The 144,179-nt window shown below is 42.8% G+C and overlaps 2 protein-coding genes across 11 annotated transcripts; both read left to right on the forward strand.

Moving 5' to 3' along the window:
• The first annotated feature begins 4,419 nt into the window (after positions 1–4,419).
• Positions 4,420–99,501, forward strand: LOC121576749 (low-density lipoprotein receptor-related protein 5). The gene is given in 25 exon segments (XM_041890164.1): positions 4,420–4,625; positions 14,356–14,556; positions 14,847–15,063; positions 21,732–21,929; positions 23,685–23,881; positions 27,132–27,263; positions 31,204–31,600; positions 35,449–35,620; positions 83,806–84,022; positions 84,290–84,579; positions 84,800–85,026; positions 86,965–87,149; positions 87,397–87,720; positions 88,431–88,627; positions 88,918–89,132; positions 90,798–90,988; positions 94,272–94,481; positions 94,653–94,778; positions 94,895–95,131; positions 96,198–96,308; positions 96,517–96,759; positions 96,918–97,060; positions 97,277–97,374; positions 97,509–97,647; positions 97,649–99,501. Coding segments are annotated over 25 exon segments (4,875 nt in total). The 5' UTR covers positions 4,420–4,540; the 3' UTR covers positions 97,772–99,501.
• A 9,156-nt stretch (positions 99,502–108,657) lies between these two features.
• Positions 108,658–128,002, forward strand: LOC121576750 (serine/threonine-protein phosphatase 6 regulatory subunit 3). Of its 10 annotated transcripts, none has more exons than XM_041890165.1 (26): positions 108,658–108,846; positions 116,706–116,872; positions 117,001–117,234; positions 117,431–117,617; positions 117,742–117,879; positions 117,968–118,033; positions 118,118–118,230; positions 118,353–118,466; positions 118,981–119,110; positions 119,463–119,615; positions 119,868–120,026; positions 120,112–120,176; positions 120,387–120,502; positions 120,601–120,686; positions 120,845–120,931; positions 121,226–121,323; positions 122,054–122,108; positions 122,437–122,567; positions 122,715–122,836; positions 122,978–123,182; positions 124,455–124,552; positions 124,643–124,817; positions 125,139–125,156; positions 126,173–126,292; positions 126,610–126,702; positions 126,820–128,002. In XM_041890165.1, the coding sequence occupies exons 3-26, from the start codon at positions 117,008–117,010 to the stop codon at positions 126,869–126,871; spliced, it is 2,808 nt and encodes a 935-aa protein (XP_041746099.1). In that variant the 5' UTR covers positions 108,658–108,846; positions 116,706–116,872; positions 117,001–117,007; the 3' UTR covers positions 126,872–128,002. The 10 variants fall into 10 exon arrangements, with proteins under 10 accessions (XP_041746099.1, XP_041746102.1, XP_041746103.1 ...); XM_041890168.1 differs by having other exon boundaries at positions 126,613–126,702; XM_041890169.2 differs by having other exon boundaries at positions 122,993–123,182.
• Positions 128,003–144,179: the final 16,177 nt, after the last annotated feature.

Consider the following 144,179-nt stretch of genomic DNA (forward strand, 5'->3'; position numbering starts at 1 on the left):
CAGTTGGTGGACACAAGCGCCCTATTGGCTGTCCTGTTGTTTGGTGTCCTCTTCTTCCTGGTTACAGTTGTCCTCTTCCTCACACAGGCCTATGAGAGCTAGAGGACGAAAGACTACACCCAGGTGGACTATCTCATCAGTGGAATGTATTCTGATTCAGGGGTTTGAAAGTGACAGTTGAGTGTTTATGTTGATGTTTTTCTAATTTCTTTATTGGAACAGGATTAATAACTTGTGAATTAACAGATTGCCAATGTTGCACCAGCCTTTGCTGTAGTATTGTATAAATGTTCTGTCTTAATGGTACTCCAGCCAAATGCATAAAGATACTTTTTTCAACTATGTATAAATTGCTCCAGGCCTGCTGTGGTTTTATTCAGGCCTTAAGCTCTTACGATGGACCAAGAAATGCACCTCTTTGTCATCAGGCCAAGGGCCAAAGTACAGTGGTTTGTTTATCCTATATTTCTATTGCTTACATTTCCATGCAGATGCTTCCAGCCCTAACCCATAGGACTAAAAACATAGATGGTTAAGTACTCTGTTTTTGGACTAAAGACATAGATGGTTAAGTACTCTGTTTTTTCCTAAGGAATGTAATTTGGATTGCTGTTGGAAAGAGGGTGAAAAGGTTTATTTGTTTTGTTTATTTGTCCGGTGTTAATTATTTAGTTTGTATCCATTGCTTTGCGTAAGTATGTCATTTTTCATGCCTTTTTTCTTTGTTCATGACTAGTTTATTTCCTTTGTTTACCATTCCTCTCCTTGGATTAAGATTGAATGCCAAAATGATCACTGAAGCACATTAACGTTGAAGCCAAGGGAATTGTCTAGCCATTATGAACTCCATTCCACGAAGAAGAAGGAGGAACAGTTGGTTATATGATGACCAAAAGAGACTTTCCAAGGCGGAGGAACTTCTGTCAAGGGTGGAAATGGGTCTGAAGGCCTGTTATGTGCCAATTTAAATCTTACTAAAGCACTATTAAATATGGAATTCGCAATAAAGAAATAAAGTGAGAATTTAAATGGATGTTTCTTTCATATTTCACAAAAAAAGGTTTGACAAAATGGCAGTAGGGGTTAATCAGCACTTTAGCTAGAGACATTAGTAGTGTGCTAGTCTCTCAACTGTTGTAAGACTTAAGATTTCTGCAGGCCTGTGAACAGTATATGCTGTGTTTCCCAGGCAGGGAGAGATCTCGATGTTTATTACAGGGGCACATCAATCAGTCTGGGTGTAATCAAGCTGGTGCACATAAACATCCCACATCTGTAGACCAGTAATTGCTTCCTGGGAATGTGATGCACATGTAATGTGTCTATTTGTTGAGAAGGTTTGAAGGTGTGGACTAGGAATTAATTGGCAGAGAAGAAATAATGAGAGCAGGGAGGTGGTCCGACACCTTAACAATGTACTCACCAGTGAAGCATTTATTTTGGGGAGTGAAACTAAAATTAAAAGGGAAAAACATGGATTCCATTAGTAACATTTAGGAGAAAACAACCTTTGGCATCTCGAGGCAGTTTTTAAATTGCTTCTCTGCTGCTTTTCTGCTTAGCTCTCTTCATTCCAGTGCTTTCTAAAAGTCCTTATTCAGACATCCATTACCTTGGACTTTATCCCTGTTCCCCACACAGTTCTCTTGGGAACTTCCTGGTCCACACAGGCTCTAGTTTCCCATTTCCTGGAATAGTTGGCTATAAAATAACCTTTTTGCCCATTGCCAAAGTACATTGCATTTAGTAAAAAAATAACTAACAATTGGTTGCTTCAGTATTTGTCATTGACAATTTATCAACCCTCTGCAATACCCCAATATATTGCTGCCAAGACCTGATATTCATATTTTTTTACTTCAATGTTACAGAATGTTCTATTTGCTCTGGTTGTGAGTGTTTGCTCCCAGTATTGAGCTCTAACTGTCAGATCAGAGACAGCAGGAAATCACAGCCTCCAGGACATGCGATTTCAATATCTGCAATATGAATATCTGTTGAGAAGCAGATAGTGAGGGGGTTAGTGATAAGCTTACTGACATGATGCCTGTATAAGCCTTTTGTTTTGAGAGGGCCTGTTCCACATGGACTTCATTACTGTGTTAGGGTTATTTGTTACACTGTGGCGTGGATATTACTGAAAAACCCAATATTTATAAGCAACAAAGACTAATAGAAAGGCAGCTTTTATGATTTGTGAATAGGGCCCATTGGATCAAAGGGCATGACGAAGGCTATATGGTGCAGGTGACTGTAAAGGCAGGTTTCATTATGGCATATTTCTCTGGGCTGGGAATGGTTGCCTCGCTCACACACAGAGGGACATCTGCTTCTACTTTTCCCCCTTTCGAGTTCATGCCAGTTGGAGAACCTTAGCATTCAACCCGAGGAGTGCTTTTTCTGCCAGGACTATGGCTTAAGCCTCAATGTTTACAGCGCCTGGAGTCTTGTGAAAGAATGAAGGGCAAATTATATATCATAAAAGTACCGCTCTGCTATTGCATTATATACCGTATATTATGGAGAACATGGGTAGAAGTTACCCAGTGAGAGACCAAGTGTGCCATTGTTTAAAATGCCTTTTTTCACATCCTGCAGCTTCAGACACATTATGTGTCAGCTAAGCAAATCAAAGTGCAACACTCATTTGGAGACAGATACTGTTAGATGATAAATAGGTGATGCTAAAAATAAAGGGTTATGCATGCCAAGTATCCTCTGGGTAGATGCAGTAAAGCCTACATGGCCATTTGTTGTAAGGAAGTGTACACCCCTATAGCCTACCCTTCTTGAGGAGCGGATGTTAGTCTTCCAATAAATCATCTTGCACTTGTCCAAGAAGGACTCAATTTGTCACTTTGTTTTCACATCCACTGTAGCCTACACAATATATTTAAGAAGTCAAAATTATTCTCACATCATTAAAAGTTCGCAAATTATATTTTGTGTTTTTAGGCTAAGAAGAAATAATTTCAATATTTACTACTTTATATAAATCAATATTTGACAGCATATAAATCTAGCTTGTGACAGAACACTACATGACCAAAAGTATGTAGACACCTGCTCGTCAAACATCTCATTCCAAAATTATGGGCATTAATATGGAGTTGGTGTCCCCTTTGTTGCTATAACAGCCTCCACTCTTCTGGGAAGGCTTTCCACTAGATGTTGGAACATTGCTGCGGGGACTTGCTTCCATTCAGCCACAAGAGTATTAGTGAGGTTGGGCACTGATGTTGGGTGATTAGGCCTGGCTCGCAGTCGGCATTCCAGTTAATCCCAAAGGTGTTTGTTGGAGTTGAGGTCAGGGCTCTGTGCAGGCCAGTCAAGTTCTTCCACATCGATCACGACACACCATGTCTGTATGGACCTCACTTTGAGCACAGGGGCATTGTCATGCTGAAACAGGAAAGGGCCTACTCACAAAGTTGGAAGCACAGAATCGTCTAGAATGTCATTGTACGCTGTAGTGTTAAGATTTCCCTTCACTGGAACTAAGGGACCTAGCCCGAACCATGAAAAACAGCCCCAGACCATTATTCCTCCTCCACCAAACTTTACAGTTGGAACTATGCATTCGGGCAGGTAGCGTTCTCCTGGTATCCACCAAACCCAGATTCGTCCGTTGGACTACCAGATGGTGAAGCATGATTCATCACGCCAGAGAACGCGTTTCCATTGCTCTGGAGTCGGATAGTCGACCATGGAAACCCATTTCATGAAGCTCCCGATGAACAGTTATTGTGCTGACGTTGCTTCCAGAGGCAGTTTGGAACTCGGTAGTGAGTGTTGCAACCAGACAATGTTTAAGCGTATAGCGCTTCAACACTCAGCGGTTTGTGTGGCCTACCACTTCGCGGCTGAGCCGTTGTTGCTCCTAGAGGTTTCCACTTCACAATAACAGCACTTATAGTTGACCGGTGCAGCTCTAGCAGGGCAGAAATTTGAAGAACTGATTTGTTGTAAAGGTGGCATCCTATGAAGGTGCCATGTTGAAAGTCACTGAGCTCATCAGTAAGGCCATTCTACTGCCAGTGTTTGTCTATGGAGATTGCATGGCTGTGTGCTCGATTTTATACACCTGTCAGCAACGGATGTGGCTGAAATAGTCGAATCCACTAATTTCAATGAGGTGTCCACATACTTTTGTATGTATAGTGTATATTTATTGGACCTGTGAGATAAAGCCTTAAGTTATGTATTTTTTCTTAGAAAATATTTAGATGTAGCAAGGATCTTGTCATTGGATGCTTTGGAATTCAATGATTTTAAATGAACCTTTTGTGACATACAAAAATTAGATATGTGCTTTATTTTAAAAGGTGCAACTTTTTTTAAATGATCAAGTGAAACACCGAGGGCATAAACTAACCATATGTCTGGTGACGTCGTCCGGTTTCCGCTGTCATTCCCGTATGTGCCTCCACGATCAAGGCAGGCAGGCGGGAGTAGCGTTCCAACAAAAGTATCGACCAAGACAGTCGCTCGGATTTTAATTTTCTTTTGCACAAGTAACCAGAAGAATGGAGTCGGAGTTATGGAATTAAAGCCACGAGGAATTGCAATGGACGTTTTTCTCGTGGAATTACTGTTTTATAGTAGCTTGCTCTCTGTAGTTAATGGTAAGTAGTGACTTTTTTTGTTCGGACTCTGCTCCGAGCTTGCAAAGTTGTAATATGGTTTTTAGAAAACACTGGGTAGCAATGTGGCTATAGCTACGTGAATGTGTCTCGCTAGAGGTCGGTAGTTATAATAGATATAAGTAAGTTATGCTTTTGTGTTTTAAAGTTGAAGTAGCATATGTCTTTTCGTGTATTTTATTTAAATATTATACGTTTGAGTCTTTTCTTTCCAAGTTGGATACTGACTCCGTGGCGAGACAATCGCAGGAGTTCACTCAAGCCTAAACTGTCTCGCGTTTCCAATTTATCAGAATAGTGAAACTTTTCAAAAACTGATATTAGACTTTCTTTAGCCCAACTTTACTTCATTCTAGCGGGGCACCGCAAAAGTTCATTTTAGAGCCTATACTCGGAGGCCTCAATGCACTGCGATTGATCGCCGGTGTCGGGTGTCATAAGGAGCCCCTTTCTGCTTGAAAGTGTGCAATGTTTGTGGGAAAGTGAAGGAAGGACAAGTTATTTATCTGATTCTTTCCACACACTTCGTTTTGAAGTAGCAAAACATAGACCTATAGAATGTCCCAATGAGATAGGTGAGACAGTTAGGCTGAATGTGCACAAACATTTCTGAATGCATGAATAGGCAGACAAATATACATTTTTGTTATTTTGTAAGATGGATCTATTGAACCACTAACAAAATGCATAACAAACCTTTCACCATTTACATTCCTGGTCTTTACAAAAATATCACAAAAACCATATCTAATAAAAGTCTACAAGTGGGACTAGGTCTATATAGTTCCTGGTTATTTTGGTGCATCTTTTGTCTACCACACTGTTATAGGTCCCATGCAAATATTGTATACACTATTAGACAGCTGTTTCCAATAGGTTGACTATGGATGAGTTTGGACTATATGGATGACATTAGTTCACCTTAGATCAAATACCTAGGAATAAGTAAATCAAGTCTTTCTGTATGCAGTGTGCTAGCATGATTAGGCCTACACACAAAGTGCAGCAGTAGACAATTTCCCAAAGTTGGGTAAGTTGAAATAGACTGAATCTTTTTCGGTTTTATGGCCATTCTTCTTTTAAGTTGAAGATGGCAGATTAGGACATCTCTTTAATGCCCACAATTAATTTGTTGATCCTTTTTCCCTGCATTGATTTGGGCTAATTATCATATAGAGTGTGATATCATGAAATAGGTTATTTTGTTTAGGGCCAATCCCATCTTTCACCAACTCTGATGAATGAACTGTACATTTAGTTACACCCATGTGTCACTGCTTTGGTATAAGCAGTATGTATCAACCTGAGAGAACTTCTCAGTGCGTGACTTCCACAGGATTTAGGGAGGGGTGAGCAGGTGTAATACACACTCACAGGCTAAAACACAAAACCAGTGTCATTAAACACCAGTCAAGCCAAACACCCAGTGCTGTGTGTAGAGAGACGCCCTATATTGCCCTGTGACTAGTATCAATCACTGTTTATAAAAAAATAAGCTCATATATATTTTATGTATGATTTTTAAAAGTTTCAATTACTCTCACATCTCACATTACACATCCTAGGTAAGATTCAGCCCTTAGATCACTTCAGTGCTCCAAATTTAAAAAATAAGTTTGACAATGTTATGTAATTGTGTTGCTTTCTTGAGACTGCATGTCATAAATCAATCCCTTCATACCTACACTATTTATCCAATAGATCTGAGTTTTGGCTACTGTTAAAATAAAGCATTGCAGTGTATGGAACAATTAGCTTGTCTTGAGGTGTGGATGTTATTCAATTCCATGGTGAAGAATGTATGCCTATAGATATGATATTTTTCAAAAAAAAATTCACTTTTGAAATACGAATAGGTTATTTGTTTAATTTCATCCGGGGATCTAGAGAGGAAGTTTACCTGAAGTCTACGCAGTAGCAGGCTGTCTTGATTCCCCCTGGGTCTCCCACACTCCTTTTCCCAACACCTAGGCATACTCTTCCTCCGTCCTCACCCCCACACACCCAGACACCCAGACACTGCACAGCGCTGATAAGGCTTTAGAGTCAGGGAGCTGTTGGTCTTCCTTCCAACCAGAACAAAACAAGACAAGAAAAGAAGAGGGAGGGAATCACTTCTCAAGCTGTCACGGTGCTAGAGCAATGGAGGCTTTCTGCCTTCTTTCCTTTTAGGACGCTCCGGAAGCTTGTAGAGTAGACACCCCTCTCCCTTCGCCCCCCATCTCTTCTCCCAGTGGAGGGCTAGTTAGCTCAGTGGTCCTCTGTAGCTCAGCTGGTAGAGCACAGCGCTTGTAACGCCAAGGTAGTGGGTTCGATCCCCGGGACCACCCATACACAAAAATGTATGCACGAATGACTAAGTCGCTTTGGATAAAAGCGTCTGCTAAATGACATATTATTATTATTTATTATTATAGTTAATCCTGGTGACATGCTCAGACTCCTCAGCTGTTCCTCTTCCACAAATGCCAAGTTCACTGGATCCAGGTACTCCCAACTCACCTCTCTTTCAAATGACTGACTGGAAAAGCTGGTATGAGGCAATGTTGAATAAGTAAATTTTTTGAACTAGCAGAGAAAAATGTCAGGACAGCTGTTCTTAGAGATGGACAGTTACTCAGAAGTAGGCCTAGGTTTTTGGGACCCTGTGCAATAATAAAACAGAGCGGACTTCAGTACATAAGCGTATTCCCGAGCAGTGTGCACTTGAGCAGAATTTAGTTTCTTATTCAGGTAGCCAGGTATTTATTTGATATGCTGGAGTGCTGTACATTCCATCCTCTTATCTATTTTTGATTTTATTTTAATGTGCAAAATTCATGGTCCGGCATAGTGCACTTTGATGAAAACGAAGGAAATGGCTGAAGTTTCTGAACCCTATACCCTGTCTTACTTTCTCTCTTCATGGTGGACCCATCTGCAGAGAGTGCATTTCTCCAGAGTGCCAGAGCTTTCATTGTGCTTTTTCAAGGACGTTTCCAGGTTCAGGCTGTTTTATGCAGATGGAAAGTTCTCTTTGCTTTGCAGATGGACCTGAACAGGGACTATTATGAGTGTTTTTGTGTGGGTTAGCCATTTTTATATAAACTAGCCTTCTAGTCAGGGGTTAAAGTTCTTTTTATTTATTATTGTTTTTATTAAAAAAAAATTCATTTTTGTTGATAAGGACTGTAATTGGTCAAACTCTCAGTTTAATCCATGCAGAAAATGATCCTCTTTCCATAAAAGCATGATGGTCATTATTTTTTTTACATGAAAGTGGAGGTTAACTTGGCCCCGAAGACAATCGATCTGAAATCGACTTAAGTTTCAGTCATGTTTTTTGTTGTTGCTTTAACCCCTCCTTCTAGTGCATGGCTCCCCAACTGGCGGCCCGTGGGCCGTATATAGAGTTGATGATTGCCTCACCGGTTAGACCTAGGTGTTAGGGTTGAGATAAGCTACAGCACCAAATGAAAATGTGGCCCATAGGCTGTTCGTTTCCATGTCTATATTAGCTGGATAATCCCGCTGTTGGAGCCACTTGAACATGATGATGGTAAAATAAGGAATCACATTCTTCCGAGGAAATGATCGTGCCCAGAGGCCGATCATGGATGTTTAGGAAAGAGCTGGCATTGTTTGTTTGGTAGTGAGACTGGCTGCTCCCTGGCCCTGCCTCTTGTGTTGGGGCAGAGACAGAGTGCGATTGCTTTGCAGCATGTGGAGTGGACAGGCCTGGCTGCTGCCTCTGCTCTGTTCTCATAAAAAGTTCAGCTGTTGTGGTGAGATTGATCTTTGTAATCCCCACTGTTATGTATCCACTGGGGGCTGAGGTGTCAAGAATCCTCACTGATGGCTTTCGTTGGTCTCTCCCTGCGCCTCCACATTCTGCTGTCTTTTTAGGAATGCCTTTGGATTACCAGTGCTGCATATTTATTTTCAACACGCCAATGTCCAATACACACAACCACTTAGGACTACTTCCACACTACATCCTTGAGATCTAATAAGAAGTATGTAGGCTACTTGTTGTATGTCAAGCGTTGACTTGGCCTTATTTCTAGATGCAGCGTTTCTGTGATTGTGGCATTTCTATAGCATAGGCCTAGTTCTCCTCTACCTTTAGGGAGTGATATTGTGTTCTTATGTTCCTCTGTAGGTCACACTTCTCCTCTTTCAGTTTTGACCTGTGATTCAGGGAAGAAAAGAAAGAAAGACTGAGGCACACATGGCCTTATGGGAGAATTAGGCTATGACTTGTGGCTTTACATCTAAAGCTTCTTCTCCCTTTATTTCTTCACAAGTACCTGTATGATTGCAGTCTTCTCAGTGTCTCCCTCACTGTCTAACATGTGCACCACACTACAAAGACAAATGGTATGTGTTTGTGGAATCCAGATTTTATGCCGCAATAAAATCGTGGTCTAAAAAAGGTTATGTTGGACATTGAAGCCTATGTATGGGGAGGATAGAAACTAAAGTTTGACGTTTTAAATTTGTAGGTCATCTGTTAATTTGCCTTGCAGCCCTTTTGTAGTCAAGAATGAGGAGTCGTGTTCTAAGGATGTGTAGACAGACGGGCAGTACGTTGTGATTAGTCTGGGTTTTTACCCTGTTCAGGGGAGGAAGTCGTCATTAGCAGCAACAAGCAGCAGACTGTCTGGCTGGCTCCACCATGTTAAAATCTGATGTCCATGCTAGTTTCACATCTCCAACATGGCCTATGATTAGAAGGTCACAGGTATGGACCTAAGGGGATTGAAGCACGTGGTTATACCCCAGAGAAAGTTAGAGCATTTTTTGCCAACTTTTTATGTAAAACACAAATAAAACATTGCTGACTAGGCTAATTGTTTGCTTATGGGCAATACCACAGTAACGGAATTATGCTTTTACTCAGATTTTTGTATGCCAAGCAAAAAACATTGATTTCAAAGTTTAACAAACCATACAACTCTATGCACAAGGACTGCTTTGAACAATTTACAAAGACAATTTCACAAAAACACATTTACTGGAAGAACTGTGAAGATGCTAAGTTTGATAACATAATTACGGTAAAATCTCCCTCTTTTTTTTAAATGCTACCACGTTTTCCAAAAAACTGTTAAATATCTGCTCCGAATTAAGATTCAATGATGTCTGCAGAAAGAATGGGGTGTCAGCTATGACATGACACCTTGAGTTTTAAAACATTTATTTTGGTTATTGAACTACAGTAGGTGAAGTGGATTTACATCAGGTAACGGAAATACGGTAACGGAATTACATCATGGGTCCCTGATCTGTGCTGTACAGAAATGCCTAATTATGGATATGAATATCATTCTCTTAATGGTGATGTATCCTGAATAGGTACACAAAGGTAGAAATATGCAATATCCTTTTTTTGCATATTTGGGTATTATTGTAATGCGCTCCGCCCCCAAACAAGACGACATTTGGTTGGTCCGGTAGATATGTACAGTACATTATACTGTACTACCAGATGACAAAATAACTTTTATGAGTTGAACATAACAGTATGGCAGTGGAAGGGAGGACAGTAGCAGGTGACCAACTGGTTTGTGACTACTATGATTTCCCATTGTAGCAAATTAAAATGCGTTAATTCCATTACCGATTTTGTTAACAGCATTACGAGTTTTAAACACTTAATAATTCATGAACAAAATTGATATCATTAACACAAACTAATTGGTAGGTCTACCTTTACTTGTTACTTCTGTGAACATTCATTATCCTCCCTCTTCATTATTGAGAGAAATGTGAAAATATCTTAAAGATACAGTGGGGAGAACAAGTATTTGAAACACTGCCGATTTTGCAGGTTTTCCTACTTACAAAGCATGTAGAGGTCTGTAATTTTTATCATAGGTACACTTCAACTATGAGAGACGGAATCTAAAACAAAAATCCAGAAAATCACATTGTATGATTTTTAAGTAATTAATTTGCATTTTATTGCATGACATAAGTATTTGATACATTAGAAAAGCAGAACTTAATATTTGGTACAGAAACCTTTGTTTGCAATTACAGAGATCATACGTTTCCTGTAGGTCTTGACCAGGTTTGCACACACTGCAGCAGGGATTTTGGCCCACTCCTCCACACAGACCTTCTCCAGATCCTTCAGGTTTCGGGGCTGTCGCTGGGCAATACGGACTTTCAGCTCCCTCCAAAGATTTTCTATTGGGTTCAGGTCTGGAGACTGGCTAGGCCACTCCAGGACCTTGAGATGCTTCTTACGGAGCCACTCCTTAGTTGCCCTGGCTGTGTGTTTCGGATCGTTGTCATGCTGGAAGACCCAGCCACGACCCATCTTCAATGCTCTTACTGAGGGAAGGAGGTTGTTGGCCAAGATCTCGCGATACATGGCCCCATCCATCCTCCCCTCAATACGGTGCAGTCGTCCTGTCCCCTTTGCAGAAAAGCATCCCAAAGAATGATGTTTCCACCTCCATGCTTCATGGTTGGGATGGTGTTCTTGGGGTTATACTCATCCTTCTTCTTCCTCCAAACACGGCGAGTGGAGTTTAGACCAAAAAGCTCTATTTTTGTCTCATCAGACCACATGACCTTCTCCCATTCCTCCTCTGGATCATCCAGATGGTCATTGGCAAACTTCAGACAGGCCTGGACATGCGCTGGCTTGAGCAGGCGGACCTTGCGTGCGCTGCAGGATTTTAATCCATGACGGCGTAGTGTGTTACTAATGGTTTTCTTTGAGACTGTGGTCCCAGCTCTCTTCAGGTCATTGACCAGGTCCTGCCGTGTAGTTCTGGGCTGATCCCTCACCTTCCTCATGATCATTGCAACTCCACGAGGTGAGATCTTGCATGGAGCCCCAGACCGAGGGTGATTGACCGTCATCTTGAACTTCTTCCATTTTCTAATAATTGCGCCAACAGTTGTTGCCTTCTCACCAAGCTGCTTGCCTATTGTCCTGTAGCCCATCCCAGCCTTGTGCAGGTCTACAATTTTATCCCTGATGTCCTTACACAGCTCTCTGGTCTAGGCCATTGTGGAGAGGTTGGAGTCTGTTTGATTGAGTGTGTGGACAGGTGTCTTTTATACAGGTAACGAGTTCAAACAGTTGCAGTTAATACAGGTAATGAGTGGAGAACAGGAGGGCTTCTTAAAGAAAAACTAACAGGTCTGTGAGAGCTGGAATTCTTACTGGTTGGTAGGTGCTCAAATACTTATATCATGCAATAAAATGCAAATTAATTACTTAAAAATCATACAATGTGATTTTCTGGATTTTTGTTTTAGATTCCGTCTCTCACAGTTGAAGTGTACCTATGATAAAAATTACAGACCTCTACATGCTTTGTAAGTAGGAAAACCTGCAAAATCGGCAGTGTATCAAATACTTGTTCTCCCCACTGTATGTGGGTTTTTGGTAACAGAATTACAAGGCAATGTTTCTAAAACTTACAGAAGGCAAATTATTTCCAAAACAAAACATTTGTTAATATTAGTTTGCAGGGGTCTTTACTTCAATATTGTATTTTGATGTATTTCTTATACATTTGAACACTTTTTCTGGTATATGTTATGAAAGACCCCTTTTCCATAAATTTGACCAGAAATCAAAGCCTTTCCTTATTCCTCATTTGTAGGATGGAAAACTCTTATCTTTCATTTGACACCTAACTTGCTACTGTCAGGACAACATGACCGGAAAGATTTACCGGCCATTTGAGAAATTAACCAGACCCATATGCATTGCTCAGAATGACAGCAATCCCATTTAGATTATGGTAATGCATTTTAACAGAACGTGCAACTCATGTTCCATATGTGACCGAGATGAAAATCTCTGTTAGACATTTTGAAAGAGGTGGAATCTAAAGATGCAACAATTAGGATGGGTTGCTGACTAGGATTGTGTCAGCAACCCATGGGGGGGTAGAAGGATTACTTTATCCTATCCCAGGTATTCCTTAAAGAGGTGGGGTTTCAAATGTCTCCGGAAGGTGGTGAGCGACTCCGCTGTGTGTGTGTGGGGGGGGGGTAGAAGGATTACTTTATCCTATCCCAGGTATTCCTTAAAGAGGTGGGGTTTCAAATGTCTCCGGAAGGTGGTGAGTGACTCCGCTGTGGGGAGGAAATACATTTGCCCAAATTATATAATTACTCCTGTCTATACAGAAATAAATAAAATTATTCAAAATACATGACTTGGCCACAGAGGAATCAAGGATAATCCGCTTCTTAATTTTTTTTTGCTGTGGATTGTTTCAAATCACAAGCTCGTAGACCTATGCCTATTTCTTTAGCCGCCAATGGAACACGGTATATCAGTGTGTCCATATGGCAGAGGTTGGTGATCTCGCATTAGTTGACTTTTTAACTTTAAGATTTTTATAATTTTAATTCAAATGTTTATGATTAAGCACGTGACAATGATTTTGAGAAACGAAAACATTATTATTGTAATGAACTGTTCAACAAAAATGCGCCTATGAAAATCATAACTGGCACACAGAACGTTAGAAATGGTAGGATACAATTGTAAGCATAATATGAAATAAAACATTCAGGTTTCAAACAATTAAGTATGTTTTCAAAATGCATACTGCCTCCAGCTCACATTGTAAAGTGGTGGGTGATGCGCTTATAGCCTGTTGCCTGCACTTGAATGTTGAATGGGAGGCGTGCTTCAATTAACAGTTAATCATGCACCAAAACTGTTTTTAACACGCGATTGCATTTAGAATTGTTGTGCAATGAATGGGCAAAAGCACGTTTTACTCCAGCAGAAGAAATCCCACTCAAAATAGACTCTGTATGCTGTCCACGTGTGATAGTTGTGTTGGATAAATAAGATGCATGATGACTAACAAAAATACACACAAATAACCTATAGACTGATAAGCATGACTGTCAAATGTATTTACATCGACTGGTATTTCCATCAATGAATTAAAAGCATTATCTTGCAATGGGATTTGTTTTATGTTCCTCTATAGGGTATTTCCATCTAAAAGGACCCATGAGCACCAACATATGAGGCAAAAGCCGCCAACTGCCGGCCAACGGAAACCCTGGCTACTATGAACTTCACATGTTGGTGCTCATGGGTCCTTTTAGATGGAAATACCCCTTTTTCAACTCTATTAGGCCAAATACAGATCTTTATGCTCTTTTAATAAAAGTCAATTCAAGTGGCAGAGAGTTGACACCAAAGTTCTGTAGCCTAAGTTTTCTATTACTATGCCACTCAGACTTATTCATATATTAAACTGATGTCGCATAGTATTGGAGTAACTGTCCCAGTGAAGCGCTGTAATGTGGTGGAAACCAATGATGGATCTTATCTGGTGTCTTGGTGCTTAGTTACCTGGCATGCTGGTAAACCACAGCGTGGCACCCCAATCCACAGCCCTCTCTCCTCTTTTGTCCTCAGGCATTGTGTCAGCACTGTCTGCCTCTGATGACATCAGTCTGTGTGTATGCATCCAATGCCCCGATCCCACTCAACAGTCACTGAGGCACCAGTTACTGTGTGGCACATTATGCAATCCAGCCTTTGGCTATTGGCTTTCACTCTCATTGCGGAATATCTAACTCGATTCTAAATGTAACTAACATGAACTGTCATGGAATTCTCTGCTTAGTTACTTTTCAACCTTGGTAGTTGACTGTACTAAATGAGAATAGGGTGTATGGCTGTGTACCTTTTTCTTTAATGTAATGTATTTCTTCTCATTTTCCTCAGGATCCCCATTGCTGCTGTTTGCCAACCGGCGGGATGTAAGGCTGGTGGATGTGGAGATGGGGAGGCCAGAGTCAGCAGTGGTGGTCAGTGATCTGGAGGATGCTGCTGCCGTGGACTTCCTCTACTCTGAAGGACTCATCTTCTGGACCGACGTCAGCGAGGAGGCCATCAAGCAGACCTACTACAATCAGTCCACCAACTGTAAGCTTCACGCTGCTACATCTGAGTTAGGGACTGTTCTTATGTTGTTGTCTTACATTTGTAAGTGTGTTAAATCTCTGTGTTAAATATTTAGTTGTTTTTAAGTTTGGTGCAAATATAATTGAAAAACATTCATTTATTCTGCAACGCATAGATAAACTTGAAGAAAGGTCCAACACCTAAGGATAAATCTAGAAAATAACACCAGAATGTCACTATTAATGGAGGGATATTGATATTGAAGTGTAGACCTAAGTGTTCCCTCTGAAATGTTGGGCTTTTGTTTTCAGCTCTGAAAGAGGCATTGGGGACAGGGCAAACTGTTGTTGTTTCGGGCCTCGACTCCCCTGACGGACTGGCTTGTGATTGGTTGGGCCGTAAACTATACTGGACCGACTCGGAGACCAATCGCATTGAGGTAGCCAACCTGGATGGCACCTCTCGCAAGGTGCTATTCTGGTTGGACCTGGACCAGCCCCGGGCCATCGCCCTGAACCCAGCCCACCGGTGAGTCTCTGTCTCTGTCTCTGGCCTGGCCTCTCTCTCTCCCCTGACTGGGACATGGGTCATGTATCCACAGCAGCGGCCCCTTCCATCCATGTGTATTTATGGTTCATACATGCATCTGTTGGTTGAGTGAGAGCGTGGAAAACCTGCTTTTCAGGTGGGTCTGTTTCCTGTTGTGTTGCGTAGATCCTCTGGAGTTGACTCCTCTTCTCTCATAGGGCACTGTTTTGAATTATATGGTTGTGTATACAGATCTTTATGCTCTTTATGTGTATCCATTAGCATTATTGAGTCAGTATAATTTCCCTCTAGTCAGTGGAAAGTACTGCAGGAATACCTTTTTATTTCATGGATTTAGTGCTATTTTTGAACGTGTATGGTTTTGTAAAAACGTCAAACCTCAAGAACCTGAGTTTTGCAACTAATTAACATGGGATTATAAAACGAAAACAAAGCTTAAAATGGTGAAGTGTAAAACGCTTCCCACCTCCTCACTCCGTACAAAGTTGGGTTCATCAAGTTCATCATATAAATACAAAATATCACTGAAATACCAGCAGTAGACTGTAGACTCAGTATCTAAATGTAAAATTGGTAGAGCATGGCGCTTGTAACGCCAGGGTAGTGGGTTCGATCCCCGGGACCACCCATACGTAAAAATGTATGCGCACATGACTGTAAGTCGCTTTGGATAAAAGCGTCTGCTGAATGGCATATTAAAATTATCGTCAAATAAACAAAGTAAGATTTGAGTTATTCATTTGTAGGATTCTTCTCTGAAAGACATATGATAATCTTGAAGAAACACTAAAACACAATAGCCCTTTTTAATTTATTGCAGTCTTCAGTTTTGAGGTCTCCTTTTGAGTACAGCTCCTTACTCCTTCAATAGAGTAGTTTATGCAAAATAGGCTAGTTCTTCAATGTCTCTCGAATACAAGTTGACATGAGTGTTGCCTCTGTCCTTGCTTTGCCCTCATGAGGCTGTTAAAGTATTTGATCCCCTGCTGATTTTGTACGTTTGCCCACTGACAAAGACATGATCAGTCTATAATTTTAATGGTAGGTTTATTTGAACAGTGAGAGACAGAATAACAACAACAAAATCCAGAAAAACGCATGTCAAAAATGTTATGAATTGATTTGCATTTTAATGAGGGAATAAATAAATAAATAAATAAGTATTTGACCCCTCTGCAAAACATGACTTAGTACTTGGTGGCAAAACCCTTGAAAGCAATCACAGAGGTCAGACGTTTCTTGTAGTTGGCCACCAGATTTGCACACATCTCAGGAGGGATTTTGTCCCACTCCTCTTTGCAGATCTTCTCCAAGTCATTAAGGTTTCGAGGCTGACGTTTGAGAACTCAAACCTTCAGCTCCCTCCACAGATTTTCTATGGGATTAAGGTCTGGAGACTGGCTAGGCCACTCCAGGACCTTAATGTGCTTCTTCTTGAGCCACTCCTTTGTTGCCTTGGCCGTGTGTTTTGGGTCATTGTCATGCTCGAATACCCATCCATGACCCATTTTCAATGCCCTGGCTGAGGGAAGGAGGTTCTCACCCAAGATTTGACGGTACATGGCTCCGTCCATCGTCCCTTTGATGCGGTGAAGTTGCCCTGTCTCCTTAGCAGAAAAACACCCCCAAAGCATAATGTTTCCACCTCCATGTTTGACGGTGGGGATGGTGTTCTTGGGGTCATAGGCAGCATTCCTCCTCCTCCAAACACGGTGAGTTGAGTTGATGCCAAAGAGCTCGATTTTGGTCTCATCTGACCACAACACTTTCACCCAGTTCTCCTCTGAATCATTCAGATGTTCATTGGCAAACTTCAGACGGGCCTGTATAAGTGCTTTCTTGAGCAGGGGGAACTTGCGGGGGCTGCAGGACTTCACGGCGTAGTGTGTTACCAATTGTTTTCTTGGTGACTATGGTCCCAGCTGCCTTGAGATCATTGACAAGATCCTCCCGTGTAGTTCTGGGCTGATTCCTCACCGTTCTCATGATCATTGCAACTCCACGAGGTGAGATCTTGCATGGAGCCCCAGGCCGAGGGAGATTGACAGTTATTTTGTGTTTCTTCCATTTGCGAATAATCGCACCAACTGTTGTCACCTTCTCACCAAGCTGCTTGGCGATGGTCTTGTAGCCCATTCCAGCCTTGTGTAGGTCTACAATCTTGTCCCTGACATCCTTGGAGAGCTCTTTGATCTTGGCCATGGTGGAGAGTTTGGAATCTGATTGATTCTGTGGACAGGTGTCTTTTATACAGGTAACAAACTGAGATTAGGAGCACTCCCTTTAAGAGTGTGCTCCTAATCTCAGCTCGTTACCTGTATTAAAGACACCTGGGAGCCAGAAATCTTTCTGATTGAGAGGGGGTCAAATACTTATTTCCCTCATTAAAATGCAAATCAATTTATAACATTTTTGACATGCGTTTTTCTGGATTTTGTTGTTGTTATTCTGTCTCACTGTTCAAATAAACCTACCATTAAAATTATAGACTGATCATTTCTTTATCAGTGGGCAAACGTACAAAATCAGCAGGGGATCAAATACTTTTTTCCCTCACTGTACATTTCCACACTATGATGTTGGAATAATACTGTAAAAATGATAATAATGGCCCTTTCGTCTAAGAGCTGTTCAAAAAGGCCGCCTGAAATTTCAGCTTGTTTTATTGGGATGGAGTTTTGGCCTTCCTTGGTGACATCACCATGCGGTAAATTAGTTAATAGACCAATAAGAGTTCCAAACCTCTCTGCTAATAACAGCACATTTTCAGTTTTCCTCTCCCCTCTCAAACCCCTCGCAGACAGTCCTAGCAAAATTATTGCTTAAGAAGCTATTTTTGTTTCTTTTTGACCATTTTAATTGAACAATCACAGTAAGGTACTATACTAAATTATTTGATATTGAGATAAAAACGGCTTCATTCGACACTTGAGTTTAATTCCTAGACAGCACAGCCATTGTTTTTCACGCTCTTTGTTCAAGCAGCAACTGAATTCTAATGGAGGCATAGGAGCAGGTAAGCTCTTAATTGTGAAAAATGTGCTCTCTGCAGTTGGAGGTTGTTTGGTCTCTGGGGGGCAAGGGGTGGTTGGTCTTCATGCTTGGTCTCTCTGCTGGCATTAGGTTTGATAAGCGTTTCCGTTGGTGGGTGACATGCTTGCTGTCGTACCACATGCTAAATGAGTAATCGGGTTTCTCCAAACTCCCGTTTCCTGACGTTTTAATTGTTTTTTTCTACCCTGCTGGACAAAGGAATGCAAAACTGTTTTATGACTAAACTGTGTCAGTTGGTGCACAGTGTTACATTCTAATCAGCCACTGTGTTCCTGATAGGGGAGGTGATCCATTCTGCCACAAATCTACATTTTGATTTTAATGGAGGTGCGGAAGAGGAGGACTTGGCACATGCGCACTTGGTCAAAAACAATACTTTTTTTTTTTCAGTTGCATGTAACTTCTTATTTAGACCTTTTATGGAAGTACATACCGGCAGTAATGACGATAGTTGCTCAGCGAAACGACATTCTTTGGTAGGTACTGATCATAATTTGACATTATTAAGCTTGAAAAGCTGGTGAATGGCAAGTATAATGGCTGCTTCCTGGATTTAAAGGAGAATCGCCATATTCAATGTCTCCTGTAAGCCCAGATTCTGGTTAATTGTAGACCTAGATCAGCATGTGTGTGTGCAACGGTATATTTTAAATTGGAAGAATACGCGAAACTATTATTTTAGATGCATCAGAGGATAGGATGAACTTTAATGTCCCAAGGGGAAAATAGCTACACAGAAGCTACATCAAGTAAGAGAACATGTAATGTAACATCTAATTAGGGTCCACTGGGAAACACTGACCAACACTTTGGTTCCAACCCAGTCACAACTCCTCCCTGGCTTTTTCATTCGTTGTCATGTCAAACAGCATTGTGTTCTAAGTACCCACTATATTCCAACTTTTGGTTGAAGTTTGATTGAACAAACTGGATCAGAATGGAGAAAGCCCCATTTGAAAACACTTAGAATGTACTATATGTGTTGCCACCCTAGGGTCATGCACTACTCATAAAGCATATTTAGAACCTTTAGGCCAGACAAAATTGATTCACTGTTTAATGGATTTATCCCCCAGAAAAGTGAGGCGAGCGAAAAAAAACAGAATAATAATATATAAACATTAAGTGGATAAGGAATAACAGTACTTTACCACATTGTCCTAGGCACTAATGCAGGCTTTAGGCCTAATGTGAGCTTCAAGAGTTGTATTATTCCATGCGAAAATCTACACTATTTTTCTTTAAAATAATGCAGATGTTACAATGTTGTTATAACCATGAAAAATGAAACCCAATGGGAAGTATAACTTGTGACAGTTTCTTTATTCCTGAATTTTTATTTTTATTTTTTTATCTCAAAATCAAGAACAAGTAATTGTAATCAAATTAAAATGTTGATGTATAATAATGAGTTCATGCATCTCTATAGCTTATGGGCGTTAACAAAATATTCATACAAATATGATTAGGCCTCTCATAGACTAGGCCTTGTAGAAAGAGGGTCAACGGGCGGCAGGTAGCTTAGTGGTTAAGAGCGTTGTGCCAGTAACCGAAAGGTCGCTGGTTCTAATCCCCGAGCCGACTAGGTGAAAAATCTGTCTGTGCCCTTGAGCAAGGCACTTAGCCCTAATTGCTCCTGTAAGTCGCTCTGGATAAGAGCGTCTGCTAAATGACCAAAAAAAAAAAAAAAAATCAAGTTAGGTCTGCCAAATGAATGTATCATTGGAAAAAATACATAAATCCAGCCATAGAGTATAGCCTATCATCATCAAAATAGAAAATGTTGTTTATAACATGCACAATTAGAAGCAGCAATCTATATAGAGCAAGCTTGACTAAATTCGAGCCCAGTAACTTTGCTCACCGCATCCTCCTTCGATTGTCTCGTCTGGCTGCCACGAAAAGCCCCCACCTTGGAGACAGTCGATCACAACATTGTGGAGCTGCTGATCTGCACGAAGTGTGTGCGTGCCACTGGCGATGTACTTTGCTGGACATGCTAGCTGTTTTCGGCGGCGCATCATCACTTCAAACGCATTCCGTCTTGGTGTTATCGGTTGGCCTACTACTACTGGTAGTACCGGTAAAATGTAAGTAATGAATCGCAAATCACCATACAGCTGACACACTTCAATTTCATCAATCATTTTGACTTCAATTTGGTTGTCCAAAATACTATCAGCTTGCACTGCGTCTTTGCTGATGAATGCCCTGATCTCTGGCCAGTCAATTGGTTCAATGTCACTGTTGTTTTGTCTATTAATCACTTCTAATAGATCTGAAAATGATGCATTAACCATGAATGTAACCGACTGTTTGTTTATAATGAGGGACGTCCCACGTTTAACCTGGACACACAAATAGTAGGAATTTGCACTGGCTTCAGCCATGACGGCATGAGAGAGAAATGAAACATCTGCAAGTCGCCTGCAGGTGCAAGCGTGTGTGTTTCACTGTCCAATCCGATGCTCGAACATGGTCTGAGCGCGTGATCTGAGCCTGCCAGGGTTGTGGGTTCGATTCCCACGGGGGGCCAGTATGAAAAAATAAAAACATTATATGTATGCACTCACTAACTGTAAGTCACTCTGGATAAGAGCGTCTACTAAATGACTAAAATGTAATGTAAATGTTTGGTCTCTTGCGCATTAACTTGGGAAAGCCTCAAGGGAGAGCGGACAGTGCATTATAAACAAAGTGCTGCATATATTGCCGAAAGAATAACATCCAATTGTTTTATTTGCGGGGTGTGGAGAAAAGTAAGCCCGGGCATCCGTTAAACAGTCCGGCCTTATTATTAAACCTAAAATACCTTCAAATATGTCATACCGTCAAATTTGAAAAATATCGTAATGCTGTTTGGGCCATATCGCCCAGTCCTGCCAACACTTTCTCTAGCCATTTTGTTAACCACAGACCAGGACAACTGGGAAACCAGGAGGCAGCTTATACGTTGTTCACAAATTCTGTATGTTTGTGTCTGGTTAGGTTATTTTAGAACACCTTTTCAGTTCTTAGACCATTTGATTCTATCCATTTTAACCGAACCTAGGGCCCACATCTAGATCTGTTCTATTTGCTGGTGGGCTTCCCCGCCCATCCACCTCCATAGCTGTCTATGAATAGAAATTGTGCATGCCTAATTAAGCCTGCATTCAATGCAGTGCACATTGAAGTGACTGCAGCTATTATTGGCACAACATGCAGACTACAGCTTGGAGATCTGCCAAGTTTTAAGATTTCTATCGGGTGTTGTCAGAGGACCTGTAGGCACGTGAATTTGCGTGCGTGTGTGTGCATGCGTATGTGTGCGAGCATCTGTGGTTTTAAAATTAGGATAAGTAGAAAAAGGGTTTCAACTTTCAAGCCCTCTGTAGAGCACCATTGGTAAGACTCTCTGTGTTTTGGGTGTTTTGTCTAGTTTGTTTCCAGCTTCATTTTGCTCCAACCACAAGACTCGTCCTGGTGAAAATAAAAACCTACCATTTGTTAGCACTTTTCTTTCTTTCATAGGTATCAGATGTGGTTATGTGGGTGGGTTTGTTTGGCCTGATCAGATTGGTTGTGATTTTGACAATTATTTTCCTTCTCAGCTATATGTACTGGACAGACTGGGGGGAGGAGCCTCGCATCGAGAGGGCAGGGATGGACGGAAGCAACAGGAAGATCATCGTGGAGGTGGACATCTATTGGCCCAACGGCCTCACCATTGACCTGGACGAACAGAAACTGTACTGGGCAGACGCCAAGCTGAGCTTCATACACAGAGCCAACCTGGACGGCTCCTCACGGTTAGTCTGTCTTCTCTCTCACACATTTTCTCCCTGTTCTTCTCATTATTGTTTTTTTACACCCTTCATGGAAAAACAGCCAGGGATCCCAGACTGAACTATGGCACTGGGCTCAACTTAATTTCAGAGGATGGTATGGATGAAACCTCCAATCTAAACACATTTGACTCTGGAGGCCCCAATCCAAACATTGTCTCTGCACGTAGGCCTAGTTGTGACCCCTCCCTCCATGTGGTTCTCTAAACTGGAAATGACCTCTCCGCCATACTGTTGTAACCGTATCTGACTTGGCATTATGGTCGTGATTGGGGCCCTCAGGGCAAGGGTTGACTTTCCTTTGTATAACTGAGATTTAATGGCAATATTAATAAAGAGAGGTATGGCATGTTTACCTTCTCTTGTTCAGACAATAGACTGCTTTCTTCAGGGTGTAGAGTGAGAGAGGCTCTTTTCTCAAGACCAATGCAGTTGTATTGCCCTCAGAGTGAGTATAACTTCCTCAGGAAAATATTTCCCAGTTTGAAATTAAGTTGTGATTTATAACTTTGAAAAATTAAGCATAGTAAATGAGATTGAGGATACGAATAAGATGCACCATGGTAGAACTCTCCAATTGGCAAGAAACAATCGAATTGCTTAATTGACCTCCAGTAATGGTACTCCACTGTTGAAGTTTGTCGGAATTATCGTAAGCACTTTACGGAGAAATGTAAACTACATCCCAGAAGTAGTTTCTGTTAGAATTGACTTCTTCTCTGTGTTAAAGCGAGAGGTTTTGTTTTTCATGTGCACATTCTTGAGACGTCTGATTAATGGAGCAGTTTGCAGTATATTTCCAATGGCTTCAAATGTCCAACTTCCAAGTACGTCAAATGCAAAATAGCTGTGAAATCTGGATGTAATAAATGTTTTCTCTCCCAACCAAGTTCTTCCCACGCTATTAACATTTTGGTGAGAACATGCTGTCACCCTCCTCCCTCTACCCCTCTGGAAATGGATCCCTTACCAACCAACCCTAACAAAGCCTGGTGATTGATGAGGTCCTGAACAGAATTCTGCTGTATCAGGATTCTTAACACTTGTGCATCGGCATGCCATGCTTTGATTCTGAATTTATTTATGTCGTCACCGGCCTGACTGGCTGTCGGCCTGACTGTGTGTTGTCTGGTGGAGCAGAGGGAAGCAGAGTGCTGTACTTCTGGATGGGACTGCGCTCTGTGCTGTGCTGTTCTGCTCTGACTTACTTCCCCACTGAATCAGGACAGCTGTACCATTAGTACAACCGTTCCCCTTCTAAAGAGTGTACCATAAGCTCCATTTAAAGTCTGACAGCCTGATTTTGTTGTATTTCCCCCTGGAAAGGGCTTGAAGGGGCTCCTGAACTGTGGTTCCATGATGTCGCTACGTGTTCTAACAGATCTGCTTTAGGGTCTCATTGAGATCCCAACCTAGGTTGTTGTGGTGGTTTATTTTTGGTCTGAATTCTATGCTACTGTCAGAAAGTCTGGGTTTTTGCCATTGTTTTTGCCATTGAGTGCTGTGTTTGGTGTCATGACATTCACGCCTGTAGAATGGCTGAGAACCACAACTTGAACAATATTTTTTTTTAACAAATACAATTTCGGAACATATTAGTGTCAGCTGATACTCATCTTCATTGCTTTTTAACTTTCCTCTCACAGCAGTAGTTTTGAACTATCATGCATTAATGATAAAAATTGTATTCTGATCTGTAAACATATGTTGAATTCACAGGGAGACTGTGGTGGAGGGCACCCTCACCCACCCGTTTGCCCTCACCCTGTCAGATGAGACTCTCTACTGGACAGACTGGCAGACCCGTTCTATCCATGCCTGCAACAAACACACTGGAGACAAGAGGAGGGAGATACTCAGTGGAATCTACTCCCCCATGGACATCCAAGTGCTGGGTTCAGATAGACAGCCAGATAGTAAGTACGGCTGCATCCAACTAGACAGCCAGACAGTGACTAGTGCTGGGTCCAGCTAGACTGCCAGACAGTAACTAGTGCTGGGTCCAGCTAGACTGCCAGACAGTAACTAGTGCTGGGTCCAGATAGACAGCCAGACCGTAACTAATGCTGGGTCCAGATAGACAGCCTACATGTATGTACGTGGGTGCATGTATGATCATCTTGTTTGGATAAAGCAAATAGTGTAAATCAATCAGACAGCCAGACAGTAAGTAGTGCCTTTCCAGTTCAGTCTGCAAGTGCAACAAGTTAATGTTAAGTTCACATGAATGTCCCCCCAGTACTCATAATTAATGTTCCTAAGCACAACATAACAGATTCTCTTCGTTTTGGAAGGATATTTTTAGACTGACCTGTTGGTCAGTTAGTGTGCATACACAGGAAAATGGAGTCATGGTGTACAATTCATCTGTCAAGAAATGAACATTTTCAAATGTCTGGCATGCATTCCTGGCTGGACAAATAAATGTCTGTGCTGTGCAGAAACAGAAACGTTCCAGCACGCTATGATTCCCATCTCCGTGGCGTTTGTGTGTGTGCGTGCATGAGTGTGTGTGTTGAGACTGGGGAGTGACAAACTGATTACTTTGGATGTGTGTAAACATTGGTGCGCCAGTCTTTGTGTGTGTTTGTTTGGGGAGTGAATGATAAAGAACTCCACCATTTATGGTGGTTTGCTTCTCTCCAGGAGTTTGGGGAGGGCATGGGATGTAAAGAAAGGAGAGTTAGACAAAAATAAAATAAACTTGAGTAAACGACATGGAAATTGAGGAGGTAGGCCATTAGATAAGAAACATTGGCCAATAAATCACCTTACCTGTACAGTGCCTTCGGAAAGTATTCAGACCCCTTGACTTTTCCACATTTTGTTATGTTACAGCCTTATTCTAAAATGGATTAAATAAAACAATTTCCTCATCAATCTACACACAATACCCCATAATGACGACGCGATAACAGGTTTTTAGAAATGTTTGCAAATGTATTAAAAACAAAAAACAGATATCATATTTACATAATTATTCAGACTCGTTGCTATGAGACAAAAAATTGAGCTCAGGTGCATCCTGTTTCCATTGATCATCCTTGAGATGTTTCTACAACTTGATTGGAGGCCTCCTGTGGTAAATTCAATTGATTGGACATGATTTGGAAAGGCACACACCTGTCTATATAAGGTCTCACAGTTGACAGTGCATGTCAGAGCAAAAACAAAGCCATGAGGTCGAAGGAATTGTCCGTAGAGCGCCGAGACAGGATTGTGTCGAGGCACAGATCTGTGAAGGGTACCAAAACATTTCTGCAGCATTGAAGGTCCCCAAGAACACAGTGGCCTCCATCATTCTTAAATGGAAGAAGTTTGGAACCACCAAGACTCTTCCTAGATCTGTCCGCCCGGCCAAACTGAGCAATCGGGGGGGAGAAGGGCCTTGGTCAGGGAGGTGACCAAGAACCTGATGGTCACTCTGACAGAGCACCATGGTTCCTCTGTGGAGATGGGAGAACCTTCCAGAAGGACAACCACTCTGCAGCACTCCACCAATCAGGCCTTTATGGTAGAGTGGCCAGATGGAAGCCACTCCTCAGTAAAATACACATGACAGCCCACTTGGAGTTTGCCAAAAGACACCTAAAGAATCTCAGACCATGAGAAACAAGATTGAACTCTTTGGCCTGAATGCCAAGCATCACGTCTGGAGGAAACCTGGCACCATCCCTACGGTGAAGCGTGGTGGCAGCATCATGCTGTGGGGATGTTTTTCAGCGCCAGGGACTGGCAGACGAGTCAGGATCGAGGCAAAATGAACGGAACAAAGTACAGAGATCCTTGATGAAAACCTGCTCAAGGGCGCTCAGGACCTCAGACCCTAAGCACACAGCCAAGACAACACAGGAGTGGCTTCGGGACAAGTCTCTGAATGTCCTTGAGTGGCCCAGCCAGAGCCCGGACTTGAACCCGATCGAACATTTCTGGACAGACCTGAAAATAGCTGTGCAGCAACGCTCCCCATCCAACCTGACAGAGCTTGAGAGGATCTGCAGAGAAAAATGGGAGAAACTCCCCAAATACAGGTGTGCCAGGCTTGTAGCGACATACCCAAGAAGACTAGAGGCTGTAGTTGCTGCCAAAGGTGCTTCAACAAAGTACTGAGTAAAGGGTCTGAATACTTATGTAAATGTGATATTTAAGTTAATTTTCTACAAACCTGTTTTTGCTTTGTCATTATGGGGTATTGTGGGTAGATTGAGAGAAAAATATAATATATATAATCAATTTTAGAATAAGGCTGTAACCTAACAAAATGTGGAAAAGGTCGAGGGGTCTGAATACTTTCCGACGGCACTGTATTTCAAGCCTCCATAACTCAAATCCAAAAATGTATTGGGTTTTTAAAACTGTGTGAGAAGAGTTTGAGTAGTTTGGCCTTTGACTGTGGCCTTGTTGTAATCAGCCTGTAGTGCTGTGTGAAGGGAGAGGGTTGGTGTTTGCTGCTCTGCTGTGCCAGCCGCTGGGCTCTGTAGCTCTGTAGTGCCATGCTGAGCGCGTGACCCAGTAGACAGGGAAAATCACACCACAGGATATCAAACTTTATGGCACAGCTATTGTCCAAGCAGCGATTTTATTGTTGGTTTTGTTTGGAGAGAAACAATTATTTGGGTTTATATTTAGTCTTTCCAAGTTTTCACCCAGTTGTTATGTTGTGAAAATGGTTCTCTGAATATACACCAATGCATTCGACTAGAACAGTCCCTCCAGGATTATGCGATTCTGTGATAGAATAGTTTTTGTTGCAAAATCATCAATTCTCTGCGTATTATGCGAGGGCTTGCAAATTTGACCAATCACTGCATTATTTCTGCATAAAACATTCAAATCATTGCAATATTATCACATAAAACTGACCCATCACCGCAGTACAAAAAGAGGGCTTGCAATTTCAAACAATCGCATATGTTTTAATCAAGCTACACATCAACAAACTTTCCCTAGTCAGTGCAGTTTTGTGAGAAATTGAACAATCATCTGAAAATGTCAGAATTGCGGTAGCAAAATCAAGAACTTTTCCCACAAATATCCCAAAAAATCCAAACGAAATCCTGGAGGGACTGATGGGAGTTTGCAGTGTAGATTTCAGGCTTAGTCAGTGAAACTGAAAGGACCCTATCTCAGCGTTATCTCTTCTGACATTGCTCATTGCTCCCACAGTCCATACCCCCTGCAGTGACGGCAACGGAGGCTGCTCCCACCTGTGCCTGCTGTCGCCCATGCAACCCTTTTACAGCTGTGCCTGCCCCACTGGAGTCAAGCTCAAGGAGGATGGGAAGACCTGTCGCCCAGGTAAGAGACTAGCCACTGTGGCCTGGGGGCATCTGGTGTGGGTTACTTGCTACCCAGTAGAGTGTCCCATATATTATACTGTATGTGTCCCAAATGGCACCCTATTCCCTATACAGTGCACTACTTTTGAACAGAGCTCTATGGGCCCTGAATGGTCAAAAGTAGTGCATTATATAGGGAATAGGGTGCCATTTGAGACTCGGCCAATACAATGGCCCCAGTGATAACTCCCTTTGCTAATGCTACTGTACATGTGTTGTGGTTTCACATTAGACATTACCATCTGGTGTATGGGACATTATTGACATTCCTGAGGTGATTTTATGGACTGTCTTGAATTAGGCCTATTGTACTGCAAGAGCTGCTCTTAATAATTTCATGCGATAGTGTCAAAAGTCATATTGTCCCAATTTCTTTAAATAGATTAGGAAATAAGACAAAGCTCTACTTTTAATTTCATAATGATTTGCACAGTAATTAAGCATCAAATTTAGTTATGTTTTTTATACAGTTGTTCAGTTGAGGTTTTTGTCTTGGGTGCATTGGCATCCTGTTCCTCAACAAAACATTAGCATGCCTAACCAGAGAGCCATGACAGAGACCTAATCTCTGACAGATGGTTCCTACAGGCTGCAAGCTTCTGAATGCACAATTTACTCTGCCGTTTGCTCTTAATTTCTATTGCCTCCACCTACAGACAGCTACATTTAGGCTAGAAGCATACCTCTCCACCCCCTCCTCTCTGCACATTCTCTACTTTCCAGAGTTTACCAAAGGCCACATGTGACTGACTGAGATTCAGGAAGGTTGGACCTCTTTTTATGCATTGTTGTGTTTCTGCTGCTGTCATTCCCCTTGCTCTGCTACTCCAATCTCATCACCTTGCTTCTGGGCAGAGATACATTACGCAGAGAGCCAGGCCTAATCAGGTCACTGCTCCGTTTGTGTGTTTAGTGGATACGGCCTGGGCTCATCCTGCAAAATGAAACCTGTTTGTTTGACTTGCCCCAGGGTGTGTTTACATTCCCTCTGGTCTCGCTCTCTCTCTCTTCTCCTCTCCTCTCCTTGCTCGTCTGGACACCCCTTCAAATTAGTGGATTCTGCCATTTCAGCCCACCCGTTGCTGACAGATGTATAAAATCGAGCACACAGCCATGCAATCTCCATAGACAACTATTGGCAGTAGAATGGCCTCACTGAAAAGCTCAGTGACTTTCAACATGGCACAGTCATAGGATGCCGCCTTTCCAAGAAATCAGTTGGTCAAATATCTGCCCTGCTAGATCTGCCCCGGTCAACTGTAAGTGCTGTTATTGTGAAGTGGAAAAGTCTAGGAGCAGGAACGGCTCAGCCGCGAAGTGATAGGCCCACACAAGCTCACAGAACGGGACTGCTGAAGCACGTAGCGTCTGTCATCGGTTGCAACACTCACTTCCAACTGCCTCTGGAAGCAACGTCAGCACAGTAACTGTTCGTCGGGATCTTCATGAAATGGGTTTCCATGGCCGAGCAGCTGCATACAACCTAAGATCACAATGCTCAATGCCAAGTGTCGGCTGGAGTGGTGTAAAGCTCGCCGCCATTGGACTCTGGAGCCGTGGAAAAGCATTCTCTGGAGTGATGAATCACGCTTCACCATCTGGCAGTCCGACAGAGGAATCTGGGTTTGGTGGACGCCTGGAGAACGCTACCTGCCCGAATGCATAGGGCCAACTTTAAAGTTTGGTGGAGGAGGAATAATGTTCCAACATCTAGTGGAAAACCTTCCCAGAAGAGTGGAGCAAATGGGGGACCAACTCTATTAATGCCCGTGATTTTGGAATGAGATGTTCGCGAAGCAGGTGTCCACTTACTTTTGGTCATGTAGTGTATATTATGATGCCATTTTGTGGCGTTTTTGGCCGTTTTGGCCTTCAACACGGGTTTTTTCAGCTGTTCATGCGCTCAACGAAAAAATATTGAGGCAAGACTAAGTCTACGCCCCTTCGTCAGTGATTGGTCAACAGTAGGGATTCTTCAATGAAGTGTGTTTTGTTAACGATAGATGACTCGCTTGAATGAGCATTTTTTTCTTGAAATACTGCACCAAACATTTTAGTTAGATGTAAAATTGCGCGACTAAGATCTCCTCTGCAAAAACATACAAATGAATGACAGATTTCTTGAGTTATCTTAGATTAGTGTTGACTATTTTGAGGAAGTGTGTACTACAAACAGTACTATTTCCAATTTTTTCTAATTTTTCAGCTGAACCGAAACATACAGAAAGAAGCCTTAAGGAGAGACCCACCCACAACCCTCATGTGTGTATAAAGGTGACAGACTTGTCTAAAGGGAAAGATAAAAAATGGGGTTGTGGGGGATTTCTTGGTCAACCCTTGTTTGAGCAGTGACAGCCCTTTGATTGGAGGCTGTTTTACCTGGGATACCTCCCAGTTTTTTACTTTTTTGCTTATCTTTAACTTTTTTTTAAAGGACCTGTAAGTAAACAGTTCACTGTTTGTCTATACCTGTTGTTTACGACGCATTTGACAAATAAAATGTTATTTTATTTGTTGGAATGAACCAGTTAGACGTCAAGCCAAGGTAGTCCTAATTCTGAAACCCAGGTTCAGGCCTGGACTGTCATAGTCCTGGTTCCAATCCCTCTCTGCAGGGGACAGAAAACACTATTGTCTATGTGCACCAGTCCTGTTAACGACAGCCCATTCATTACCCCAAAAGGACTCTCCTCTCCCAGGCCAGGGATGCAGCAGAGCCTCTCTATTTGAATTTATAACTCTTCCAAATTTAGGCAGTGTATTCCCAGGCCAGGAAACAATGAGTCTTATTCTTCTAGCCTTCATTCCAGAGGCGCAAGTAAAACATAGTGTGTGTGTTAGGGTAACGGAGGGGAGTTAGTTATCCCGGCCTGATAGAACATAGATGTATTCAGTGACTACAGGATTAAACAGACCTCCAGCAGTGTTGACAGCTAAACAGAATGTAAGACAATACCACATTGTATCAGCTCTGATTAGGAGGAAAGCAGTGGGATCGTGGGGGTGAGTGAGTGGGGGGGGCTGTGTGAAGTTTAAAAAGAGCAAGCATCCACGCTCCTCATTTTGTTTAGCTTGGGTGGCTAAATGGAGGGCATTTGAGGTCACTTTGTCAAATGTGAAGCAGACCAAGGAGCGAATTTAAATCAAAGACGTGGCGTTGTTCTCTTCTTGATGGAAAATGAAGGGCAGTTTTTTTACTGTCATTACTGATTGGTGTCACCCCTGATGGATGACCCCTGCTGGTTTTAGGGGTCCTGGAGTGTAAATGGCTAAAACAGGAGAAGAGTTGGACCTAATTCCCTCCGCAGAGTGTGGCTCCAGTGAGCAAATGCAGCTTCTATTTAAGCCGTTCTCAGTGGCGGCTAGGATTCCCCTAAGGAAACATAATAATAATGCCATTTAGCAGACGCTTTTATCCAAAGCGACTTAGTCATGCGTGCATACATTATTTATTTATTTTTATTAATTTTTTTGTGTATGGGTGGTCCCGGGGATCGAACCCACTACCTTGGCGTTACAAGCGCCGTGCTCTTACCAGCTGAGCTACAGAGGACCACAATCTTTATACACAACCGATTTTAGATAAAGGCTTAACTTAAAGATATTTTAAATATATATTTTAATCTGGTCTAAAGCCTCTCCTCACTTTTTTTTCCATGATGAAAAAGTGATCAAATATCTTATTTTCATAAACAAACAAATAAAATACAAGAATTTAAAGTTGTACTATAAATTGCCATCTGAAATGTTGTCTTTACTAAAACATATTAATTTATGCTTGTCAGGTATGGCTATATAGGACCTCGGATTAATCCCCAATAAGCTGTTATTTCACATGCCAGTTGAATGTCATGCTCTCGCCCCACTCATTCCCACTTATGTCTACTTCTCTACCCCAGGTGCGGAGCAGGTTCTGCTGCTGGCTAGGCGGACTGACCTGAGGAGGATTTCTCTGGACCTCCCAGACTTCACAGACATCGTTCTGCAGGTGGACGACATCCGCCATGCCATCGCCATCGACTATGACCCTGTGGACGGATATGTGTACTGGACGGACGACGAGGTTAAAGCCATCCGCCGCTCCCGCATTGACGGCACCGAGGCCCAGACCCTGGTCACCACGGAGATCAACCACCCAGATGGCATTGCGGTGGATTGGGTGGCCCGGAATCTGTACTGGACGGATACAGGGACTGACCGTATTGAGGTTACAAGGCTGAACGGAACCTCCCGGCGCATTCTGATCTCAGAGAACCTGGATGAACCAAGGGCCATTGTGCTGGACCCTGTCCATGGGTAAGTGTGTCCGTTTATAGACAATTTAGATTCATGGCTTTTTTCTTTCTTGATCACAGTAATCAATTTGAACTAATTTCAGCAAAACATTTGTATTTCTCCTTCATTGCCTATGGGTAAATCCATTGGAATTCAATAACTTTTTGACAGCATTCCCTTTGATTTAAACAAAACCTTCCATACGCGTTTGCCCATGGAAGAAGTGGTCAGAAAGTGACTTTGGACCTGAATGCCAAAACATTCAGGAGATAAAGGTGCTCAAAGTTGACCCATTTTACATACCTCATCATACCATGAGACAACCATGTCTTCATCAATGGAAAAGATAAACGGTTGAGTTTAATATAATTTAAAAGCTTATTAACAGTTTCAAACACAACATGCTCTTGAATACAGTGTGGATGTCATTTCAATCAAATAAATATAATTAATTGAATGGACCTGTCCCTTCAGACCACTGCAACTTAGCTGGTAAATTGAATCGAAATTTTAACATCTAATTACTACCACAAAGATGACTACTTGTCCACCCACCGTCGAATGTAAACTTAAATGGTCTTGTCTATTCTATTATCTATATTTCTATGATTTCAAAAGGTTTCCTATGGAGGATTGACAGTATAATTTAAAACAACAGATATTCCCATTCAAGTCAACGTTCTCTGTGTGGACCTCCAACCATCTTTGTGGTACCATTTTGACATTTCAATTTTATACCCATTTTAGTACATTTATCACCCAAAACATGACAGCCACCCTCTATTCATGAGTATGTTGTCTCAACCAATGGCAGGCACAACATAAAAACCATAGATGATGTCTAAGTTACAACATCAGTATACAAATTTTTTGATAATTGACGTTGAAGGTGAAAAAATGTACATTTTTATTTTAAAACATTATTTTCCAGAAATTATTAAAGAGTTTGACAACCCTGTTTTTGTAAGCTTTTTAAATTATATAAATCTCAACCGTTTATCTTTTCCAGTGATGAAGACATGGATGGCTCAAATTTTATTTGCCACGTGCAGAATACAACAGGTGTAGACATTACAGTGAAATGCTTACTTACAAGCCCTTAACCAACAATGCATTTTTTAAGTTTTATTTTTTAAAAGTGTTAAGTAAAACATTTTTAAGCAAATAACTAAAGAGCAGCAGTCAAATAAATTAACAGTAGGGAGGCTATATACAGGGGGGTACTGGTGCAGAGTCAATGTGCGAAGGCACCGGCTAGTCGAGGTAATTGAGGTAATATGTGCATGTTGGTAGAGTTAAAGTGACTATGCATAAATAATAAACAGAGTAGCAGCAGGGTAAAAGAGGGGGGTGGGGGGGCAGTGCAAATAGTCCGGGTAGCCGCTTGGTATAGAGGTCCTGGATGGCAGGAAGCTTGGCCCCAGTGATGTACTGGGCCGTACACACTACCCTCTGTAGTGCCTTGCGGTCGGAGGCCGAGCAGTTGCCATACCAGGTGGTGACGCAACCAGTCAGGATGCTCTCGATGGTGCAGCTGTAGAACATGCCAAATCTTTTCAGTCTCCTGAGGGGGAATAGGCTTTGTCGTGCCCTCTTCACGACTGTCTTGGTGTGTTTGGACCATGATAGTTTGTTGGTGATGTGGACACTAAGGAACTTGAAGCTCTCAACCTGTTCCACTACAGCCCCGTCGATGAGAATGGGGGCATGCTCAGTCCTCTGTTTTTTTCCTGTAGTCCACAATCATCTCCTTTGTCTTGATCACGTTGAGGGAGAGGTTGTTATCCTGGCACCACATGGCCAGGTCTCGGACCTCCTCCCTATAGGCTGTCTCATCGTTGTTGGTGATCAGGCCTACCACTGTTGTGTCGTCAGCAAACTTAATGATGGTGTTGGAGTCGTGCCTGGCCATGCAGTCATGGGTGAACAGGGAGTACAGGAGGGGACAGAGTAAGCACCCCTGAGGGGCCCCCGTGTTGAGGATAAGCGAGGCAGATGTGTTGTTACCTACCCTTACCACCTGGGGGCATCCCGTCAGGAAGTCCAGGATCCAGTTGCAGAGGGAGGTGTTTAGTCCCAGGATCCTTAGCTTAGTGATGAGCTTTGAGGGCACTATGGTGTTGAACGCTGAGCTGTAGTCAATGAACAGCATTCTCACGTAGGTGTTCCTCTTGTCCAGGTTGGAAAGGGCAGTGTGGAGTGCAATAGAGATGGCATCATCTGTGGATCTGTTGGGGCGGTATGCAAATTGGAGTGGGTCTAGGGTTTCTGGGATAATGGTGTTGATATGAGCCATGACCAGCCTTTCAAAGCACTTCATGGCTACAGACGTGAGTGCTACGGGTCGGTAGTCATTTAGGCAGGTTATCTTAGTGTCGTGGGCACAGGGACTATGTTTCTGCTTGAAACATGTTGGTATTACAGACTCAGTCAGGGACATGTTGAAAATGTCAGTGAAGACACATGCCAGTTGGTCAGCACATGCTCGGAGTACATGTCCTGGTAATCCGTCTGGCTCTGCGGCCTTGTGAATGTTGACCTGCTTAAAAGTCTTACTCACATCTGCAACGGAGAGTGTGATTACATAGTCATCCGGAACAGCTGGTGCTCTCATGCATGCTTCAGTGTTGCTTGCCTCGAAGCAAGCATAGAAGTGATTTAGCTCGTCTGGTAGGCTTGTGTCACTGGGCAGCTCGTGGCTGTGCTTCCCTTTTGTAGTCTGTAATAGTTTTCAAGCCCTGCCACGTCTGACGAGTGTCAGAGCCGGTGTAATACGATTCAATCTTAGTCCGGTATTGACTCTTTGCCTGTTTGATGGTTCATCGGAGGGCATAGTGGGATTTCTTATAAGCGTCCAGGTTAGAGTCCCGCTCCTTGAAAGCGGCATCTCTACCCTTTAGCTCAGTGCGGATGTTGCCTGTTATCCATGGCTTCTAGTTGGGGTATGTACGGTCACTGTGGGGACGACGTCATCAAAGCACTTCTTGATGAAGCCAGTGACGGATGTGGTGTACTGCTCAATGCTATCTGAAGAATCCAGGAACATATTCCAGTCTGTGCTAGCAAAACAGTCCTGTAGCTTAGCATCTGCGTCATCTGACCACTTTTTTATTGACCGAGTCACTGGTGCTTCCTGCTTTAGTTTTTGCTTATAAGCAGGAATCAGGAGGATAGAGTTATGGTCAGATTTGCCAAATGGAGGGCGAGGGAGAGCTTTGTATGCGTCTCTGTGTGTGGAGTAAAGGTGTTCTAGAGTTTTTTTTCCCTCTGGTTGCACATTTGGTAGAATGTGCAACCACTGGTAGAAATGAGGTAGAACGGATTTAAGTTTCCCTGCATTAAAGTCCCCGGCCACTAGGAGTGCTGCCTCTGGATGAGCGTTTTCCTGTTTACTTATGGCCTTATACAGCTCATTGAGTGCAATCTTAATGCCAGCATCGGTTTGTGGTGATAGATAGACAGCTACGAAAATTTTTGATGAAAAGTCTCTTGGTAAATAGTGTGGTCTACAGCTTATCATGAGATACTGTACCTCAGGCGAGCAAAACCTCAAGACTTCCTTAGTATTAGATTTTGTGCACCAGCTGTTGTTTACAAATATACACAGACACAGTGGTATGGTGGTGTATGCAAATTATCTCTTGAACATTTTGGCATTCAGGTCCAAAAAGTCACTTTCTGACCACTTCTACAATGGGCAAATATGTATGGAGGCTTTCGTTCAAATCAAAAGGGGTGCTGTCAAAAAGAGATTACATTCAAATCGATTTTCCCTATGTACTTACCCCAACCTGTTGAATAATTTCAGTTCCATTCTCACTTAAAGCATTTTTGTTTAGTTTTAATTCTGTGCTGGTCTCTCTCCACAGTTATATGTACTGGACAGACTGGGGGGAGAAGCCTAAGATAGAGCGTGCTAACCTGGATGGAATGGAACGTCTCGTGCTGCTCAATACCTCGCTGGGTTGGCCCAACGGTTTAGCCATCGACTATGAAGCAGGAAAACTGTACTGGGGCGATGCAAAGACGGACAAAATTGAGGTAAGTCACAAAAAAGAGGTGTTTCTTATGCACCAAATAGTTTTGTATGGTGCAACTATAATATTCCCATCATGGTTTGATGCTGTTGATTGTGGAAGCAGTTGAGTTTAGATCTCCCTAGGACTTGTTGTTCTCTCATTCATTCCCCACATTTGAGGTTGTCTGGTGTGTTTGTGTTGCCTGTGGATGTTGAGAAGTGCTTCAGGAGCACATTCTTAGTTGAGGAGAGGCAGCTTTGGCCTGATATTTATCTGACCGTTGATCCCATGTGAGCGACAGAGGAATGTCAGAGAGAGCTCTTAGGTAATACCGGGACAGGCAACACTAGATTTCCTGTCAGACACGCACTGCAGTTTTATCTTTGTTTGTATTCTTACGGCTAGGACTTTATACTGTACATATTTCCTGATTGCCTCTGTTTTAAAGCCAACTTTTTTAAAACCCGGATATTGCCCAATATTGTTATTTTTGGGGGGCCTTATACATGTGAATGACTGAATTATTTGAAGGGACTGTTCTAGGCCCCTCCTATGTGAGAGCGCGGTGGGTGATCATATCTTTAGAGGAATAGCTGTGTGCCTTCAAGGTCTCTGACTGTATTGTATGATTTATCGTCTACCTGCATGCACAGGTCCCTGGGTGTTGAATACCACGGTGGCCATATTTCTCCAGTCACATGCTCCATATAATATGCCGGAGCCGCCTCCCAGATGAGCTTTAACACAGAGCTTGATGGGAATTAGTTTGTTTTCCTTTTCCTTCTCACTCTCGTGTGTGTGTGTGTCCTGTTGGTTGAATATTCCCCTCCTTATCATAACTATGCCTTTACCAGTGGCTAGTGAACTCTGCTTGTTTAGGAGCAGTATGTCTGGCTGACCCCATCAGCCTTTGGAAGTTAACTGTTCCCTGGGTTTTCCTAGCTCGCCTCAGTCGCCTAGCACCCTGCAGGGGCATTGTTCACAGTATCTGAAAGCATAAACTACCCCTAGCTCCAGAGATGTAAGGGCAGCAGGTAAAGGGGGGGCTAGGGAGAAGACATTCCATTTATAGATGCACTCAAAAACTCTTGGTTGAACTGTACATCATTTTGAGCTGCCTAGCTAGAATGCTCTGAAGCTTGAAGTGTTGATTTTCATTAAGGGGGTCAGACATGCAGGCTGGGATGAAAGAGCAGGGATTAGGGAGCTCCTGCTGAGATATTGAGCTCAATGAGAGGCCACAGACTTGTCCACATGTCACGATACCAGAATTTTGACTTCGGTACCAGTTTTAGTATCACGATACTCGATGCCATCACGATACTCTATAGCAAAACGATACCACAACAAAAAAAAGGCGTATTAGCCAGTCACAGAATGGCACTTGATCCAGACTGATAAACTCAGCTACTTCTCTGTTCAATCGTTGGGCATCATTTGAGTTCAATAGCATTACATTTGAACATTTTTATGTCGATTTGTTTTGAGACAGCCGTATAGCCTATGCATTAATGAATCAATTATACAATCAATTTGACGTTGTTTTTACCAACTAACTACAAAACAACATAATGGTAATAATTTATTTGAATGGTAAATCACTATTGATAAACTGGGTAAATCAAGATGTAGCCTAGGCCTATTCACAATATAGGTGAATGCATATTATTCAATAGGAGTGTGTGCATGCATTGAGTTATTGAGCTTGTTTTAGCTGGTTTCATGGGGCTACAGATGACAATCCCTTCCATTTAAGACATATTTTATTGGCAACTGCTAGGAGAACATATTTTATTGTACTGATCAACAACATTTGCATGGAAGAAACAATCTCTTATTTTTGTAAAAGTATGCGCCGTCTCTTTAAAGAAAGTAATGACATCATTCGCCAGGCAGAATGTGGCTGTGGAATCTGACTTTGTGGCTATGGAATAGTGGAAACCAGACGGGAGGCGAGGGAGACGAAGAAGTGAATTTTATCACAAAGTACTAGGGTAGTGAATTCGGCTCTAAGCTAGCAAGGAAAGTTGGCTTACAATAAAGCAAAAAGCTGCCGGTATTGTCTTGCATTGTAAAAGTGTTCTAGCCTGTATGGACATTGTTTTGCGAAGAGTAATGAACAGTTTCAACATTTCTACATGCCGTGTTGCATTATTCAAGTGTGTTAACTTCAGTGCAGCATGAGTGGGGAGCCAACATTGCAGCCCAGACAGCTCTAGCAATGAATGAGTAAGTTGAGCAGGCACTTAAGAGGCTGCGCTGATAGACCGACTTGATCCTCTCAATCACGTGAGACACATTAGACAGAAGTACCCGAACAATACAAAAATTATACCACATGTAATGTCCCAGTCTCCCTTTTCCCCCTCGCCTTAAACCAGGCATCTGTCCCTCTCTGAGGCTGGGGCTCTTGCTGGGGCTAGTTTTGACTAGCACCAGGCTCCAGCCAGCCTTGGGTTTTGTCCAGGGGGCACAGTGAAAATATGTTCTCTCCTGTCTGATGCAGTTGTCAACTCAGAGCTGTGGGGCAAAGCTTTCCTGAAAAGAGTGACAATGTTGTCTCAAGATCCCCACAGTTAAGGGTCCAGCCAGGGCAAACAGAGAAGTAAAAACAGCTCTTTGTCAGATGAAGATGTCAAACTTTTAATCCATCTGTATGTGCAGGTCATGAGGGTGAGGGACGCATTCTGTGAATCATATTTTTGGGTTGTTCCAAGATGAAGACTTAAAGTAACTGTCCAGTGTTTCCAGATTTCTATGAAATATGACTGATAATTACTTATAATATGAGTGAAATTGTTTTCCTTCCAAAACAATTAAAAGTAATTAATTGTGTTAGGTGAGATGAGGGCAGTGGGAAGGTAGGCCCCTAAATGGCAGGTAATCCAGGAAAGAAGACGAGTAGGCGGCCACTACATTGTAATAAACTTTTTTGTGAACTATTAACTGACAATGTATACAAAAGAATACATACAGGAGCCGATCAGCTTTGTACATGAGGACGCACAACTGCAGCGCAGTTGTGCAATGCTCATCTGCTGTTATGTATTCTTTTGTATATATAAACTGAACAAAAATATAAATGCAACATGCAACAATTTCAAAGATTTTACTGAGTTACAGTTCATATAAGGAAATCAGTAAATTGAAATAAATTCTTCAGGTCCTAATCTATGGATTTCACATGACTGGGAATACAGATATGCATCTGTTGGTCACAGATACCTTAAAAAAAAAAAAAAGTAGGGCCGTGGATCAGCAAACCAGTCAGTATCTGGTGTGACAACCATTTGCCTTATGCAGCGCGACACATCTCCTTGCATAGAGTTGATCAGGCTGTTGTGGCCTGTGGAATGTTGTCCCACTCCTCTTCAGTGGCTGTGCGAAGTTGCTGGATATTGGCAGGAACTGGAACAAGCTGTCGTACACGTTGATCCAGAACATCCCAAACATACTCAATGGGTGACATGTCTGGTGAGTATGCAAACCATGGAAGAACTGGGACATTTTCAGCTTGCGGGAATTGTGTACGATCCTTACGACATGGGGCCGTGCATTATCATGCTGAAACATGAGGTGATGATGGAGGATGAATGGCACAACAAATGGGCCTCAGGATCTCGTCACGGTATCTCTGCATTCAAATTGCCATCGATAAAATGCAATTGTGTTTGTTGTCCGTAGCTTATGCCTGCCCATACCATAACCCCACCGCCACCATGGGGCACTCTGTTCACAATGTTGACATCAGCAAACCGCTCGCCCACGATGCCATACACGTGGTCTGCGGTTGTGAGGCCAGTTGGACATGCTTCCAAATTCTCTAAAACAACAGAGCCGGCTTATGGTAGAGAAATTAACATTCAATTCTCTGGCAACAGCTCTGGTGGGCATTCCTGCAATCATCATTCCAATTGCACGCTCCCTCAAGACTTGAGACATCTGTGGCATTGTGTTGTGTGACAAAACGGCACATTTTAGAGTGGACTTTTATTGTTCCCAGCACAAGGTACACCTGTGTAATGTAATGATAATGCTGTTTAGTCAGCTTCTTGATATGAAACACATACTAATTTTCACAAAGTCTGCTGCCTCAGTTTTGATGATGGCAATTTGCGTATACTCCAGAATGTCATGAAGAGTGATCAGATGAATTGCAAAGTCCCTCTTTGCCATGAAAATGAACTTAATCCCCCAAAAACATTTCCACTGCATTTCAGCCCTGCCACAAAAAGCACCAGCTGCCATCATGTCAGTGATTCTCTCGTTAACACGAGGATCCTGGCACCGAAGATGGCGGCCTCGCGACTAGCTCTTAGGAAACTTAGCAGTATTTTGTTTTTTTATGTATTATTTTTTACATTATTAGCTCAGAAAGTGTTTTGCATCATTACATACAGCCGGGAAAAACTATTGGATATCAGAGCGGCGGTAACTTACCAGCATTACGACCAGGAATATGACTTTCCCGAAGCAGATCCTTTGTTTGCTCTCCCCAGGGCAACTGAACTGATTCCAGCGGCTGACCCAAAACATCGCCGGCGGAGGAGAGGCACTCGGAGCGGCCTGCTGGTCCGACTTAGGAGGCGCGCACACCACCCACCGCTTCCAAGTATTCTACTCGCTAATGTTCAATCTTTAATTAACAAAGTCGACGACCTACGGGCAAGGATTTCTTTCCAGAGAGACATCAAGGCCTGTAACATACTATTTTTCACGGAAACATGGCTCTCTTGGGATATTCAGATGGGTCCAGCCAGATGATCCAGCCAGATGGGTTCTCAGTTCATCGCGCAGACAGGAATAAATATCTCTCTGGGAAGCAGAAGGGCGGAGGTGTGTGTTTCATGATTAACGACTCGTGGTGTAATTGTAGTAACATAGAGGAACTCGAGTCCTTCTGTTCACCCGAGCTAGAATATCTCACAATCAAATGCCGACCGTATTATCTCCCAAGATAATTTTCTTCGGTTATAGTCACGGCCGTGTATATCCCCCCCTCAAGCCGATACCACGACGGCCCTCAAAGAACTTCACTGGACCTTATGCAAACTGGAAACCACATATCCTGAGGCTGCATTTATTGTAGCCGGAGATTTTAACAAAGCAAATTTGAGGACTAGGCTGCCGAAGATCTATCAACATATCGATTGTTGTACTCGCGCTGCTAAAATCCTTGACCATTGCTATTCAAACTTCCGGGATGGTTATAAGGCCCTCCTTTTGGGAAATTTGACCAAGACTCCATTTTGCTTCTCCCTTCCTATAGGCAGAAACTCAAACAGGAAGTATCCGTGCTATGGACTATTCAACGCTGGTCTGACCAATCGGAATCCACGCTTCAAGATTGTTTTGATCACGCGGACTGGGATATGTTCCGGGTAGCTTCTGAAAAATAATTTATATATATATATATATATATATATATATATACACTGAAACAGTGACTGAGTTTATCAGGAAGTGTATAGGTGATGTTGTGCCCACTGTGACTATTAAAACCTACCCTAACCAGAAACTGTGGATAGACGGCAGCATTCGTGCAAATCTGAAAGCGCGAACCACCGCATTCAACCATGGCAAGGTGACTGGGATTATGGCTGAATACAACAGTGTAAATTTTTTTTTAAACATTGTAAAGTGGTTATCCCACTGGCTATAAGGTGAATGCACCAATTTGTAAGTCGCTCTGGATAAGAGCGTCTGCTAAATGACGTAAATGTACTCACTCCGCAAGGCAATTCAACTGGCAAAACATCAGTATAGAGACAAAGTGGAGTCGCAATTCAACAGCTCAGACATGAGACGTATGTGGCAGGGTCTACAGACAATCATGGACTACAAAAGGAAAACCAGCCACGTCGCCGACACGACGTCTCGCTTCCAGACAAGCTAAACACCTTCACCCGCTTTGAGGATAACTGTCACTGACGAGGCCCACTACCAAGGACTGTGGCCTCTCCTTCTCCATGGCCTACCTGATTAAGACATTTAAGCATGTTAACCCCTGCAAGGCTGCCGGCCCAGACGGCATCCCTAGCCGCGTCCTCAGAGCATGTGCAGACCAGCTGGCTGGTGTGTTCATGGACATATTCAATCTCTCCCTTTCCCAGTCTGCTGTTCCCACATGCTTCAAGAGGGCCACCATTGTTCCTGTACCCAAGAAAGCAAAGGTAACTGAACTAAATGACTATCGCCCTGTAGCACTCACCTCTATCATCACGAAGTGCTTTGAGAGACTAGTCAAGGATCATATCACCTCTACCTTACCTGTCACCCTAGACCCACTTCAATTTGCTTTCCGCCCCAATAGATCCACAGACGATGCAATTGCCATCACACCGCACACTGCCCTATCCCATCTGGACAAGAGGAATACCTATGTAAGAATGCTGTTCATTGACTATAGCTCAGCATTCAACACCATAGTACCCTCCAAGCTCATCATTAAGCTCGAGGCCCTGGGTCTGAACCCCGCCCTGTGTAACTGGGTCCTGGACTTCCTGACGGGCCGCCCCCCAGGTGGTGAAGGTAGGAAACAACATCTCCACTTCGCTGATCCTCAACACTGGGGCCCCACAAGGGTGCGTGCTCAGCCCCCTCCTGTACTCCCTGTTCACCCATGACTGCGTGGCGAAGCACGCCTCCAACTCAATCATCAAGTGTGCAGACGACACAACAGTAGTAGGCTTGATTACCAACAATGACGAGACCGCCTACAGGGAGGAGGTGAGGGCTCTGGGAGTGTGGTGCCAGGAAAATAACCTCTCACTCAACATCAACAAAACAAAGGAGATGATCGTGGACTTCAGGAAACAGCAGAGGGTGCACCCCCCTATCCACATCGACAGGACCGCAGTGGAGAAGGTGGAAAGCTTCAAGTTCCTTGGCGTACACATCACCGACAAACTGAAATGGTCCACCCACGCAGACAGTGTGGTGAAGAAGGCGCAACAGAGCCTCTTCAACCTCAGGAGGCTGAAGAAATGTGGCTTATCACTTAAAACCCTCACAAACTTTTACAGATGCACAATTGAGAGCATCCTGTTGGGCTGTATCACCGACTGGTACGACAACTGCACCGCCCGCAACCGCAGGGCTCTACAGAGGGTGGTGCGGTCTGTCGAACGCATTACCGGGGGCAAACTACCCGCCCTCCAAGACACATACAGCACCCGATGTCACAGGAAGGCCAAAAAGATCATCAAGGACATCAACCACCCGAGACACTGCCTGTTCACCCCGCTATCATCCAGAAGGCGACGTCAGTACAGGTGCCTCAAAGCTGGGACCGAGAGAATGAAAAACAGCTTCTGTCTCAAGGCCATCAGACTGTTAAATAGCCATCACTAGCACATTAGATGCTGCTGCTGCCTATTGAAATCACTGGTCACTTTAAGAAATGGAACACTAGTCACTTTAATAATGTTTACATATCTTGCACTACTCATCTCATATGTATATACTGCATTCTATTCTATAATATTCTTCTGTATCTTATTCCATGCCGCTCTGTCATTGCTTGTCTATATGTATATATTCTGAAATCCCGTTCCTTACTTTTTTGTGTGTATTGGGTATATGTTGTGAAATTGTTAGATATTACTGCACTGTCGGAGCTAGAAGCACAAGCATTTCGCTACACCCGCTATAACATCTGCTAAACAAGTGTATGTGACAAATAACATTTGATTTGAACACAGGTGAGAGTGTTGACGAGGACAAGGCTGGAGATCACGGTCATGCTGATTTAGGTTAGAATAACAGACTGGAAGCTTTAAAAGGAGGGTGGTGCTTGAAAACATTGTTCTTCCTCTGTTAACCATGGTTACCTGCAAGGAAAAGACGTGCCGTCATCATTGCTTTGCACAAAAAGGGCTTCACAGGCAAGGATATTGCTGCTAGTAAGATTGCACCTAAATCAACCATTTATCGGATCATCAAGAACTTCAAGGAGAGAGGTTAAATTGTTGTGAAGAAGGCGTCAGGGTGCCCAAGAAAGTCCAGCAAGCGCCAGGACCGTCTCCTAAAGTTGATTCTGCTGTGGGATCGGGGCACCACCAGTGCAGAGCTTGCTCAGGAATGGCAGCAGGCAGGTGTGAGTGCATCTGCACGCACAGTGAGGCGAAGACTTTTGGAGGATGGCCTGGTGTCAAGAAGGGCAGCAAAGAAGCCACTTCTCTCCAGGAAAAACATCAGGGACAGACTGATATTCTGCAAAAGGTACAGGGATTGGACTGGGGTAAAGTCATTTTCTCTGATGAATCCCCTTTCCGATTGTTTGTGGCATCCGGAAAACACCTTGTCCGGAGAAGACAAGGTGAGCGCTACCATCAGTCCTGTGTCATGAGACCATTCATGTGTGGGGTTGCTTCTCAACCAAGGGAGTGGGTCACTCACAATTTTGCCTAAGAACACAGCCATGAATAAAGAATAGTACCAACACATCCTCTGAGAGCAACTTCTCCCAACCATCCAAGAACAGTTTGGTGACGACCAATGCCATTTCTAGCATGATGGAGCACCTTGCCATAAGGCAAAAGTGATAACTAAGTGGCTCGGGGAACAAAACATCGACATTTTGGGTCCATGGCCAGGAAACTCCCCAGACCTTAATCCCATTGAGAACTTGTGGTCGATCCTCAAGAGGCGGGTGGACAAACAAAAACCCATACATTTTGACAAACTCCAAGCATTGATTATGCAAGAATGGGCTGCCATCAGTCAGGATGTGGCCCCAGAAGTTAATTGACAGCGTGCCAGGGCGAATTGCAGAGGTCTTGAAAAAGAAGGGTCAACACTGCAAATATTGACTCTTTGCATAAACTTAATGTAATTGTCAATAAAAGCCTTTGACACTTATGGAATGCTTGTAATTATACTTCAGTATACCATAGTAGCATCTGACAAAAATATCTAAAAACACTGAAGCAGCGAACTTTGTGAAGACCAATACTTGTGTCATTCTCAAAACTTTTGACCACGACTGTATACAGTTGAAGTCGGAAGTTTACATACACTTAGGTTGGAGTCATTAAAACTTGTTTTTCAACCACTCCACAAATGTATTGTTAACAAACTATAGTTTTGGCAAGTCGGTTAGGACATCTACTTTGCATGACACAAGTCATTTTTCCAACAACTGTTTACAGACAGATTATTTCACTTATAATTCACTGTATCACAATTCCAGTGGGTCAGAAGTTTACATACAGTAAGTTGACTGTGCCTTTAAACAGCTTGGAAAATTCCAGAAAATGATGTCATGGCTTTAGAAGCTTCTGATAGGCTAATTGACATCATTTGAGTCAATTGGAGGTGTACCTGGGGATGTATTTCAAGGCCTACCTTCAAACTCAGTTCCTCTTTGCGTGACATCATGGGAAAATCAAAAGAAATCAGCCAAGACCTCAGAAAAACAATTGTAGACCTCCACAAGTTTGGTTCATCCTTGGGAGCAATTTCCAAACGCCTGAAGGTACCACGTTAATCTTTACAAACAATAGTTCGCAAGTATAAACACCATGGGACCACGCAGCCATCATACCACTCAGGAAGGAGACACTTTCTGTCTCCTAGAGATGAACGTACTTTGGTGCGAAAAGTGCAAATCAATCCCAGAACAACAGCAAACGACCTTGTGAAAATGCTGGAGGAAACGGGTACAAAAGTATCTATATCCACAGTGAAACAAGTCCTATATCGACATAACCTGAAAAGCCGCTCAGCAAGGAAGAAGCCACTGCTCCAAAACCGCCATAAAAAAGCCAGACTACAGTTTGCAAATGACATGGGGACAAAGATCATACTTTTTGGAGAAATGTCCTTTTGGCCTGATGAAACTAATATATAACACTTTGGCCATAATGACCATTGTTATGTTTGGAGGAAAAAGGGGGAGCTTGCAAGCCGAAGAACACCATCCAAACCGTGAAGCACAGGGGTGGCAGCATCATGCTGTGGGGGTGCTTTGCTGCAGGAAGGACTGGTGCACTTCACAAAATAGATGGCATCATGAGGAAGGAAAATTGTGGATATATTGAAGCAACATCTCAAGACATCAGTCAGGAAGTTAAAGTTAAATTTGTAAGTCGCTCTGGATAAGAGCGTCTGCTAAATGACTTAAATGCAAATGTAAAGCTTTGTCGCAAATGGGTCTTCCAAATGGAAATGGCCCCAAGCATACTTCCAAAGTTGTGGCAAAATGGCTTAAGGACAACACAGTCAAGGTATTGGAGTGGCCATCACAAAGCCCTGACCTCAATCCTATAGAAAATGTGTGGGCAGAACTGAAAAGGCGTGTGCGAGCAAGTAGGCCTACAAACCTGACTCAGTTACACCAGCTCTGTCAGGAGGAATGGGCCTAAATTCACCCAATTTATTCTGGGAAGCTTGTGGAAGGCTACCTGAAAACGTTTGACCCAAGTTAAACAATTTAAAGGCAATGCTACCAAATACTAATTTAATGTATGTAAACTTCTGATCCACTGGGAATGTGATGAAAGAAATAAAAGCTGAAATAAATCCTTCTCTCTACTATTATTCTGACATTTCACATTCTTAAAATAAAAGTGGTGATCCTAACTGACCTAAGACAGGGAATTTTTACTAGGATTAAAAGTCAGGAATTGTGAAAAACTGAGTTTAAATGTATTTGGCTAAGGTGTATGTAAACTTCCGACTTCGAGCCCTGAATGCTGACAGCCGTGGTATGACAAAACATTTCTTGTTACCACTAATTACGTTGGTAACCAGTTTATAATAGCAATAAGGCACCTCGGGGGTTTGTGGTGTATGGCCAATATATCACAGCTAAGGGCTGTATCCAGGCACTCCGTGTTGCGTCCTGCATAAGAATAGCCCTTAGCCGTGGTATATTGGCCATATACCACACCCCCTCGTGCTTAATTCTAGTCTTTTTTTTTTCTGGACTACGTTTATTACTGCACGGTTGGAGCTACAAACACAAACATTTCGCTGCACCTGCAAATCTGTTTACGCGAACAATAAACTTGGATTTGATTCATGAAGGTAAAATGCGTCGCGCCAATGCACGATAGAAAGAAGAAGAAAAAACGTAGCGCCGGTATTGGGTCATATTTTTTAAATGGTATGGGCTAGAATCAAGCCGTTTCTCTGAGGAAAAGAGGGAGTCTTGGCTACAGAACCTGGCTATGAAATGCAGTGGGGAAAGTGGGAGGGTTGAGTGAGACCACAAATTCAAATAGACTACTTTCCTATACTCAAGGGGGGAGAAAAACAAATAAAGCTAGACTGTTTTACTATTAAACTCAATGCTGCTATTGTTTTTTTATTTAGTAAAGCAGCTTGTTTTTCTTAACCAGGCAAAGGGTAGCAAACTAGAAGGCTGGTGGTGACTGGTTAGCTACGGGGAAGCAAGAGAGTCGCCTGCGCGATGTGTATAATCGGAGCCCGGAGCAGAGCCTGTCTGCCCACACTCATTGCTTGCTCCCCCGCAGCTCACCAGCTGTTGTAGGCTATGTGTGCTGGGTGTGGTGCATCCTTCCTACTGCTGAACAGAACTGCGCTGCGCTTCTGTGCTGCTAATATTAATTGAAGTTATCATTGAAAAGCGCTCAATCTCTCCAAAAAGTATTGTCCAGTTCACTTAGTCAGATTTTAGTCATAGAGATAATTTAGTCTGGTTTTTGTCAACTAAATGAAAAATACAGGTTGTTTAGTTATAGTTTTTTCTGGGTCTATTTAGTTAGTTATAGTGTCGTCAATTGCCACAAAAAAAATAGGTATTTGACGAATATTTTAGGGTGTATGATTTTGATCCCCTCTTTGTTCATGGACACACAATTCAATTTCTGTTAGTCTGTGGAACTTGTTCAGTTTGTCTGTTGTTGAATCTTATGTTCATACAAATATTTACACATGTTAAGTTTGCTGAAAATAAACACAGTTGACAGTGAGAGGACATTTCTTTTTTTTGCTGAGTTTATATGTATGTATACATACATACATACATACATACATACATACAGTGAGGGAAAAAAGTATTTGATCCCCTGCTGATTTTGTACGTTTGCCCACTGACAAAGAAATGATCAGTCTATAATTTTAATGGTAGGTTTATTTGAACAGTGAGAGACAGAATAACAAAAAAAATATCCAGAAATACGCATGTCAAAAATGTTATAATTTGATTTGCATTTTAATGAGGGAAATAAGTATTTGACCCCTCTGCAATACATGACTTAGTACTTGGTGGCAAAACCCTTGTTGGCAATCACAGAGGTCAGACATTTCTTGTAGTTGGCCACCAGGTTTGCACACATCTCAGGAGGGATTTTGGCCCACTCCTCTTTGCAGATCTTCTCCAAGTCAAGGTTTTGAGGCTGACGTTTGGCAACTCGAACCTTCAGCTCCCTCCACAGATTTTCTATGGGATTAAGGTCTGGAGACTGGCTAGGCCACTCCAGGACCTTAATGTGCTTTATCTTGCGCCACACCTTTGTTGCCTTGGCTGTGTGTTTTGGGTCATTGTCATGCTGGAATACCCATCCATGACCCAATTTCAATGCCCTGGCTGAGGAAGGAGTGTTGACGGTGGGGATGGTGTTCTTGGGGTCATAGGCAGCATTCTTCCTCCTCCAAACACGGCGCGAGTTGAGTTGATGCCAAGGTGCTCCATTTTGGTCTCATCTAACCACAACACTTTCACCCAGTTGTCCTCTGAATCAAACTTCAGACGGGCCTGTATATGTGCTTTCTTGAGCAGGGGGACCTTGCGGGCGCTGCTGGATTTCAGTCCTTCACGGCGTAGTGTGTTACCAATTGTTTTCTTGGTGACTATGGTCCCAGCTGCCTTGAGATCATTGACAAGATCCTCCCGTGTAGTTCTGGGCTGATTCCTCACCGTTCTTATGATCATTGCAACTCCACGAGGTGAGATCTTGCATGGAGCCCCAGGCCGAGAGAGATTGAAGGTTATTTTGTGTTTCTTCCATTGGCGAATAATTGCACCAACTGTTGTCACCTTCTCACCAAGCTGCTTGGCGATGGTCTTGTAGCCCATTCCAGCCTTGTGTAGGTCTACAATCTTGTCCCTGACATCCTTGGAGAGAGCTCTTTGGTCTTGGCCATGGTGGAGAGTTTGGAATCTGATTGATTGATTGCTTCTGTGGACAGGTGTCTTTTATACAGGTAACAAGCTGAGATTAGGAGCACTCCCTTTAAGAGTGTGCTCCTAATCTCAGCTCGTTACCTGTATAAAAGACACCTGGGAGCCAGAAATCTTTCTGATTGAGAGGGGGTCAAATACTCTATTCAACTCTTAAATCAATTTATAACATTTTTGACATGCGTTTTTCTGGATTTTTGTTGTTGTTATTCTGTCTCTCACTGTTCAAATAAACCTACCATTAAAATTATAGACTGATCATTTCTTTGTCAGTGGGCAAACGTACAAAATCAGCAGGGGATCAAATACTTTTTTCCCTCACCGTACATACACTGTTAAATAAAGGGAACACTAAAATAACACATCCTAGATCTGAATGAATGAAATAATCTTATTAAATACTTTTTTCTTTACATAGTTGAATGTGCTGACACAAAATCACACAAATTATCAATGGAAATCAAATTTATCAACCCATGGAGGTCTGGATTTGGAGTCACCCTCAAAATTAAAGTGGAAAACCACACTACAGGCTGATCCAACTTTGATGTAATGTCCTTAAAACAAGTCAAAATAAGGCTCAGTAGTGTGTGTGGCCTCCACGTGCCTGTATGACCTCCCTACAACGCCTGGGCATGCTCCTGATGAGGTGGCGGATGGTCTCCTGAGGGATCTCCTCCCAGACCTGGACTAAAGCATCCGCCAACTCCTGGACAGTCTGGTGCAATGTGGCGTTGGTGGATGGAGCGAGACATGATGTCCCAGATGTGCTCAATTGGATTCAGGTCTGGGGAACGGGCGGGCCAGTCCATAGCATCAATGCCTTCCTCTTTCAGGAACTGCTGACACACTCCAGCCACATGAGGTCTAGCATTGTCTTGCATTAGGAGGAACCCAGGGCCAACCGCACCAGCATATGGTCTCACAAGGGGTCTGAGGATCTCATCTCGGTACCTAATGGCAGTCAGGCTACCTCTGGCGAGCACATGGAGGCCCCCCAAAGAAATGCCACCCCACACCATGACTGACCCACCGCCAAACCGGTCATGCTGGAGGATGTTGCAGGCAGCAGAACGTTCTCCACGGCGTCTCCAGACTCTGTCACGTCTGTCACATGTGCTCAGTGTCAACCTGCTTTCATCTGTGAAGAGCACAGGGCGCCAGTGGCAAATTTGCCAATCTTGGTGTTCTCTGGCAAATGCCAAACGTCCTGCACGGTGTTTGGCTGTAAGCACAACCCCCACCTGTGGACGTCGGGCCCTCATACCACCCTCATGGAGTCTGTTTCTGACCGTTTGAGCAGACACATCCACATTTGTGGCCTGCTGGAGGTCATTTTGCAGGGCTCTGGCAGTGCTCCTCCTGCTCCTCCTTGCACAAAGGCGGAGGTAGCAGTCCTGCTGCTGGGTTGTTGCCCTCCTCCACGTCTCCTGATGTACTGGCCTGTCTCCTGGTAGCACCTTCATGCTCTGGACACTACGCTGACAGACACAGCAAACCTTCTTGCCACAGCTCGCATTGATGTGCCATCCTGGATGAGCTGCTTGTGTGGGTTGTAGACTCCGTCTCATGCTACCACTAGAGTGAAAGCACCGCCAGCATTCAAAAGTGACCAAAACATCAGCCAGAAAGCATAGGAACTGAGAAGTGGTCTGTGGTCACCACCTGCAAAACCAGTCCTTTATTGGGGGTGTCTTGCTAATTGCCTATAATTTCCACCTGTTGTCTATTCCATTTGCACAACAGCATGTGCAATTTATTGTAAATCAGTGTTGCTTCCTAAGTGGACAGTTTGATTTCACAGAAGTGTGATTGACTTGGAGTTACATTGTGTTGTTTAAGTGTTCCCTTTATTTTTGAGCAGTGTACATACATACATACAGTTGAAGTCGGAAGTTTACAAACACCTTAGCCAAATACATTTAAACTCAGTTTTTCACAATTGCTGACATTTAATCCTAGTAAAAATTCCCTGTCTTAGGTCAGTTAGTATCACCACTTTTATTTTAAGAATGTGAAATGTCAGAATAATAGTAGAGAGAAGGATTTATTTAAGCTTTTATTTCTTTCATCACATTCCCAGTGGATCAGACGTTTACATACACTCAATTAGTATTTGGTACCATTGCCTTTAAATTGTTTAACTTGGGTCAAACGTTTTCAGGTAGCCTTCCACAAGCTTCCCACAATAAGTTGGGTGAATTTTTGGCCTATTCCTCCTGACAGCTGGTGTAACTGAGTCAGGTTTGTAGGCCTCCTTGCTCGCACACACTTTTTCAGTTCTGCCCACAAATCTTCTATAGGATTGAGGTCAGGGCTTTGTGATGGCCACTCCAATACCTTGACTTTGTTGTCCTTAAGCCATTTTGCCACAACTTTGGAAGTATGCTTGGGGTCATTGTCTATTTGGAAGACCCATGTGCAACCAAGCTTTAACTTTCTGACTGATGTCTTGAGATGTTTCTTGAATATATCCACATAATTTTCCTTCCTCATGATGCCATCTATTTTGTGAAGTGCACCAGTCCCTCCTGCAGCAAAGCACCCCCACAGCATGATGCTGCCACCCCTGTGCTTCACGGTTTGGATGGTGTTCTTCGGCTTGCAAGCATCCCCCTTTTTCCTCCAAACATAACAATGGTCATTATGGGCAAACAGTTCTATTTTTGTTTCATCAGACCAGAGGACATTTCTCCAAAAAGTATGATCTTTGTCCCCATGTGCAGTTGCAAACTGTAGTCTGGCTTTTTTATGGCAGTTTTGGAGCAGTGGCTTCTTCCTTGCTGAGCGGCCTTTCAGGTTGTCGATATAGGACTCGTTTTACTGTGGATATAGCTACTTTTGTACCTGTTTCCTCCAGCATCTTCACAAGGTCCTTTGCTGTTGTTCTGGGATTGATTTGCACTTTTCGCACCAAAGTACGTTCATCTCTAGGAGACAGAACGCGTCTCCTTCCTGACCGGTATGACGGCTGCGTGGTCCCATGGTGTTAATACTTGCATATTATTGTTTGTACAGATGAACGTGGTACCTTCAGGCGTTTGGAAATTGCTCCCAAGGATGAACCAAACATGTGGAGGTCTACAATTGTTTTTCTGAGGTCTTGGCTAGTTTGTTAACAAGACATTTGTGGAGTGGTTGAAAAACTAGTTTTAATGACTCCAACCTAAGTGTATGTAAACTTCTGACTTCAACTGTACATACATACATACATACATACATACATATATACACACATATTTGCGAGGGGAAAAAAACATATATATATATATATATATATATAATTGTGTGAGAACACCAACATACAGTATTTGGTGAGAATCACAACACAGGGTAAAAAAATCAATTCCAGCAATAGCGTACATTAGATGTACAATTTGAAATTGCAGCATTAGTTAATCTGCAGTTATTCTTCTATTTATTATGTTACCAATCATATTTATATGTTAATAGTGCCTTCTGATTACAATTATTGTCTACATTCTTTACAAAATGCAATTTATTAGCTTCCAAAATGTAACTAGGTATATCTAGCTGTCCAATAACACATTGATGGAATGGCTTGTCCTGCACTTTGTAAAAACCCAGAGTGCATTGAGTGAATGTTGGGAAAAGATCTTGGTTCCTTTCTAAACATAGCAATGTGAATGCAAAAAGGATTCGGACCACAGAATATGTGAAGTGAACTAGCAAAAGAGTTGAGTCCTCATCCAAATACAAGGGCAGTGTGAATACAAAGGAAACTTAGTTATTTATCAGTGAGGGGAACGGCACCTCCGTACCTTCAGGCTCTAATCAGTCCCTACACCCAAACGAGGGCATTGCGTTCATCCACCTCTGGCCTGCTGGCTCCCCTTCCTCTGCGGAAGCATAGTTCCCGCTCAGCCCAGTCAAAACTGTTCGCTGCTCTGGCACCCCAATGGTGGAACAAGCTCCCTCACGACGCCAGGACAGCGTAGTCACTCACCACCTTCCGGAGACATTTGAAACCCCACCTCTTTAAGGAATACCTGGGATAGGATGAAGTAATCCTTCTACCCCCCCCCCCCCAAAAAAATAAAATAAAATAAAAAATAAAGAAATAAAAAATAAAGAAATATTGTAAATTGGTTAACCCACTGGCTATAGGGTGAATGCACCAATTTGTAAGTCGCTCTGGATAAGAGCGTCTGCTAAATGACTTAAATGTATATTTAGCTTTTTTTTACCCCAGCGATCACATTAGAGGACTGAGATCTGTTGTTTTAAAGAGCACTATATGTGAACTCCCGTAGTCACTATTTTTGTTGACGGAATTAACATTTGTTGGAATGTTGTGTGCGTATCCCAACAACAGAATGGTGTGGGCGTATACTGGGCATTACAAATATTCAGTACCTGTCCAGTGAGATTTTCACTGGACAGGAACTTTAAATCGAAGTGATAACCTGTTAATTTAAGTGCCACATTTCTATAAGCATCACACACTAGTGTTGCCAGAAATCTTATATTCCTTAACTTTCTGGCTGGTGAAGACAGAGTTGTTTATTTCGTCTGTAGTCTGGAGCCTGCAGCCCAGAGCCCCCCTGCCTGACTCTCTGTGTAGAGCAGATGGAGGAGAAACAGAAACCGAGCAGGAGTAGTGGTGGAGCTCTTCAGGGAGGAGGGGGTTTGGCAGCACTGCCTCTCCTCTCACAGCACAGCACACCTAACCAATGTGCTGACTGACAAGGGAAGCCCCTCGCCCATGTGCTCTGCCGTGACCCCTGCACTGGACCTCACAATGGCAGCATAGAACGGTGGCGGGGCCGGCCCTTAGCGAGTCCTCCTCAGCAGCCCCCACCCCTGAACCAGATGCACACTTTGGTGGCAGCACTGTTTCCAGAGGCTCCCAGCAGCTGACAAGTGTGTCTTGTTCTGCTCTTTTCACAAGGGTTTTTCAGCTTCACCTAATGGAGGCCCAGGCCATTCTCCCACAGACCCACTTAGCTGCTGAAAGGGACAGTTGTGCTTGAAGTGCTAATGGGAAGAAATCCATGTGCAGCTCAGACATCAGCAATTTCTCATACGTTTTCTTAAAATGTAATTTTTTTTTACAGAATGCAGCACTTTTGTTTTTAGTTTTTGAAATGGCTGTCCAAGACTATCTTTTTCTTAAAGAAGGGTTCATAGTTGTTACTTTTTCTCTTTTTAGATGAAAACAACATTAGGTATTGAATGAAATGTTTTGAAAAGTGCCTTCTTGCAATTGGAATGTGGCAGTTCACTGCCTGAATGGTTATAAATAGAGGTCTGGAGGCTTTTTAGCCCTCCTCCCAGCCTCTTTCCATCCCTCTTTTTCTCTTTTTCTGTGCTGGTGAAGGTGGCCTGTCTGGAAATATATTTATTTCTTCCTTTCTGTTGCAAAGTGAATTGCTTTTGGGTCCAAAGACATTTCCATTGTAAATGTTTTATGTGTGTGAGGGGTTAGGTCTTCATTAAATGTTTGTCATCTTCACACATTGCATAGCTTTCATGCACTGGCATGTGTGGCTCTGACACAATTTACATTATCATCCGATGTGGCTGAGAGAGTCTCTCTCAGGGGATGTTTATATATTCCATACCACTTTTACTCTAGTTTTTTAAAGAGAATTATGGCTTGGAATTCACCCTTTCCATCTCCAGAGGTAGCAACCTTTCAGAGTATGCTGCAAGAGGCACGTTTCAGTCAAAATGTAAAACGTTTTTAGATGGCATTTTCCATTGCTTGCTTGTTGTTGAGTAAATAGCCTAGAATAAGTCAAAGACTGGTTTAGTTCCACACCGAACACTGATGTTATGTCCCACAGTTGTGGGATGCAATAGATCCCAAATTAATACAACCACTAGCATCAACAAACCTTTTTTACGCAATGTGGCTGACGCAACAGATCCGAATGTTTAGCTTAAAAAGTTGATAAACTATTAGGCTATTTCTTCAAATTATAAGCGCAGCAATGCGCACATGGCAGTAGGCTATAAGTGTGAATGTTCCATTAGCGAGTAAACACCATTATCAAAAGTGACTACAAATGTGATTATGCATGTAATGCTTTTATTGTAAAGGTGTATATTTATGGTGACAATTATCTTCCCCAAACTTGAAACTCACGCGCTGCTTATGTATGCTAGTTAGGCACTACACCCCTTGTAAAGCGGATTAATGAGCTTAATTTTAAGATGTTATTTGGACACTTTAGTTGTGATACAAACCTTATCAAAACATATAGGCCTATGGGCTAGGCTACATGAGATGTGCAACTATGATTAGAAAAAGTCGGGGGGGCATTGTTTCTTGCCTTATGCTGGGCATCATTCACAAGTGATAATATATAATTCACAAGTGATAGGCTAATATTGTCACCCATCAGACTATTCTTGATTTAATCTTGTCTTTACATATACTAAATAATATGTGTGAAATTGGTTTTGATTTAGAATTGACCATTATCATGCACCTTTCTCGAAACAGGGGCAGTGGGAAAAAATACATGTCCTCTATGCACTTAAATAGCGAATGGAGGACGCTTTTCCGGTTCATTTTCATGCCGTCCAGGTAGGCTATACTCCTTTTGTAAATATAAGCAATGTACTTAATATTAGGAAAGTTGAGAAATAAATATAGTAGGCCTAGCCTATAGAAAGCTGATGGGATCCTCCTCTTTTTAATAGAGGCCATCACTCAGTTTTTTCGCGCAATTGCATAGCCTATAGAAATGTTGCGCAACATGAGCTCATGGGTGTTTGATTAGATTTTCTAATACATTTGCATTGATGTCAGAGTGATTAGAGGGACTATAGAGTGCTGAGTACCAGGCAGATAGCAAGTTTGGTAGGCTACTAATGACCATCAGCAACATTAGAGCTTCGAGAAGCCTAATTACCATGACTAAACGGTCACGTGGAATTTGACTGCCTTCATGACTCGTGACAGCCGGTGTGGTGGTAATATGGTCACCGCAACAGCCCTACTAGAGGCTAGCTAACCTATTCCCTGGGCCAATAAAGCTAGCTTGCCAGGTAGCTACCAGTAACTATTAGCAAAGTCAGTTTTTCCCTCTGCCAGCCAACAGCTGACTCAACGGTTAACATGTTAATTTTTTAAGAATATTTGTTTTCATTTCAGCAATTTGGTATATGTGATGTGCTAGATGCTCTGCTTAAGATTGCTGCATCCCTAGTTATAAAATAAGTGTTTAATTGTATGGCTAAAAGGCAACATTGTGCTGCCCTCTTCATTGACCTGTCAAAGGCTTTTGATACTGTTGATCACTCACTGCTAATTAATAGGCTTTCCTCAATTGGCCTAGACCAGGCTGCATGTAACTGGTTTAAGAATTACTTGACAGATACAACTCAATGTGTATCTAATGATGGTGTTAAATCAGGTTTCCTGGATATTACGAAAGGTGTCCCGCAGGGGTCGATTGTAGGTCCTATACTTTTTACTCTTTACATTAACAATATCGACTCTGTAAAGAAATTCTAACCTGCACTTGAATGCCAATGATACTGTTGTGTATGCTATTGCCCCCACGGTTGACCAGGCTCTCTCTGAACTACATTGACGTGAAATTAGTATTGAATGCAGGTAAAACTAAGTATATGTTCTCTAGAGTGCATAAAAATAACTGGTTTAAGCATATGCACTTTGGATGCTGTCCATATTGATCGTGTCCCTGCTTACAAGTATCTGGGCATCTGGATAGATGAAAAGCTGTCTTTTAAAAAGCATCTTGATGAGTTAGTTAAGAAGCTGTGAATAAAAATGGGCTTCTTCTATAGAAAAAGGTCCTGCCTCTCGATAAATAGTAGAAAGCAGATTATTCAGTCGATGTTCCTATCGGTCCTAGACTATGGCGACATCATCTATATGAACGCAGCTGCTACTTCATTAAAGCAGTTAGATGCAGTTTATGATATCGCACTGTGCTTTATTATGGGCGACAGTTTTAGCACTCATCACTGCATTCTCTACCAGAAGGTTGGTTGGCCCTCTGATGTCACGTAGGTTGATACATTGCTATGTTTTAATTTATAAAGCCCTTTTACAAAAAGTCCAACTGTACCTAACATCATTACTAAACTTTAGACATACGAGTTACCACACCTGGTCTCAGGGATGGCTAACTCTGGAAATTCCTTTGGTCTCTACTGAGTTATGTAAATCAGCGTTCAAATCTTCAAAATCTTCAGAAATGTCATGTTTTAGTGCCTCTAGGCCAATTCAGAACGCTGATTGAGGAACCTTTTTTAATGATGAATGTCGTTTTTTATGACAGTGTTTTTCTTTCTGTTTGCGTTTTTTGTATTTTTATTTTGTGGGTATTTTGTTGTTAGATTTGTACATTTGTTACATTGGAACAGCAAGCAAAACAAGTAATGTTGATACATTGTATAATTTCATCACCTGTTATAACCAAGAGCACAGACCAGTCTGAGTAGACATTGCAAGTTCACTGTCATGCAACGCTTCATGACAGGCATGCTTGCAGCTTTACAGAAAATATAATGGCTTGTCTCTAGCCTAAACGGTAAAAAAATAAAAAAAGATGACTCATATTACCAGAGGTGTCTTTTGTTTCTTTCTATCGGGATTCGCACGCATTTTATATAATTTCACAAACCATGTGGCTGGCCGTTTTAAACTAATAACAAACAACGTTGTTCGGTCATGTTACCTACTGTAGCTAGCTAACAACCTGGTAACTAGTCAAATTTGATTGGCACAGGAAGAAAGGAAAAGGGTCTGCTACTCATGAGATGTGCTTCAAAGGGTAGGATTCATATAGGCCTAATGTAAGCCTAAACTATATTAAAAAAATAGTGGTGGAAAAGTACCCAATTTTGTCATACTTGAGTAAAAGTATAGATACCTTTTAATAGAAAGTTACTCAAGTGAAAGTTAACCAGTAAAATACTACTTGAGTAAAAGTCAAAGTATTTGGTTCTAAATATACTTTATATTAAGCAAAGCAGACGGCACCATTTTCTTGTTTAAAAATTTACGGATAGCCAGGGGCACACTCCAACACTCAGAATGATGCATTTGTGTTTAGTGAGTCTCGTGGTAATGGCTGTTGCGGAATTACTGGAATGGTATCAAACACATGGTTTCTATGGTTTCCATGTAATAATAATAATATGCCATTTAGCAGACGCTTTTATCCAAAGCGACTTACAGTCATGTGTGCATACATTTTTACATATGGGTGGTCCCGGGGATCGAACCCACTACCCTGGCGTTACAAGCGCCGTGCTCTACCAGCTGAGCTACAGAGGACCACGTGTGTTTGATGTCATTCCATTTGTGCTGTTCCAGCCATTTATTGTGAGCCGTCCTCCCTTCAGCAGCCTCCAATGATGTACAGTGCATTCGGAAGGTATTCAGACCCCTTGACCTTTTCCATATTTTGTTACGTTTCAGCCTTATTCTAAAATTGATTAAATAAATTTTTTCCCCTTCAAAATACACACAATACCCCAAAATGATCAAGCAAAAACAGGTTTTTCGAAATATTAGCAAATGTATAAAATATTAGAAACATTATTTACATAAGTATTCACACCCTTTGCTATGAGACTCGAAATTGAGCTAAGGTGCATCCTGTTTCCATTGATCATCCTTGAGATGTTTCTACAACTGGATTGGAGTCCACCTGTGGTAAATTCAATTGATTGGACATGATTTGGAAAGGCACACACCTATCTTATATAAGGTCCCACAGTTGACAGTGCATGTCAGAGCAAAAACCAAGCCATGAGGTTGAAGGAATTGTCCGTAGAGCGCCGAGGCAGGATTGTGTCGAGGCACAGATCTGAGGAGGAGTACCAAAAATGTCTGCAGCATTGAAGGTCCCCACGAACACAGTGGCCTCCATCATTCTTAAATGGAAGAAGTTTGGAACCACCTAGATTCTTTCTAGAGCTGGCCGCCTGGCCAAACAGAGCAATCGGGGGAGAAGGGCCTTGGTCAGGGAGGTGACAAGAATCTGATGGTCACTCTGACAGAGCTCCAGAGTTCCTCTGTGGAGATGGGAGAACTTTCCAGAAGGACAACCATCTCTACCGCACTCCACCAATCAGGCCTTTATGGTAGAGTGGCCAGACAGAAGCCACTCCTCAGTAAAAGGCACATGACAACCCGCTTGGAGTTTGCCAATAGGCACCTAAAGGACTCTCAGACCATGAGAAACAAGATTGTCTGGTCTGATGAAACCAAGATTGAACTCTTTGGCCTGAATACCAAGCGTCACGTCTGGAAGAAACCTTGCACCATCCGTATGGTGGTGGCAGCATCATGCTGTGGGGATGTTTTTCAGCGGCAGTGACTGAGAGACTAGTCTGGATCGAGGGAAAGATGAACGGAGCAGAGAGATCCTTGATGAAAACCTGCTCCAGAGCGCTCAGGACCTCAGACTGGGGTGACGAGCCTAGTATAGAGTACAAAATTACTATTTAGCTTGTATTCTCCCTACAATAATGCCAGTGGTCCTGTACCAGAATGTGTATACTGTAATAGGTTATAGCCAAGTAGAGGAGGAAGTGGTGGCTTGTTAGAAAACAGACATGGTTCTAGTTAATGTGGAACCAACCCCATAACGGGTCCGCTTTGAAAGTAAGCTATCTTATTATAACATAACCCTGAAAAAGATTGTAACATTGGGAACTCAACATGTTAAATATGTGATAGAACCCTGAGCAGAGGAGTAGACTATAATGAACAATTCATTTTCCATTTTGTCTGCTCAGATTTGTAGTTGGTTGTGTTAACATTATCAGAGCAGGCATTGAATGATAAAACAAAACATGGACCCATTTTTTGATTTCTTTTTTTTACAATCTCATCCACGTCTCACTTTGGCAATATAACAATATAGCTGCTGGCTCAGTCTGTCCATGGTCTGCATCACTCTGCCCGGGGAATCCTCGGTCTTGTAAGACACATGAAACACATAGGTAGGTTGTTGAATTTGTCATTATGTCTGTCACGGATTCAGCCTGTACATTTTGATGTTCTCAGTTTAGCCCAGAGAACAGAACCAGGCAGGGATTCTCTCTCTGTATACAGTCAAGACAGTACTGTCGGGTTCCCACCCACCCTATGTAGATCCAATGACCGGCTCAAGCCACCCATGATTGTCCAGCCTTGTAGTCCTGACATCCTCTACTCTTATTTCACCTAGGTGGTGGAGGGATTTTAGGGGGATGGACAAGCAATCATGGATTAATGAAAATGTGGTCAATTTAAGAAATTAGGATCTGATTTGCAGTTTTTGGAGAGCGAATAATCTCTTTCACAGTTTTCTTGGCTTGTATGAGTAATGATGTGATTTACAGTGACATACCTTTTACAGGCAACTCAAATGAATGTGTACACTGCATTTTTCTTGACGAACTAAAGTGAGGCTAAATTGTTGACTGACTCCTGAACCACATATACACAGAGGGGGAGTTGGTGAATAGTCACCTTGTCTGTCTGTCATGGATCAATGTATAGCTTAATTTTTATGAATTTGAAAAATTACGTACTCAAGCATTCTCCATGGAGATGAAGGCATCTGTCTGACCATGGTTTTACTTCTGTGGTCAGAGCAGATGGGGGCTGGGATGGGTAGCGTATGAAAGAATGGCATATAGGTAACTACAATATTAGTTATCACATTTGGTGCCTGTTGGATAGGACAGAATGTTACTCTGCTAAACACAGTGCAAAATGCAGGGATTAACTAATTTCACTAGCTACTGTACATGCATTACACACTGACACCCATCTCTCAACTTTGAAACAAAGCTAGCTGATTATAACAGCCTAATTATGTTTTGTCCTTACAACTTTACCTGAACTTTTGCAGCATTTTGTATCACATTTGCCAGCAAGCACATTCCATTTGACAGCTAGCTAGCTGTAGAAACTCCATGCAGTTTTGGCGACAGCTTCGCATTTGGTAACATAAGGCGGTGCAGTAGCGTTAGTACTGGTACAGCAGTGATTTACTCTGAGCTATATGAACTTACTTCATATGGATTTACTTCACTGCACAGTTAGCTATGCTGTAGCTAGCTAGCTAGTATAGCTAGTTATTGACCAATAGGCCTATTCTTGCTGCTACTTTAGCATGCCGGACATTACAACATGTCTCGACGAGGTGTCCCAGCTGTGTTGATATTTCACCTATCCACTCTTGATGTCGCTAGCTATCCAGCTAATGTTAGCTAGGTGATGTTAGCCATGAAGCTAATGTTAGTATTTGATAAGTAATTCAACTAACTTGTGCCTTGCCAGGCTACTTAGCTAGCTACTTCACACATTCAATGTGACATTGGCTACCATAGCTCTATAAGTGAACGCCATTTACTCATCAGAATAATATTAGCTATTTTCTTACTCACCGTTTCACCGTCAGCCCATCCTACAGCTCCAGGTCAAAATGCGTTGCAGCCATAGTAGCAACAGTTTGTAAACAGGAAATAATGAGTCTGCACATGTGAAACATGCTTGTAGGTCAGCCCAAAGTAACTAAATCCAGCCCTAGCAAGACCAGTATCTTTGACGTAGTAGTCAGATAGAACTGCACGTAATTTTGTTGGCAAACACACGGCATTGCCACGGAAGAACCCGAAGTTCCCACTTCGGATTTCCCACTTCAAGCCCAAATATATAATACTTTGACTAAAACCATGACTTATTTACTTCAATCATTGTAGGTAAGGTCTAAGCATAATATTTCAGTTGAAAGAAGTGCATTTCTGGTCTTGTGGGCCTTTTAAATTAGATTAATATTATTAGAGAGAGAAGAGTATTTATTGTTACTACAAAATAGTAGGGATAACGTTTTCTTAATATCTTTATATTTGGCAGAGCTTTTCTTTGCTGACGGTCTACCAAGTAGGCCTATTCCTTTTCTCGAGATACAATGGAGTTTGAAATGGTGATTGGCCTAGAGTCCCTCTGCCTCCTTTTCTTTTAAATGTGCTGCTGAAAGCCTGGTTTTGAATACGGTCCAAGAACGTCCCCTTTCATCTTGGGACCCGCACGTCTGAAAGAAGGCTAAATTATTGGCACTCGGATTAGCAGGTTTTTCCTTAAACAATAAGGGAATTGTGGTCTTTTATTTGTCTCTCTCGCTGTGTGTTTTCGCCTCTTTTTGAGGAATCTGACTCCCCCTGCAACCGCGCCACCCCCACCTCCCGGTGAAAGCCTCTGATGTTGCCGCACACCCCCTCTTTCACCCCATCACTGGTGAGATCCTGAGGATAACTCATTTGACTGATGCGCTTGTCCTCTATACAGAAACTCCTGCTTTGTTGTACAATTATGCAGATTCTCCTTCCGTGGAGCATTTAGTCACCCTTCATTGCCGTGTGTGTGCAGTGGAGTTCCATATGGTACATTAGAGGGAAATGAACAGGGGGCGGTGATGGAATTTCCTCCTGTAAAATATGAGGGGAATGAAAACTATATTCTCCGTTCTCAGAAGTGGTCTGAACCTCAAAGACCTCCTGTGATCTCAGCAGCTAGGCCAATACCCATCTCTACATGCTGGTGAGAAAAGAGTAGAAGCAACTTTGAACCCATGTGTGAAAAGAACACTTTTCCTTCTATGGCACTCTGCTGAGCCATGAATCTCATTAAAATAACTAAGATTAAATGAACAAAAAAAATGCTGAATTGCCTGTTTTTATGACAAATAAATCATTATGTGAAGTGGTCTATTATTTATATAAAAAGTGGAGAAAGTGCACGAACAACAATGAGTACTTGAGTGCATTTGATTACTTTAGTTGTTTTTTTGTACTTCACAGTCAAAGTAGTGGCAACCAGGGCTGTTTTGCCACCACAATGAAAAGCCTCGCTCTGAAAGAAAGTCTTTTATTGAGGCTTGAGAGCTGAATCTGACCAGCTGAAGGCCCTGGTGCTGATGGATGCTGGCTGAAACCCCTCTCGTCTGAAAGGATCAATAATGTTTTCTTTAAAGTTCCCCCGAAGCGTCGCTCAGATGGCCTCGCCACATTGTTGCCGTCTTGAGCCGTGAAACTTAATTTGTGGAGGATTTTCCAACAAGGGGCCTCTCTCTAAAACATTGGCCATGCTAATGACAGCTTTAGTCTCAGTGTAAGTGGCCCGTCCAAGCCTCTTCACATGGAGGACGGTAGGGGGGACAGCAGCAGAGTAAGCGATAGAGCACTCAGCCACTCAACACAGACACAACCACACACACACAGCCCTCTGACTGGTCAGTGTCAACTGCTCATCAACAGGTGAGTTGAGTCACACAGACTCACTCTGTTAATCCCTGTCCAACCACTCCCACAGTCAGTAAACTCAAACCACCTCGAGTCACGATTTAACTTCTAGGAAAAAAGTTCAAAAACTCCTTAAATTCCCATTCACCAACGGATTCCTCTGCCCATCATAGCCAATTCTGCGTTTTCGTTCAGTAAGACTTTCGAGAGATTAAGTCTGGCCCAGCATCAGCTGGGATGTTCCTCTCTTCCTACAGGTGATCTAAAGGCTTACTATGGAACTGTGGCTTTTATTAAGAGGGAAGGGGGGTGATGACACGTATCTCATTTTCAGAGGTGTCCAATAAGACGTCTTTGTACGAGCTTGTTGTGCTGGCCTTGTTGGCTTGTTTTGTTTGCACTGCTACATTTTTATATCTCACTTGTCACCGCATCTGGAGTGGAAGAGTTTGGCTCCCATTTAATAGTGCCTTTACAAATTAGAGTTTTGTGTGGAGAGTTCAGTCAAAACCCAGGTTTCTTTAAAAAGCCCCCATAGAAACTCAACTTGTCCGAGAAGCCAAGCAGTTAATTGCCTGGTTAACAGTTTGTTGCTGTTTTTTGCCTTATACAGTGAGGTCTTAAATGTTGATGTGCCAACCTCTGAGGAAGGATACAATGTTTCAGGGGAATAAAAGACACCTGACTTTCGTAAGATTTTTCACCCCCATCGGCCAGCACTCTGCTGTCCATCTGCTCACTCACTTCGCCATACATCATGGACAAGGCTGTATTAGATAACACATCTCTAGGTATCTGAAAGACTCATTAGTGGCAAGTGCAGCTCTTTGGTGCGTTCATCAAGGTTAGTGTTTTAAAGATGGCTGCCCAGACTGATGGCTAAGAGCTGGGTTAAACCTATTAAACTCCAATGTCTGACATAATTAGGCTAAATTAATTCAGGTTTTCCGATATATTCAAAGTTAATCAGAACCATTTTTTCAGGAAGATAACTATTAGCTATTACCTGTTTCAGGTGTCTTGATAACATTTTTCAAGATACCTTGCCCGTAAACGCTCATCATCATCTTGATGGCTCATAGCGGTGCACCTTTGAAAATAACAAATGAAAATAAAAAGTAAAGATGGATTGGAGAGGAGGCTCTTGAATCAACAAGAAAGTCTGTTTTCTTTTTGACGTTACAGCCTTGCTGTAGCGTCAAAAGGTTAATACCTGTACAGAGTGCTGTCTGGCTCTTCTCCCTAGCTCCAGCTCTGAGACTGCCTGGTCTCTTAGTGTTCAGCCAGAGAGGCAACCCCAGCCCTTAGTCCCAGATCCAGCTCAGTGCTGCACGACAATGTGTCTCATTTCCTGAGGGATGTACATTATTCCACATCTGTCAACAGGCGGGCGGCCTGTGAGCTCCTGTTCTGGCCAGGTTTGTGGCTTATTAACATGATTGTGCTGTGGCTACCCCTCTTTCAATAGCAGTGTTGTGGTAAGGAGTTGCCAGCAGCTGTCGACTTGTCTGTTCACAATACAGCCAAATCCCAAATACCACATTGTGTTGGAATTTACAGGCAAATAGGCCTGAGTGGCGTTTAAAGAAGTTTCTGAGACATCCAGCCTGTTTAGCCCGTCCTTTGAAAACCCAGTTGAGAAGAAAGGAAGCAACTTTGATAGTTCCTAGCTACATTAACATTAAGGCTACATTTTCCTTGAATATGGTGCTTGGAGGGTTGATTTCTCCATCACTTTTGCCTCAGTTATGTGTGTGCAAGTGTGCATGGATCAATAATTATTATGTTCAGCTACAGGTAGACCAGTGTTTCCCAAACTCTGTCCTCGGGACCACAAGGGGTGCACGTTTTGGTTTTTGCCCTAGCACTACACAGCTGATTTAGATAATTAAAGCTTGATTAGTTGATTATTTGAATCAGCTGTGAAGTGCTAGGGCAAAACCAAAACGTGCACCCCTTGGGGTCCCGTGGACCGAGTTTGGGAAACACTGAGCTAAACCCTCTCTGCTTCTGGTTCTGTGTCTCTGTCTGGGTGTGTGCGTGTTGGAGTTTGCCCATATGGTACAGTGGGATTTGGGCAGGTTTTTTGTATGGATATACTCTTAAGAAATTATTCAACATAAAATGTGACTTTAGGATGATTTGTAATGTACCATACATTATAAATCCCAATATATCAACTTGAGCCTGTGGGGCTAATACGTCTCCTGCAGCCAGGAAATAACTCAATCATCTACCATTGAAGGTATGCCTTTATAACCAAATGATTGTATTTTATATATTGTCGTTTTCTAGCAATAAGCCACGATTTTAAATTTCTAATCCTGTTACTGTACTATGTGAGGAAAAGCTGTTTGCTCAGGCTCTGAGGGGGAGTTCAGCATCACATTACGCTCATGTTGAGTTCCAGAGGAGGGCTACGATTATGATAATATAAATGTGTATTGCAGTAGGATGTTGAGATTTTGTTTTTCTATTTTGTAAACAGGATACATGAGCTCATGAGATCCACCATTTATTTTCAAAGATTGGTCTGTGAAGACTAACATCAACATGTAAGAGCAACCCAGTAAAACATGTTCAGATTAAATCTTCTAGGAGAATTTGATGATACGACCAATAGTCTAGTCTTTAAACCAAATGTTGTTAAAGGCTTCAAACAGTAGAAAAACGTTGTATATTGGGTGACATAGTTTGAATGTTATTTGAGAATATAGCATTTCTCCTCCTTTCCTGCTTATTTCCTGTGGAGGTGGTCGACCCTCAGGAGGGAGGGAGAGAAAGAAAAGAGAGAGGGAGGCTTGAAAGGGGACATTAGGGGGTTGGGGGAAAGTGCATGGAACATTGAGATGGATTGGAGTGGGGGAATAATGGAGGATTGGAGAGGAAAAGAAAAGAAAAGCAGTATGGACATTCTGTTTGAATTAAGGCAGTGCTCTTCTTGGCCTTACGTGGAGAACGGCAGATAAAAAGATAATATCATTTGTTGCCGAGTCGGGCCCTCGGAAGAACTGGCCAAACCCTATAACCTTTCAAAGCCAATTGTGAATAGGGAGGTTGTTTCGTGTGAAATGGCCTGAGGAAGGGTGGGGGGCTGTATTCGGGAGGGGGGTAATTGATCAAATCTGGCAGTTAAAAGGGGTAGGGGGGACGCTCATGTGGAGATTTAATTTGTGCACTTCTCCTGAACTACTTCAGGTAATGCAGTCCACCAGGTTTTTATGTGCATCTTGATGGTGATCCCAAAGCTGAGCTAACAGATCATATGTCAATGATATGATGGGCAGGTAGGAACATTACAGTAAATAAAACATAATAAAAAGTGTCCTTTTTGTTCAGGCCCAGACTACACAGACTGGTGCGCCATAGCCAATCAGAGCTACTGTAGGCATATATGCAAATAAGCCATTTGCCACACGGGCCTGCCATCATTCACTTTGAGCTGGACTGTGTGTTTACAGGCTGTAGCATTAGCTCAACTTTAGATCATTAGAAAGCATTCGCCAAAGACCACAAAATACACTTGAATGGTAAATAAATACCACGGGAGTCCTCTTACATTTGGGAACTTTACAGTCTTATTGATCAAACAACCCTGAATAGGTAGGCTATCTCTCCCTCAGTTGCCTATAAGGCAGGGCTCTCCAACCCAGTTCCTGGCGAGCTACCTTCCTTTAGGTTTTCATTCCAACCCGACTCTAGCACACCTGATGCTAATAATTAGCTGGTTGATAAGCTGAACCAGGTTAGTTACAACTGGGGTTGGAGCGAAAACCTACAGGAGTGTAGCTGTCCAGGAACAGGGTTGGAGACCCCTGCAATAAGGACTCAGACACACCGGTAGGATTGTCAAACGTTTGTCTGCCGACAGTACTTGGCACCTCTGAACCGAGTGTCGACAGACAATCTCTTTTGTGTTCACACAGCAAAGACTTTGGAAGTCGTCAGCCTCTCAGCCTTGTTAAAATACTTAAAACCAGACCGTGGCAGAGTAGCGTTGTTTGCCAATGCATATTCATTCGTGTTGCTTATGGTCTAGATTCCAAGCTATCTACGCTAATGTTGCTATTTTGAAGAAAGCCCTTGTTGATAGTAGCCAGGTGGCCACGGCTAGATAACTACCTAACAAGATGACGAAGAAACAATTTAATTCACTCATCCCATACTGCCAGTGCCAGCCCATAGCCAAATGTTTAGCTAGCTAACGTTAGCATATCCGCTAGCTAACACAACATGGCCAGCTAGCTCGGCAGCAGTGTTGCCAACTAATTTTCAGGGGAAGTTGCTAGAGGCAGGTCGATTTGTTGCTAAACGACGTTGTGATGTCATTGCGTGATGACCTCATTACGTAATAACGTAAAACTGCGTCATTAAGTTGAATACACAATAACGTTACTCAAATTTACTGGCCATCTCGGCGACAAATATGATTTGACATTTTGTTAGTTTAGATTTGTTTGTTTATTATCACATTTTTATTTGTAAAAGTAATATAAACACCACATTTTATATGAATAATATTTTTATTTTTAAACACAACACATTGAATTATTGAACAAGTACACATTATTGAACAATTACATTTTATGTTCTTATTAACTAGTAAACCTACACATTCTGAACAATTATAGTTTTCAGCAGTGTATTGGTAGTTAGTTAACATGCTACCTAACTGATCAACAATTATAGGTACAAGCTAATAACAAAGTAATAATAATAATAATAATAATAATATGCCATTTAGCAGACGCTTTTATCCAAAGCGACTTACAGTCATGCGTGCATAAATTTTTTGTGTATGGGTGGTCCCGGGGATCGAACCCACTACCTTGGCGTTACAAGCGCCGTGCTCTACCAGCTGAGCTAAAGTACAGTTGAAGTCGGAAGTTTACATACACCTTAGCCAAATACATTTAAACTCAGTTTTTCACAATTCCTGACATTTAATCCTAGTAAAAATTCCCTGTTTTAGGTCAGTTAGGATCACCACTTTATTTTAAGAATGTGAAATGTCAGAATAATAGTGGAGAGAATGATTTATTTCAGCTTGTATTTCTTTCATCACATTCCCAGTGGGTCAGAAGTTTACATACACTCTACTTTAAATTGTTTAACTTGGGTCAAACGTTTCGGGTAGCCTTCCACAAGCTTCCCACAATAAGTTGGGTGAATTTTGGCCCATTCCTCCTGACAGAGCTTGTCTAACTGAGTCAGGTTTGTAGGCCTCCTTGCTCGCACACGCCTTTTCAGTTCTGCCCACAAATGTTCTATAGGATTGAGGTCAGGGATTTGTGATGGCCACTCCAATACCTTGACTTTGTTGTCCTTAAGCCATTTTGCCACAACTTTGGAAGTATGCTTGGGGTCATTGTCCATTTGGAAGACCCATTTGCGACCAAGCTTTAACTTCCTGACTGATGTCTTGAGATGTTGCTTCAATATATCCACATAATTTCCACATAAAAAAAATAATCTGAGGTCTTGGCTGATTTTCTTTTGATTTTCCCATGATGTAAAGCAAAGAGGAACTGAGTTTGAAGGTAGGCCTTGAAATACATCTACAGGTACACCTCCAATTGACTCAAATGATGTCAACTAGCCTATCAGAAGCTTCTAAAGCCATGACATCATTTTCTGGAATTTTCCAAGCTGTTTAAAGGCACAGTCAACTTAGTGTATGTGAACTTCTGACCCATTGGAATTGTGATTAAGTGAAATAACCTGTCTGTAAACAATTGTTGGGAAAATTACTTGTGTCATGCACAAAGTAGATGTCCTAACCGACTTGCCAAAACTATAGTTTGTTAACAAGAAATTTATGGAGTGGTTGAAAAACAAGTTTTAATGACTCCAACCTAAGTGTATGGAAACTTCAGACTTCAACTGTATATATGCCATATTATTGAACAAGCAACTTAACTCAAATAATGATGTGTGTGCTAGCCAGCTCTCTCCAGGTTGTTGTGCTGCCACCATAGTCCCCGTGCCCAAGGACTCTAAGATAACCTGCCTAAATGACTAACGACCCGTAGCACTGACATCTGTAGCCATGAAGTGCTTTGAAAGGCTGGTCATGGCTCACATCGAACAGCATTATCCCAGAAACCCTAGACCCACTCCAATTTGCCTACCGCCCCAACAGATCCACAGATGATGCAATCTCTATTGCACTCCACACTGCCCTTTCCCACCTGGACAAGAGGAACACCTACGTGAGAATGCTATTCATTGACTACAGCTCAGCATTCAACACCATAGTGCCCTCTAAGCTCATCACTAAGCTAAGGATCCTGGGACTAAACACCTCCCTCTGCAACTGGATCCTGGACTTCCTGACGGGCCGCCCCCAGGTAGTAAGGGTAGGTAACAACACATCTGCTACACTGATCCTCAACACGGGGGCCCCTCAGGGGTGCGTGCTCAGTCCCCTCCTGTACTCTCTGTTCACCCATGACTGCATGGCCAGGCACGACTCCAACACCATCATTAAGTTTGCCAACGACACAACAGTGGTAGGCCTGATCACCGACAACGATGAGACAGCCTATAGGGGAGGAGGTCAGAGACCTGGCCGTGTGGTGCCAGGACAACAACCTCTCCCTCAACGTGACCAAGACAAAGGAGATGATTGTGGACTACAGGAAAAAAAAGAGGACTGAGCACGCCCCCATTCTCATCGACGGGGCTGTAGTGGAACAGGTTGAGAGCTTCAAGTTCCTTGGTGTCCACATCACCAACAAACTATCATGGTCCAAACATACCAAGACAGTCGTGAAGAGGGCACGACAAAGCCTATTCCCCCTCAGGAGACTGAAAAGATTTGGCATGGGTCCTCAGATCCTCAAAAAATTCTACAGCTGCACCATCGAGAGCAACCTGACTGGTTGCATCACCGCCTGGTATGGCAACTGCTTGGCCTCCGACCACAAGGCACTACAGAGGGTAGTGCGTACGGCCCAGTACATCACTGGGGCCAAGCTTCCTGCCATCCAGGACCTCTATACCAGGCGGTGTCAGAGGAAGGCCCTCAAAATTGTCAAAGACTCCAGCCACCCTAGTCATAGACTGTTCTCTCTGCTACCGCACGGCAAGCGGTACCGGAGTGCCAAGTCTAGGTCCAAAATACTTCTCAACAGCTTCTACCCCCAAGCCATAAGACTCCTGAACAGCTAATCATGGCTACCCGGACTATTTGCACTGCCCCCCCACCCCATCCTTTTACGCTGCTGCTACTCTGTTAATTATTTATGCATAGTCACTTTAACTCTACCCACATGTACATATTACCTAAACTACCTCAACTAGCCGGTGCCCCCGCACATTGACTCTGCAACGGTACCCCCCTGTATATATAGCCTCCCTACTGTTATTTTATTTTACTTCTGCTCTTTTTTTTCTCAACACTTTTTTTGTTGTTTTATTTTTACTTTTTTTGTTAAAAATAAATGCACAGTTGGTTAAGGGCTGTAAGTAAGCATTTCACTGTAATGTCTGCACCTGTTGTATTCGGCGCATGTGACCAATAAAATTTGATTTGATTTGCTTGGCTGGCTTGCTGCTGCCTTTGCACGAGCTGAGCGCCTGCTGCTGACATCATTCACAATGCACTTTTGCAGCCAGGCACGTGTGTTGTGACTGAGTGTGTGACAGAGAAACTTTTTGTGTCATTTAGAGGGAAAATGCATGCATTTTAGCGTTTGAGTCAATTTCCATCAGTTGCTAATAGTTCCAAATACATTTTTAAAAGTAGCTAAATTTGTTGCTTGGTGCTGTTTGAAAAAAAAAGTTGCCAGGGTAGTCTGTAAAGTTGCTAAATCTAGCAACAAAATTGCTAAGTTGGCATCACTGCTCGGCAGCTAACACTAACTCGGCAGCTAACACAGGCAGCTCTTTCATGGAAACTAGCTGATCCATTGTGATTCAATTGTAATGTCAATACTAGCTACAATGGTTAGCTAGATTGGAGAAAGTATATTTTTGTGTTGTGTGCATTGCGTCTGCACTTAGCTAGCTACCATCCCATAGCCTACATTACATATGAAGTGTGACTGGCTCATCCGTGGATGTAAGGAAAAAATAGTCTCCTTTTGTTGTCTCCACAACGTGGGGGTTCGTGCTCTCTGATTGGCTCAAAGTCAAGTTGTTGTCCACTGACGAGCATTGCGGTTCTACAAGTAGAATCGGTAGGTTCGTCGCCACCCAGGTCGGCACGCAGCAGGAATCGATTTTGTTCTAGCAAGAGAAGGAACGGCCTCCCACTGTGAAAAGTATCTATCAGCAGTCAGTCAGTGGTGAAATTCTCGGTGTGTTTCATGCTTAAGATCAACAACTAATTTTAGCCAGAGCAAGTTGAGCTAAAATCTAAAGAGGGAACTGTAGATAAACCCTCTCAAACTTTTTCAGGCTGTCAAAATTGTACTGATAAACACTGGGGAATAGTGTCTGCTCGCCCTTTCTGCAGCTTGCCTGCTAATGCATGCTTCTGTCCCAACCCACGTTTTCACAACTGAATGGGAGCTTGCCTGCCTGCCCATTTGATCGATGCCAAATATATTTGATTGACAACAAAGAGATGCTAACTGTGGATAAGTCATTCAAGTTCAGCATAGTTGTACTTTGGGGAAGCAAAACAAAATATTTCAAAAATCACCATTATAAAGTATTGCTGCGTCTGTCATCACATTTGCAGACTGATGTAAGATAGCCAACTATTCATAATGTGATGTAGATTGGATAGTCATAAGTTAGGATAATAATATAACTGACTCACTGTTAGCAAAAAATACTTCTGCTTTTCTTCTCCTTTCTTTGCACACATCCAGAGCTCTGCCCCAGCTAGAGATAAAAAAATTTGGTAGATCTTTTAATTTTTTTGCCTTTTTATAAACATATTTCATTCAATTCTACGACACTTTACCTTCACGACTGGAGGCAATGGTAGAATCTTTAATACCACAAAAATTACAGGGTAGGCTACTCGGCTGACACTGACAAACTGAGATAAATAAAAAACGACCTCGTCTTGAATGCAACCATCTAATCGAGGCCTATGAAAAGGGAAGACTCATATTGTAGGCTATGACATCCATCTAGCCTGGAGGAGAAAATTATTGTCCTAAAAAAGCTTTTCAGGAGCAAAGACTCACCCAATGATAAAGACAGTGAATATGCGCACTCACCGGGATATGGCAGATGCTCTTTTTTTTTTAGGGGGTAGATCAGCTTTAATATTTCAGATTGTAACTTCCATCAATGTAATTGTCTGCATCACTTCCAATCCCCCATATGTTTTTTTTCTCTCGCAAATATATATCCTTTAAAAATATATATTTCCCTTTATTACTTTCCTACCCCACCACCCCTTCCCTAATTGGAGTAAACTAGTGAACAACAATGCTTAGGCCTCTACTTCCAGCTCATACATACTATATACATACTATCTCTTTCGTATCGTCTGAGATCCCCAGAGATTGGAAAGCTGCCGCGGTCATCCCCCTCTTCAAAGGGGGTGACACTCTAGATCCAAACTGTTACAGACCTATATCCATCCTACCCTGCCTTTCGAAAGTATTTGAAAGCCAAGTTAACAAACAGATCACCGACCACTTCGAATCCCACCGTACCTTCTCCGCTATGCAATCTGGTTTCCGAGCTGGTCATGGGTGCACCTCAGCCACGCTCAAGGTCCTAAACGATATAATATCCGCGATTGATAAAAGACAGTACTGTGCAGCCGTCTTCATCGACCTGGCCAAGGCTTTCGACTCTGTCAACCACTGCATTCTTATTGGCAGACTAAATAGCCTTGGTTTCTCAACTGACTGCCTCGCCTGGTTCACCAACTACTTTTCAGAGAGAGTTCAATATGTCAAATCGGAGGGCCTGTTGTCTGGACCTCTGGCAGTCTCTATGGGGATGCCACAGGGTTCAATTCTCGGGCCGACTCTATTCTCTGTGTATATCAATGATGTCGCTCTTGCTGCTGGTGACTCTCAGATCCACCTCTACGCAGACGACACCATTTTGTATACATCTGGCCCTTCATTGGACACTGTGTTAACAAACCTCCAAATGAGCTTCAATGCCATACAACACTCCTTCCGTGGCCTCCAACTGCTCTTAAACGCTAATAAAACTAAATGCATGCTCTTCAATCGAACGCTGCTTGCACCTGCCTGCCCGACTAGAATCACTACTCTCGGCGGGTCTTAGAATATGTGGACAACTACAAATACCTAGGTGTCTGGTTAGACCGTAAACTCTCCTTCCAGACTCACATTAAGCATCTCCAATCCAAAGTTACATCTAGAATTGGCTTCCTGTTTCGCAACAAAGCCTCCTTCACTCATGCTGCTAAACCTGCCCTCGTAAAACTGACTATCCTACCGATCCTTGACTTCGGCGATGTCATTTACAAAATAGCTTCCAACACTCAACTCAGCAAATTGGATGTAGTCTATCACAGTGCCATCCGTTTTGTCACCAAAGCCCCATATACTACCCACCATTGTGACCTGTACGCTCTCGTTGGCTGGCCCTCACTACATATTCGTCGCCAAACCCACTGGCTCCAGGTCATCTATAAATCAATTCTAGGCAAATCCCCGCCTTATCTTAGCTCATTGGTCACCATAGCAACACCCACCCGTAGTATGCACTCCAGCAGGTACAGTGCCCTCCACTATTATTGGCACCCCTGTTTAAGATGTGGTCGAGGACTTCCAAAAATTCTAATTTTTTTTTAAACAACATAGAACCCAAATGCAAAAAAATAGAAAAATCCAACCTTTTATTTAAGTACATTACTTTGGTGGTAAAAAAAAAAATCACACATTTAGAAAAAATTAACTTGAAATTGTGTCCCACAATTATTGGCACCCCTAACAATTCCGCTGAAAATTTTAATTGATTTTTAAAAAAATATATTTTTCTGTAGTTGCTAAAGTTGGTCAGGGTATCTAATTAATTTAATTAGTAATTCATGACTTCCTGTTTCCCTGGGGTATAAATATGACGTGACACAGAGGCCTAATTCTCTTACCCATTTGTCAACATGGCAAAGACAAGAGAACACACCATTCAAGTAAGGCAGATTTGTGTCGACATTCATAAGTCAGGCAATGGCTACAAGAAAATAGCCACTCGCCTTAACTTGCCCGTATCTACAGTCAGAGGAATCATTAAGAAGTTTAAAACAACTGGAACAGTGACAAACAAGGCTGGAAGAGGTCCCATGTTTATCTTGCCACAACGCACAGTGAGGAGGATGGTAAGAGAAGTAAAAAAAAAGTCCTAAGCTCACTGTCACAGAATTGCATCAAAGTGTGGCATCTTGGGGTCACAAAGTCTCCAAAATAACCATCAGACGCTCTCTACATGCCAACAAGCTGTTTGGGAGGCATGCAAGGAAAAAGCCTTTTCTCACTAACACTCACAAACGTAAACGTCTGGAGTTTGCTAAGCGGCACTGGGACTTCAACTGGGATCGTGTGCTTTGGTCAGATGAGACTAAGATTGAGCTTTTTGGCAACAAACACTCTAAGTGGGTCTGGCGTAAAACAAAAGATGAGTATGCCGAAAAGCACCTCATGCCCACCGTGAAGTATGGTGGAGGATCTGTGATGCTGTGGGCCTGTTTCTCTTCCAAAGGCCCTGGGAACCTTGTTAGGGTGCATGGCATTATGAACGCTTTGAACTACCAGGACATTTTAAATAAAAACCTGATGGCCTCTGCCAGAAAGCTGAAGATGGGTCGTCATTGGGTCTTTCAGCAGGATAATGATCCAAAACATGTGGCAAAATCTACACAAAAATGGTTCAGCAGTCACAAACTCAAGGTCCTCCCATGGCCATCTCAGTCCCCAGACCTCAACCCAATCGAAAACCTGTGGGGCGAGCTAAAGAGGAGAGTGCATAAGAGAGGACCCAGGACACTGGATGATCTAGAAAGATTGTGCAAAGAAGAATGGTCAAAGATCCCTCTCTCTGTGTTCTCCAATCTTGTGAAATGTTATAGGAGGAGATTAAGTGCTGTATTGTTGGCAAAAGGGGGTTGTACAAAGTATTAACATCAGGGGTGCCAATAATTGTGGGACACATGATTTCAAGTTTTTTTTTTCTAAATGTGTGATTTTTTTTTTTTACACCAAAGTAATGTACTTAAATAAAAGGTTGGATTTTTCTATTTTTTTGCATTTGGGTTCTATGTTGTTTAAAAAAAAAGGAGAATTTTTGGAAGTCCTCGACCACATCTTAAACAGGGGTGCCAATAATTGTGGAGGGCACTGTATATCTCACTGGTCATCCCCAAAGCCAACACCTCTTTTGGCTGCCATTCCTTCCAGTTCTCTGCTGCAAATGACTGAAACGAGCTACAAAAATCTCTGAAGCTGGAGACACTTATCTCCCTCATTAACTTTCAGCAGCAGTTGTCAGAGCAGCTTTTCGATCACTCTACCTGTACACAGACCATCTGTAATTAGCCCACCCAACTACCTCATCCCCATATTGTTATTTACATTATTTATTTTGCTAATTTGCACCCCAGTATCTCTATTTGCACATCATCTTCTGCACATCTATCACTCCAGTGTTAATACTAAATTGTAATTATTTTAGCACTATGGCCTATTTATTGCCTTACCTCCATAACTTACTACATTTGCACACACTGTATATAGATTTTCTATTGTGTTATTGACTATGTTTTGTTTATTCCATATGTAACTCTGTTGTTGTTTTTAATCGCACTGCTTTGCTTTATCTTGGCCAGGTCGCAGTTGTAAATGAGAACTTGTTCTCAACTGGCTTACCTGGTTAAATAAAGGTTAAATAAAAAATAAAAATATAAAAAAATACATTTTATGGACACAGTCAATTTTACAATAATTCTAGTTTGTTTGTTTTTACTCCTGAACTTCCTCTACCCTCAACCTCTCCGATCATTTTCATGATGTCCATCCGGTTTGCTTCTGTATGCCATATCTTTCTAAATGTGCTCTTTCACAAAAGCTCTCAACCTATTACCTATATACTTATTATGGACACAGTATGCTTACATTATTAGTTATCTTGTTGTTATTAATTGTTGTTAGTTGTTATTAGTCCCATCCTTCAACTCCATTCAACACCACCCATCTATCTCTTAACACCTTCCATATTGGATTTCTATTTGCCATATATTTTTCAACTGTGATGTTTTACAAAAGTTATGAACCTTTCTATTCTCATTGTTTCTACAGATTGTAAATTGAAAATAATTTTTTTTGCTAAAAGTATTATTATATTATTGATCGGTTGACTATGACTTTTCAGATCACCCAGTAATGCTATCTGCAGGGTTAGCTCCAGGTAAATATTGCAATCCTTTAGCCATTCCTGGACCTGTGTCCAAAAACAAGCTACAAATGGACATTACCAAAACAAATGATCTAATGATTCTGTCTCTTCGCAGCTAAATCTGCAGAGCTGGGAAGATTGTATCCCCCATATAAGTAACATTCTATTGGTAGCAAGAATTTTATATAATAATTTAAACTGAAAAATTCTAAGTTTTGAATCCGGCGTCGTTTTGCGTATCAGTACATACAGGAGAGAAGCCCTACTCGTGCTCTGACTGTGTAAAATGCTTTACAACATCAACTAAGCTAAAATGTCATCAGAAAACACACACTGGAGAGAAGCCTAACTCCTGCTCTGACTGTGGGGCGAGTTTCTCACAACCGGGCACCTTAAAGCAACATGAACGTATACACACAGGAGAGAAGCCTTAATACTGCTCTGACTGTGGAAAATGTTATAAAACATCAGTTGAGCTAAAAGGTCATCAGAGTACACACACAAGAGAAAAGCCTCATCAGTTGTCTCAGACCAGTTAAGATTAAAGTCACTTCATTCTCACCTCAGAAAGGAAGTGGTAACAGTGAATTTGATAACATTAAGAAACAGTAACACTCTATTGTAATCCGATTGTTTCTCACTGTGAGATAATTGTTCAGAGGAAAGGGAACATTATAGAATGTTAGCCTGTCTTGACTTTACTGATCAGTGTTCACCTGGTCAGTTTTGGTGTGTTTTGTTAGCTTCTGCTGTAAAGATATTGAGATGACCTTGGATTTGCCCTTAGGGTTGAATACACTCAGTGAGGTCTGATAGATGACTGGGTGGTACTGCTTTCCTCTGCAGTTTTCTGTGGGAATGAGCTAGTTCGGACACTCATCGGTACAACACAAGACATGCAGCAAGAGGTTTCTTCACAGTCCCCAGGTCCAGAACAGACGCTGGGAAACACACAGTATTAAATAGAGCCATGACTACATGGAACTCTCTGCCAGGTAACTCAAACTAGCAATAAAACCAGATTCAAAAAAACATAAAATAAAATAAACCTTATGGCACATTACAAAAATAACAACAGGAACTTTTAGCTCAGCTGATGTTGTGAAGCATTTTACACATCTCATATGTATATACTGTATTCTATAATATTCTACTGTATCTTAGTCCATGTCGCTCTGTCATTGGTTGTCCATATATGTATATACTGTATTCTATAATATTCTACTGTATTTGCCGCTCTGTCATTGCTTGTCCATATTCAGTTGAAGTCGGAAGTTTACATACACTTAGGTTGGAGTCATTACTTGTTTTTCAACCACTCCACAAATTTCTTTTTAACAAACTATAGTTTTGGCAAGTCGGTTAGGACATCTACTTTGTGCATGACACAAGTCATTTTTCCAACAATTGTTTACAGCCAGATTATTTCACTTATAATTCACTGTATCACAATTCCAGTGGGTCAAAAGTTTACATACACTAAGTTGACTGTGCCTTTAAACAGCTTGGAAAATTCCAGAAAATGATGGCATGGCTTTAGAAGCTTCTGATAGCTAATTTACATAATTTGAGTCAATAGGAGGTGTACCTGTGGATGTATTTCAAGGCCTACCTTCAAACTCATTGCCTTTTTGCTTGACATCATGGGAAAATGAAAAGGAATCAGCCAAGACCTCAGAATAAATTTTGTAGACCTCTACAAGTCTGATTCATCCTTGGGAGCAATTTCCAAACACCTGAAGGTACCACGTTCATCTGTGCAAACAATAGTACGCAAGTATAAACACCATGGGACCATGCAGCCGTCATACCGCTCAGGAAGGAGATGCGTTCTGTCTCCTAGAGATGAACGTACTTTGGTGCAAATCAATCCCAGAACAACAGCAAAGGACCTTGTGAAGATGCTGGAGGAAACGGGTACTAAAGTGTCTATATCCACAGTAAAATGAGTCTTATATCGACATGACCCCAAGCATACTTCCAAGTTGTGGCAAAATGGCTTAAGGACAACAAAGTGTCTCCTGAGTGGCGCAGTGGTCTAAGGCACTGCATCGCAGTGTTAACTGTGCCACTAGAGATCCTGGTTCGAATCCAGGCTCTGTCGCAGCCGGCCGCGACCGGGAGACTCATGGGCGGCGCACAATTGGCCCAGCGTCGTCCAGGGTAGGGGAGGGAATGGCCGGCAGGGATGTAGCTCAGTTGATAGAGCATGGCGTTTGCAACGCCAGGGTTGTGGGTTTGATTCCCACGGGGGGCCAGTATAAAAAAAATATGTATTCACTAACTGTAAGTCGCTCTGGATAAGAGCGTCTGCTAAATGACTAAAATGTAAAAAAATGTAATGGATCGGGACGTCAAAAATCTCTTCCCAACTATTTTGCAATCTAAATGGGACGTCTGTCAATCCTTTGGTCCTTAAATTAAACTGGTATACTTTATTTATCATAGTTTTCTTTAACCAATTATGTTCTTTAATGCAGGGCCGACAGACAAGTTCCTTACTTTTTCCCCCTTCCACTTTCATTTTTGCGGTAATGCTGCAATTATTTGGTTGTAATTTTAGGTAGAGCAGACATTTCCATATGTTTTTATTAGCTGCATGTGCGACAACTCCACCAGTCCTACCGATGATATCATTTACGAAGATTATACCTTTTTAAAACATTTTGTCAAAAAAAAAAAGGTGCTCTTCGCTATAGTATCAATAAGATGAGCTACTGTTCACTCAACTATTGTGAGTTGAGAATTTTGATAACCTAGCAAAAGATGGTTCGTTTTTTTCTTTATCCTCTCTTTTGCGATAGGCCTAGGTCTATTATAGATGCTTTTCACTTACAGCCGCAAATCAACAATCAGCTGTTTTATATGCTGCTCGCACTGCCCAAATTGCATGCTTGGTTATGCACTGGCCTTGTGATTTCAAACAATCCACAGCAAAAAATAAAAAAATAAGCTAATGATGCTCTGTGGCTAAATCATTTTCTCTGATGTAGGGTTTTGAAGGATTGTAATTATTTTTGTGTAGTCAGGAGTCATTATATAACTTTGCCAAGTTCAATTTAGGGGAAGTGATTCACATTTCTTGCTAGCTAACCAATTGACAGCTGCATCTCTAGCTGAAGCCACCGAAAAACGATATGGGGGGGAAAAAGTCTGCCACTCAACCACTCATCCATCCAATGACATGACATCCTTCCAGCAGCTAGCTAGGCTCCGTGCTTTTAGCATCTTCTCTCCTCACCATGGAAAAATGTGTGGAATTGCAGGAAATTATATTTAAAACGCTAAAATGTTTTGCTCGCAAAAGGGGGGTGGTATTGATGTGGGTAGGGTACGCAGACCCACGAGCCACTGCGGCCCCTCATAATGAGATCCGTTTTTTTGTGGCCCCCACCCCAATAAAAATTGCCCATCCCAGCTCTACTTCATGAAATTTGTCAAATAGAACCTATTTTTAAAACCTCCTATAAAGTTGGTTTTGAAGCATAAACTGTCAATTTTATATTTTTGACTGATATTATCATTGTCTGTTTCATATTTACAAAGTAGTTAAAATGCTGTCAGTTCCACTATAAGCTGCTAGCTAGTAGAAACTAAGACTGGGCTTTGAGGGCCATGCAGCCTTCTGTCACACTGCCCCGGCCTGCAGATTGAATTTGTATGGCATCTCAGTGACACTGAGGCGCAAAGAGGACGTTTACAATTGGCTGGCATTGAAGCCTGCCGAGGATTGACTTTTCCCTGAATTGCTGATGAGACTTTTGTGTTTTTTGTTTTGTTTGTTATGTTTTCCTCGGTCAAGAAAAGGGTTCTCACACTATAAAAAAAAAAACTCTCCCAGTGCATAATTCTCTCTGAAAAAGAGCAGGGAGAATAAAATGGTGCACCCATCTTTCAGTGGAGATGGCCATGTCTAATTGTCTCAGTAAAAAATGAATAGGATGTTTGTAAGGGAGGGGAATAGACTCCTGCTGATAGGAGGGCCATCAAAGTGCATGTTTTTTGTTTTCTCGGTTGGTCCTAAATCCAATAAAAATAACATATTTTTTTGATTCCATTTTGTGTTTGTTTGCAAGATTTTCCTTTTTGGTAGAAGGGGAGGTCAATTCCTTCAACACTTTCTTCTCCCTGTGGCATTATATGTTTGAATGACCTCAGAGGCCTGCTTAGGTTTGTTCTGAACTAATTAGCCTAGGCAGCTGGCGCGTTCTTAACAGCACAGAGGGTCCAGTGTGTGCTGGCAGCCATGCGTTTACCCGGGCCTGCGGTCTAGGGCTTCCCCTCCCCCACTACTTCCCCTCTTCCCTCCTTCCTCCCCTCCACTCCCAGGCCAGCCCCAGAAAGAGTTAACTTGGAGAAAGTGTGGCTGCGGCTAGAATCCAGGGCTAAAAATCAACCAGCTGCACACTTAATCCTTTGATGCGCTGGAGGAACATGACTCCATAGCAAGAGCAGTAATCTTACCTGGATTAGACTGAAAAAGAAATGGACAGGGGAGGAATGCCCGAGTTGGAGGTTTTCTCCATTGCTGGTAAAAATGCTGGGGGTTTTGGTGGTTACGCGGGTGAGCAGTCGAACAATGTCCTGTAGTCCACTGAAAGCGAAAAGGCAAGGGGAAACAGATGTTTGAAAGGTATGCCATCCAATAAAATGTCTAAATACACCAGTGGAAAGAATTCATGCCTCACTCGAAATCATGAGATGAGAAAGATCAACCCCAGTCCATCCTGTGTTCAACCACGCTCCCAAGATTCTGGGAAGATTGTGTTATAATAATAATAAAGTGAAAGTCTGCTTCCAAAGCACAACTGGTCATCCATATTTTAATTGGGACACAGATAACACTCTAATTAGGCCTAACTGCAAAATAACAAATATTTACATTCCAAAGGCAGGAAGAAGTGTTTAAATGATCCATCTCCCTAAAACAGGGAATAATACCATTCATGGCATACCACACAAGTTGTGTGAAGCTTCCAGGAAAGTCCAGTTGAGGTATTAGATCTCTGCCAGCTGGGGCTGCTATAGAAACTATGGTTGCTGTTTGTTGAGCATCATGACCTACCCTCCCCCCTCAGTGTGTTACTGCGCTTTGATACACAGTTCAACTTCAAAGACAAGTTGGAGTGAAGTGTGAAAAAACTAACCTTTCTGAATATCTTACCAGTTCCCCTTTAAGACTTCCCACTGAGTTTTATTGGCTGGCTTGAGATGTGCTTAGCCCTCTTAGTCAGTGCTATATGCTTTCTCCTAATGTCTTTATCCTAACTGCCACACAGGTATAAGGTCCCATAAAGAATGCTGGGTGTGAACCCAGTCCACCCCCCTAGTCTCTCTCTCTCTCAGCCATGTGGTCAGAGCAGTTTAGTGAGCCGGATTATCCTCCATCTCACCTTCTCCTCCTCAAAAGCGACACAATTTCTCTGTGGTGTCAAATTCTGCCAGTCCCCCTCATATTGTGCTGCCTGCAGTGTTTGTGAAGAGAAAAAGTAATTCACCCAACAATGTGGCAATTATTTTTTCATATTGGGAGAGCGGGAGGAAGTCAGTGAGTTGCTCCACCAGCTGCAGGAAGCGAGGGACTGAATTACAGAAATTAATCAAGTGGACACCCCGCTAGGGCAGGCAGCCTCAGCCCCATCTCCGTCTGCCCACTCCCTACTCCACACAGAAAGAGCTGGAGATGGGAACCACGCCATACAGAAAGTATTTGTTTTAAGAGCTTCTCTGCAAAACATTATGCCACACTAATATGGCCGTCACTGGCAAAGCCGTCTGTGAATGTGTAGGTAATATTTAGACATCAGCTGGTATTCACTCAAGCAATCCAAAGTAAGACCACCAGATCTTAGTTGTCATTGTTAAATACCTGCTGTGAACACGTTATGAAGGTGTACTGGTGCCTTTGTGCTCAATTCCTATAGGGTTTTGTAAAGTGCTTGTGGACGAGTTCTTGTTTTCATCCAGAGAAGTGTACTTTTCATTATCGTTTTTGTGTCCAAGCCACTTTGGCTTGTCTCCCGCCAAAATAAAGACCTAGCGTTGGTTGGTTGTATGGAGTGATTAACACCCACGTGAACCCACTGATACCTCCATGCAAACAGAAATGGGAGAAGCACACCGTGCTGATCTGTGTAGCGATCAATTTCTCCTGGAGTAGAATATGCTCACCAAGTCACGTAGGAGTGGCCATCATAAGATGCCACACTCCAGAATTTTCGGTCGGACGGAAATATTTCCTAAAGATGACACCAGTTTGCTAAAATAAAAAACATGGGTTTTGTGTAATAGTAATGCCGGGTAGGCTAGGATTTGTGTCGAGTGTAATTGCAGCCTTTTCAAAAATAAGCACAGTTCAAAAATAAGCACAAACTCGGTTTCAGTTCTCCCTTTCTGCTCATCATAAGACCGAGGCATGCTTTGGCAACACTCCCGATATCCGTTTACTTCATTTTCTTCTCTATCTCCCTAATGCAACCCTTGTGACTGGAATCCTATACTGTCACATTTATTCATTTAAGTGTGATATACTAAGCATGAATAAGGATTTTTTGTGCTTGCTCCTACTTAGCAGAAATTGTGTTTTTCCCAGATAGAGATATTGATGGTCATGCTCCACAGTTAATGGTGATCTTTGAATATAAATAGCTTGTCAGTTTGCAGTTAGTTACATATTGAGTTTTGTTGATTTGATATGTCTCCATGATTTGGCTTTGAAACACAGTCTTGAAATTAGTGCTCCTATGGAATAATATTATGTCACTGTCAGTGCATTCTATCCAGCTGTGTCAGTAACCTGCTCTGACCTGTTTGTGTGTTTTTAAATGTACCCCAGCTTACCCCAGGTTCTCAAGAACTAGATGTCATAACTCATATTGATGCCTACAGAATCTATGGCACAGATCATCAACTAAATTCAGCTGCGAGACCATTTTTTTTTCTTGAGCGGATGGTCAGGGGGCCAGAACATAATTACAAATATTTTGTAGACTGCAAATTGACCGCAAGAAGCCCAAACAGATATAATATTTGACTAAAACATAATAATTTCAAACCTTGCTAACATTTGTATACAATGAAATATATCTCTCTCTTATGCGTGGGAATACTTTGGAACAGATTTCCAAAATTAAATCACTTGGAGCTGATTTGCTGGTGTTTTGCTCAGAAAACTTGGGCAGCCAAATAAAATCACCACCAGTTTCCTTCCGCCAATTGGGGAATCCTGATCTATGGGGTGTAGGTAGATGCTTGTGAGTTACAGAACAAGAGCCTGAGGACAAATCACAAACTCTGTTGCTTGACAGATTGCTTAGGATGCCTATCAGTTGCCATTTCCTACCGCTGTGCCCTTGAGCAAAGCACCCAACTGCTTCAAGGGTGCTGAAATAACAAACTTGTTTGCTCATACATGGCCTAAGCTACTGCTTGGGTTGCCCATCAATATTAAACCGTCCTCTCCATACACCCAGGTGATTGACGTGGACGGCTCCAACAGGATGACCCTGCTGGAGGACAAGCTGCCTCACATCTTTGGCTTCACGCTGCTGGGCGACTACATCTACTGGACGGACTGGCAGAGGAGGAGCATCGAGAGGGTCCACAAGACCAACGCCATCCGAGAGATCATCATTGATCAGCTGCCTGATCTCATGGGACTCAAGGCCACCAGAGTCACTGAGGTCTCCGGTAAGAGAAAAAGGAAATTATGGCGTTTTATTGTTATTTGGATGTACACAGCTGTAGTAGTGTAAGAAGTGTGTTTTGTATATAGGTAGTTCTGCAGTAGTAAGTATGCAATAATTATGAGTACTACTAGGGTAAATGTTTTCTTATATATGATGTATTCTCACATCGATTTCCACAACTGACAGCTGTAAGCAGAGAGTGAACAGTACCAGATCTCCCGGTCTGCTGCAGATAAACTGACCATGTCTCTCTCTTTCCCTCATAAAGGCACGAACGGCTGTGCGGAGGACAATGGCGGCTGCAGCCACCTTTGTTTCCACCGGCCCCAGGGCCTGCGCTGTGCCTGTCCCATGGGCCTAGAGCTCCTCAGTGACCTGAGGACGTGCGTGGTGCCCGAGGCTTTCCTGCTCTTCACCAACCGGGCTGACATCCGTTCCATCTCCCTCGGGACCAACTCTAACGACGTGGCCATCCCCCTCACCGGGGTTAAGGAGGCCTCCGCCCTCGACTTTGACGTCTCCGAGAACAGGATCTACTGGACTGACGTCAGCACCAAGGTGAGAATGACTCCTTTTCTTTGTCATTCTATTCTAGTCATTATTCGTTTTATGGTTTCCGAGTCTAATTTTGGGGGTTTGTTTTCTGTCATCTGGGTTGATTTAGCCATCAGGGGTGTTTTTATTTATTTAGGCTCTAGGCTTTTTTGGTTCATATTGAGCTCAGTGCCTGACTGTTGTACAAGTGTCTGACTCTACTCCCCTGTCCTCCCTCCCTCAGACCATCAGCAGGGCCTTCATGAACGGCAGCTCTGTAGAGCATGTGATTGAGTTTGGGCTGGACTACCCAGAAGGCATGGCGGTAGACTGGATGGGCAGGAACGTGTACTGGGCTGATACAGGGACCAACCGTGTCGAGGTGGCCCGGCTGGATGGACAGTACCGACAGGTCCTGGTGTGTAAGGACCTGGACAACCCTCGCTCCCTGGCCCTTAACCCTGCCAATGGGTAAGACTGACTGGGATCCATCTCATCTGCATGACACAACTCACAGACCTGTCTGCCTGGTCCCAGATCTGTTTCTTGCCAACTTTGAACGTGTGACAATGACCATAGGACCAAAGGCGGTACAAACGGATCTGAAACCAGGCTAGGCTGACGTCATCTGTTCACCAGTACCCATAGAGATGACTGACTGGCTAGGTGAATCATGATTCTTTCCCTCTGAGTTTCTCAGGCAGGGAGTGTAGTGAGAGGTTGCATCAGTGCCACAGCACTGCGGCTTTCAAGTTTTACGTTTTTGTCACTTGCACAAGTACAATGAAATGCCTTTCTTGCAAGCTCTTTCCCAACAATGCAGTAATCAATATCAGTGGTACTAAAAAAGTAAAGTAGAACCAAAAACACACGAGAAATAGAAATAAGAAGAACATGAGAAATTAAGTAAGCTATATACAGGGTCAGTTCATGGACAGTGCCAATACCTTATTTACAATGTGCAGGGATACTGGAGCGGTAGGGTTAGATATGTATAGGGGTAAGGTGACTAGGCATCAGGATATATGATAAATAGAGTAGTAGTAGCAGTGTGTGTGTGTGTAGAGTCAGTATGAATTTGTGTGCGTGAGCAAATTAAGTGTGTGTGTGTTGGAGTGTCAGTGTGTGAGTGAGTGTGTATAGTCTTGTGAGTGGGCACAGAGTCAGTGCAAAAATAAAATAGAAGGGTCAATGCAGATAGTCTGTGTAGCCATTTTGTTAGCAATCTAATAATTTAGGAATAGAGGCTGTTTAGGAGCCTGTTGGTGTCAGACTTGTTGCTCCGGTACCACTTGCCGTGCGGAAGCAGAGAGAATAGTCTATGGCTTGGGGGGCTGGGGTCTTTAGCAATTTTCCGGGCCTTCGTTTCACTCCACCTGATATAGAGGTCCTGGATGGCAGTTAGCTCTGCCCCAGTGATGTACTGGGCTGTCCGTACCACCCTCTGTAGCGCCATGAGATATAGGGCGGTGCAGTTGCCATAACAAGCAGTGACTCAGCCAGTCAAGATGCTCTCAATGGTGCAGTTGTATAACTTTTTGAGGATCTGAGGGCCCATGCTAAATCTTTTCAACCTCCTTAGGGGGAAGAGGCGCTGTCGCGCCTTCTTCACGACTGTGTGCGGACCATTTTAAGTCCTTAGTGATTTGGACACCGAGGAACTTGAAGCTCTCGACCCGCTCCACTGCAGCCCCGTCAATGCAGATGGGGGCGTGCCCCCCCAGTTTATTGTAGTCCACGATCAGCTCCTTGGTCTTACTGACGTTGAGGGAGAGGTTGTTGTCCTGGCAGGTCACTGACCACCTCCTTCCTGTAGGCTGTCTCATCGTCGCCGGTGATAATGCCTACCACCGTCATGTCGTCAGCAAACTTGATGATGGTGTTGGAGTAGTGCGTGACTGCAGTCGTGGGTGAACAGGGAGTACAGTAGGGCACACACCCCTGTGGAGCCCCCGTGTTGAGGGTCAGCATGGCGGAGGTGATGTTGCCTACCCTCACCACCTGGGGGCGGCCCGTCAGGAAGTCCAGGATCCAGTTGCAGACGGAGGCTTCTCCTCCATGTGAGGAGTTGTTAGTCGATACACGTTTGCCAACATGCCACAGCTTTTGCATGTCACTCTGCAGGTGAAGTCATGTCCTGGAGCTGTCAAGAGTCATGCATGTGGCTTCTGATGCATTTTTACCACCTAGCTTTACCCCTTGGCATTGTTTCCTCTCTCATATACAGAACTGGGTTGAGTTCTTCCACAGTGATTGTCCCCATAGTTGGGGCCGTGGCCATTTACCAATTTGCCAGTGCATATTGAATTAGTTTGGGAATGCAGACATAGTCTTGGCTGGCATCAAGTGTTTGGGGATATATGGGCTCGTTCTACTGTGTTAAAAGCAGCACTGTGTGTCTGTCCTCAGCTACATGTACTGGACAGAGTGGGGAGGCAAGCCCAGGATCGCCAGGGCCCATATGGACGGCAGCAACATAGTGACCCTAGTGGACAAAGTGGGCAGAGCCAACGGCCTCACCATCGACTACATCGACCAGAGACTCTACTGGACCGACCTGGATACCTGTATGATAGAGTCAACCAACATGCAAGGTAAAGGCATACAGTAGTCAATCTAGTCTCCAACCTCTCTGCTGTTTATGATTGACGATACATGATGAGCATAAAACTCTGTCATATCGCTGTGGTTGACAGCAATATCAATCTTCATTAGCCCAGATTGACATTCTCCTTTTTCCCCCATATCTGCAATATTACTGTACAAAAATAAGATAATATTGCTGTGGTTAACAACAATATCCTGATTTAGATCTTCAATAATCCATATGTTGATAATCAGGTCTGCAGAGGGAGATAGTGGCTGACGACCTCCCTCATCCGTTTGGCCTGACCCAGTACCGGGACTACATCTACTGGACAGACTGGAACCTGCGCAGCATCGAGCGGGCCGACAAGCGCTCTGGGCTGAACCGCACCATGGTCCAGGGACACCTGGAGTACGTCATGGACATTCTGGTCTTCCACTCCTCTCGCCAGGACGGTGCCAATGACTGCTCCCAGAACAACGGCAACTGTGCCCACCTTTGCCTGGCGTCGCCAGCCGGCGCCCAGTGCCGCTGTGCCTCCCACTACATCCTGGACTCCAACAGCAGGAACTGCAGCTGTGAGTAGAGAGACGACCAGGACCGGCGTGGGCAGGGGGTTGTTGGGTTTATGTTTTTAGTTTGGTTCAGTGTTGTATTTAGTGTGTTGGACCAGTCATAGTTTATTCTGTGTTGAGACATATGCACTAATTTCCCGTGGGCATTTTACTGTAAATGTAATCTCTCCGTTTTAAGAATAGGGGAATCAGTGTATTTTTTTACAGCATCTTTGCTCTACAAGGATGTATTGTATAAATAAACCCAGGTGTGTCTACAGCCCTTGGCCATGCAAAACCTCATAACACGTGTCTGTCTGAATCATACAATGAGCTGACCTGAGACTTTCACTGAGGCCTGATGTGGACACAAGTGTTAGAAAGGAGGTTGCTGTGCACATATCGCAGATTGAGCATTCCTCTGGTCTTGGCATGGGATGAAGGCCCTATCTGTTTCTACATTAGTCTGTGTTTCTTTCTCACTGTTGCATACTTCCCTGGCCTCTGGGGACCACTGATTACTGCATTCTAGTAAGCTGATTACAACATCCTGAGTCATGGAGAGGTTGGTAGGAGAAAGCGAGGGAGGGAGGGGGGGGCAGAGAGAGAGAGAGCGAGGGGGGTGGGGCAGAGAGTCAGCGAGAAGGGGAGATGGAGAGAGATTTGCATGTTTGAATTGGGCCTGTTGACCTCTGACATCTCCCCTCCCTCCCTCCCTCCCTCCCTCCCTCCAGCCCCCTCTAGCTTCCTCCTGTTCAGCCAGAAGGCCTCAATCAGCCGCATGGTTCTGGGTGAGCAGAGCCCCGACATCATCCTTCCCATCCACGTCCTCCGCAACGTCCGGGCCATCAGCTACGACCCCCTGGACCACCTGGTCTACTGGGTGGACGGACGGCAGAACATCAGGAGGGCCCGTGACGATGGCACACAGGTGAGTCATGATGATAAAGAGGACCACGTATTTACCTGCTTTTACATACACACTTGAGGTGCATATAGTATATTGTGTATATTACACAATGCTTTTCAATTACATTCTAGTTTACATGCATATAAAGTTGAGTGAGTTATAGCGCTTAATTTAATTGACATCAGTACAGCCATCAGGCACAAATACATTTGTTTGAACACTCGCATATCTTTTGTCGACAGAGTGAATCCTTTCACAATTATTGGCCCTTTCTCTGATTTAATATCTGTATCTCCTTCATCCTCTTCCAGTCATCAGTGGTGGTGTCCACCACTTCCACCCACCAGCAGCAGCAAGACAAGCAGCCCCACGACCTGAGCCTGGACCCCTACAGCCGTACTGTCTACTGGACTTGTGAGGCCACCAATACCATCAACCTCCAGCGCCTGGACGGAGACGCCGTGGGCGTGGTGCTGCGAGATGAACATGACAAACCCAGAGCCATCGTAGTCAACGCCGAAAAAGGGTGAGGAGGGGAGGGTTGTATCATGGAGGAGACTGTGTATAAAACAAAGTGCTGCCTGGTTCATACTGTTGCAGCGCTTGAGGGAACTGTTTATTTTGTGCAGATGGAGGCAGACTGACTCAATAACTGCATTTAGGGATGGCAACATTTCTATTTCAAATCTTCCAGGCTCGGTTTTCAAATCTACCCCGAATGTGGTGGACTTGGGAATGAAAAACAGAGGGAACTCACTCACTTGAAAGCTTTTGAAAATATACAGGACTTCCAAAATAGTTCAGTGTCCCCTTATGAAATATTTTAAAGCGCGCAATGCCACTTGTATGTGTGTAAATATAGTAGTTGGCTGGCGGGCAGATCAGGGACTGGGTGTGGCACTCCTCCAAGCAGCAGAGTAATTAGTGGGTGATCAGGTGATTAGTGATATGGTGTTGACAATTTGACAAGGGAGGCTCTGTGGAACGGCGTTTATTTTCCTTCGATAGGTCAGGGAAGGAACCACAGCCCCAAGTAAGTACGAGGCTGAGAATGTCAGGCCATGTGTGCAGCAGATGGTTGTGTTGACTGTTCTGCCTGCACTCCTTTCTCCTCTCCAGTGGTGCAGTAGGATGGTCAAGGCCATAGGTCAGATCCTGGCAGGCTGCACTGGAATTGTGATGCTCATTGTTGATGTGGCCGCCCTACATGTTACGTTCTATTTGGGGCTCTCCTTTGTGGTTTGGCCTGGATGTGGCATAGGTGACTTCTCTCATAGGAGGAGTAAACTAATCAACATGAGACCTGTTGTTTATAATCCCAAGGATTGAGGCCAACAATCTCAAATGGAATATTGTTGGCAATCAGCTTGACAATTTTGATAATTTGACATGGTCTTGTAATTGTTTTTATCTGATTTGAAAGTTGCATTTAGTTGCTTGTCTCTCCATGGGCCTGGAAAGCACTAGATAGACATTGAAGATGTTTGGCCGAGCTCAGTACAGACATTCTCAAAGGTTACAGGCAGGTTGAGGATCTGGCAGGGTTCATTTGTTTTCTCCCCCTTTCCCTTGAAGTGACCGCTTCTAGATTTACTCAAAGCATTATATTATTACATTAATACTTCAACTGATTACACTCAGACTGATATTTTAAAAAATGTTGTCCCCTTTTCACTTGAAGAGGCAGAACCAAACTGAAGAAGCAGAACCAAATTACAAACAGATGAGCGTTTGCACAATATAATTTCTTCCTTCGTCTTCTCCGTCTAAACAAGTGTTAAGGGAGGGTCTTATCAGAGCTGATAGAAGCTGGCGTGAGACATAACAAACAGGGGAAGGCCCACACAGCCAGACAATAGCTTCTACCCCTCCAGGCTCTGAGAGAGAGGCCAACTGAACAGCCCTGTGCTCTAGTCTACACCCAGCACAGTGCAATAAAGGCTGCCCTGCCCACCCATCATAACACATACCTCAACTGTTATTTATCTCCCATCTATCAGTAAATCTCTCTGGCTGATTTCCATGTTGTAGTGTGATAATATATCTGTCAAGGTTGACTAATGTCTAAAATCCTGTACACAGTTGTTGGTTTAAGGTTTGGGCAGCAACTGTTCAAACGTCTGGCAGTATGCTTTTTTTGGTTGTTTTGTTTTCTTACCTCTGACCGGCTCCATCCCCATCTCTCCTGTAGGTATATGTATTTCACCACCATGCAGGATCGCTCTGCTAAGATCGAGGGAGCGTCTCTGGATGGGACGGAGCGGGAGTCTTTGTTTACCACGGGTCTGATCCGGCCTGTAGCCCTGGCCCTGGACAACAAGCTGGGGAAACTCTTCTGGGTGGACGCTGACTTGAAACGCATTGAGAGCAGTGACCTCACTGGTGAGTCCCAATGCTAAAGAAGTGTGGACAGCCATTCTAGATCCAGATCATCAGCACTCATAAACACTGCTGATCATCTGAAAAGCTGTTGTTGCTATGGTTTTCATCAGTTTTGACAGCATTTATGTACATCTCTCATTCTCAATTGTATACAGCAGTATTGCAGAAAATGACACAATGTTCCTCGAGTCCAAACACAGTTTGTGGTCTAAAATCGCCTGCCCATCTTCCGAAAACGTCTGAAACCCTACTTCTTCAAAGAGTATCTTAACACTAGAAAAGCCTGGCCTCTTTGGACCCCCTTCAGGCCAATGAGGAGTCATTTTGACTCAACATTCTAACAGCCTAAGGAATACATTTCATGTATGCTATCGGGAAAATAATACTTTGGTTGTGTTTATTAAGAACACAATAGCATTTTTATTAGTTTATGTTACTCTAGGCTATCTGTGGCGTGCATGGAATAGTGATATTTTTAAATAGAGCTAACCTCTACAATCTTAAGAGTTATTTGGCAATGGTAAGTGTTTTAGAAACATCAGAATCTGCTTTTTATGATACTATATATAAATCTAAAGTATTGCCTTCCTGTGACACTGTACGATGATTTGAAAAAGTCACTTTCTGGCGCAAAACTTAACTGCTTTTAACAAAGATTATTAGTGATATCAAAATTCGAACATACAGTGAGGGAAAACAGTATTTGATCCCCTGCTGATTTTGTACGTTTGCCCACTGACAAAGAAATTATCAGTCTATAATTGTAATGGTAGGTTTATTTTAACAGTGAGAGACAGAATAACAACAAAAAAATCCAGAAATACGCATGTCAAAAACATTATAAATTGATTCACATTTTAATGAGGGAAATAAGTATTTGACCCCCTCTCAATCAGAAAGATTTCTGGCTCCCAGGTGTCTTTTATACAGGTAACGAGCTGAGATTAGGAGCACACTCTTAAAGGGAGTGCTCCTAATCTCAGTTTGTGACCTGTATAAAAGACTCCTATCCACAGAAGCAATCAATCAATCAGATTCCAAACTCTCCACCATGGCCAAGACCAAAGAGCTCTCCAAGGATGTCAGGGCCAAGATTGTAGACCTACACAAGGCTGGAATGGGCTACAAGACCATCGCCAAGCAGCTTGGTGAGAAGGTGACAACAGTTGGTGCGATTATTCGCAAATGGAAGAAACACAAAATAACTGTCAATCTCCCTCGGCCTGGGGCTCCATGCAAGATCTCACCTCGTGGAGTTGCAATGATCATGAGAACGGTGAGGAATCAGCCCAGAACTACACGGGAGGATCTTGTCAATGATCTCAAGGCAGCTGGGACCATAGTCACCAAGAAAACAATTGGTAACACACTACGCCGTGAAGGACTGAAATCCTGCAGCGCCCGCAAGGTCCCCCTGCTCAAGAAAGCACATATACATGCCCGTCTGAAGTTTACCAATGAAAATCTGAATGATTCAGAGGAGAACTGGGTGAAAGTGTTGTGGTCAGATGACATCAACTCAACTCGCCGTGTTTGGAGGAGGAGGAATGCTGCCTATGACCCCAAGAACACCATCCCCACCGTCAAACATGGAGGTGGAAACATTATGCTTTGGGGGTGTTTTTCTGCTAAGGGGACAGGACAACTTCACTGCATCAAAGGGACGATGGACGGGGCCATGTACCGTCAAATCTTGGGTGGGAACCTCCTTCCCTCAGCCAGGGCATTGAAAATGGGTCGTGGATGGGTATTCCAGCATGACAATGACCCAAAACACACGGTCAAGGCAACAAAGGAGTGGCTCAAGAAGAAGCACATTACGGTCCTGGAGTGGCCTAGCCAGTCTCCAGACCTTAATCCCATAGAAAATCTGTGGAGGGAGCTGAAGGTTCGAGTTGCCAAACATCAGCCTCGAAATCTTAATGACTTGGAGAAGATCTGCAAAGAGGAGTGGAACAAAATCCCTCCTGAGATGTGTGCAAACCTGGTGGCCAACTACAAGAAACGTCTGACCTCTGTGATTGCCAACAAGGGTTTTGCCACCAAGTACTAAGTCATGTTTTGCAGAGGGGTCAAATACTTATTTCCCTCATTAAAATGCAAATCAATTTATAACATTTTTGACATGTGTTTTTCTGGACTTTTTTGTTGTTATTCTGTCTCTCACTTTTCAAATAAACCTACCATTAGAATTACAGACTGATCACTGTCTTTGTCAGTGGGCAAACATACAAAATCAGCAGGGGATCAAATACTTTTTTCACTCACTGTACACTGAGTGTACAAAACATCAGGAACACCTGCTCTTTCCATGATAAAGACTGACCAGGTGAATCCAGGAGAAAGTTATGAATTCTTATTGATAAATCCACTTAAATCAATGTAGATGAAGGGGAAGAGACCGGTTAAAGAAGGAGTTTTAAGCCTTGAGACAATTGAGACATGGATTGTGTATGTGTGCCATTTGCAGGGTGAATGGGCAAGACAAAATAATTAAGTGCCTTTGAACGGGGTATGGTAGTAGGTGCCAGGTGCATCAGTTTGAACTGCAACGCTGCTGGGTTTTTCACGCTCAACACTAACCTGTGTGTATTAACAATGGTCCATCATCCAAAGTACATCCAACCAACTTGACACAACTGTGGGAAGCATTGGAGTCAACATGGACCAGCATCCCTGTGGAACGCTTTCGACACCTTGTAGAGTCCATGCCCCAACAAATTGAGGTTCTGAGTGCAAAAGGGGGTGCAACTCAATATTGGGAAGGTGTTCCTAATATTTTGTACTCTCAGTGTACGTGTGTTAAATAGACTTATTTAGGAAAAGTCCAGAACGGAGGGGGCCATGACTTTAAAATGGCAGAGAAATGTCAATTTCAGTTCATATTGGGTCAAGATTATCCCCTTGGCCTTTCTAGTGTTAAATAAATCCCACGGCCTCTGAAGTCTGGACTGGATAGGAACAAGACAGCATCCAGACTGATTTCTCCAGGCCATTTATGCACCATCAAAGACTGTAGAGTTATGAAAGACAGTATCTTTACTTTGGCAGACCATGTTTAGTAAGAGTTATTGAATATTAGTCAAACAATCTTGTTTTAGTGATGGTGTCTAAAGTTATTACCTATATTTTCTATGATAAAGTTTAGAACTTCTGAAGGAAGACCTAAGGGTCTGAAAGTAAATGCATTTGGGAGGATTCACTGTCTGATGTGTGGTATAGGATATCTATTGTTTGGTGTATACTACCCTTGTTCTGAGGTCATTCCTCTTCCTCCTCCCAGGAGCCAATCGGATCGTCCTCCAGGATTCTAACATCCTGCAGCCCATGGGTCTGACAGTGCTGGGGGAGCACCTGTACTGGATCGACAGACAGCAGCAGATGATCGAGAGGGTGGACAAGCTGATTGGGGAGAAGAGGACCCGCATCCAGGGCCGCATCGCCTACCTCACCAGCATCCACGCTGTGGAAGACATGGACCCTACAGAGTTTGGTAAGGCACCTGGAGGAGCCTTTGTTTAGCCACTTCCTATTGCCTCAGCTGATACCAATCCTTTTGGAAAACATAAATGTGTGATGTAGTGCTTTACTACAACAGAGTTCCGTTACTCTCTCCAGTGGCAAACGCTAACTGTCCACATCTTCTCCTTCCTCTCCTCCACAGCTTCTCATCCCTGTTCCCGTGACAACGGAGGCTGCTCACACATCTGCATCGCCAAAGGAGACGGGACACCTCGCTGCTCCTGTCCCATGCACCTGGTCCTGCTGCCCAACCTGCTCATCTGTGGAGGTACAGCTGCTGCTTTAACACATTCAATAATGATGTGTGTGATACACAATAAGTGAAGTATAACACCAAGCATTGGCTCTGAATCTAAACTCCTCTCCTCCCCTCTCCCACCTCAGAACCACCCACCTGTTCCACAGAGCAGTTCACCTGTGCCACGGGGGACATTGACTGCATCCCCATGGCATGGCGCTGTGACGGCTTCGCTGAGTGTGATGACAACAGTGACGAGGAAAACTGCCCCGTGTGCTCGGCAATCCAGTTCCAGTGTGACAAGGGCCAGTGTGTGGATGCTCAGCTACGCTGCAACGGAGAGCCAGACTGCGCAGACAACTCCGATGAACTGGACTGTGAGAGTACGTTCACTCAACTCAGACTTTGTGCACAATATTGACACTGTTCCAGTTCAGTAAACATACACCAATGTCGTAGGGATTAAAGGCCTTGTTTTGAAGATTGCTCATTTAAGAAATGCTAGCGGCCATGACTAAAGACAAATTAGTTATCTTGGGGATGTGGGTGGTGTTATGTTCCCATATCATACCCTGGCATGTACTGTTGTTTGTCCCTCCTGAGTCACCGTAGCAACAACAGCCACTTCCTCAAAATAGGCACTTTTCTGAAAATAGGCTGAATTAATCTTATATAAATCAATAAATCTGTAATTAATTTAGACATTTTTTCTAAGTCATGCAATTTTACATCAAGCTAAGGTGTTTGGTGCAGTGTTTCTCAAGTACAAAAATGTGCATGGCTAACTAGCCGGTGGGTTTTGGAATATTGGCAAGTTGCAGTTGGGATACAGATGCGCTTTGATCGTCTCAATTCTCATTTTGCCCCAAAAAGTGGCAGGCTTGAGTGATTGACACTATCAAACACATCAGCAAGTGGCCACTCCATAAAGGGCTTAGGGCCAAGGGTTATTTCAACATAACATTGGCGACGTGTTGTCTTATGTAAACAAGTCTGAGAAGCTGCGTAATGGGCAGGTCTGTCTCACTGTCTTGAGGTTCTGGCTGCTATGGTTGGATAGAGCGCACAGCTGATGGATGCAATCAGCACAGCTGCTTCTCTCGTGTTAGTGGGCACTGGGCAAATGGGAATGATCGTAATAATACCCAACCCTCCAGTAAGTCGTGACGAACTCACTTACAAAACTCAGTTTTGGACAAGACTGACTTTATGACCAAAATTATCCTATTTACACTTTGTGGTTAATTTTTACACTAGAATAAATGTTTCTGCCTCATATCGATGCCACATAGGCCGTTTAAATTCAGAGAAGTTGATTCTAAGGGGCAGTTGACCTTTAATACTAGGAGATTGTACTATCACCACCACCAGCAACCTTGTTTGTATTGATTTGATGATAAGCCATGCCAAGTCTTGTAACGAGGACTTTGCTCTGTCTCCTCCCCTCAGCCATATGCCTGCCCAACCAGTTCCGCTGCAACAACAACCAGTGCATCCTGAAGAAACAGCAGTGTGACTCCTACAATGACTGTGCTGACAACTCTGACGAGCTCTTCTGTGGTGTGTTTAACTTCACTCCGGCACTGTTGAGAAAATCAAGGGAGTTCAGAATCGTCAGTTCAGAATTTACACATACCTATATTTGTCATTTATTTTCCAGTAAGGAGAAACCAGTCAATCCATCTATAATACCATTTTGATTTAACTGACTATTCATACTTGACAGCAGTCTGTTAAATCTGTTGTAATGTCTTTGCCCGTCTTGTAGAATTCCTCACTCCCTCGTCAAGCGACGTTCACTCACCATCTCACACCAGCACCATCGGCCCAGTCATTGGCATCATCCTGTCAGTCTTTGTGATGGGAGGGATGTACTTTGTGTGCCAGCGGGTGGTGTGCCGTCGCTACAAGGGTCCCAACGGAGCCTTCCCCCACGAGTACATCAGTGGCACCCCTCACGTACCCCTCAACTTCATCGCCCCCAACAGTTCACAGCACGGAACCTTCACAGGTAAAGAAGGTTGGCTATTACACAACACTGAAAACTGCAGGTCAATTGGATGAGTGTATAGATATATGGCCTGTACTATAACAGGATAGCATTTACATGCTGAAGCAGGTAGTTGTTCTCTCTGACTGTATTTGACTGTGTTTTGTTGTGTTGCTTAGGTATCTCGTGTGGGAAGTCTATGATGAGTTCTGTCAGTCTGATGGGGAGCAGCTGTAGTGGGGCGCCGCTCTACGACAGGAACCATGTGACAGGGGCCTCCTCCAGCAGCTCCTCCAGCACCAAGGGAGCCTTCTATCCACAGGTATGTACCCAACTTCTCTGCCCTCTCTTTGACCTACACGTAGGAACCCAACACCTCTGTCCTCTCAGAGGTGTCTCTCATACATTATTTCTAAACTGGGGGGGGGGAATGTAAATTTTCTCCTGTTTGAACTTTACTGGACACTGTGGATGATCTTAAAAAATAAGTTTGTAATTGAATGGGTAAGGATTTGTATTTTATTTTCTGTATTTGCAGATGCTCAACCCGCCTCCCTCTCCAGCCACGGATCGCTCCCTGTATAATGCAGAGATCTTCTACTCCTCTAACAGTCCCTCCACCACCAGGTCTTACAGGTAAGAGATGCGGCACACTTGATCAGTTTCTCTCTTTGTATTATGCAACAGTCAGCTTGATGTAAATTGGCACCTCTTTGCTGTTGTGAAATAAAACAATTGTCTTTTCTCTCCTCCATTCTTGCTCCTGAAAGGCCTTATCTAATGCGTGGTGTGGCGCCCCCCACCACCCCCTGCAGCACTGACGTCTGTGACAGTGACTACACCACAAGTCGTTGGAAGAGCAACAAGTACTACATGGACCTAAACTCAGACTCTGACCCCTACCCTCCTCCCCCCCACTCCCCGGAGCCAGTACCTATCAGCAGAGGAGAGCTGCCCCCCTTCTCCATCCACAGAGCGCAGTTACTTCCACCTCTGTCCCCCGCCCCCCTCACCCTGCACTGACTCCTCATGACACCTGGGGAAATAGCCATGTCTGTAAATAATTTTAAATATAAACAAATGAGAATTATATTTTATTCATTTCCACTGATTGCCATGGGTTAAAGTGGGGATGGGGGTAGGGATGGAATAGGGCCAGATCAAGTGTGAAATTGTTGTACAGTGAATTGTGTCACTTGTCTTTATATTTCATGTTTCCCACCCTCGTTTCAGATGGAGTATCCTCCTAATTAGAGAAGACTTTCAATTTGACTATTCTATTGGCCTTTGACAATTCCTCGTTTTTTCAGCAAAGTACTTTAGAACTTCCTTCAAACAACAGATACCAATTTACGGTGAAATTTGAACAAGAAGTCACCAATATTGGTTTGAGAAAATACTCCATTCGCAAATATTACACTGTGGCCAGCCACATGACCATTAAAAATACCAAAATAATTTCAAACAAAATAAAAATGTGTAAATGTTTGTAATTAAGTAAATAATTATTTTTTCACAACAGCCATGAAATGTTCTTATTAATGATTTTCTTTGTGAATTTGAAATGGTTCTGAGCATATCTTTGTTTGTTTTGGAGTTTACCAAAAATGTGTTTGCTGCTACTGTACATATATACTTTACTCTGAATTATAAAAACACTTTAAAAAAGAAAGCACCCAATAAAACAATTACAATTTGACAATAGATCATGAAGCTATTTTACTGTTTGAAATGTTTGAATTATTCATATAGTAATATTGTCCTTTTGTTGTTGTTGTGTAGAACAGTATGTATACATGTTTATGTGAAATTGTGTTAATTGTTTTGAAGGAGTCTGTATGGAATAACTCATAAGAGCAGCTTCATCATTGATGCAGTTGTCAACCAGAAATGACTAGGTTTGGCACAACCTTTTAACTCTATCCTGAAAATGATATGCAATGTCCATGTGCTCTAATTCCATGTGACATACTAGACTGACTATTCCCATTTATTGAAACAATAACAATACTGTTGGTATTTCAGCTTTTGTCAATGAGACAAATGTCTTCGTAGTTTTTTGTAAAAAAGCTATTCCATCATCTTCTCTAAACAATGTTTGAAAAAATGTGGATGATTCAATTGTAGTGAAACCCTCACTATCCTCACATTATACCTTTCAACTTAACTATAGATTGAATTTCCTCAGAGTGGTGAATATCATGCACCTGTAAAATCATTGCTCCATTATATTGTTTCGCTTTGAAGATTGTCAATGCAAGCTGTCAATGTTGCCAAATTGAGCACTTACTTAAAAATGAACTATCCAACCAGTTATGAAATGTGAATCTAAAATTACGTATAGAGGGAAATGTATATTGAATTCATACCTCTCTTGTGCTTCTTTTCTGAGCTTTTTCTCAGCCATTTGTATATTTGTGTATAGGCAATTAACCATGGTGCTGACAAGTGAAATGAAAGAATTTTCATTATTAATGGTATGATAAAAAATGTCAGTCAGGCTTCCATCTGTATGTTGAACACCTCTGGCTTCTAGCGGAGAGGTTGTACAGGTTCCTCAGACCTCCACAACACAACCTGCTGCCCTGCCCATTTCAAACCATGTCCTTACTGGATAGGGGCAACTACAGCTGTACTTCATTGTGCCACTATAGATGCTCCCCAAACAAACTGTGTTTTGTGTTTAAATACCTTGTAATTTACACTTGTGACAATTTTTGTATCAAAATCATTTTTATATAATAAAGGTTATATTTTAAGGAATATTTGTGCCTAATCTTTTAAATTAGTGTTTTTTATATGTATATAGTCCCATGAAATGTGATTAATTTCCATTACATGGAAAAGGATTTTGGTGATCCAAATGGAGCTCACATTTTCTATTGCGATACTACTAACTGCACTGGTTATGTGAATGAATCATAGCTAAATGCTGTCACCATGTGGACAAACGTTGGAACGTCATCCTTATCTATTTTTCACATATTAAAATGCTTAATTTGTTTGGTCTCGTTTTCACAAGTGAACATCCATGTCCAAAAATTATATCAATCTACCCAAGTAGAGACTAGTTATGGCCACAATATTTTGTGAGGGCTGAATAAAGGCAGCAGGTGTATTGTATGGGCTGTCCTAAAAACACATCCCTAGAGAAATTGCTGCTGCTTACAAACTTCTCCAGCATAGCACATCAGTCTGCAGTTCGAATAAAAGATATGTCGATATCTGTGTTCCACTATTGCTGAGCCATTATGGTATGTCAACCTCAAACACAATAACAACCTGTGTAAACTGCTGTGGATGTGACCCCTATTAGGAAGGATTACAGACTGAGCATGGACATGGAAAACTCCTTGAAACTTTGCAACTCTCATGCCTTGGGTATGTAAAACCAAAAGGAAACGATGTATGAGGAAACACATAGCTGTTCAATGTCTTTGACGTTCCTATTTTGGTGTACAGTACATTGCAGAAGTAGTTATGCATGAAATATTCCTGTGAAACTTTTGAGCAGGTTGATTAAGGAGAAGAAACAACGATGTAAGAGTATTGCATTTAACGGCTGGCATTAGAGATGACTAACAGTGAATGGAGGGCAGTTTAGGGGACTGCTATACTCTCCAGGTGAAGTTACTCTCAAGTGCAGGCCTGTAATGACAATGCTCATTTCATTTGGATGTCTTCCATCTCTGACAAAGTTCTACTTTTACTTGCTACAATCCCTAATGTTAACAATGATAACCCAATGAATGTTCTCTTTTTTTTTTCAGGGGAGTAATAGCAAAAGACGGGTGGCCCATCTTGGCAATGGAGGGCCACAGCGTATGCCGGATTTTGTTCCAACTCCTATTGATTCAAATATGACCACACCCATACGTAGTCCGTAGTCTGCAAAACATATTAAGTCTCTCTGTGCATTTGTATCACATGGCGATACTGTAGGCTTGCAATACATCACAAGGTTCAGTTTAAGGTAATTTCCATCTTCAGACCCCATGGTTACAGGTTGTAATGTCACAATAGGAGAAAAACAATTCAGAATACTCATGACACCAACACTTTACAGTGATGATAACCATGGGGACAACATAACAGTTAAAAATATTGCACAATAATATGGTTTAACACTGGAAGATTATTTTTGCTTCATGCCAAGATATACTTGGGTTTCTCAACTCCAAGATATGTACATCTCCGCAGTGGTGGCTGATGGCACTTTAAATGGGGAGGATGAGCTCATAGTAATGTCTGGAACAGAATAAATGGAATGGTCTCAAACATATCAAATACATGGTTTCCCTGTGTTTGATCCCATTCCATCTACTCCATTCCATTCATTATTATGAGCCATCCTCCCGTCGCCAGCCTCAGTGGAGTTGGGTTGCGACGACTGTGGGCGGAGTGTACCTCCGACTACATCGAGTCGCTGTCATTCGATGCGAGAAAACAGTCATTGGTTGTATTTGACTGAAGTTTTATTAAAAAGTATGGATTTCAGTTAACAAAGAAAGGCACGCAGCTGCAGAGGAAAAACATAGGTACACAGTAAGAGTTTAAGAATTAAAAATTGTACAAGTATCGACTGACAGTGACTCGATGTAGTCTGAGGTTCAGTCCGCCCACAGTCGTCTCCGCTCAGCTCCATTGATGTGATGTACATCTTGGAGTTGAGAAAAACTTGGCTAGCCAAGAGATTACCTTTGATCAGTTGCACTGGCTGCAAAGATGAGCAACTATCCTGGCACTGGGTTTAACCCATCAATCTCATCACACTGAGAAATTATATACAGTGAGGAAAATAAGTATTTGATCCCCTGCTGATTTTGTACGTTTGCCCACTGACAAAGAAATGATCAGTCTATAATTTTAATGGTAGGTTTATTTGAACAGTAAGAGACAGAATAACAACAACAAAATCCAGAAAAATGCATGTCAGAAATGTTATAAATTGATTTGCATTTTAATGAGGGAAATAAGTATTTGACCCCCTCTCAATCAGAAAGATTTCTGGCTCCCAGGTGTCTTTTATACAGGTAACGAACTGAGATTAGGAGCACACTCTTAAAGGGAGTGCTCCTAATCTCAGTTTGTTACCTGTATAAAAGACACCAGTCCACAGAAGCAATCAATCAATCAGATTCCAAACTCTCCACCATGGCCAAGACCAAAGAGCTCTCCAAGGATGTCAGGGACAGAATTGTAGACCTACACAAGGCTGGAATGGGCTACAAGACCATCGCCAAGCAGCTTGGTGAGAAGGTGACAACAGTTGGTGTGATTATTCGCAAATGGAAGAAACACAAAGAACTGTCAATCTCCTTCGGCCTGGGGCTCCATGCAAGATCTCACCTCGTGGAGTTGCAATGATCATGAGAACGGTGAGGAATCAGCCCAGAACTACACGGGAGGATCTTGTCAATGATCTCAAGGCAGCTGGGACCATAGTCACCAAGAAAACAATTGGTAACACACTACGCCGTGAAGGACTGAAATCCTGCAGCCCCCGCAAGGACCCCCTGCTCAAGAAAGCACTTATACAGGCCCGTCTGAAGTTTGCCAATGAACATCTGAATGATTCAGAGGAGAACTGGGTGAAAGTGTTGTGGTCAGATGAGACCAAAATGGAGCTCTTTGGCATCAACTCAACTCGCCGTGTTTGGAGGAGGAGGAATGCTGCCTATGACCCCAAGAACACCATCCCCACCGTCAAACATGGAGGTGGAAACATTATGCTTTGGGGGTGTTTTTCTGCTAAGGAGACAGGACAACTTCACCGCATCAAAGGGACGATGGACGGGGCCATGTACCGTCAAATCTTGGGTGAGAACCTCCTTCCCTCAGCCAGGGCATTGAAAATGGGTCGTGGATGGGTATTCCAGCATGACAATGACCCAAAACACACGGCCAAGGCAACAAAGGAGTGGCTCAAGAAGAGGCATATTAAGGTCCTGGAGTGGCCTTGCCAGTCTCCAGACATTAATCCCATAGAAAATCTGTGGAGGGAGCTGAAGGTTCGAGTTGCCAAACGTCAGCCTCGAAACCTTGACTTGGAGAAGATCTGCAAAGAGGGGTGGGACAAAATCCCTCCTGAGATGTGTGCAAACCTGGTGGCCAACTACAAGAAACGTCTGACATCTGTGATTGCCAACAAGGGTTTTGCCACCAAGTACTAAGTCATGTTTTGCAGAGGGGTCAAATACTTATTTCCCTCATTAAAATGCAAATCAATTTATAACATTTTTGACATGCGTTTTTCTGGATTGTTTTGTTGTTATTCTGTCTCTCACTGTTCAAATAAACCTACCATTAAAATTATAGACTGATCATTACTTTGTCAGTGGGCAAACGTACAAAATCAGCAGGGGATCAAATACTTTTTTCCCTCACTGTAATGTAGTTAAATGTAGGCTACTGTTGGAAATACACCACAGATTATCAGGTGTCATTTTCTTAGCCTGACGACTCACACTATATTCTTCCGCTGCTCTGTCATTCACTACATACTTTAGTAAGACTGCCATCATTGAAGTCGTTTGTGGTGATAAGGGGCAAAACAACACATCAACACCATTATCCCAGAAACCCTAGACCCACTCCAATAGCATACAGCTGGCGGGTTATACACTGTATCGGCAGGATAGAACGGCAGCCTCTGGTAAGACAAGGAGTGGCGGTCTATGTATATTTCTAAACAACAGCTGGTGCACGATATTTAAGGAAGTCTTGAAGTTTTGCTGGCCTGAGATAGTGTGGTCTACAGCTTATCATGAGATACTCTATCTACCAAGAGAGTTTTCATCTATATTCTTCGTAGCTGTCTATTTACCACCACAAACTGAAGCTGGCACTAAAACCGCGCTCAATGAACTGTATACGGCCATAAGCAAACAGGAAAACGCTCATCCAGAGCCGGCGCTCCTAGTGGCCGGGGACATTAATGCAGGGAAACTTACATCTGTTTTACCTCATTTCTACCAATATGTTAAATATGCAACCAGAGGGAAAAAAACTCTAGACCACCTTTACTCCACACACAGAGACGCGTACAAAGCTCTCCCTCGCCCTCCATTTGGCAAATCTGACCATAACTCTATCCTCCTGATTCCTGCTTACAAGCAAAAACTAAAGCAGTAAGCACCAGTGACTCGGTCAATAAAAAAGTGGTCAGATGAAGCAGATGCTAAGCTACAGGCCTGTTTTGCTAGCACAGACTGGAATATGTTCCGGGATTCTTCCGATGGCATTGAGGAATACACCACATCAGTCACTGGCTTCGTCAATAAGTGCATTGATGACGTCGTCCCCACAGTGACTGTACGTACATACCCCAACCAGAAGCCATGGATTACAGGCAACATCAGCACTGAGCTAAAGGGTAGAACTGCTGCTTTCAAGGAGCGGGACTCTAACCCGGAAGCTTATAAGAAATCCCGCTATGCCCTCCGACGAACCATCAAACAGGCAAAGCGTCAATACAGGACTTAGATTGAATCGTACTACACCGGCTGCCCAGTGACATGAGCCTACCAGACGAGTAAATTACTTCTATGCTCGCTTTGAGGCATGTAACACTGAAACATGCATGAGAGCATCAGCTGTTCCGGACGACTGTGTGATCACACTCTCCGTAGCTGATGTGAGTAAGACCTTTAAACAGGTCAACATTCACAAGGCCGCAGGGCCAGATGGATTACCAGGATGTGTACTCCGAGCACGCGCTGACCAACTGGCAAGTGTCTTCACTGACATTTTCAACCTCTCCCTGTCTGAGTCTGTAATACCAACATATTTCAAGCAGACCACCATAGTCACTGTGCCCAAGAACACTAAGGTAACCTGCCTAAATGACTACCGACCCGTAGCACTCACATCTGTAGCCATGAAGTGCTTTGAAAGGCTGTTCATGGCTCACATCAACACCATTATCCCAGAAACCCTAGACCCACTCCAATTTGCATACCGCCCCAACAGATCCACAGATGATGCAATCTCTATTGCGCTCCACACTGCCCTTTCACACCTGGACAAAAGGAACACCTATGTGAGAATGCTATTCATTGACTACAGCTCAGCATTCAACACCATAGTGCCCTCAAAGCTCATCACTAAGCTAAGGACCCTGGGACTAAACACCTCCCTCTGCAACTGGATCCTGGACTTCCTGACAGGCCGCCCCCAGGTGGTAAGGGTAGGTAACAACACATCTGCCACGCTGATCCTCAACACAGGGGGCCCTCAGGGGTGCGTGCTCAGTCCCCTCCTGTACTCCCTGTTCACTCATGACTGCATGGCCAGGCACAACTCCAACACCATCATTAAGTTTGCCGATGACACAACAGTGGTAGGCCTGATCACCGACAACAACGAGACAGCCTATAGGGAGGAGGTCAGAGACCTGGCCATGTGGTGCCAGGACAACAACCTCTCCCTCAACATGATCAAGACAAAGGAGATGATTGTGGACTACAGGAAAAAGAAGAGGACCGAGCACGCCCCCATTCTCATCGACTGGACTGTAGTGGAGCAGGTTGAGAGCTTCAAGTTCCTTGGTGTCCACATCACCAACAAACTAACATGGTCCAAGCACACCAAGACAGTCGTGAAGCGGGCACGACAAAACCTATTCCCCCTAAGGAGACTGAAAAGATTTGGCATGGGTCCTCAGATCCTCAAAAGGTTCTACAGCTGCACCATCGAGAGCATCCTGACTGGTTGCATCACTGCCTGGTAAGGCACTACAGAGGGTAGTGCGTACGGCCCAGTACATCACCGGTGCCAAGCTTCCTGCCATCCAGGACCTCTATACCAGGCCATGTCAGAGAAAGGCCCTAAAAATTGTCAAAGACTCCAGCCACCCTAGTCATAGACTGTTCTCTCTGCTACCGCACAACAAGCGGAACCGGAGCGCCAAGTCTAGGTCTAAGATGCTTCTAAACAGCTTCTACCCCCAAGCCATAAGACTCCTGAACATCTAATAAAATGGCTACACAGACTATTTGCATTGCCCCCCCCCACCCCCATTTTACGCTGCTGCTACTCTCTGTTTATTATCTATGCATAGTCACTTTAATAACTCTACCTACATGTACATATTACCTCGACTAACCGGTGCCCCCGCACATTGAATCGGTACCGGTACCCCCTGTATATAGCCTCGCTATTGTTATTTTTACTGCTGCTCTTTAATTATTTGTTACTTTTATTTCTTATTATTTTATATTGTATTTTTTTTTGGTATTCTTTCTTAAAACGGCATTGTTGGTTAAGGACTTGTAAGTAAGCATTTCACTGTCAGGTCTACACCTGTTGTATTCAACGCATGTGACAAATCAAATTTGATTTGAAAACAAAGTCATCATTGACTGGATCATCTCTAACCAATAAGTGTATCAAAGCCAATGACACATTTTCAAACCACCTCTTTACCCAGGTGTGTTCTGGCTATGGCCCAGCTCATCGGTTTCTGGACCAATCAGAAGCCCCGAATGTGTTCGAATTCAGTGAACGGTCGGGGAGGTACTCAGATCCAGACTCACCGCTGGAGAAGAAACTAATGTCTGTGGGCATGTAGTAGCATTTGCCCGGAGCAAGGTGTCTGAGTAGCCAGGCAATATTTTTATGTTATCAATTCATAACGCTGAGTGGTAATCTTATGCTACAGTGAATCACAGACCATACCCACAGCCACAGGAGACACTTATGAGCAAGACATCCTGCAACTTACAAAATTGTGTGTCCCACTCAAAGCAAGGCCTACTGTGTGTGAAGAATCTTCAACCATCAGATCCTCCTCTCCACCCTCTCCGAGCTGGGCATCTCCGGCGCGGCTCACTCTTGGATTGCATCCTACCTGACCGGTCGCTCCTACCAAGTGGCGTGGCGAGAAGCTGTCTCCGCACCACGTGCTCTCACCACTGGTGTCCCGCAGGGCTCAGTTCTAGGCCCTCTCCTATTCTCGCTATACACCAAGTCACTTGGCTCTGTCATATCCTCACATGGCCTCTCCTATCATTGCTACGCTGACTACACACAACTAATCTTCTCCATTCCCCCTTCTGATAACCAGGTGGCGAATCGCATCTCTGCATGTCTGGCAGACATATCAGTATGGATGACGGATCACCACCTCAAGCTGAACCTTGGCAAGACGGAGTTGCTCTTCCTCCCGGGGAAGGACTGCCTGTTCCATGATCTCGCCATCACGGTTGACAACTCCGTTGTGTCCTCCTCCCAGAGTGCGAAGAGCCTTGGCGTGACCCTGGACAACACCCTGTCGTTCTCCGCTAACATCAAGGCGGTGACCCGATCCTGTAGGTTCATGCTCTACAATATTCGGAGAGTACGACCCTGCCTTACACAGGAAGCGGCACAGGTCCTAATCCAGGCACTTGTCATCTCCCGTCTGGATTACTGCAACTCGCTGTTGGCTGGGCTCCCTGCCTGTGCCATTAAACCCCTACAACTCATCCAGAATGCCGCAGCCCGTCTGGTGTTCAACCTTCCCAAGTTCTCTCACGTCACCCCCCTCCTCCGCACACTCCACTGGCTTCCAGTTGAAGCTCGCATCTGTTACAAGACCATGGTGCTTGCCTACGGAGCTGTGAGGGGAACGGCACCTCTGTACCTTCAGGCTCTGATCAGTCCCTACACCCAAACGAGGGCATTGCGTTCATCCACCTCTGGCCTGCTGGCTCCCCTTCCTCTGCGGAAGCATAGTTCCCGCTCAGCCCAGTCAAAACTGTTCGCTGTTCTGGCACCCCAATGGTGGAACAAGCTCCCTCACGACGCCAGGACAGCAGAGTCACTCACCACCTTCCGGAGACATTTGAAACCCCACCTCTTTAAGGAATACCTGGGATAGGATAAAGTAATCCTTCTATCCCCCCGGATAAGAGCGTCTGCTAAATGACGTAAATGTAAATGCTAAACTAACCTCTAGTTTAGTTTAATGTAACGTCGTAGAGCAGTTACCTAGACAAATATATCTACTATCTTTACCTCTGCCATGTGTTGAGAAAAAGTCCCTCTATTCCCTGCAGCGGCGTCGATGCGCTCTCCACAGAGAGGAAGAGGGTTCAAAATTGGTGCAAATAAGACCAATGCGTTTCTATGTTCTTAATATGGACCTAAACTTGTTGCCAACGACTCCCATTGTTAAGGCGGAAACGAGCATCTCGTCGTTATATACAGATCTCTGCTCTCCATTAAGCCAGCCCCGCTCCCAGGCGTCCGCATCTTCTTCTTCGGTGGGGTTTCAGGCGTCCGCATGGTCCTAAATTCAGCCTCAAAAAAATTATGCTCCTAATACCGCTGAACTGCATTTGCCTTTGAATCTAATTGGAACTATTACTTAGTAGCCTATCATCAATTGGTGTTGAGCTAGTACCCTACCATGCCCAATTGACGCCCCTGAAGGCAGGATGGTGCATCATTCAGAAACATAAAACATATTTTCTTTAAAATATATGTTCAACATTTCTAACTCGTTTTCATTGTATCAAAAGCAATCACTTTTGCATGTGAAAACAGAATCCTACTCATTACTCCAAGTTAACCTACATCACTTTTGTTTTGAGCCGATTTCGCCGTAGGCCAAAGCGGGGCACCTGTCTCACGCCCGGGATGCAGTCCGGCTCCAAAACGTATGCAATCACTTTTCGCCCGGTGTTAACTCCTCCCAGATAATCGAATCCCCTCGTTGTTTTTTCACGCGTTCCACCCTCCTCTATCTGCGGAAAATGGGAGTTTCTCGACGCGGCAACGTTTTTTACCGCAAAGGAGTGGACAGTATGCAGTGTACAGTACCAAATCACAAGACTGAACTCGCTAGAAGTAGGTCTGATTGGCGTGATTCATAGCCAATAGAGCTCCACCGGTCTGTTTGATTGACAGGTAGATACTTTAGTGGTGGGGGAAGGGGTCGTTGAAGTTGATGGAACCGCCATCTTGAAAAGTGCTCTCTGATGGTCTACCTTTTCGCGCCTGTCAGAATCACTTGTAAACACTTAATTTTTTTCTTAGGATTTGAATGTTCCTCGCTTTTAACACTTTAGGCTAATGGCTCAATAAGCTACATGCCGGGGACTCGCCATATACCGCTGTTTATCGGTACGTACTTGCTAGCTATTCCATGCATTTCTGAGGAGACACGAACAGCACTTGACCAGCTAACGTTAGCTAGCTAACCGGAGCAACACTAACTTTAGTATTTTCTTGTTAGCTACCGGTAACGTAGCTACACCGATGTATTTCCGAATGGTTTTTACTTGTTTCTTGTAGTCAATAGTTAAGGTAAGTTAGTGTTATTGTGTGTGTGACAAAATAAATTGGGGTCGATTGAAATACACAGTGTTGTTAGCTAACGTTAGCCGTATTTTAGTGTTCGACACCGTTTGGTTTGGCCTGTGAGTTGGTTAGGGTACTTCCGAAAATGCTAACTAACGTTAGTTAGCTAGTTTGCATGTTATCCAACAGTGTCTATACCTTTTTGCTATTTACAGATGTTGGTATGTTTTAGCTAACTAAAGTAGATACCCTAGTTGGAGCGTCAAGTCTTCCAACAGAACAACCTTGTTGACAGCTAAGTTAGCTAGCTAACGTTAGCTAACCACTATCCGGCTAGGTGGCTAACGTTAATGTTTGTTGGCTAGTTAGCGTTTGCTTTTCGGGCAAATATGCTGTGAAGTAGGTAGTGTTAGCTAGGTAACTAGTTAGTAGTTTGGAGATACTGGGAAACCACGTTCTGTATTTTGCTAACTGGTCAGTTAATGTTAGTTCTCCACATCCAGTTAGTTAGCCAACTTGGCTAACTAGCTATGAAGCAGCTGTCTATTGATGTTTTGTATGTAGCTAGCTAAGTAGTCTTGGCATCGTTTCAAGATTCTCCAGGTCACGCGAAGTATTGAATTTAGCTAATTCCGTTTCTGATCCCAATAGTTAACGTTACATAACTAGCTAGTTAGTTCCAGTTTGTCCTAAGACATTTCAATATTAGCTAAGTTACCTAGCTTGATAGCAGACTCTCAAAAGTAGTGTATAGTAAGAAGAACACTGAACAGCAATTAGCCCCATTTGTTGGGGAAAATAGCAATGTAACGTATATGTTATGTAACCCCTTGCTCTGGGCAATGTATTACACTTGACAAACAAAAGTAAGCCTATAGCAAAACATATTACCTAGGTTAGATGACAAGTTCTGGTTTAGTTACATGAAACAGTAGGTACAGGTTGTACGCCTGATAATTTGACCAATGATTTTTGGTGTCCATCACTGGGCGTTACATGAAGGCCCCATACAAACCGCCGCCATAGATTTTTCAACTAGCCTGTTCTTCGCGATACTTTATTCGTTCTAGATTCTGTGAAAAAATCAGTCATTGGAACTGGTTCATGGAACACAACCGGAAAATGACAAAATTATTAAAGCAACAGAACTGGGAACGAAAGTGATCTAAACTGTTCCGGGAACAGAACTGTTATTTTAAAAGCATGGGAACTGGTTAATATAGTTATTTTATGATCCAGGCATTTTTTTACCACAAAAAATGCAACAAAGTGCCTATGCAAAGCACTCCCCCTGTCAATCAAACTTCTTCCAGTGTCTGCCTGCCAATTGAAAATCTTTGCCTGTGTTTGCTCCCTTGTATGCCCCTCCCCCTCAGAAGCATAGCTGTAGGCCGCTGATGTTATTCAGATGATGGGGAGAGATTTTTCATTAGAGAATGTATTAACTTTTCGAATGCTATTTAGGGATACTATAATTATCACATTTCACATTGGATTTATTAACTACGAAAAGGTAAGAGGTGTTTTTAAGGTGCCGTTCTGCGCACACAAGCTTGTTAGATAGCTAGCTCTGGTACAACATTAAGACAACTGATGTTCAAAGACATTCAAAGTTCCTCCATAGAAGCCACTCCTCCTTAGGTATAATTCTGTGGGCCTAATTCAGATAATGCATGTCATCACAAGATGCCAAGCCTCATCCATCCTCTCGCTCTCTCTCTCCCCACATGCAAAATGTCAGTTGCATCTCGCGCCCTACACTTACTTGTCTGTCCATTATCAATGTAAACAACTCACTGAGCTATAGCTTGCCCGCTCAATAGCAAGCTTCTCTATCTGCACTGCATGATTGGTGAAGTAATTTAGTATCAAATCAAATTGTATTTGTCACATGCGCTGAATATAACGTGTGTAGATCTTACCGTGAAATGCTGACTTGCAAACCCTTAACCAACAATGCTGCAGTTTTAATAAAATAGTTAATAGAATATTTACTAAATAAACTAGAGTAAAAAAAAAAAAAAAAAAAAATACCAATAATGAGGCTATATACAGGGAGTATCAGTACAGAGTCAATGTGTGGGGGTACAGCTAAATGTCAAGCTACATGTAAAAACAATATGATTTCAGAGGTTTAAAAAGTAACAAACATAAACTGGTACTTGTTTTTGGTTCGAACCGGTTCAGAACTTTATTATTCTATGGCGGAGGTTTGTTTGGGGCTTTCCTGTAACGCCCAGTAATGGACACCAACAATCTTTGGTTGTATCACATTATCTGGTGTACAAGGTGTAGCTAATGAAACAAAATCTGTTTCCTTGGGCAACTGCTGACACTTGTCACTGGAATAGTCATACATTAATGTTTGACTGAGTATACATTGTTTTGTACGGTTATGATTTATTTGACATATTTCTTGCTTTTGTTTTCACCCACTGGGGATTGGCTATCCAGTATTCTTTGTGTGTCCTGCCTTTTTCAACTGAGTATGATGGGGCTATGCCTTAAATATGCACCATGCAGAAATCGCTCTGCTATTTCCTGGTTGCTAAAATTTTAATAGTTCGCTTAGTTTAAGTTTGTGACAAAACAAGCAGTCATTGTGTAGAGAATCATTGTACCATCTAAACCGCTGTGAAATATATTTTCCATAACCAAAAATATTGCATATTCAGCTGTTTTGAAGGTGTTGTACAAAAACGAAAGTAAAAGATGCAAAAACGAAACTTCAGAACAGGAAGCATAGAAATAGTACACATAGAACAGATATACCACATAGACTTGCTTTCAATGGGATTGAAAGATCTATAACTCACATTTCGATGTGAATTTCAGTCTCTGTCGTAGCTGGCCGTGACCGGGAGACCCATGGGGCGGCGCAGAATTGGCCCAGCGTCGTCTAGGGGAGGGAATGGCCGGCAGGGATGTAGCTCAGTTGGTAGAGCATGGTGTTTGCAACGCCAGGGTTGTGGGTTCAATTCCCACAGGGGGCCAGTATGAAAAATAAAAAAATAATGTATGCACTCACTAACTGTAAGTCGCTCTGGATAAGAGCGTCTGCTAAATGACTAAAATGTAAATGTAATTTGGTCAGGTTGCCCCAAAAGTTACATATTGTAGCTTTAAATGATGGAAATTGGAATTAAGTGCTCTCATAAGCCTTCTCAGTAGCTGCTGTTTTCCAAGGAGAGCAAACACTTCTGCCATATCAGAGGGATACTACAAAGCAGGATCAATGAGTTACCCAACTAATTTTGATAAACAATCTGGTTCATTAAAGGTGATACACAGGGTTTTTTGGTAGGATTTTTGCATTGTAATTCCAGAAAATGTCCGTAATATATCTGGCGATAATAGTAGAATGATTGATAGTGTTTCACAGTATTACTTACCTTCCTGGTTGCTAAAATTCTACACTGTTCGCTCAATTTCAGTTTGTGAGAAAAGAAGAACTGACTAGTGTAGGGAATCATTGTACCATCTAAATCACTGTGAAATATATTTTCATTAACCAAAAATATCGTTTTGAAGCTGGTGGACCAAAACCGAAAATAAAAGTTCAGCCTTTTACTTTTGGTTTTGGTCCACCAGCTTCAAACAGCTCTAAAAACAATATATTTTTTTGTTATTGAAAATATTTTTCACAGCGATTTTACATGGTACAATGAATATCACAGCCAACCACAACACTGGCAGGTAAGTAACACTGTGAAACACTATTTTTGTTCAGTATAAGTTTAACATTCTTAAAAAGGTGCTAGACAGGATATCTTTTAAATGTTTGCATTGTATTTTCAGAAAATGTCCATAATATATATCTGTCGCTAATAGTGGAATGATAAACTCAACATGCAATAATACGTTACATTTCATATGAGGAAATCAATCAATTGAAATAAATTCATTAGGCCCTAATCTGCTCAAAAAAATAAAGGGAACACTAAAATAAAACATCCTAGATCTGAATGAATGAAATAATCTTATTAAATACTTTTTTCTTTACATAGTTGAATGTGCTGACAACAAAATCACACACAAATTATCAATGGAAATCAAATTTCCATGGTCTGGATTTGGAGTCACCCTCAAAATTAAAGTGGAAAACCACACTACAGGCTGATCCAACTTTGATGTAATGTCCTTAAAACAAGTCAAAATGAGGCTCAGTAGTGTGTGTGGCCTCCACGTGCCTGTATGACCTCCCTACAACGCCTGGGCATGCTCCTGATGAGGTGGCGGATGGTCTCCTGAGGGATCTCCTCCCAGACCTGGACTAAAGCATCCGCCAACTCCTGGACAGTCTGTGGTGCAACGTGGCGTTGGTGGATGGAGCGAGACATGATGTCCCAGATGTGCTCAATTGGATTCAGGTCTGGGGAACGGGCGGGCCAGTCCATAGCATCAATGCCTTCCTCTTGCAGGAACTGCTGACACACTCCAGCCACATGAGGTCTAGCATTGTCTTGCATTAGGAGGAACCCAGGGCCAACCGCACCAGCATATGGTCTCTGAGGACCAAGGGGTCTGAGGATCTCATCTCGGTACCTAATGGCAGTCAGGCTACCTCTGGCGAGTACATGGAAGGCTGTGCGGCCCCCCAAAGAAATGCCACCCCACACCATGACTGACCCACCGCCAAACCGGTCATGCTGTAGGATGTTGCAGGCAGCAGAACGTTCTCCACGGCGTCTCCAGACTCTGTCACGTCTGTCACATGTGCTCAGTGTGAACCTGCTTTCATCTGTGAAGAGCACAGGGCGCCAGTGGCGAATTTGCCAATCTTGGTGTTCTCTGGCAAATGCCAAACGTTCTGCACGGTGTTGGGCTGTAAGCACAACCCCCACCTGTGGACGTCGGGCCCTCATACCACCCTCATGGAGTCTGTTTCTGACCGTTTGAGCAGACACATGCACATTTGTGGCCTGCTGGAGGTCATTTTGCAGGGCTCTGGCAGTGCTCCTCCTGCTCCTCCTTGCACAAAGGCGGAGGTAGCAGTCCTGCTGCTGGGTTGTTGCCCTCCTACGGCCTCCTCCACGTCTCCTGATGTACTGGCCTGTCTCCTGGTAGCGCCTCCATGCTCTGGACACTACGCTGACAGACACAGCAAACCTTCTTGCCACAGCTCGCATTGATGTGCCATCCTGGATGAGCTGCACTACCTGAGCCACTTGTGTGGGTTGTAGACTCCGTCTCATGCTACCACTAGAGTGAAAGCACTGCCAGCATTCAAAGTGACCAAAACATCAGCCAGGAAGCATAGGAACTGATAAGTGGTCTGTGGTCACCACCTGCAAAACCAGTCCTTTATTGGGGGTGTCTTGCTAATTGCCTATAATTTCCACCTGTTGTCTATTCCATTTGCACAACAGTATGTGAAATGTATTGTCAATCAGTGTTGCTTCCTAAGTGGACAGTTTGATTTCACAGAAGTGGGATTGACTTGGAGTTACATTGTGTTGTTTAAGTGTTCCCTTTATTTTTTTGAGCAGTGTATTTCACATAACTGGGAATACAGATATGCATCTGTTGGTCACAGATTCCGTCAAGAAAATGGGCCTCAGGATCTCATCACTGTATTTTTGTGTGTTGAAATTGTGTTCGTTGTCTATTACTTATGCCTGCCCATACCATAACCCCACTCTGTTCACAACGCTGACATCAGCAAACCACTCGCCCACATGACGCCATACATGGGTCTGCGGTTGTAAGGCCGGTTGGATGTACTACCAAATTCTCTAAAACGACGTTGGAGGAGGCTTATGGTAGAGAAATTAACATTCAATTCTCTGGCAACAGCTCCGGTGGACATTCCTGTAGTCAGCATACCAATTCCACACCTGTGCTGAGGACAATAAAAGGCCACACAATTCCAATAAAAGTGTTGTGACAACTGCACATTTTAGGGTGGCCTTTTATTGTCCTCAGCACAGGGTGAACCTGTGAAATGATCATGCTGTTTTAATCAGCTTCTTGATATGCCACACCTGTCATGGGCTGGATTATCTTGGCAAAGGAGAAATGCACACTAACAGGACTTTGTTCAGTCTTAGGTTGTGTTCCTGGTTGGTCATAAAATAATTGTTTTGCTGTCATTATTTGGTTGCCTATGGTAGACAGAATTAATGCCAGACAACCAATGTTGTCCATGGCAATCAATTTGACCCCTGTGTACTGGTATTTCTGTTTTTAGTTTTGAAAATCACATAGTTTTTAGTATTTTATAGAGCAATGATTTGAGTTGCACACTTTCTTCAAAGCATGCATGTGCCTGGACAGGGGCCAATGTCAATTCTCCCCCAGCCCCAGCTGTCTATTAATAAGCTTTCTTTCCTCTCAGCCATTCACAAATCTGAGGTGCTGGTTTAGTATAAGCCAAGATGGCTGCTATGTAACCTGTAACCCTATTTCTCCCAGGCTTCCCCACAAGATGTATATTCCCAGAAAATACTTTGTTTTTTTACTGAGGGGCAGCTGTACACAGTGGAAAATCAGTTTATCTTTTGAGTCATATGCCTATTGTGTGCGTTGAACATGTTTCACTGCTTGGTTCCTATGGGGAGTTGTTGACAGTGTTATGTTGCCTCTTAAAGGGGAAATAAGCAGTTGCTACATCAGTTTTTAAAAAACTTATAAATTAATTATGTGTACCCATTGATTCTTGAAGAATATAACTTAAATGCCTCATGGGATTAACCACATCAGAACCCAACATATCTTTTTTTATTCCCATGTTTGTAAACAAAGTAAACGTAAACAAACACTATATAGCCTCAAAACATGGTTAAAACTATAATTTCGGGATTGTGATGGTCAGTCATGCATCTATAGCTCTGTCTATGAATTTGACAGTGGTTTCATTTCTCCAGCCCCATCCCTCTGTTTTTTACAGAAACAGTGGAGGGGAGTTTGCTTTGTTATTGTTTCTACTGCTGATTGCTGCTTTAAAGTTTGTGGTATTTTCCTATCGTTTGGTAAAGTTTTCATTAGTCCATTGTTAACAGTCCCAAAGGGTTTTGCATGTCAAGTTAAGATATTGGTCTGATGATGTGAAACGCATCATCATCATGATGATGTGACGCTTTGCTTCTTGAAAATCCTATAACTTGACTGCTGACAATCACGTGCAAAACGTTTTGGGACCGTATCAACAGTGGATTAATGGGAAAAAAAATACCAATAGATCGTTTTTGTGTGGTATTTTATTTTAAGATGCAACACAAGGTGATTTGACCAAACCCAGTGTTCTGTTCTAGCAATGACGTTGCCAGTATGTTCGCGTGAGAAGAGGTTAGCTGAGTAGAGTTTGTCTTAATGCTTTAAAGTTTAAACAAAAAGTGCAGACACCTTCCGTTTTGGGCAGAGTTGTTGTGATGCTGACATGGCGACAAGGAAGTGGAGTCTTTTCCTACGATGATGGAAAAGCAATGGTTAACCGGCCGAAATGCTTTCCTAGAGCTGTAAAGTTTGTCTTATGACCTAGGCTAAATATTTATGTTTTCACCAGCTTAACACATTACTTATTTTAGAAAGGAATGTAAGCCAAAATTACCAACTTAAATTGCTACTTGTTTCAGTAGCACTTAACGTTAACATAATACATCTCACTTAGTGACAAAAAAAATGGGGCAAAAGAGTTGTTTCCAGTACAGGGAGTAATGTGCTCTTTCTGTTCTTTGTTTCAGGTGTGCGTTGATCTGTTGAGGCCGAGGTGGTCGTTCTGCTGCATGTGTCCTGTGTCCAAAGTTCTCTCTTGTCACTGCTTCCTGTGAAGCCTGTAATGGGCCAGAACTCCCAAAGAGCACAAGCATTATTTTGTTTTTAACCTCTGGACGGACTCTACCCCAGTCAGGTACGTTTGTGAAGCTATCGGTTTGGCCACCTACTTTCCATTTGAATTAATCATCTCAACCCGTGCTGTGTACTTTGAGTCACTGAGTATTTTCCCATTTGTCTTATGGCCATTTTCCTTCCTTGCAGAAGCATCATGTTTTGGAAGTTTGATCTACACACAACGTCTCACATTGACACCCTCCTGGAGAAGGAGGATGTGACTCTGACTGAGGTAATGGACGAGGAGGATGTTCTGCAGGAGTGCAAGGCCCAGAACCACAAGCTGGTTGACTTCCTGGTGCGGCCCCAGTGCATGGAGGACCTGGTCACCTACATCACACAGGAGCCAAGTGATGATGTGGAGGAGAAGATCAAGTACAAGTGAGAACAGTTTTGAGAACAATTCTGCATTTCTTGCGTTCATGTGTTTACCTCATAAGGGAATACCCTTACAACCACAAGGGGGCAAGCGTGACTTGCTAGGCTGTAAATTATACAGGACCTTTATGTGATGTTTTGTGTGGTTGGCCGGCTTTACTGAGTAAATCACCAAATGCTGTATTTGCACTATTTTCAGGTACCCCAACATATCCTGTGAACTCCTTACCTCGGACGTTGGACAGATCAATGACAGACTGGGAGAAGATGAAAGTTTGCTGATGAAACTTTATGGATTTTTGCAAAGCGAATCTCCTCTCAACCCTTTACTGGCCAGCTTCTTCAGCAAGGTCCTTAGCATCCTCATCGGCAGGAAACCAGAACAGGTGAGATCAATACAGACCGCTAGTCATAATCACTGTGATTTTGAAGAGTTTATGACATGCTGCCGCGTCTTGTTAAAGCTCTAGGAGAAGTGTCTTCTAAACAAACTGTAACTGTCTCTTGTAGATTGTGGAGTTTCTGCGGAAGAGGGAAGACTTTGTGGACTTAATGATTAAACACATAGGGACCTCCGCAATCATGGACTTGCTGCTCAGAATGCTGACCTGCATTGAACCACAGCAGCTCAGACAAGATGTCTTAAATGTGAGTGTTTGAGTTTTCTTAGTTTTGAAGTTTCTGTCCATTTTCTTAGTGATCAATCATCATCAACCTGTAACTTATTCACCCACAGTGGCTGAACGAGGAGAAGGTGATCCAGAGGCTTGTTGATATGGTCCAGCCTTCTCAGGATGAGGATGTAAGTTACATTTCATTAACTGTTTGTTTGGAGTACTGTTTCTTCAGACAGTGTCTTGACAAGTCTCTCTCTCTCCTCACATAGAGGCATTCCAACGCATCCCAGTCTCTGTGTGAAATCATCCGCCTCAGCAGAGATCAGATGTTCCAAGTTCAGGGCTGCTCTGAACCCGACCCCTTACTGGCCACACTGGAAAAGTAAGTCAACAACCTGTGCTTGATTCTTTCAGCGAAGAATACTTGTTGCTATCATGATATTCAATGTATTACTTTATTGTCCTGGCAAAAGCATTATCTTTTATCCCCCTTCCCTTTCTCAGACAAGAGACTGTGGAGCAGTTGCTATCCAACATCTTTGACAAAGAGAAAAATGACTCTGCCATAGTCAGTGTAATTCAGATTCTCCTGACTCTCTTTGAGACACGAAGACCAGCGTAAGTTCACAATGTCCCGTTTTGGGTTTAATGTTGGTTTGGTTGTGTGGTATAGGGTTATAAGATACTAGTAGTGTTGAGTTGTTAGGCTTGTCTGATATGCTGCTCTTTCTTCAAGTCCTGGTTATTTATGCATGTTCATGAATGTTGCATTTTACCTAATGAAACCCATAGCAGGTGGTAACTGTAACAAAAGGCCTACAAGTTTTAAGAGATGACATATTACCCCAGGAAACCCATTGCGGGTGATAACTGAAAGGCTATACTACCCCCGGAGAGCCATTAAGGGCAGTTACTATAGAAACAAGGTAGCTTTATTCATGTCAGGGGAATTTAACGAGAAGTGTCAGCCTATTTGCGACGCACCTCATTGCATTTTAATTTTGTATGAAAGTATGTATTCTTATTTTAAATACATGTAGTTCTGTCCTTGTGATGTACTTGTCTATTAATGTGTTTTATGTGGACCCCAGGAAGAATTTTTTTTTTACTAAATACTTACTGTCATGTATAGGTTCGAGGGCCATTTGGAGATCTGTCCCCCTGGTATGAGCCACCCATCCTTCTCAGTCAATCAGAGCATTCTGGAGGCTGTCAGACCCAGGCTCAAAGACTTCCATCAACTGCTGCTGGAACCCCCAAAGGTAATACTTTACATACCTATATAATTTACTTACACACACTAAACAGTGCACACATTTCTTAGCTTAGTAAGCTCATTAGAGTAGGTCGTTCTCTTTGCTATCCACTTGAGCGAAATATAACTAACAAAAATATTTTCAATAAACTATTACTACATGTATCTTTTAGATCTTTTTTGTGATCCTCCTACCTCAATCTGGGTTCAACTTTGAGTCATATTTATCTTCAGTGGGTGGTCCTTCCTCTAGTTTACTCTACAAGTGCACTCCAATGGCGGTTTTATTTGCATTACCAAGTTAAATGAATCTAGTCTGAATGAGAGCCTGATTTTTCCTTTCATCCCCATATTTGCAGAAGAATATCATGAAAACCACGTGGGGTGTGCTGGACCCCCCAGTGGGCAACACCCGGCTGAGCGTGGTCCGTCTTGTGGCCAGCCTCCTGCAGACCAACACTCATATCATCAACATGGAGCTGATCAACCTCAACACTCTAGGAGTCATACTCGTAAGTTGCCTGTCTTTTTGTCTGTGCGATTTCTACTTGTTTTTGGGTACTAGTTGTTCCTACCAAAACCAGCACCAGGATCTAGACTTACTGTTGTGCACAGGGTTTTCACTTTCATGTATGACATTGGTTCCCTTACTACCCCCTTCTCATAACCAAGGTCAACAGAAATGATGCACACTTCAACAACTTGATTTGGGTCATTTTTTATTTAATTAATGGCCATTTCTTTCTCTCTCCATTTATTCTCAGGACATGTACTTCAAGTATATATGGAATAACTTCCTGCATATACAAGTTGAAATCTGCACTGCGATGATCCTAGCAATGCCCCCAGCCCAAAGTGAAAACCCCGAAATCAACAGAGATCAGGACCAAGAGCCTGTCAGAGAAAGCCACCTCATCAAACACGTGAGGCTTTATCACCCTTTTCTTTACATCTATTATGGCATTCATGTCGGACAAGTCAATTAACTACTTTTTTGCTCTGTTTTAGCTGTTTCAGAAGTGCCAGTTTATACAGAGAATTCTTGATGCATGGAGCTCCAATGAGAAGGAGCAGTAAGTACGGTTTTATGTTTATTTTATTTTTTATTACACTATGAATTTAGACCATAATGCTGCTGTTACTAGACCACTGGACTTTGCAGATTTGTGTCTAAATCTCTTGTGAGCTGTTTGGTTTTTACCCTTAATAAGGCTCAATGTAGTGTAAGAAATGTCACCACAATGTTCCTGTAGGCTTCAATAAGTGTGTTTTTCCTGTTGCAGGGGTGAGGGTGGACGTAGACGGGGCTACATGGGCCACTTGACCAGAATAGCCAACTCAATAGTGCACAACAGCGATAAGGGCCCCAATGGTGAGAAGATACAGCAGCTCATCTCAGGTGAGTGTGCTTTGACATCTCCCATCAGAAATTAGGTTGGAGCTCCTAAAATGAATTCCTGTATTGAGGTGGAATAGACTAATCTTGTGTTATTTCAGAGCTCACAGAGGACGACAAAGAGAGATGGGAGGCCTTCACTTCTGGTCAGCTAGCTGACACAAACAAAAGAAACACTGTAGACCTAGTAAGTCTGATCCAGACACCTGTTACTCAGTGGCAAAATATGTTTGCAAAGTACACAGTATTTACACTGGAAGGTGAGGTGCCAGTAGTGCCAATGCTGTTTGAAGGAGGTCTAATGGTTGTCCTCTTAGTAATAAGGTTGTTTGCATTGTGCCTTAGGTGAACACACACCATATTCACTCATCCAGTGACGATGAGGTAGACTTCAAGGACAGCGGATTCCAACAGGATTCCTCTCTACAACAGGTAAGTCTGTAACTGGATGAGACTATAGAAACACTGCTAAATCTGCATATTTGTAGTCTTTGTAATTGTTTATAACATTATTATACTGGACTTATGTCTTGTAGTGGTACTGAGATAGAGATATATATATATATTTTTTAAATTAACATTAAACATGTATCTTTCAAATGTAAGTATGCATGTGCTCTTAATCTTAACTATTAACCTATAGCTACAGTATTAGCCAATTGTTTTGAATTTAAGCCTTTTGTAGTGCCAAGACTATATCATTATCGTTGGTCCTGGGTTTGCCAGGCCTTTTCTGATTATCAGATGCAACAAATGACGTCCAATTTTATTGAGCAGTTTGGCTTCAATGACGAAGAGTTTGCCGATCAGGATGATGTCGTGGAGTGAGTACTGATCCTGCATGATGTTTTGTACATAACCTAGTATTAAATTTTTTATTTTTTATTATTAAGGGTTTGGGGTGACTAGACTAGTGCTCTGTTAATATATTATCTGTTTAACTTAACAAAGGACTCTGTGAACCAGTTTCTTTCTCTGTACAAGGTTTAGGTTACATGCAATTTAATATCTACATATGAAAATAATATGCCACTGTTTGTTTGGAAAGTGATATCTCTAGTGTGGAGAAATAAAGCTGTAGGTAAATTGGATGCCAGTCTGAATTCTGCAACCCACGAGTCAAATTTCCTTATGATTACATTTAACTAGCTGTTATTATACAGGTCTACCATTAAATTGGATACATGACCGTGTAAAGTTCAAAATGCTTGTCACTGTCAATAAAGACTGGTGGTTTGCTTGGACCAGAGTCCAGACAGTAAAGTTGTAATTGCAAAATTCCGTTTAGTTTGGAGTAAGTAGCACTCTTCTGCCCTCCTCTGTGCCACTGCTCTCTGGGTCTTGTTGTTATTTGGGTATTCTGCTGGGGTTTGGCTTCCTGTGGAGAATGACCAACTGGGAATGGCTGGTGGGGTTTCTGCATAAAGCTGTTTTTAATGTGAGTTAGTGTGCCATAATTGTCCTTCTACCTGTTACTGGGCCTCTGTAGGGAGGAGTCCTGAAGTCATTGTCTCACTAATATAACTGAACAACTCTTTTCTTTTAACATTTCAGTATTCCCTTTGATAGAATATCAGACATCAATTTTTCCTTGAATACAAATGAAAGTGTAAGTATTTTAATGTAATGGATTATCCACTTATATAGAAATGATTGCCATATTGTCCTTTCCAACTGTGCTCTAGGCTAGATGTAGTCAATTGTAGTAGAAATAAAACTGCTACACTAACTCCCAAAACATTGAAGTTCACCATTTTTATAATGCTGTACATACAATTAGCCATTGCTGATGTCTGAAATTCCATTACCTTATGAATATGATGGTGCACGTACTTATTTTCTTTTCCATGTACAGTAAATGATGAAGTGGAAGCATCGCAGCATATCTTTTCGTGTATCTTGTTGTGCTTTACCCTTGTACTGGTGTTGTCTTTCAGGCAAATATAGCTCTGTTTGAGGCCTGCTGTAAGGAGAAGATCCAGCAGTTTGAAGATGCAGGCTCTGATGAGGAGGACATCTGGGATGAGAAAGATGTCACTTTCGCACCAGAAGCTCAGAGATGTCCTCGGTACGGCAGTGCCTTTTGGCAGATATTTAAATTAAATATCTAAAATGACTAACATCATACCTTCTGAGGCTTATTCAAAGCACCTGCTGGGTTGGGTGATTGATTAGTTTGAATGACTTCTGTCCATTTTGTGACTCGAACCATTAGGAGCTCTGGCAGTACAGATAGTGAGGAGAGCACAGACTCTGAGGAGGAGGATGTGAAACGTGATCCCTTTGAGCCCAACAACGCCAGCTCTGATGACAGAATGGAGGTAGACACGGGTGAGGGTGAGTGATTGTCCCGGACTGACACGCTGGGTTTGGGTTGGTGCTTAGTTAGGTAGGTCTGTCTGGTGTGATCTTCTCAAGAAAGTGCTGCATGATATGTCTTGGCTGGCTTTTTTTTTGACGGCTGCCCTGTTGTTTCAGGGCCTGTGTGGACAGCTAACTTTGACGACATACCCATGGACACTGGGAGTTGTACGTCGATGGGAGCACCTGCCACCACCACTGCCACAGCCTCCCCCTCCTCCCCTGCGGTCCTACCAGAGTCTGCTGGCTGGAGCTCCCCCAATGCCTCCCCTGACACAGCCACGGGCTGGGCAGACTTCTCTAACAACTTCTCACCAGTCAGGTAAGGGTTCATCCCACCAGCCTCAGTCCCAAGACCTTAGGTGGCACTATTGCCACACACATTTCCATATTATTATCCTCCCATGTACATCCTATATACAAATGTATGTGGACACCCCTTCAAATTAGTGGATTTGGCTATTTCAGCCACACCCGTTGCTGACAGGTGTATAAAATCGAGCACACGGCCATGCAATCTCCATAGACCAACATTGACAGTAGAATGGCCTTACTCAAGAGCTCAGTGACTTTCAACGTGGCACCGTCATAAGATGCCACCTTTCCAACAAGTCAGTTTGTCAAATGTCTGCCTTGCTAGAGCTGCCCCGGGCAGCTGTATGTGTTGTTATTGTGAAGTGGAAACGTCTAGGAGCAACAACGGCTCAGCCGCGAAGTGGTAAGCACACAAGCTCACAGAATGGGACCGCCAAGTGCTGTAGCGCGTATAAATCGTCTGTCCTTGGTTGCAACACTTAATACAGAGTTCGAAACTGCCTCTGGAAGCAACGTCAGCACAATAATTGTTCATCTGGAGCTTCATGAGCAGCCGCACACAAGCCTAAGATCACCATGTGCAATGCAAAGCGTCGGCTGGACTCTGGAGCAGTGGAAATGCGTTCTCCGAATGCATAGTGCCAACTGTAAAGTTTGGTGGAGGAGGAATAAGGGTCTGGGGCTGTTTTTCATGGTTCGTCCTAGGCCTTTTAGTTCCAGTGAAGGGAAATCTTAACGCTACAGCATACAATGACATTCTAGACAATTCTGTGCTTCTAACTTTGGCAACACTTTGGGGAAGGCCCTTTCCTGTTTCAGCATGACAAGGTCCCCGTGCACAAAGTGAGATCCATACAGAAATGGTTTGTCAAGATCGGTGTAGAAGAACTTGACTAGCCTGCACAGAGCCCTGAACTCAACCCCATCGGACACCTTTGGGATGAATTGGAACGCCAACTGCGAGCCAGGCCTAATCGCACAACATCAGTGCCTGACCTCGCTAATGCTCTTGTGGCTGAATGGAAGCAAGTCCCTGCAGCAATGTTCCAGCATCTAGTGGAAAGCCTTCCCAGAAGAGTGGAGGCTGTTATAGCAGCAAAGAGGGGACCAACTCCATATTAATGCCCATTTTGGAATGAGATGTTCGACGAGCAGGTGTTAACATACTTTTGGTTGTGTAGTTTAAATAAGGATGGGGGTGACTGGTGTTCTGTTTATTCCCTTGCCTTCCCATGCATCTTTATATTCTTCCCATGCATCTTTACCTTTGATCTTCCAGACCCAAAATTCATTTGAGGAGCAATTCCCCAGTAGCGATGGAGACCTGCATAGGGACAGGGGACCCCTTAGGTGTCAACGCACCAATGCAGCCTGAAGGTGAGCTTTGCCACAGTGCCATACAGGAATACGCGTTTTACTTCTTACTCATTGATCACTGTGTAATGCTATCCCTGTGTGATGTCCCAGTTTCTGACCTGTGGCCAAGGGACGAGGCAGCCCAGCTACCCAGCTCCCCTGGAAGGAAAGCCGGAGGCTCGGACGCAGAGGAGACTGTCACCACTGAGACGGTCACCAACGGCTCCATGAAGGAGACAGTTAGCCTTACTGTAGATGCCAAAACTGAAACTGCTGTTTTCAAGAGGTAAGGATTCTGATAACACACCATACCCCTTTCATCCTGTCACCAATCCTTCCCTTAAAACACAGCCATTCACCTCACAGTGCATGTGGAATTGACTGCTGTGCCTTGCCAAGTTTTCCCCCTACACTGAGTGAGTTCCAGCCAGGCAAGGCAGGGACAGTCCAGTAGACTTGTAAAAATGTCTATGTACCATTTTTGTATCACCAAATCTGCCGAACCTACATTGCTGTCTGTCTGTTGTTTGAGAAACTGTCCTTCACTTTAACTGCAACACTTACAACATGAGCTTCCTCTTTCTCTCTGGTGTGCGTGTGGCTTCAGAGTGTTGAAATCTTATCGGTATGTACAGCCAATCGGGGGGCAGATGTCTGCCGTGTCTTGTTTTCATGTCAGCCGCTGAGTTTATTTTATTATTAATTATTTTGCCATCTCCATTTGCATGTCTATCTCAGATGTATTGATTTGGTCGTCGCTCGTCGTCAATGATTTCATGAAATGGCCGCCCAGGCTTTCTGAATTGGCCTTTTTCTCTTTCTGTTGTTCAGTTCTGGGTGTGGATTGGCGAAAGCAGTCTTCATTATGTATCCGCCACCTCCCTGTGCTGGTATCTCATTGGCTTAAGTTCGCAGCACATGGCATTGTGAGGTGGCTGGAATAAACTGGAGAGATGAGTCCTAGACTAACAGTAGTCCTGTTCTCATGCAAAACTCAGCTCTACTTGAAATGAGCTTCATTTTAAAAATTGCATCTGGAAATCAAAGACCTTCAAAATGCCATCTAGGTAGTTGTTTTTAGTGAATGCCCTTAACTTTACCAGGTCATCATGAATTTGTTCTAAATCGACTTGACTGGTTAAATTAATTAAATAAATAGCCTACCTTACATAACTGCCTCGTCAATTATTTAAATAACATTGGCTGTAGGACCCAAATACATAATGTCCTGGTGCGTGTTAGTTTTGTATAGTAATTATGGTGAGGTAATTGTTGTGGTTTAATGACAAAAAGCAAGACTGATGGCTGACATGAGTTTGATCCATTCAGTGAGTTTCTAAAACGGTCATAATCACCCCATGCTCTGCTCCTCAAAACAAGCTCACTCTTAAAGAGGCAAACTCCTGTAAGTGGATGGTCAGAGAATTTGCTGCTTCTTTCCATTTAGTGTACATTTTGATCCTTTCATCCATTTTTAACCGCCAACCACCTTTCAACACATTTGTTTACCCCATGGCTTTGTGGTCTTTCTGTCTCATTCTGCATGCATCAGTCTTTTCCGGGCTGTGTCTTAACGGTGGGGGGGTTTCTGTATATTTGGAAATGGCAAGAGCTCTGTAAATGTGTTCCTTTCCTCTGCAGTGAGGATGAGAAGTTTACCTCAGAGGACACATCTGTTAAGTACACTGTGGGGGAGAGTGGAACACCAGAGAAGGGTGTCTCTGCATCAGTCCAGCCTGCCAGCAACTGTCTGAAACCAAGGTCTGGCTCCATGACTCATACTTTACATTACATTTTAGTCATTTAGCAGATGCTCTTATCCATAGCGACTTACAGGAGCAATTAGGGTTAAGTGCCTTGCTCAAGGGCACATTGACAGATTTTTCACCTAGTCGGCTCGGGGATTAGAACCAGCGACCTTTCGATTACTGGCACAACGCTTTTAACCACTAAGCTACCTGCTGCCCCACCTTCACTTGAACTGTCTAGTACAAGTGAGCTGTTTACAGACATGCTGTTGTACCTGTTCTAATTGTCCACCAGCAACTCATGAGTTCCTCTAATTTATTCCCTTTCAGCAGTGCAAAACATTCAGAAACAGAGAAATCAAAAGTCCCCAGTGATGCTGTTAATGGTCCCCTAGAAGAAGGAACAGCAATGGACAAAGCCAAGTAAGTGTCAGCTAGAATCAAAGATTGGCTTTCCACAGTCTGGCATGTCTTATCACTAGTGAAGTGTGAAGTCATCCAGTGTGTTACATTGTGGCCTCTCTTTCTGCACCACTACAGAACACAGCAGAGCGTGGTCGCACCAGAGGCAGCTGTGAATGGCCCGATGTGATATGTGGTTCCTGCCAGCCTGTTCCTGCAACACACAGCTCTCTGCCTGGGTCACCAGTAGAGGGCAGTGCAAGCCCAGAGTCAGAGCTGCTGCTGCTGCACTAACTTCACCAGATCAGGACCAGCAATATTCATAATAGGCTATTGCAGACAGTTGTACAGAAAGTTGGAACTGAATGAAGAGAGAAACATACTGTAATGGAAACAGATTTTTTTTTTTTTGCATTCGTTTATATACTATTGTTCTTATGAGGTTGATCTGTCTGATATCTTGCCACTCAAAGTTAAATAATGTTGATATAGTTAAAATGATTGTATGAATAAAATATTTTATAAAAAGAAAATGTATACAGAAACAAGATTAATAACTGAAATATACCAATTGGAACACTTAGTGTGACCAAAATAAGCTGTTTTTGATAGGGTTTCCTCCTGCACAAAATGTAATTTCCAACTAAATGCCATAGCTACCATGACATGTTAATCGGAAACCAATGTTGGTCTGTTTATCAGTACACTTGTTAGTAGGGACTCAATGATTTTAAATAATCAAAAAGTTTATTTTGCCACAGGTATTATTTGTAAATGTTTCTTGTATTCTATCCTTTCAACATGAGCAAGATTTGAAAACCTTTGGTATGGTTTTTAACTTAATTTATTATTAAGGTAGATTATGTTACTAAGAGCCATACACATGGTGTATGCATTCTGCAGATTCTGTTGCAAGACATTAATTACAATGAAACATTTCTTAAACAGAACGGGGAGGGACCTACCTGAATTTGTCCAATAGAAACTTGTTTTAATCTGTTTGCTTCAGTTTGGTTCTTAAAAGAAAACAGATTCCGTAATTAATACACCCATGTTCTCTCCCCCTTGACAACATTAAACTGTACAAACCCCAAGGTGAATAACTGTAGAAGATGGTTTCCAGTTGCATGTAGCTACTGAGTGTTAAAACTGTTTGAAGGCTCGTGGTAAATGGGTCCCATTTTAAAACTTTTCCGTATCAAGTCAACCTTTCTACCTGCAGAATGATGGGGATGTAATGAATATTCTTGGTATTGTTTCAATCATGCATCAACCATTGATTCTTTTCTTTTTTTTAATAAAAAGGTATCTGTGCCAGCAATGGGAAGGGGATAAACTATTTATATAAGCACTTTTCTACCCTATTTTCTCAGATACTACATTTCACCTTGTATTGTGTTAATCTCAAAATAATTACTCGTAACATGACATTGACTCAGGGCACTGTTTGATTAATCTCTCCTGATGTTTTACTGTAATTACTACTTGTGACTCCTGTCTCAACTTGCTTCCAAGGTTATTCAATGGTAAATTCTCTAAGAGTATTGCTCAAATTCTGCGTACTGTCCTGCCTCCTTTTGAAATAGGTCAGAGTTGAATATGAATGTTAATATAATATTTAGTTAATTACATTTACTTAAACTAACTGTTCTCAGCAGCCCTGAGCTATCACGCAGCAGGTAGCTTAGTGGTTGAAGCATTTGGCTAGTAACCGAAAGGTCGCTGGTTCGAATACCCGAGCCGACAAGGTGGAGAAATCTGTCGATATGCACTTAACCCTAATTAGCTTCAGGGGCGCAGTACTACTATGGCTGACCATAAAACACATTTCACATCCGGTGTATGTGACTAAACAAACATGTCTAGGTGCTGCAGGAAGAGGAGGAGAGTCTGTCAATGAATTTACAATACTTGTAAAGCTAAATAAATCGGCTATACACTTGAAACACTGCTCAAGGGCTAGGTCATGTTAGTTTTTATTTTGACGATCTTACAAAGACGTGTGTAATTCTAGGTTCAGAAGAAATCAGGGACACTCCACATAATCAACCTAGGAGCACTGTCCAATCTCAGAAGCTCTGACATGGTCACCTTAACCCAAATGCACAATCAACAGTTTGGTTGTGTTTGCTGTAACCAGTACCTATACCAAGTTGAGTAAAACATAAAATATGTTAACACTTTCTCTAACTGAATGAAGAGGTAAAAACACAGAACGTTCTATAGCAACTTTTCTGAGGATGTTGACCATTTTCTTGTCATGCGATTATGCTGCACTGACAGTTTTCAGCAGGTGACACTATTTCCCAGTGACTACAGTTTCCCAGTGATAGGGCCCAGTTTTCCAAAAGCATTTTAAGGCTAAGTTAATCGTTACAACCTTCGTAGGAGCATCGTTAAATCTCCGAGCTGTTTCCCAAAGCCATCGCTACTAAAGTTGCACTTGAAAACGCCCATTATTTACCTACTGCCTCAGACCTCAGAACAGTGAAGTGCGTTGTTAGATGCGTTTTTTCCCTACCGAGTCACTTTATACACTGAAGATCTCCGCTAAACATAGAATCAAGATGTTTATCTGTCTCTGTGACTGTCGATAACTTAACAACAAAGTTGACTACAAATACAAAGTTGCCAGTGTCTGCAATTGTTATAAACGTGAAGGACAGAAATAAGCTTAAAATGAAAACCAAGGTTGAGCAAAAACAAAAAAAATATACATTAGCCCCTCCTCCACACTCGCTATGTAACGCAACCATCAGTAGAGTGGAAAAATGTGATGGAAACCCATTTAACTTGTTTCGGTACATGGGAATTTAACTGCAAAATGTATTTTATGTGCACTAAATCATTACGAACAGCCTTTTATCTGCATCAAGGTGTGCAATGATGTGCCAAAGCTTGATTTAGTGCATTATTATAGGGTAAGCATTGGAATAAGCCGCCTCATTATTTGCAGCCAGTAACCAGGTTTCCATCCAACCTTTAATGCAAGTAAAGTACACCACGTGGCCAAAAGTATGTGGACGCCCTTTCAAATTAGTGGATGCGACTATTTCAACCACACCTGTTGCTGAAAGGTGTATAAAATCGAGCACACCGCCATGCAATCTCCATAGACAAACATTGGCAGTAGAATGGCCCGTACTTGAGAGCTCAGTGACTTTCAACATGGCACCGTCATAGGATGCCACCTTTCCAACAAGTCAGTTCGTCAAATTTCTGCCCTGCTAGAGCTGCCCCGGTCAACTGTAAGTGCTGTTATTGTGAAGTGGAAACATCCAGGAGTAACAACGGCTGGTGAAGTGGTAGGCCACGAGTTCCAAACTGCCTCTGGAAGCAATGTCAGCACGAGAACTGTTCGTCGGGAAGTTCATTAAATGGGTTTCCATGGTCGAGCAGCCACACACAAGCCTTAGATCAACATGCGCAATGCCAAGCGTCGGTTGCAGTGGTGTAAAGCTCGCCACCATTGGACTCTGGAGTGATGAATCACGCTTCACCATCTGGCAATCCGACAGAATAATATGGGTTTGGCAGATGCCAGGAGAACGCTACCTGCCCCAATGCATAGTGCCAACTGTAAAGTTTGGTGGAGGAGGAATAATGGTCTGGGGCTGTTTTTCATGGTTTGGACTAGGCCTCTTAGTTCCAGTGATGGGAAATCTTAACGCTACAGCATACAATTACATTCTAGACGATTCTGTACTTCCAACTTTGTGGCAAAAGTTTGGGGAAGGCCCTTTCCTGTTTCAGCATGACAATGCCCCCGTGCACAAAGCGAGGTACATACAGAAATGGTTTGTCGAGATCGGTGTGGAAGAACTTGACTGGCCTGCACAGAGCCCTTACCTCAACCCCATCGAACACCTTTGGTATGAATTGGAACGCCAACTGCGAGCCAGTCCTAATTGCCTAACATCAGTGCCCGACTTCACTAATGCTCTTGTGGCAGAATGGAAGCAAGTCCCCGCAGCAATGTTCCAATATCTAGTGGAAAGCCTTCCCAGAAGAGTGGAGGCTGTTATAGCAGCAAAGGGGGGACCAACTCCATATTAATGCCCATGATTTTGGAATGAGATGTTCGACAAGCAGGAGTCGGATAAAAAATGTCATGACAGGCCTGATGGAAACAGAACATATTTCCGTAAACGTTCCAAATGTCGGCAAGACATGGCGGGATCACCCCAAGGCATGCACGTTTTGCTTTTTGCCCTAACACTGCACAGCTGATTTAAATAATTAACAGATAATTAAGCTTTGATCATTTGAATCAGCTGTGTAGTGCTAGGGCAAAAACCACAATGTGAAACCCTTGGGATCCCCAGGACCGAGTTTGGAAAATACTGCCTTAACCGTTTTAAATTTCAACTTCATTGGGGTGATGTCAGAGTTGGGTTGTCCCAAGCATCCCACTTAGCAAAAAAACAGAAAACCATGGCAGATAAGGTTTTCCTAACAAGTGCGTCTCCATGGCGGTGTTCGCTTGAGCAATCTCACTGGAATAAAGAACTCCTCCATCCCTGTCATTTTTGAAGGAGACTGTGGTAATACCTCAAAACTCAAAATAGGACTACTTAATGTTAGACCCCTCACTTCCAAGGCAGTCATAGTCAATCAACTAATCACTGATCATAAACTTGATGTGATTGGCCTGACTGAAACATGGCTTAAGCCTGATGAATTTACTGAGTTAAATGAGGCCTCTCCTCCTGGTTACACTAGTGACCATATCCCCCTTGCATCCCGCAAAGACGGAGGTGTTGCTAACATCTTTGACAGCAAATGGCAGTGTATGCATGAAATGTATGCAGCCTACCCAATCAATTTTTATAACTATTGTTTACAGGCCTCCTGGGCCGTATACAACGTTCCTCACTGAGTTCCCTGAATTCCTATCGAACCTTATAGTCACATTTTTGGTGAAGAAGTCCACAGACCCCCTCCAAAAGGATTTTGTAGCCATCATCGACTCAGTGGGTTTTATTCCAACATGTCTCGGGGCCTACGCATTGCAACAATCATACCCTGGATCTAGTTTTGTCCCGTGGAATAGATATTGTGGATCTAAATGTTTTTCCTCATAATTCTGGACTATCGGACCACCATCTTATTACATTTGCAAACGCAACAAAGACTCCCTCCAACTACCCAAGGACGTTGGAGTAAAAAAATCAGTTAACCACCTAACCGAGGATCTAAACTTAATGTTGCATAATACCCTAGATGCAGTCTCACCGCTAAAACTACAAAAAATGTGTCACAAGAAACGAGCTCCCTGGTATACAGAAAATACCCGAGCCCTGAAGTAAGCTTCCAGAAAATTGGAACGGAAATTGCGCTCCACCAAATTGGAAGTCTTCCGACTAGCTTGGAAAGACAGTACCGTGCAATATCAAATCAAATCAAATCAAATTGTATTTGGCACATGCGCCGAATACAACAGGTGTAGACATTACAGTGAAATGCTTACTTACAAGCCCTTAACCAAAAATTACGTTTTTTAAGTAAAAAAAAAAAAGTGTTAAGTAAAAAAAATAAAAGCAAACTCACTAAAGAGCAGCAGTAAAATAAAATAACAGTAGGGAGGCTATATACAGGGTGGTACCGGTGCAGAGACAATGTGCGGGGGCACCGGCTAGTCGAGGTAATTGAGGTAATATGTACATGTGGGTAGAGTTAAAGTGACTGTTAGATGGCTGTAAAACGGCAGCTATCTTCTCCGGCGCCACTTTCGAAAAGCCCTCACTGCTACCCCCGATCACCCTATTTTTCTAACCTGATTGAGGAGAATAAAAACAATCCAACATACATTTTTGATACTGTCGCAAAGCTAACTAAAAAGCAGCATTTCCCAAGTGAGGATGGCCTTCACTTCAGCAGTGAACTTCTTCGACGAAAAGATCATGATCATTAGAAAAAAAATTACGGACTCCTCCTTGAATATGTCTATTTCTCCAAAACTCAGTTGTCCTGAGTATGCACAGAACTGCCAGGACCTCATGTCAATGGAAACACTCAAGTTTTCTAATCCTGTATCTCTCGAAACATTCACGAAAATAGTCATAGCCTCTAAACCTTCCAGCTGTCTACTGGATCCTATTCCAACTAAACTACTGAAAGAGCTACTTCCTGTGCTTGGCCCTCCTATGTAGAACATAATAACCAGCTTCCTATCTTCTGGATGTGTACGGAACTCAATAAAAGTGACAGTAATAAAGCCTCTCCTAAAAAAGCTCTGCGTCTATCCTCGTGCTCCTAGACCTGTGCCGCTTTCAACACCATCGATCACCACATTCTTTTGGAAAAATTGGAAACCATAATTGGTCTACATGGACAAGTTCTTGCCTGGTTTAGCTCCTATCTGTTAGAAAGGTATCAGTCTCTGTGGATGGTTTGTCCTCAATGGTACGTTTCGGTGTTTCTCAAGGTTCCGCTCTTGGTGATGTCATTCGGAAACACAATGTCAACTTTCACTGCTATGCAGACGACACACACAGCTGTACATTTCGATGAAACATGGTGAAACCCCAAAATTGCCTACCCTGTGTTTCAGACATAAGAAAGTGGATGGTGGCAAATGTTTTACTTTTAAATTCAGACAAAACAGAGATGCTAGTTCTAGGTCCCAAGAAACAAAGAGATCTGCTGTCAGATCTGAAAATGAATCTCTATGGTTGTACAGTCATCTCAAATAAAACTGTGAAGGACCTTGGCGTTACTCTGGACCCTGATCTCTCCTTCGACAAACATATAAAAATATTTCAAGAGCAGACCTTTTTCCTCTTTGTAACATTGCAAAAATCTGAAACTTTTTGTCCAAATTTGATGCAGAAAAGCTCATCCTTGATTAGACTACTGCAATTCTCTACTCTCCAGCTACCTGGATAAGGAACTAAATACATTTCAGCTAGTGCTAAATACGTCTGCTAGAATCTTGACTAGAACCCAAAACTTTGACCATATTACCCAAGTGCTAGCCTCCCTACACTGGCTTCCTGTTAAGGCTAAGGCTGATTTCAAGGTTTTACTGCTAACCTACAAAGCATTACATGGACTTGCTCCTACCTATCTCATTGATTTGGTTCTGCCGTACATACCTACACGTACGCTATGGTCACAATACAAATGCCTCCTTATTGTTCCTAGAATTTCTAAGCAAACAGCTGGAGGCAGGGCTTTCTCCTATAGAGCTAAATTTTTATGAATTGGTCTGCTGATCCATGTGAAAGACGTAGACTCGGTCTCAACCTTTAAGTCTTTACTGAAGACTCATCTCTTCAGGAGGTTCTATGATTGAGTGTGGTCTGGCCCAGGGGTGTGAAGGCGAACGGCAAGGCACTGGAGTGACAAAGCACCTTTGCTGTCTCTGCCTGGTCGGCTCCCCTATCTCCACTGTCATTCTCTGCCTCTGACCCTATTGCGGGGGCTGGCTTGCTCGTGCTCTTCCATCCTTCCTCTCTTGCGGTGGGGAGCTCTTCGTGGGCTATACTCGGCCTTGTCTCAGGGTAGTAAGTTAGTGGCCTTTTCATATCCCTTTAGTGGTGTGGGGGCGGTGCAAATAGTCCGGGTAGCCATGATTAGCTGTTCAGGAGTCTTATGGCTTGGGGGTAGAAGCTGTTAAGAAGCCTTTTGGACCTAGACTTGGCGCGCCGGTACAGCTTGCTGTGTGGTAGCAGAGAGAATAGTCTATGACTAGGGTGGCTGGAGTCTTTGATCATTTGTAGGGCCTTCGTCTGACACCGCCTGGTATAGAGGTCCTGGATGGCACCAGTGATATACTGGGCCGTACGCACTACCCTCTGTAGTGCCTTGCGGTCAGAGGCCGAGCATTTGCCATACCAGTCGGGGATGCAACCAGTCAGGATGCTCTCGATGGTGCAGCTGTATAACTTTTTGAGGATCTGAGGACCCATGCCAAATCTTTTCAGTGTTCTGAGGGGGAATAGGCTTTGTTGTGCCCTCTTCACGACTGTCTTGGTGTGTTTGGACCAAGATAGTTTGTTGGTGATGTGGACACCAAGGAACTTGAAGCTCTCAACCTGTTCCACTACAGCCCTGTCGATGAGAATGGGGACATGCTCAGTCCTCTTTTCTTTTTCCCGTAGTCCACAATCATCTCCTTTGTCTTGATCACATTGAGGGAGAGGTTGTCATCCTGGCACCACACGGCCAGGTCTCTGACCTCCTCCCTATAGGCTGTTGTCGGTGATCAGGCCTACCACTGTTGTGTCGTCGGCAAACTTAATGATGGTGTTGGAGTCGTGCCTGGCCATGCACTCATGGGTGAACAGGGAGTACAGGAGGGGACTGAGCACGCACCCCTGAGGGGCCCCCGTGTTGAGGATCAGCGTGGCAGATGTGTTGTTACCTACCCTTACCACCTGGGGGTGGCCCGTCAGGAAGTCCAGGATCCAGTTGCAGAGGGAGGTGTTTAATCCCAGGGTCCTTAGCTTAGTGATGAGCTTTGAGGGCACTAAGGTGTTGAACGCTGAGCTGTAGTCAATGAATAGCATTCTCACATAGGTGTTCCTGTTGTCCAGGTGGGAAAGGGCAGTGTGGAGTGCAATAGAGATTGCATCATCTGTGGATCTGTTGGGGCGGTATGCAAATTGGAGTGGGTCTAGGGTTTCTGGGATAATGGTGTTGATGTGAACCATGACCAGCCTTTCAAAGCACTTCATGGCTACAGACGTGAGTGCTATGGGTCGGTAGTCATTTGGGCAGGTTATCTTAGTGTTCTTGGGCACAGGGACTATGGTGGTCTGCTTGAAACATGTTGGTATTACAGACTCAGTCAGGGACATGTTGAAAATGTCAGTGAAGACTCTTGCCAGTTGGTCAGTGCATGCTCAGAGTACACGTCCTGGTAATCCATCTGGCCCTGCGGCCTTGTGAATGTTGACCTGCTTAAAAGTCTTACTCACATCAGCTACAGAGAGCTTGATCATATAGTCATCCGGAACAGCTGATGCACTCATGCATGTTTCAGTGTTGCTTGCCTCGAAGTGAGCATAGAAGTGATTTAGCTCGTCAGGTAGGCTTGCGTCACTGGGCAGCTCGCGGCTGTGCTTCCCTTTGTAGTCTGTAATAGTTTTCAAACTCTGCCACATCCGATGAGCATCAGAGCCGGTGTAGTAAGATTCAATCTTAGTCCTGTATTGACTCTTTGCCTGTTTGATGTTTCATCAGAGGGCATAGCGGGATTTCTTATAAGCGTCCGGGTTAGAGGCCCGCTCCTTGAAAGCGGCAGCTCTACCCTTTAGCTCAGTGCGGATGTTGCCTGTAATCCATGGCTTCTGGTTGAGGGCTTCTGGTTGAGGGAAAAAAGTATTTGATCCCCTGCTGATTTTGTACGTTTGCCCACTGACAAAGACATTATCAGTCTATAATTTTAATGGTAGGTTTATTTGAACAGTGAGAGACAGAATAACAACAACAAAATCCAGAAAAACGCATTTTAAAAATGTTATAAATTGATTTGCATTTTAATGAGGGAAATAAGTATTTGACCCCTCTGCAAAACATGACTTAGTACTTGGTGGCAAAACCCTTGTTGGCAATCACAGAGGTCAGACGTTTCTTGTAGTTGGCCACCAGGTTTGCAAACATCTCAGGAGGGATTTTGTCCCACTCCTCTTTGCAGATCTTCTCCAAGTCAAGGTTTCAAGGCTGACGTTTGGCAACTCAAACCTTCAGCTCCCTCCATAGATTTTCTATTCTTCTTGAGCCACTCCTTTGTTGCCTTGGCCGTGTGTTTTGGGTCATTGTCATGCTGGAATACCCATCCACGACCCATTTTCAATGCCCTGGCTGAGGGAAGGAGGTTCTCACCCAAGATTTGACCGTCCATCGTCCCTTTGATGCGGTGAAGTTGTCTTGTCACCTTAGCAGAAAAACACCCCCAAAGCATAATGTTTCCACCTCCATGTTTGACGGTGGGGACAAAGTGTGTAAAATGTCAAGGGGTCTGAATACTTTCCGAATGCACTGTATCTAGGAAGATAAAATCTAGTAGCTACTGTATAACAATTTATATCAAGTTACTTGGTCATTCTGTGAAAACTGCATCAGACACAGGTCCATTCTAGGAACAAGAGCTTTTATAGTATTGACCACTTTGTCCATACTACTCTCATTGCATTCCTGCATTTTAATCTCAAAATTCAGATTAGTACAAATGTAAACTGATGAAGGCCTAAAAAGGCGATTTTTTTTTGGCACTGTGTCACGATCGTCGGATACAGAGGACCAAGGCGCAGCGTGGAAAGTGAACATACTTATATTTATTAGAGTAATCACACGAACAAAATAACAAATCGATACGTGACGTCCTTAGTGCAAAACACAAACCTACACAGGAACAAGATCCCACAAACACTGTGGAAAAACAGACTGTTTAAATATGGTTCCCAATCAGAGACAACCAGCAACAGCTGACACTCGTTGCCTCTGATTGAGAACCACTCTGGCCAACATAGAAACACAATAACTAGAACTACACCCTAGAAACACAAAACTAGAACAACACAAAGAACACTCACACCCTGGCTCAACATACAAGCGTCCCCAGAGCCAGGGCGTGACACACTGAAACACGCAAAAGATCCCTGCTTTTTTTATCTGTTTTTAAATGCTAATTGCTAGTGACTTTTAGGCTGGGTCCCTTCTTGAAATGCAGGTTTTAACTGTGTACTAATTAAACAACAAAGATTATGACCTACATGATCAGTCTCTGTGTGTAAAATAAAAAGTGGTTAATGTGAACCTAACTCATAGCAAAACATTTTATGGAAAGCAATCAAATGTAATTTGTTGCCTAGAATTAACTGCAAATGACACTCAAATCCACAGAATAAACAATACACTAATATTGCCGTTAGCCATGACAGCCTTTATAATAGAACACTTGTGACCACACACATTAAATATAGCACTTAAACATCTTAAAGTAGAAATAGATTCAAACACACAGGCATTCTATTTTTGCTCTATTATAGTGGCTATGATTATAGTGGCCACTATAGTAGACATCGATCAAGTGCACAAGGCTACACTTGTGCAAAGATAACCTTCACTGAGTAAAATAATGAAATAATCCCCCCTCCCTCACACAAAGGTGTTACAATATGTCAAGTTCGACACAACAAACACAATATCGTTGGGCTATACTGTGCGTTATTACATTGTACAATTTCTGCCTGTGGACATCTGTTCTACAATGTACAAGCAGCAGAACATGAGACCCTTTGTTGGCATAATTGATCTCTTTCAGGCAGAGAGTACACCTGGCATACCCCTTTTTATCCACCTTATTGAAAAAGTGAGAAAGAGGGAACGTGTGTGGTGTTCCTTTCACCTCTATAGCGGCATCCAGCTTAAACCAGGCCCAGCTCCAACTACACTTGATCCCTGAATCCACTTGTTTAACAAACAACGCCTCATTTTCACCTAATTCTCTCATTCTGAAAATTAACCAAAGAGGGAAAACATTAGTTCATAGATAGTAGTTTGTTAGCTAGCTAAGTAGTTAACATTTCACACAGATTGCCAGAGTCCAGTGAGCAACTACAGTAACGTTATAGAGTTAGGGAACGGCAAGGAGTCGTATACCAGTTAATACTATAGCTAATTGGTTCCTCAAGCTAACGTTACCTCATCTGATGTTGTAACGTTAGCTAGCTAGCTGTCTGATTTGTTAGCCAGCTAATTGTCATACCATAAAAACTCAATTATTTGATCAGCTAAGTTAGCTAATGTTGTTCAACATTTCTCTGGCTAGCTAACGGAGAATTCGATCCAGCAAGCAAGATACTTAACAATGCTAACAATTCATATAGGTTACCTATTTTGGATTCAAAATGGCGAATTTCGCCGAAAGGTTACTAGTTTGAGTCCCTGAAAATTGAATATGTTCCTCCAACACTTGCATTCAGATTCTCAGCACATTTCATATAAACAAAGTTTAGTAAATGAACAGTAGTTAGACCTGAGTGGCTGTCTTGCAGGTTACTGTCATCTCCATAGGCTGCTGATTCAGACAGTCAAGTTCTCCAAGGATGGCCCCATAGCTCCTGTAGTCTGTCACTAGTGTCAATCTGATCTTCTCCCTGGGCCTCTTGCCTTCAAGGTTTGTGCTTCCTCCAGTCATTTGGAATACAGTATAGTATGGGAATTCACATTCATACGTAGGGTAATGTCCACAGAGTGTCAATCAAGCGACTTTGGGCTTGTTTGATGATTAGGGTAGCTGACAATTCAAGACAACCAGCATGTGGCATTAAATTGGCTCATAAATAATACAAATAACATAGTTGGAAATAGAGACATATCAAGGTGCGGCTACCATTTGAATAAACGGAAACCCTTCCATGTAAAGTACAATGTATAAATGTAAGCAGGTGATGTGTACATGTTATTACGCCTCTTGAAGAGTAAGTATCAACCAGCGTCATCAATGTGACCCAGGGAATAAGGATGGGAGCTCTGAGAGGATACTGCTGTCTGTAAGTGTGACAGCTGGCCTACATCATAAGTAACAAGGCCCTTGCTTTTATGCCCATTGTGCTGCTCCATGACTCACTAAGAGTCATAGTGCTCATTATACACTCTGTCTTCATACAATGTGAAAATTACCTGTTGTGGCACTGTAGATCATTCTAGGATAAGGAGATAAAACTAAAAACCATAGCAAAAGACAACTTGGTAATACAGTAACAAATGGTTGTTTGTGAAGGTTGTTTGTGCTTAAAACATTTGAAAACCTTTCTGTTTCTAAAAAGAATGTCTAACTTGCTAATGCAGTACTACAATACAGGCAGACCCTTGTTTTACTACATAGAGATTGTTGTTGCATTCAACATTTATATTTGATATTTATTTTTTTCTACTATTGTCACGTTCGTTGTGTAAAGGATTGGACCAAGGTGCAGCGTGGTATGCGTACATGTTTAATGTTAATAATAAACACTCGACAAAATAACAAAGCAACTGAACGTGAAGTTCTAAAGGCTATACATCAAACAAGCCAAACACACAGAAACAAGATTCCACCACTAAGGTAGGCAACATGGCTGCTAAGTATGATCCCCAATCAGAGACAACGATCGACAGCTACCTCTGATTGGGAACCACACCCAGCCAACATAGAAATAGAAAACATAGAATCTATACATAGATATTCACACCCTGACCAAACCAACTAGAGATATCTATGTCAGGGGCGTGACAACGATCCTTGATAAAGCTTCAACAACAAATTGTCCCTGAGGGTCATTCAGCTTGCTGTATCTGCCAAATGAGAAATTCAATATAAAGAAAATGTAGGAAACGTGTTCATTAATGTTTCTGAACATTGCGGAATACTCCTGTTCTGAAACCAATGCCTTATACTGCCTTAAAAACACGAATGTGACAATTATACTTTATCATGTAATTTTCTGATTACAACATGTAAGTCCAGTTTTGTATTCAGAGGTAAAGAAACAAAAATTGGTATAGAAAATGGGCATACAAAGCTGATATTGAAGTGTAAGATCACAAGGCAAGTAAAGGTGTCTGTACAAAGATGGTTATTATGCCCTGCCTTTCAAAATGACCCATAATTGCAGTGTCACACCGTAATATGTTGAAATAGCTTACATTGTGTCACTTTTTAAGGTGACCAAAATGACAAGTGATTAAGTGTAATTAACACATATTAATAGCATTGACTGTATACTTTATATTGTGTTCTACAGAGTTATAATATGACGGAGATGGGTAATTCGTATATTGGGAAACTACTGGTGAGTAGTAGTCCAATTATTATCAGTCAGTCATTATTTTGTTTGCAATTAAAATAATGAAGTGTCACTGACATTCATTCCCAACTATTACATTTACATCATTTAGCAGACGCTCTTATCCAGAGCGACTTACAAATTGGTGCATTCACCTTATGATAGCCAGTGGGACAACCACTTTACAATTTATTTTATATATTTTTATAATTTTTTAAATCTTAATTTGTAGAGTATATTTATAATTTTCATTTGTTTTATATATTTATATATATATTTTTTAATCTTTTTACTTTTTATTTTCTTCTTTTTTAAATGTATTATTATTTTTTTATTATTTTTTTGTGGGGGTGGGGTAGGGGGGGGCTTTCATGTTCAGAACATTAACCAATGATTACCACAACGTAAACTCAGTAAGATTTTATTCCTTTTACACCTTACATTTTATAGTGCACATCAGTACATACCTTAACCATGCCACGGACAATCAAGTGTATTCCTTGAGGGTCTTCATTTTCTTGTATGATGGTGTTTCCAAAGTAAAAGAAAATAAGCTTCGCCACTCAGAAATAACACACATGTTGTTGTTGTTATTGCAAACATGAAAGTAACATTTGCATAACATAATACAGAAAATAAAAAAGCTTGTCAATCTAAGGCAAGGATCTAGGAGATGTGCTCTACCTTGATGAACTCAATCTGGGTGGTATCTTTGTTCAGTCAAGGCAAACTCTGCAGAAGTTTCTCTGCTCTTGGTGCTGGGATTTTTGGTGGCCTTCAGAAAGTATTCATACCCCTTGACGTATTCCACATTTTGCTGTGTTACAGCCTGAATTCAAAATGGATTCAATATATTTTTTCTCACCCATATAATACCCCATAATGACAAAGTGAAAACATGTAAAAAAAATAAATTTTGCACATTTATTGAAAATGAAATACAGAAATATCTAATTTACATAGGTATTCACACCCCTGGGTGAAAACTTTGCAGAAGCACCTTTGGCAACGATTACAGCTATGAGTCTTTTTGGGTAAGTCTCGAAGAGCTTTCTACACCTGGACTATGCAACATTTGCCCATTATTCTTTTCAAAAAATGTCAAACTCTGTCAAACAGTCAACACTGTAACTTGGCCACTCAGGAACATTCACTGTCTTCTTGGTAAGCAACTCCAGTGTAGATCTGGCCTTGTGTTTTAGGTTATTGTCCTGCTGAAAGGTGAATTCAACTCCCAGTGTCTAGTGGAAAGCAAACTGAACCAGGTTAACCTCTAGGATTATGCCTGTGCTCAGCTCCATTCCGTTTCTTTTTATCCTGAAAAACTCCCCAGTCCTTAATGATTACAAGCATACCTATAACATGATGCAGCCACCACTATGCTTGAAAATATGGAGACTGGTACTCAGTAATATGTTGTATTGGATTTGACCCAAACATAAGACTTTGTATTCAGGACAAAAAGTGAATTGCTTTGCCAATTGTTTTGCAGTATTACTTTAGTGCCTTGTTGCAAACAGGATGCATGTTTTGGAATATTTGTATTCTCTACTGCCTTCCTTCTTTACACTCTGCCAATTCGGTTAGTATTGTGGCGTAACTACAATGTTGTTGATCCATCCTCAGTTCTCCTATCACAGCCATTAAACTCTGTAACTGTTTTAAAGTCACCATTGGACTCATGGGGAAATCCCTGAGCGGTTTCCTTCCTCTCCGGCAACTGAGTTAGGAAGGATGCCTGTATCTTTGTAGTGACTGGGTGTATTGATACACCATCCAAAGTGTAATTAATAACTTCACCATGCTCAAATGGATATTCAATGTCTGCATGAAAAACATATAACAAAATCTACCAATAGATGCCATTCTTTGCGAGGCATTGGAAAACCTCCCTGGTATTTGTGTTTGAAATTCACTGCTTGACTGAGGGACCTTACAGATAATTGTATGTGTGGGGTACAGAAATTAGGTAGTCATTCAAAAATCATGTCAAACACTATAATTTTACACATGAAAACGTATTATGTGACTTGTTAAGCACATTTTTAATCTTGAACTTATTTAGGCATGCCATAACAAAGGGGTTGAATACTTGTTGACTCAAGACATTTCAGCTTTTCATTTTTAATACATTTGTAAAAATTTCGAAAAACATAATTCCACTTTGACATTATTGGGTATTGTGTGTAGGCCAGTGACATTAAACATTCATAAATTTCATGTGTCAATAATAAAAATCACTCTCTGAATAGTCAGAAGTTACAATGTATGTATGAGGAAATTCGTTGGAGGTATTGTAAATAGCAGGTGAGAAGCAAACTGAAAGCACTTTCTCCAGCATTGATGCCTCTATGTTGTCTAAGAGCCACCCGGACATGAGTATATGGATGGCGTCTCTCTCACTGTTCAGCACGGCTCGTATGGCTTGTCTGGTCTTCACCGAGATGGCAATCTCCGGATTGGTCTCTGCAGCAAGCCTGAGAAGAGATCCCACAGAGTCGTGTCCTTACTCACTTTCCTGGCAGTGGTAAATTTAGCACAGTTGTGCGTAAGCTTCCCGTTACATAACAACAAGAACTTCCCACTGGGCACAGACATCAGTCTACATTTGATTGAGTTGATGGCTGGTCCGCTCCAGGAGTCTGAGGTACGGGAGGTCCCTCCGCCCCCTCTGGACATTGAGGGGGTCCTGGTGTACTCTGTCCGTTTCATCCTGGATTCGAGGTGTCGGGAGGGGATTCTTCAGTACCTCGTGGATTGGCAGGGGTACGGTCCGGAGGAGCGGTACTGGGTCCCGGTGAGAGATATCCTCGATCCCTCCCTGTTGCGGGATTTCCACCGTCGCCATCCGGCTCGCCCTGCTCCGTGTCCTCCTGGTCATCCCCGAGGCCGGTGCCGGCACGCTGCTGGAGCTGTGCGTCAATGGGGGGGGGGCACGACTTCCTCCGAGGCTGCCTCCTCTCCTTGTTCGGGCAGGCTTCGGCATTCGTCGTCACCGGCCTTCTAGCCACTGCCACTCCTCATCTCATCATTCCATTTCTTTTGTCTTGTTTATTACCCACACCTGGTTTACATCCCGTCATCAGTACCTTTGTCTTTGTGTGTGATTGTATATTGTGAGATTAGTGAAGCTCGGTGGAGCTCGTTGTATTTTGTATCACCAGGTTATTTTCCCCGTGTGCCTTCTTGGTTTCAGTGCGCCTGTTTTGCACACTGGACTGTTTTGACGCTTTATTGCGTAACTCTGTATTCCGAAATAAATCCTGTTATTCTGTGATTTACCCTCCTGAGCCTGACTCCTTCAAATCACCACATCATAACCCCCCTATGCATTTTTCCTATTTTGTTGCCTTACAACCTGGAATTAAAATGGATTTTTGGGGGTTTGTATCATTTGATTTACACAACATGCCTACCACTTTGAAGATGCAAAATATTTTTCATTGTGAAACAAACAACAAATAATTGTGCATAACTATTCACCCCCCCCAAAGTCAATACTTGGGGTATGTCTCTATAAGCTTGGCACATCTAGCCACTGGGATCTTTGCCCATTCTTCAAGGCAAAACTGCTCCAGCTCCTTCAAGTTGGATGGGTTCCGCTGGTGTACAGCAATCTTTAAGTTATACCACAGATTCTCAATTGGATTGAGGTCTGGGCTTTGACTAGGCCATTCCAAGACATTTAAATGTTTCCCCTTAAACCACTCGAGTGTTGCT

Source organism: Coregonus clupeaformis, chromosome 11 (genome assembly GCF_020615455.1).
Source record: "Coregonus clupeaformis isolate EN_2021a chromosome 11, ASM2061545v1, whole genome shotgun sequence".
NCBI lineage: Eukaryota > Metazoa > Chordata > Actinopteri > Salmoniformes > Salmonidae > Coregonus > Coregonus clupeaformis.

What these genes read in the sequence shown, in the direction of transcription:
- LOC121576750 (XM_041890165.1), top strand. Translation starts at nt 117,008, where the DNA reads ATGTTTTGGAAGTTTGATCTACACACAACGTCTCACATTGACACCCTC. An exon ending in GAGGAGAAGATCAAGTACAA is followed by an intron (nt 117,235 to 117,430) that starts GTGAGAACAGTT and finishes CACTATTTTCAG; the next exon opens with GTACCCCAACATATCCTGTG. An exon ending in TTTGAGACACGAAGACCAGC is followed by an intron (nt 118,467 to 118,980) that starts GTAAGTTCACAA and finishes TGTCATGTATAG; the next exon opens with GTTCGAGGGCCATTTGGAGA.